General features: G+C 38.0%; 1 protein-coding gene and 1 non-coding gene across 7 annotated transcripts; both read left to right on the top strand.

The window, feature by feature from the left end:
* Positions 1 to 12865: 12865 nt before the first annotated feature.
* On the top strand, positions 12866 to 85813 carry Tab2 (TGF-beta activated kinase 1 (MAP3K7) binding protein 2). Of its 6 annotated transcripts, XM_074072405.1 has the most exons (9): positions 26730 to 29562; positions 37174 to 37323; positions 45685 to 45787; positions 54837 to 55027; positions 60100 to 61600; positions 79301 to 79461; positions 79666 to 79759; positions 81107 to 81187; positions 83826 to 85813. In XM_074072405.1, the coding sequence occupies exons 4-9, from the start codon at positions 54926 to 54928 to the stop codon at positions 83966 to 83968; spliced, it is 2082 nt and encodes a 693-aa protein (XP_073928506.1). In that variant the 5' UTR covers positions 26730 to 29562; positions 37174 to 37323; positions 45685 to 45787; positions 54837 to 54925; the 3' UTR covers positions 83969 to 85813. The 6 variants fall into 6 exon arrangements, with proteins under 6 accessions (XP_073928503.1, XP_073928501.1, XP_073928506.1 ...); XM_074072400.1 differs by lacking the exons at positions 26730 to 29562; positions 45685 to 45787 and adding an exon at positions 13217 to 13237; XM_020173185.2 differs by lacking the exon at positions 45685 to 45787.
* Positions 80002 to 80136, top strand: LOC141416634 (small nucleolar RNA SNORA55). The gene has a single exon (XR_012441265.1). It is a non-coding gene; the product is annotated as a small nucleolar RNA SNORA55 (small nucleolar RNA).
* Positions 85814 to 106290: the final 20477 nt, after the last annotated feature.

The raw sequence follows: 106290 nt of genomic DNA, 5'->3' as shown, positions 1-106290 counted from the left end.
CTTGGAAAATGTTGAAAATGAGTTTGTAAAAAATAGAATGTTTTTCTACTCAAATGTCTATCTGAAATGTTGATTATTAGTAAGTGGGGCAGACTTGGGGTGGGGGTATACATTATTAAGATAATCCAGTGTCAAATTCTGCTACATGAGCCCATAATATTACTTGGCTTACCATGAGCTTAAAATTCACATTCTGCCATAGCTTGTCACTTTGAATTCATTTTCTTTTTCTAAAGACCCTACCCAATGTGACAAGACTACCAGGACTCAGAAATCATTAAATGTATAAAAGCACCTTCTAATCATTTCCTCATCTCAACCTCCTGCCTTTTCTTTGCTGTTATTAGATGACTTGTTAGAAAGTAAAAAACCTGACATTATCATGTGGAAAGACATGTGTTCAGAGAAAAAAACAGCAACAGAACACAAAGTTCCTTGGTGAAATGCTGACTTTGAGTGTAACATACACAAAGCAGTTATTCAAAAATTTTAGGTAGCATTCTTTTAAATTTTATTTAAATAGTTTCTGCTGGGTATTGAGGGGGTGGGGGGGAGAGGGAGGGGGCGGAATGGGTGGTAAGGGAGGGGGTGGGGGCAGGGGGAAGAAATGACCCAAGCCTTATATGCACATATGAATAATAAAACAATAAAAATAAATAAATAAATTTTATTTAAAGAACTGGCATAGTAGCTGAAACTAAAGACTACAAATATTTCCATACCATGTCATTTTTCCTTCAGTTCAGATATAGACTTATAAAGACCTTCAGAATTCATAATGTTTTCCATTTTACAATAGCAAGCATTTTCAACATTTATTTTGGAAAAAAAAAAGATGTTTAGAAAATTTTTCTAGGAAGCAAACCAATAATTAGGTCTAGAAACATGAAAATTATCCAATGCTTCTCCTTATCCCCACCTCCAAGAACCACAACAAAGTTTGTTTTCAAGTTTTTAAGTTTGCATGGGAATTTTGTTCTAGGAGAAACAGGGGACGGGAAAAAAGTATGTGGGAGCAGGGGGCTATACTACAGGTCTGTAAACTATGGACTAAACCATCTTTCTGAGAATGCACTGTGTGCTAGGCATCATACCCCTTCTGGGTTTGCCAGGGCAAAAAAAAAGTGGTGGTGGAGATGGGAAGAGGAAATTGCACACACAGAGACAACAAGGCATGAAAGACCATACAAAGTTTATTATCTTAATTTTGTAGTCTGTAAACTTTTTGAGACTAAGAACTCCTTTTTAATCTAAGTGTTTGAAAATGTGGGTCTTACGAAGCAGTCATTGTACTTTGGTCTATTTGTTTTCAGACCATGCTTAAGACCTATATGAAATCATAGATTCTTTACAATAACCCCATAGTTCCAGGAGTCTGCCTTCTTTGGCCCAAAGATCTGAGGCTGGGACATAACTGTTTTCTGTTCATGGATGGGTAGCATTGAGTCACAGAGCATTTCTGTCTAAAATATGACAAGCTTTAGATCCCTAAGTCCCACAGAAGACTGAAATGAATTGGGAGAATTTTCTGCCATCTTAGCACAATAGTGGTTGCAGAGCCAAGAAGACTTAATGCCAAGATATCAGGGCAAATAAGTAAGATTCAATAAGGATGTGAAGTGAATGACAGGGTCATGGGGCGGAGGGGGGTCATTCTTTTACACTTGGAAGTCTAGTGTATGTGGAAATTTATGAAGTTTTGGGAATAGTAAGTCAATGGCAAACCAAGAAAGAGGCAAACTCCTCAGTTCTCTCCTGTTCTAGCACCTAACCCCCTGCCAAGGAACCTATTCAAAGAGGCCAGCACTGCTCAGATTTCTTGTCTGTGTCTGTTGTCCGGGTTTCTTTTCTTTCAGTTCTTTTAATCATGGTGGAAATGAGGTCAGTACTCTGTGATTGTCATTTTGTTACAAATTCTTGAAATATTTTATTATTTACAAAGGCTTCCCTACTGATTTAGGACAGGAAAAATATGAATGTGCAAAACTTGAGAGTCTTAATAATAAAAATTTCTGTTATCATGGCTTTGGTTAAACAAAAGTTATCCCCAAAGGAATTTTTGGAAAAATATATTTAGGAAACAACTTTTGAATAATTTTATTTAATGACATGTCACCAGAAAAGGTGTAAACAATAAAACAAAGATCATTCTGAATGTCACTACCCAAAGACAATCTGTTATGTTCTGGAATCTGTACAGACTTTCTATGCATACCTCCATTTGGACATAGACTCAAATCGCTAAAGGGGACCAGAGTATTTTTTATAATCCGTGGTGAAAACTAGCTAACTTTTTTCACTTAATATGGTGACATCTTTTCACATCAGTGTGCACAGAGCTACAAGATCCTTTTTAATCACTGCACTGTATTCTACTGCACCAATGTACCACAATGTGATTCACTACCTAATAGTTGAATTATCATAAGGAAAGTTGAGGAAAACATCCTTTGGCATGTATCTTCACATCTGTATGTCTAATTATTTCTTTCCAGGAGTGGAATTGCTGGGTCAAACAGTTTGCATCTTTAAATTCCAATACATGTTGTTAAACTGCCTCCCAGGAAGCTCATACCCTCCCACTTCCAGGACGCCACCAGCCAACACTGGGGTTTGTCCTTTCTTAAAACTGTTAGCATTAATAAACAAACAAATATATCTTGTTGGTTGTGTTTGAGTGAAGTTGACTACAAAGATTAAATTTCTTTTCCTGTATTCATTTACTATTACAATCTGCTTTAACCTCTCTTCTGCCCATCTTTTATTGACCTATGGGGGGGGTTCCTTGTGATTTTTAATGACCTCTTATATATTTAAGATGTAACTCTTAGTCTCTGGAGACTGTAAACTCCTTGAGGTCAAAACCATCTTCTTCGTCACAAGATAGCTATGCTCTAGTGTAATGGTTGACCCAGGGAAGATACTCAGATAAATTGTAGAATGACTGACCTTACCCATTATATTATATATTATAAAGTATATTTTCCATTTGTTCTGTTACATTTTTTAATTCCACCCCCACACCCAAAACTTTTAAACTTCACATAGTAAAAAAAAAAGCCTTATCAGTATATTCCTTTATGCATATAAAGTCATGCATTTGCCGTCTCAACATCATAAAGACAATCAGGGTTGGCAGCACGGCTCAAGTGGTAGAACATGTGCTTACCAAGCACAAGACTATGCATTCAAACCCCAGTATCACAAAAAAAAAAAAATGCTTTGGCTGGGGGCGTGACTCAAGTGTTAGAGCACCTGCCTACCAAGTGTGAGCCCTGAGTTCAAAATCCAGTATCGCCCCCAAAATTAGAATATATTTAAGGCTGTGGGTGTGGCTCAAGTGATGGAGTACTTGCCTGGCATGGGTGAGGCCCTGGGCACAATCAAAAAAGATTATGAAAATAGCAATAAGTATTTATGGAGCACTTCACATCCTATGAGCTGTTGCAAACACTTGCTTCTTCTAAGAAGATTTTTGTCCAGTAGAATATGTCATATCAATCCTACCCCACCCCAATCTCCAATTATTCCTCCCGTCATGAACATCAATTATTTTCAATTGATTTCATTAGTTTTAATATATAATGTGCTCATGTTCTCAAAATCAGAAAGAGGAAAAGGATAAAATGAGATGATTCCCCTCCTCCCTGCATTTCAGTTGTTGCTGTTTTCTTGCCCTGTGTGTGTGTGTGTGTGTGTGTGTGTGTGTAATTTCTCCTTTCTTTTTGCAAAGCATAGCATGCTACACACATCGTTCTGCATCCTACTTATTTTATTTCACTTAATAAAATATCCAAATGCTCTTTAAAATTGTTTTGTCAAATGTTTACTGTGATTGAATTAAATTTATAAACTTGGGGGACAATTTTCACTTTTAAATGTTAAATTTTCTCACTCAAGTCTCTTATTTCCATTTTCCCCGGCTTTTTTTGTGTTCTTCAGTAACATTTTTAGTTTTCTTCTTATAAATCCTATATTTTTGTTAAGTTTATCCTGAAGGTTTGCCTTTTAACTCTTTCTCCATGTGAAAGCTAAAAAACATGTTTTTTACCTTGCATTTACATATTTACCATTCATTTATTGAGGGTATTCATTCTCCATAGTTCAGCCTCTCACCCTTATCCATCTGAACCATAGAGAGGGCTCCAGCAGGTCCTAAGGACAACCACAATGGTAGTTCATCATGAGAAGTCTCATTCATCATTCCCATCTAAAGCAATTTCTCTATTTTGCCATTTCTGTTAAAAAGATAACAATTCTCCATTATTTAAGATCAAAATCACATGTTCTTGGATTTGGGACATAGCTCACTGGTAGGACACTTGCCTAGCAATCGTAAGGCCCTGGTTTCCATCCCCAGAACTGCAAAAAAATTTTTTAATTTTTCTTTTTACCATCCTTCTTTTCTTTCTTCCTTCCTTCCTTCCTGCCTGCCTGCCTCTTTCCTTTCTTCCTTCCTTTCTTTCTTATTTATTTTTCTGTTTGTGACAGGGTCTCACTATGTAGCCCAGGCTGACCTTGAAATTGTACTCTTCCTGCCCCAGCTTCCTTAGTGCTAGTATTACAGTTGTGCACTGCCATCCCCTGCAAAATAAATTTTTTTGATGACACAGTCACTTACCATAAAAATCACCCTTTTAAAGTGATTTAAATTCGGTGGCATTAGCATGTTCACAGAGCTCTGAAGCCATCACCAATGTATAACTCCGAGACATTTTCATCACTCTAAAAAGGGAGCCCATACCAATTAGCCATTGCTCCATGTTTTCCTCTCCCTCTGACCCTGGCTACCACTAATCGATTTTTATCTCTATAGATTTGCCTATTCTGGATAATTCATATAAATGGAACCACTCAATATGCGGTATTTTTATGGTTAGCTTCTTTCAGTTAGCAAAATGTTCAAACTTCATCCACATTGTAGCATGTCTCAGCACTTCATTTCTTTCCATTGCCCATAATAGTCCACTCGTGGATGTGCCACACTTTAACCATCCATCAGCCAATGGGCATTTGGGTTGTTTCTACTCTTTGACTATGACAAGTAATGTTGCTGTAAACAATGGTGCTCAAGTTTTTGTGTGTATGTTTTGCTTGGTTATATACCTAAATTTAAAAATTTTGATAAAATTCAACTTATCTATTTCCTTCTTTCCTAGCTTATGCTTTTGATGTCCTATCTAAGAAATAAATATCTAGTCCAGGTAACAAAGATTACTATGTTTTCATAAGAATTTTGCATTTTATTTCTTATACTTAGGTCTATGATACATTTTGTATTATTTTCTATATATGGTATGAGGTAGCATTTCAAAGTCATTCTTTTGTATATGAATATCCAGCTGTCCCAGAACTATTTGCTGAAACAAATTTTCTCTCCTGCTACTTTGAATTTTCTTGGCAATCTTGTTGAAAAATCAGCTGACCATTAGTAAAGGGTTTGTTCATTCTGATTGCTAAGTAATATTCCACTGTATGAATATGCCATAGTTTGTTCATCCCTCTCTTGACAGATTCTTTTTTGGAGGTACTGGGGTTTGAAGTTAGGGCTTCATACTTCAGCCTCGCTAATCAGGTACTGTACCACTGAGCCACACTTCCAGCCTTCTTTGCTCTTGTTATTTGAGAGCTAGTGTCTCTCAGTTTTTGCTCAGAACAGCCTGGACCAGGATCCTCCTGTTTTATGCTTTCTGTCATAACTGGGATGGCAGGCATGCCTGACCATGCCTATCGTTTTTATCTTGAGATGAGATCTTCCTAACTTTTCTACTCAGACTGGCCTCAACCTGCAATGCTCCCTATTTCAGCCTTCCAAGGAACTAGGATTACAGGTGTGAGCCACTGGTGTCCCAGACTTGAAAGACATTTGGGTTGTGCCAATTTGGGACTTTGAAAAATAAGAGTGCTATGACTATTTGGTGGCTGACTATTATGAATGAATAGGCTGTGAGTATTCATGTTTTTGATGGACACATGTACTTACGGTTCCAGAATAGTACACACCTGTAAGTGTTAGAGTTCTACACAGAAATAGAACCAATAGCAGAATATGTATATATATTATTGCACATTAATATATGATATATATAGAATTAGCTGACACAATTATGGATGTTGATTAGTCTAAAATCTGCAGAGCAGACTGACTAACAAATTGGACACCCAGGGAAAAATGATATTTCAGTGCAAGACTGGAAGCCATCTGCTGGAGAATTCTTCTTACTTACCCAAGGGTTGGTCTATTTGTTCTACTTAGGCTTCCAACTGATTGAATGAGACCCACCCACATTATAGAAGGCAATCTGCTTTATTCATATTCCATCAACTTAAATGTTAATTCAATCTAAAAACACACTCAAAGAAACACCCAGTACAATGTCTAATTAACAACTGAGCATGGTGGCCCAACCAAAATGACATATAAAATTAACTATCACAGATGAGACAGAATTGGCACATGTTTGCTTTAGTGAATGTTGCCACTTTTTCAAAGTGGTTGGACCATTTACACTCCCATCTGCAGCAGGTGAGTTTAGATTGTCAGCACTCAGGCTGTCAAGTACCAACGTTTAATTCACTTCAGCCATTGTGGTATGTAGTGATGTCTAATTTTGATTGTAATGATCGTTTCCCTGATAAGGAATTATACTGAACATTTTCTATGCACTTATTGGGCATTTGGGAATCATCTTTATGGAGTACTTGTTCAAGAGTCCCCCCACTTCCTGCCTTTTTTTTTTTTTTTTTTGGTGCTGGGGATTGAACCCAACACCTGAGTTTTTCCCATTTAAAAACCAAGTTTTGTTTTCTCATATTGACTTATAGATTTTTTAACCTATTCTGGATTTAAGTCCATTATCAAATACATGGATTGAAATATACTTTCTCTTCCCTACTCACTCTCTTGATAATAGTGTCCTTTGGTTAATAGAAGCTTATTTGAATTTTTTTTCTCATTTAGGACTATGGTCCATCTTGAATTATTGTATATGGAGTGAGATAGGAATCAAATATCCTTTATTCCAGATAAGTAGCCAATTTCTCCAGCGCCATTTGTTCAAAATATTATCCTTTCTTCACTAAACTGCCACAGCGACTCTGCTGTAAATCAAGTTCTCAAGTTCTATTTCTGGATTCTGTATTACGTTCCTTTGGTATATTCATCTGTCATTCTGCCACTACCACACTGTCTTAATTACTGAGCCTTATAATAAGTTTTGAAATTTGTTAGGGTAAGTCTTTCAGCTTCAAAATTATCTAGGTTATTTTAGGCATTTACATAGGCATATAAATCTTAGAACCAGTTTTCAGTTTACACACGCACACACATTATGCCTCTCTTCTTATGTTTTTTGTCTCAGAAAATGTCCCTTCTTCTAAATGTTGAACTGTCATTTTGTGTCTTCAATGTTATTCTCATATGCTTCTCTGTAATGTCCATCCCCTTCCACCCCATCTCCAGCTGTTCATCTCTGCATCTCACACTCAGAAGAACTATTTTTAAAATCACCATTTTCTGCCTTGTAACCACAAAACTCTGATTTCAAAACCACAGTATCACAAAAATCATCTTTCCTCTCATATCTGCTCCCCTCTCTATGTTCCCAAGTCATTTTGCTCAAACTCTCAGTCATCTTTGACTCTTACCTCCCCGTCATTGATTCCTTAACACTTATTCTACCATGTGGACCAGGGACTGGTTCAAGAATGAGCATGTGAGCTGGTCACTGTAATCATAGCTACTTGGGAGGCTGAAATCAGGAAGATCCCAGTTCAAGGCCAGCCTAAGTAAATTGTTTGAGAGACCCCCATCTCTAAAATATAATCAGAGCAAAATGGACTGGAGGTGTGACTCAAGCAGTAGAGTACCTGCTTTGCAAGCATGAAGCTGAGTTCAAACCCCAGTTCCATCAAAAAAAAAAAAAAAAAGGCATGTGATTCAACTATGGCCTCAGAGGTAGGAAGAGAATTTAGGAGGAGTAGGGGAAGCCATTCTGCAAAACCCTTCCCCTCTCTTAAAATAATTTCTCTTCTTCCTCTGAACATTACAATTCAGGATGCCTGGAACTCTCATCTTGTTGACCAGAGAATAATGCTAACACCCAAGACAGCGAAGCAGAAATGTGAAGAACCTGGTCCTTAATGATATTACCGAGATTCTAATTCTTTCAGACCTGAAATCTGTCTACTTTGGAATTTCCAAATTTTTGAGCTACAAGTTTCCTCATTACTTAAGACATTTTAAATATGAGTTTGTCACAATGCCATTGAAAACATCCTTACAGGTAGAGCATACCATATTAACTCCTGATTGTCTCTCATGTGAGGATTGGAATGCTGTCAAATCTCTGTGGCTTCAAAACTGATCTATTTCATATATCTGTTAGTAGATTATCATCTTAAAGAACTATTTAATTATGTCTTTTGTCTTGTCCAAAGTTTAGTAACTTTCCATTACCTAGAGAATAGTCTAGGCTCAGCATTTGTGATTTTATACAGTGCTACCTTCCTTTACAAATCTCTTGCTATAAGTACCCAGAATCAAATGCCAGCCCCTACATATGTCTCTCCCTCTCCTGCTTTGTTCATATGATCAAAGCACAGTACTAGTGTAAAAGGCTCTTGAATGCAGAATAGGAGTATGTGTGTGTGTGTAATGTACACATTATATGAGTTGTATATATAACAGATACGTGTTATACATTATATACAATGTAATATATGCATATATATGTTTTACATATATGCATATAAGCATGTGTTTCCTGTAACCACTACAGATAGCACCTGGAAGGCACAGTTGGTTCTATTCCTTATTTTCTCTTATGGAGAATAGGCACTGAATATTCGCTGAATGAATAAATATGGAAATCACATTTACCAGACACATAAATAAGGATTCCTAGTTATTTTGTTCCAAATTCAAATAGATCAAATAAGAAAGAGGAAGAAATACCTGGATGACAGAAATTCCAGACTGTTCTTGAGGAACAAATGACTAGTTCCATTGTAAGAAGATACAGCTATCACCTATGTATCCCTAGCTCACAACATTCCTTTTCTTGGGGGAGATAAAGGAATAGTTTAAAGCTCTTTGTTTTTTCTTTTTACTGCTGTGTTGGGGATTGAGCCCAGGGTCTTTTGCAGGCTAGGCAAGTGCTCTACCATTGAGCTATGTACCTCAGCCCATGCTGGGTTTTTTTGTTTGTTTGCTTTTGGTTTTGTTTTTTTTGTTTTTTGTTTTTTTTTTTTTTTGAAACTCAGGGCTTCACGCTTGATAGGCAGGCACTCTACCATTTGACCCATTTCACCAGCCCAAAAGGCTGCATGTTTTTGGTAGTATGGAATTTGAACTCAGGGTTTCATGCTTGCTAGACTGGTGCTCTACTGCTCTACTGATTTGAGCTATGCCTCCAGCCCCCACACTGCTTTTTTTAAAGTACTTGTTTTGTAATTATTTCAAACTTACCCAAAAGTTTCAAGATAGCACAGAAATGTCCTCATTTACCAAATTTAATTTTTTTAGTTTAAAAATACCTCTGTTAAACTCCCCCAAAAATCAATGAACCAATAAAGAAATGGGCAACCAAACTAAACAAAACTTTTTCAAAAGAAGAAATTCAAATGGCCAAAAAACACATGAAAAAATGCTCACCATCTTTAGCCATAAAGGAAATGCAAATCAAAACCACACTAAGATTCCACCTCACCCCTGTTGGAATAGCTATCATCAAAACACCACCACCAACAAATGTTGGCGAGGATGTGGGGAAAAAGGAACTCTCATACACTGCTGGTGGGAATGCAAGCTCGTACAACTACTCTGGAAAACAACATGGAGGCTTCTTAAAAATCTAAACATAGATCTGCCATATGATCTAGCAATCCCACTCCTGGGGATACACCCAAAGGAATGCAACTCAGGTTACTCCAGAGGCACCTGCACACCCATGTTTATTCCAGCACTATTCACAATAGCCAAGTTATGGAAACAGCCAAGATGCCCCACTACTGACAAATGGATTAAGAAAATGTGGTATTTATACACAATGGAATTTTAGTCAGCCATGAAGAAGAATGAAATCTTATCATTTGCAAGTAAATGGATGGAACTGGAGAACATCATCTTAAGCGAAGTTAGCCAGGCTCAGAAAGCCAAAAATTGTATGTTCTCCCTCATATGTGGAGTTTAGATCTAAAACAAATGCAGTAATATTATTGGACAATGAGGTCACACACTAAGGGGAGGACAACTACAGGGGAAATAGGGAAAAGTAGGAAACCCAAAACTTGGATGTGTTTGATGTGCCCACTGCAGAGGAGCTAATACAGTAACCTTAAAATGACAGAGGTCACTATGGGAAGGTGACCGGGAAATAGTGAAGAGGTCTGGTAGAGATGAATCAATTCAGGTTGTAATACACGTGTGCATCGAAGCCTTGCTAGGAATCTCTCTGTGTAGCTATCCTTATCTCAACTAGTAAAAATGCTTTGTCTTTCTTATTATTGCTTGTGCTTTCTCTTCAACAAAATTGGAGAAGAGGGCAGAACAGGTTCTGCCTGGAAACAAGGGGGTTGGGGGGAAAGGAAGGGAGCAGAGGGCAGGGGAGAGAAATGGCCCAAACGATGTATGCATATATGAATAAATGAATAAAGAAAAAAAACCCTGATTCGCCAAGTGTTAAATTTTATCAGTCTCTATGTGTGCATGGCAGATGTGAATAAACACAACTGTATACACATGGTATACATAATATACAAATTTTTTTTTTCTGAAACGTGGGAGAAAATTTCATACGTGTCTTTTTACTCCTTAGTATTGCCGATCTCGTACAAAACATACACAGAAAGTTTAACATTAACACAATATTTATGTTGAATCTACAGTCCAAATCCAACTTCATCAATTATCCCAAAAACATTGCTTGTAACTTTTCTCCACCGCTTAAAGGATCTCGTTCAGAGTCACATAATGCATTTTGATGTCACATTCCCCTAGTGTCTTTAATCTGCAGCCATTGTCTTATGCCATCGACAGTAGTTTACAAAGATAAGGCTAATTCTGTTTCATTTTCCTCTGATGCTTCATGATTAGATCTAGGTTCAAGCTCTTCAAAACTGGTGCAAGGATGTACTGCCAGACATACTTCTTTTCCTCCACTGCTTCTTAAGACCGGATCTACTCACGCCTATTATATTTATATGTTTGTAAAGCATTTCTGTTAAAGTAGGTACACGGGCATTTCATAAAAACAAATTTTAACAAAAAATATTTTACTTAAAATACCTAATTGTTTCGAAAGCACTTGTTTACTTTGTGCTTTACAGTTTCAAAGATGTGAAGTTTACTTAATAATGGATCTGACTTACCTAAATCATTTTATCAATTGTATTATCACTGAGTATAGAAATAGTTCCCCAGAGAGAAGTTCTGGAAAATATCAAGGTTCAATGATTTTTACTACCAGTGAATAAGTTAAAATTACAGCATCTTTCCATTTTTTAAGTCCTAATTTACTTTTGTTTCTTTTAATAGCTCCAATGGAGAGAAAAATGTTCATTTTTTCATTATTAGCATTTTTGGTTTTTGAAGTGGTAAAAGTTTTAAATTGGTGCTGTATCTCAGTATCTCAACCTTTTTAAAGGTTGAGCAAGGAAAAAACGAAGTAGGGACTGTACCTAAAGGAGAGGCTGTACTTCCTAAAATATGCTTTTTAAAAAACCTCTCGCTGTGGCAATTGAGCTCACAGTGGAAATACACGAAAAATGATCCTTCAGGGCTTTTCTCGGGAGTACGAACTGTTTCACGGAAGAAATTGGCAGCAATATGGACATTTTGGACAAGGACAGATACATGCCGTCGTTTTTTGGACAACACAAAAGCGGTACAATTTTTAAATAAATACATCGTGAGAAATGTCTGAGTGTTCACTTTTTTTTTTTCCTGGAGAAAATTAAACAAATATTTCTTTAAGAAGATAGAAACTCCAAGTCTTCTCCCCCCCCCCCACCCCAAGCTAAAGTGTCTTTGGCTCCGCTTCCAGGACTTCTAGGAACGTGCAATTAAAATAAAATGGAAACGGCAAGTCCCTTGCAGTATTCAGCTCTTTTCACTCCCCCGAGTGCTCGGGAGAAGTCCGAGCCCGCCTCGCCCCAGCCCTGGGGAGCGCAAGCGGCGAGCTCCGCGCGCGCACGGCGCCTCGCGCGTGCACGGCCTCCGGCCCGGCTCCCCGGAGCCGGCGCGCGGCCCCGTCCGAGGGGGTGTGTCCCGCTCGCCGCCTGCGCAGCGCGCGCCCGCAGCGGCCCACCTGCTCCGCCCCGCCCCCACCGCGCGGCGCCGCCGCGTTGCTCTGCCGGCGGCCCCGCAGGGCGACCCGCCGCCCGCCACCCGTTTCCGCCCGCCCGGCGAGCCCCTGGGCGACGGGTGACGGAGACGGCCGCTGCAGTTCCTTCCTCCCGTCAGCCCGAACCGCTGTCTGCCCCCATGTGTACGTGTGTGTGCGTGTGCATGTGTGTGGAGGGAACCCCGGCACCCCCTCCCCCGGCCGGGGACCCCCGCAACACCCCGCGCACTGGGGCAACGTACCCCGCACCCCGCCAGCCGGGCGTGGGGATTGCGAGTGTCGGGGGGCGGAGTAGGGGCGGGGAAAGAGCATCCCCGCTCCGCGGCCGCCGCCGCGCCCCCGCCGCCCGGCTGGGGGAGGCCTCGTCACAGCCGCCGCCTCAGCAGCCGCTGCAGATCTCGCGGTGTTTGGCCGCCGCGCCGCCATATTGTGTGACAGTATTTTGATTTGGACTGGGCTGGCGGAGCCGCGCTAAGAGCGAGCGAGAGCTGGGGGGGTGGGGGGAGGGCAGGCGAGCGCGAGGGGGGTGGGAGCAGAGGTAGGGAGGCCGAGCGAGCCGGAGCCGAGAGTCGGGCAGCGGCGACGCCGCCCAGCCATCGCTTTTGAGCCGCGGGGGCGACGCAGCCCGACCCCCTCCCCTCCCCCTCAGCCACGAGCGGCGGCGGCGGCGGCGGCCGGAGGGAGTTGGCGGCGGCCGATCGGAGGGGGCTGAGCCGGGAGGGAGGGAGGGCTGAGGTGTCCTCCCTGCCGGGTGGAATCGGAGGCGGCTGCGGCGGCGCTGGCGGCGGCCGTGGTGGCGGAGGCGGCGGCGGTGGAGACGGCTGCCCTAGTGGGAGAGGCGGCGGCGGCGGCGGCCGAGGAGGAGGAGGGGGAAGCGGCGGCGGCGGCGAAGGGTAAGCGGACAGCGCTCGGGGCCGGGCCGTGGCGGGATCCCCAGCCCTGTTCTTCCCTCGGCTCCCCGCACCACCTCTGTGTCGGGACGGGCTCTGCCGACTCGCCAGGCCCCTGTGGGGCGTCCGCTTCTTCCTCGCCTTCCCTCCCTCCGCCCCTGTCCTTCCCGCAGTGGCGAGGCACGGGGAGGCCCCCCAAGTCCTCCAGCCGGGGTGGGGGTGGGGAGCATCGGGCCTGGCCTGGGCTCCGGGGCGTGGGGGGGAGGGGAGGGCCCCTGCCCCCCGACCCGCCCTCTGCCGTGCGAGCGGGGGGCGGGGAGGCCGAAGTCGTTTTGGGGAGCCGAGGTCTGGATAACGATGACTTAGGGGCCGGGATGTCGAGGGGAGAGACAGAAGGGGATTCTGTGTGGGTCGGGGGGTGAGTCGTCCCTTTCGGATTAGGGTTTTCTCCAGTCTTCTCTGAAATGGGGCGCAAGCCCCGCTGTGACTTAGGTGTCCCTATTACAGAGCTCTCAGACTCCTAGTTTTCTCCCGATCACCAAATTGAGGTGCAGACAGGGAGGCTGCGAGGGTCTCTTGGCATTGCTGACAGGTGACAGGTGGATCTTTCTGTTGCGATGCCCTGGAATTGTTCGGTGCGGAGTTGTGTACTAAGTTAGAGACCGTGTGAGTTTGTATTTATGTGTTTGGCCGTGTTTCATTCCATATATAGTATATTTGAGATGTTAGGTTTCCATTCAAGTCAGCTTAATTGTTGTGGAGAAATTCTTCAAATGTTTCTGATAAGAGGGGTTTCCAGGACAGTGGAGGGAATTTGCAGCTTCACAGGGCTTTCTGGGTGGTTCGTGAAATTCAGGTCCCCAAAGCTGGAGGAGGCTGTTCAAGCCTTTAGTTAATGAGTACTAAGGTCGTATTCAAGACAACTGTAATTTTGTATCCATTTTGTCTGTTTTATGTAAGGTTAGAAAGTGTCAGATTTTAAGGTCAGGTTGATTCACATGTTACAAAAGGAAATACTTTCTGTCCTAGCGCACTCAAAGATGATATTGCTCATTTTACGGTTTCAGATTTGACTGGGAATTTTGGTGGGCATGGAATAGAATTTTTGCTTTCAGTTTTTACTTACTGCTTACAGTAGCAGAGTTTTGACACCTTTTCGAAAAAAAATACCCTTCGGTTCCTTATAACAGTGAATTCACAATTGATTTTAAAACTTGACAGTTTGAAACTTTAAAGTTTGAAAACATAGCAATTCTTAATAAAGGAAGGCTTGCTTTTCACTTTAGTGTATGCTTTGGGCGATCACTTGGATTAGAAACCATGGGAGAAATTGTCCAGATTCATGAGCCACGGACTAAATTAGTGTCCACTTGGTTTTAGAAGGATCCTATAGCTTTTCAAAATCGTGTATGGAATGAATATGTTGAGTGATGGCACTATCAGTGTGTTAACAGGAAATAGAACAAAAATTCCAGTGATTCAGAACTTCTGTTTGGGTGCCTTCCCCCCAACTCTAACCGGTTTTTAATAGAGGGTGCTTGAAGTTTTAAATCTTAAAGAATCAAATTGAAAGTTGAGTATGTTAATTATATTAGCACGTTATCCACTGATTGATTATACTCCATCATTTCATTTTTCTCTTGGATGCATGAAATAACTTCTCCTGAGTTTAAAAGTATTTTCCAGTGGACACTCACAAAATACCACTACTCAAACCTTGTTATTGAAACTCTCATAATAGAACCTGTTCTTTTGTAACTCATTAAAAAGTGGATGAAATGATCAGCGGTTCAAATGATATGCTTCCTGAAAATAAATTTTAACTTAAATCAATCCCATTTGATTGAAGGAGCACTATGTTTGGTCCTTTAGTGGAAAGCAGCTCTTGCCTTCAGTTAAAGATATTGTAAGACTCATGTACAATTTTTACAGCTAATGAAATGAGAGAAACTCCAAATAGTAGGCATTACTCTAGATCCCTGATTATGTCAGTGTTGAGCATTGCTTCTTTTATTGTTAGTAACACATTACATGTGGGAAGTGTCTTAACATTATTGGTTTTTTGTCTTAACAGAAATAAAGTTTTATTCTACTTTGTAACTTTCTCTGAAAGGAAAATTCTTTTCCCAAAGTGCTGTTTAGAACAAGATGTACTTATGTATCAGTGCATCTACTGCACTTTGAAAAACAGGTATACTGTGCAGGGTCTCCACAGTTCCACTTACATGTCAGAAAAGACCTTGAGGAATATCTGAATTTTCTAAAACTGCATATTTTTTTTAGTTATATTAAGATTAAAAGTTTTTTATCAATATCAGCATACTTTAAAAGAGAATTTTTGACTTGCTACAGATTGTTTAATGTTTCTCATAACCTTTATGATATGTAAGGATCATAAATTAAAATCATTCAAAAATGTTTTAATTCCCTTCTGTCTGTACTTGGCTAGGTTCCCACGACCCAGAGAACAGTAGTAGCACTTTTCCTTTGTTTCACTTATGCCATCTTTATTTACTCTTAAATTGGGACTCACAGGATTATGAGATAATAAAGGCAAGTGTGATGATTGAGGCAAAACAGTAACAAGGAGGAGGAGATAGGGTATAAGATGTTAACAGAGGATTTGATGAATGGTTTTAGGGAGCTAGGAATATGGAGCTGGGGATAGTGGTAGCTGCAACCATAGGAAAATAGCCATGCTGAACTGTACTGAGGAGATGTGTTCTCAATCTTTTGGTAGGCTCTGGCAACCTATATGTGTCATATTATTTTAAACCCTTTACAGTAAGATGGTAAGAAATTTGGAGACATTGAACTCATATGAAAATTAAATGTATGTTCACATTTATTTGCCTCTGGCATATAGTTCCAAAATCTATAGAAGATTTAAATACTTTTTCTAAGGATTCTGATCCTAAAAAAAAAAAAAAATCAAGGACACTTGCTTACTTAGAAAGTACTGTTGGAGTTGCCAGGTACTGTACTTTCTACAGTTAACCTTGACTGTGATCTTATATCTACAGTCTAGGATTAAGAGAAAAGCACTGTCTTTTTCTTTGGTTTCTAAGCATCCCATCTCTTAACACAGTCTGTTTATTAGCAAGTGCTCCTTTACCTACATTCGGCCTTTTAGTTAAAAAAGTGGGGGGAGAGGGGATGGAAGGGAGAGTGCCAGAATAATAGTCACAAAACTCCTGTGTTGAAGTTATGCATTTCAATTAGATTTTTATTGATTTTCTCATTTCCTAATCTTTACAAAAGGATGGAGCACAGCAAGAAAGAAGTGCCAGCTGAGAAGCTGATGTTTCAGTGGGATACTCATCAGAATTGCTACAAAGTAAACATGGAATGTTAATATGAATAAAATATCTCTGAAAACTTTTAAAGTTTTGACAAAGCAGTGCAGTTCATTCAGAGTATTTATTCACAAATGAATTTACACAGAGTCCCTATCTCCTGATAATGTTTGATAAATGAGGCTTTGCTGAATCTGACATTTTTATTTATCTCATTCATTTTTTGTTTGTTTGAGATAGGTAGGGTCTTGATACAGAGACCAGGCTGCGTTGAACTCAGAATCCTCCTGCTTCAGCCTCTCACGTGTTGGGATTCAGGCGTGTGCCACCATACATGGCTGCTAGGATAAAACTTTAATAGGGAATTTTATTATTTTCTAATTATCAATTCCAGTTCAAATTCTGAAGTGGTATCCTGTATAGTAAAGAGAAAGGAACTGATGCATATTGAATTCCTACTTTGTGTCAAGCTTTTGTTCATTTCATAAATATTTATTAAGCACTTAGTATGTGTTAGGGACGCTCCCAGATGTTGGAGATGTAGTACTGAACAGCAGATAAAAACTTATGTCCTCACATGTTACATTTTAAGTGGTAGAAGATATAACAAATGAATGAAATATAGTGTGTCAGGGGAAAAAAGTCTTGTGGAGAAAAATAAAACAGAAGAGGTGGTTGGGGAATAAGCATTGCTTATTTGATCTTTTAAAAATTGTATAAAGAGTAGTATTCTTGATTTCAAAAAGCAGAAACTCGTACATAATTTTTTTTCTTTGACTAAAAATATACTTGATAACTTGGGAACAAAATTATATTTGTACTTCAAAGTTACAGGATTTCAATTAAAAGGAATTTCCTATTGTTACTGTTTCAGAAAGCTGCTTTGTGACTCTCAGTAGAACATTTTGGCATTTACTATCCTGGTTTGAATCCTGGTGTGCCACTGGATTTGGGGCCAATTACAGTCTCTTAGCTTCTCTGAACCTGTTTTCTACTCTGTAAAATGAATATGTCTATAAAGTTGTTGTGTTGTTCAATTATACATTTTATGCAGATTATCTTATATGCAGTAGAGGCTCAGTAAACTGCAATTTTTTTGTTTACTGCTATCTGGAATTCTATCAAACAAGCATGGTTGGAGTTGGGGACCCTCCAAGAAGCTCTTAACAGCACTGTGCTGTCATTGTTTAATGTACATTTCATTCAGCCAACTAAAGCAGTCTTGTCTTGCCTGATAGCATAAGTTTAATCAAAACAGAAGTCTAACTTAAAGTCACTGGTACTTTTGGAGCGTTCATGCATGTTATCTAGTCATTGTAATATCAGGAGTAACCTTATAGCTTTTTTCTGGTGAAGGAACATTATGGCTTATCTTGTCATACAGGTTTTGAGCTAGATCTAAACATTTTGACAAGAAGAAAACAAATACTACAAATGCTGTATAAGATTTCAGTTCTTTTTTTAAAAGCATTTAGTGTAGTGACTGTCCAGTAGTTAAGTATTCAGTCATTGTTCACATTTGTCATTTTTTTCTCCTTTATTGTATGAACAAGGTATTTCAAAGAATTTACAAAGTATTAAGGAAAACATTTACAAAGACAAAAGAAAATAATGTAACTTGTGAATGAGTTTTTTGAGGGAGGAACAGAATAGCCATTCAAATTGCAAAACTTATTTTCATTTTTACTCTGGGAGATTACTGAGTTGAGCTTCTCCAGGATAAACCAGGTCTTCTTTTCATTTTAGTCTTTACTCCAGTCTGGTCAGTGCTTGGCCTGCCTGTAGCTAGAAGCTCCGTGTGTTTCAATGTTCAGTAGTTTGTAGTGGTAGTTTCTTGGCACATCACAGCTGTTTTTGATAGTAAATGCCTTCCATGTCTGAAAGGTTAGGGACTGCATTGGACTTAAATTTTTGAATCTCTTGCTTTAACTTAGATGTTATGCAAAGACTTCTGAATGCCTTTTTTTTTTTAATCTAGCCAAAAATTTGAAAAAAAAAAATCTAGCAATTGAAAGAAAGATGTCAATTGTTTGCAGCCAATTTAGTGTTCACTGACCTATTCCTACGATGTTGTTGACTTGAATGTAGTATAACAGTCCACCCTTCGTCCAGTTGATACTGCAGATTGAACTACAATCCCAGCCCTTTTTCATTTTTTATTTTGAGTCAGGGTCCCACTCAGCTCAGACTGGCCTTGAACTCTCAGCCCTTTGCCTCAGCCACCCGAGTAACTGGGATTACAGGTTTGAACCACCACACCTGGCAGAATACAGCAGTTTTTGGTTTTGTTTCTTTTTTAGAATACAACAGTTTTTAAAAGCGAAATAGAAAAAATAATTCATGCATAATCATACGCTCCTAATTAACTTAAAGGATCAAGTTTATTTTGACCCTTTAAGGCAATTTCAGTGAAACTGTAGATTTGTAGTTGCTTTATGAATTAAATGGTTCAGTCATGTACTTCCATTCCTATGGTGTGGGGAATTCTGGTGTTTCCACAGAAAGAGGAAAACATCCCCCAGTTCCCCAACACCCACTTTACCAGCAGTCATTCCTCAGATGTTTAAATCTTAGCACTAGTCAGCCTTTTCCTGTTCTGTTGCAAGTTATCCTCTACTTAATGAATAATAATTTTAGCTTTCCTGAAAAATTAAGACTTCTATCTAATTCTAAGACCTTTAGCCATTTACAGAAAATATTTCTTGGATTAAAAAAAAAATCCCTACAAAGTTTGTATAGAATAGAATGTTTTATATGCAAATTTGTTATGCCACACCATTATTTTGGAAATGAGGAATATGTAGTTAACTATTTATGATTTTTGTTTGCTTGTTTTTAAAATCCTTGGGCAGAAATAATTCTGCAAGCTGTTACTTTGGGTGGCTTCAGAAAGAAAGTCTGATTTACCCATTAACAGGTACAACAGAGGAGGGCAGAATAAAATAAGAATTTCTAGTAATTTAATTGCCTTGTTACAGAAAATGGTATTCTTGTTTCACTTAAGAGGAAAAATTTTAAAAAACAGGGCTAATGCCAGTGCTTCTAGTAAGAAGTCATAGAAGCCAAATGATAAAGTAAAGTTGGGAAGGCCCAAGAGAGAGACGGAAAGAGGAAGCAAGACCAGAGAAGTGTGGGTTTTAGCAGAGGTTTTGATGGAAATATGTAAATGCTGATTGTTACTAATAGAATTGTTCAACACCATGACTACATTAAGGAATGTGTTATGTGAAAAAATAGTAAGCTCTTATATCCCAGTTTGTTAATTACTTTAATCCAAGCTACTAAATAATACTGTTATCTTGAGTCTTGGCTCAAAATTTTCACTCCTAAGATTTGTTTACATTAAGGAAAATTACATTTGACTTTCCTACCTTAATGTTAACCTTTTAATGTTAGCAAAATTGAGCACATATAAGCTTGTTTCCCATCTACTTAGTTAACCAGGCGGCCCAGTGGTACTGCTTGTTGCATCAGTACAGAGCCAATGGCATTTCTGTAGAATGGTTTTCCTTAATGAGAAAACATACTTGCTAATACAAATGAAAACTTTAACTCAGCAACTTGACCTTGCACAACATTGATCCCCTATCAGGCAAGTTTTGTTTAGGCAGAGAAATCAGCAAAATCAATAATTCTAATATGAACTAGGAGGAGTTTACTTGATTTCAATTTTCTTTTAAGAACTGAAGAATATACTAGTTTTGATTTAAATTGACCACTTTGTTAACTTTTCAGATTGTCAAGTCTCTGCTGCCTTAATTAAATATGTTAATTTTAGTGTGTTAGAGATCAGTAAGAAAAGACCTAGACCTTAAACTCAAATGAGCCGAAGTTCACATCTGTATTCTACTGCTAGCTGTAGCTTTCTCAGATACCGTTCAAACTTTTTGAGCCAAAGACATTTCTTAAGAAGGTGGATATTGTAATACCTACCTTGCATGGCAGTTTTAATTACATTTTCTATATTTCTTATGTTCCCTAGCACAATATCTACTTGGGACCTAGTAGCATTAGTAAGTAGTACTAAAAATGGAAAGCGGATCCTGTGCTTTTGTTTTCTTTTTTGTATGTGATGCTGGGGAGTGAACCCAGGGCTTCATGTACACTGAGCTACACCACAGCCCATCCTGTGCTTTTTTCAGGCAGTTTTCTTTTCTATACCTTTTTCATATTAGCTTCATTTTGCTTACCTTTTACTTAGCAAAGTTTAATTATAAAAGTAATAATCTTTCAAACTTGTTCTAGTTACATGAGATACATAGCTTAAATGATGGGAAGTAGTTTCACGCTTTGATTTTTGCTTTACTAGATTTTTTTCCTTTAGGGTATCTGCTCTCTTCAGTTCTACAAATGGAATGAAAGAGAAATAATGTATACTGTTTAATTTACTGTAACTTTTTAGCCAAGGATAAAATAAAGTCACTATTTTTAAATCACAAAATAAGCATGCAGATTATTAATTCTTTATATTTTTCTTTCCTGTTCCTGTGGACAAAGTTTATACTTTGAAGTTAATCCACAAATCCATAATTTACTTCTCATGTAGAAAAATCACTTGATAATTGGCATGGATCAGATGTTGAAAACTCCTCAAATACGAGGTTACTTATTATAGTATAACCTTGTGCCGCTTTGTCTGCTAGCTAATGTTTTTCAGTTAATTGGGTAATACTTTATGTCCATATTTCATATTCAGAAGGGAATAGTGCTATCTCATCCCTGTGCTTATTGCTAAATTAACTTATAATTGTATTTTGCTTTGATTTTTCCTAAAAATTTTGTCTTAGTCCATTGAGTACACTGGTGTGATTGTTGTAGAATATTTTGCTTTACTAATAGTATTAAAACTAATAATACTGGCTAGGGTTGTGGCCCAAATGGAAGAGCATCTACCTAGCAAGCTCAAGGCCCTGAGTTCAAACACTGGTACTGGCAAAAAGAAAATTGGTAATGAAATACATGTTATAAATTCTATTGTACAGATGCTTGCTTCCATATTCTTGACATTCTATGGGCCTTTTTGTCTTTTATGTTTTTCTTTTGTACTATTTCTAGATTATAGGTTTTAATTGGTGCTAAGTCATCACTAGAAAGTAATTATACAGAAGATAGCAATGAAAGTGCTAGAAACAAAGAAAGTATTAGACTTTTTAAAAAGAATTCAGAAGATTACATTCATTTTAACCCATTGAATGCAAATAGTGGTATAGTTGCTTTTTTAAGACAGTGAACTGATAGACTTGGGCATCTAACCCACTCTTCAGATCTTAAGCAGATGTATAGGCTTCACAGTTAAGTATTTACTGGAGTTGAAGAGAAAATGCACTCAAAGAAACATCTAAGGGGTCCATGTCCAGTAAATGTCCCTGGAAATAATAGGTTTTCTATATTTGCATTGAAGGTAACTGTTGCTGCTTACTGTATGACCAGCATGCCATACTTAGCTAAAGACTGTTTGCAACTTTTATGATGATTTCCTAGGAAGTGGAAAAATAAGCACCATGGAAAGGGGGATTTCAATAGACAATTCCCACTTCCACATATAGTGAGTCTGCTTTTTTACATATAAAAGTGCACCGACACACATGGGTGGACTTGGGTGCTCTTCAGGATTTTTCTAGCTGGTGTGATTGGTTGGCCTGAGTGAGACATTGTCATTCCGTTCATGAGATTTTCCTCTCATGAACAATGACATGCATTTAGAGGATGACTGTCCAGTGTCATTTTGTTGTAGTTCTGAAAGTAGAACAAGAAATGCCCTTTTGGGAAAGATAACTGGTTCATGGGAAAATGGAGCTGGTGATCTTAGCTAAACCAAGCTACTATTCGGTACTTCAGCTTTTATTTAGAATGTCACAGGAGGCAGGAGGGAGGTACACAGGTAAAGCGGTCATTTCAGACAGAAAAATGACATGCTTAAAGGATAGAGGTGGCAGAAAAGAAAGTCAGCACGCATTCTCTCAGTAATTGTAAGTCGTCCCACAGTGCGCCAGGAGGTTGTTAGTAGAGAGAGTGTGAAGATACTTCTATGCTCTGTAAACAAAATGTGACTTTATCCTATTAAATTAACACTCTAGAGATACTGTCTGGCTATGGTGAAGAAGACGTTTGAACTTTTATTTATTTATTTATTTGGCAGTATTGAGATTTGAATTCAGGGACTCTAGCTTGCTAGGTAGATGCAGGGAACCATGCCCCCACACCATTTTTGCTTTAGTTATTATTAATGTTTTTGGCCTGGGTTGACCTCAGACTTCTACCTCCTTTATAGCTGGGATTATAGCTGTGAGCAACAATGCATGGCTGTTTATTGAGTTTAAGGTTTCTGTGGCAGGGAAAAGAGAAGACATGACCTTATTTACATGGAAGGATATAAGAAAGCTTTCTGATTAGATGACATTTGAACAAGTACCTGAATGAAGTGATTAAGGGAAGTGCTTTCCAAATAGAAGTAGCAAATGCAGAGACCTTTAGATGGGACCCTGCTTCCCACCTTCCGAGAGCAGAAAGGCCAGTGTAACTGGAATTGAAGTGAGGGTGAGGGAGAAGGATTTTATTCAATATAAGATAGGAAGCTAATAAGGGTTTTAAGATATAACTTAATTTGCGTTTCCCCCTCATTTCTTTGAACATGATTTATTTATTGATGTTTGTATAGATCACGTACACATTTATCATGTGTACAGATTTATGTAGTCATCAGAGATCATGAGACTGTAGAACTATCTCATTATCACAAAGAAATTCCTTTGTCTTATCACTTTTTAGTCTCATCATTCCCTTTGGAAAGCACCAATGCAGAGTCTGTCTCTCTAATTTTGTCATTTTGAGAATATATAAATGGAATCATACAATATGTTATCTTTTGAAATTAGCTTTTTATCTACTCAGCATAATGCTGTGATCCATCCAAATTGTTGCATGTATTAATAGTTCATTCCTTGTTAGTGCTGAGAAGTATACTGTTGCATGGGTGTAGCATAATTTAGTTAAATGTTCACTAATTTGAAGGACTTTAGGGTCTCCATTTTGGGGCTTTAAAAATAAAACAATTTGGTACAGATTTTGATGTGAAAATATATTATCTCTGCAGGATAAATACCAGAAGTGCAATTATTGAGCTGTGCATAAATGTATGCTTAACTTTATAAGAAACTACCAGTTTTCCAGAGTGGCTATGTCATTTTACATTGCAACCTGCACTGTATGAGATCCAGTTTCTCTGTATCCTCCCTACACTGGATATTGTAAGAATTTCTTATTCCAGCCAGTCTGTACATTTCCAAGTGGCTAATGGAGTTGACTATGTTCTCATGTGCTGCTTTGCTGTCTCTGTGTCCACTGTGATGCAGTGCCCATGCAAGTCTTTTGCCCATATTCTAGTTGGACTATTTGTCTTCTCCCTGCGTTCAGAGAGTTCTGTATACATTCTGGATCCAAGTCACTTGTTGAGTAAGTGATTTACAAATACTTTCTCCTGGCGTATGGCTTCTCTTTATATCCTCTAAATAGTGTCTTTTGCAAAGCAAAATTTTTCATTTTGATGAAGTCAGGTTATTCATTTTATCTTTTATGGATTGTGTCTTTTTTTGTCAATTCTCAGAACTCTTCAACTAACTTTAGGTCCCAAAGGTTTTTCTCCTGTTCTGAAAGTTTCCTAAAAGATATATATCTTACATATACAGATCTATGATCTTTTTTTTTTTTTTTTTCTTTTTTTGTGGCCGTATTGGGGTTTGAACTCAGGGCTCCACATTTGCTAGGCAGGTGCTTTACCACTTGAGCCACTCCACCAACCCTGGTTTTTTGTTGTTGTTGTTGTGGGGGTGTGTGTATGTGTGTGTTGATATTTTTTGAGATAGACTCTCTCCAACTATTTGCTGAGGCTGGCTTGGAACCTCGATCCTCCTGATATCTGTCTCCCCAGTAGCTAGGATTGTGGGCGTGAGCCACTAGTGCCCAGCTCTATGATCTATTTTGATTTAATTTTTATGTAAAGTGTGACGTTTAGGTTGAGTTTCTGTTTTGTTCAAACATCACTTGCTGAAAAGACCCTTCTTCTGTTGAATTGTTTTTGCAGCTTTGTAAATAATCACATGGCCATAGTTGGAAGGGTCTGTTTCTGGACTCTGTTCTTTTCTGTTGATCTTTGTGTCTATCCCTCCACTAGTACCATATGATCTTGATTACTGCAACTATATAGTAAGTCCTAAAATTACAGTGAAATTTCTCCAATTCTTTTTTAGAATTGTTTTGTTTATTCTGGTTCCGTTTCACATAAAAAGTTAAGATCTATAAAAATACATTGCTGTGATTTCAGTAAGAGTTACACTCAATCAGTCATTTTTGGGGAAAATTGACATTTTTATTTTGTCCGTGATCATGGTATATCTCTCCATTTATTTAGGTCTTTGATTTCTTTCATCAGCATTTTATAGTTTCCAGCATATGAATCCTATGTATATTTATTAGATTCTTACCTACATTTTAAGCGTTTATTGTATTTTAAATTTTGATTTCTAATTGTCACTTATAGCATGTTAATATGATTGGTTTCTGTGGGTGGACCTTATATCCTGAGACCATGCAAAATTGTTTTGTTTTTAAATAGATTCTGTGAGTTTTCTAAAGTGCCTGTGAGTACAGTTTTAATTCTTTCTTTCCAATCTGTAGATCTTTTATTTCCTTTTCTTGCCTTACTGCTGTGGCTACCACTTTGAGTAATATGTTTAATAGAAATGGTGAAGGAAAACAAGTTTTTCTTAATCTTGGTCTTAAGGGGAAAGATTCAGTCTTTCCCCTTAAGCATATGTTGGCTACAGGGTTTTTTAGATGCTGTTTATTAAGTTAGTTCCATTTCTGTTCCTTGTTTGTTAAGTTTTTATCATGACTGGGTCTTGAATTTTGTCAAATGCTTTTTTTTATATCAATCTGTGTGATTATGTTGCTTTTCTTCTTTAAACTGATAACTTTTCTTAGTAAATGTTTGCTCTGTGTAGCGTAGACTATAAGAATGGAACAAAGATGTAAGCAGAGACCATATTGGAAATTACTGTAGTAGTCCAGATGAGAGGTAATAGTGGCTAGGATCATGGTGGTAACAGGAAAGGGTGAAAAGAGGTCAGATTTTGGCTATGTTTCAAACCCTGTGTGGGCGGGAATTGCTGATGAATTGGATGTGAGGGTAAAAGAAAATTCAAGGGTGACTTCCAAGATTTTTTGGCACAAGCAATTGGAAGTATGGAATTGCTGTTGACTGAATTGGGGAAGAATGGTGAAATGGCAAGTTTAGACTGGGCTACTTGATCAGGAGCTTGTTTTTGGACACATTAATTTTGACATGCCTTTTAGTCATATCACTGGCGATAGTAAGTAGACAATTCATTTGATACTCAAAATGGAATTTCGGTGAGATTCAGGCTAGAAATAGAAATTTGTGAGTATTCAGTGGAGTTGATGTATAGGAAATTATGATAGTATTTGTTTAAAAAACTCTACCTGTAGCTACTTTCTATTTACTGTACTTCATTTTGTTAGCAAAAAGTCACATTCTCTTCACATGTGAAGAACTTTGTGAAAATTTGGATTGGTTCTGTGTATCAACAGACTTTTGGGTATCTGACGCTAAGACACCAGAGTATGTGATTGAGAGATAATTTGAGGGATGGATATTTTGGAAATTATATCTTTTATAATATGTCTTTAATCATACTTATATGCTAGGTATATTGTTAAAATATTAGTCATCATAGTATTTTGCTAATTTTCAGAACTTTCTCCTAAGTCTTTATAAAATGAAGTCACTCTGTGAATATCATGGAAAGTGTTTGACACTGTTATTAAGTGCCCAGATGGTTTTCTGTGACAGCATTTCTTGTAGATAAAAACAGCTAGAGAGAAATTGAAAACAAAAATGCAAAATAGCTAACAGAGAGACTTAGAGCCAGAAATAAATTGGTGAAAGGAAAGGGTTACCCTCAGCCATAGAGACTTGGTAAAGACACATCTTCTGAGTTCCACTCAGATTTGTTTATTTTATATTGAAGTTTTCTGGAAAATATTTTTAAACACCATATTTTTTTCCTGTTGTAATTATTAACTCTAATGATACTTTATTGGTAGTTTATATATTTCTGGCACCTTTATTTACCTATTAGGATTTACTAAGTTGTATTATAATTACTGTGTTTACTTTTACTGTTTCTCAATAAATGCTAAGTTTTAACATCATTAGTATGATGAGGTATTACTAAATATTTGTGAGTAAATGAATGACTATAGACTACCAAAGTTTAAAGCTAGTAGATTTGCTTGGCTCTGAAAATAAATGAGTTCGGGATTCCAGAATATAGGTTATGGTCAAGTGTCTTTTCTGGATAGTACCTTGATGCTTTTAAACAAGCATTCCACTGCTAGTTATATACATGGAATGCATCCATGTATAAAACATCACTAACCCGAGATCAATGAGGCACAGATTTTGTTTTGCTATTTTTTCCCTAGTAGTAATGAATTTCTGCAGATTTCATCTGTTAGCCCAGACTTCTTGTGTTGAATGGATTGTTAAATCCATAGTAGTCTATCCCATGAGAAATTTCTTGTGTACTTTTTTTTGTGGGACTGGGGTTTGAACTTGGCCTCATGCTTGCTGGACAGACACTGTTACTACTTGAGCCACTCTACCAGCCCTCTTGTGTACATTTTAAAAGAGAGGCATATATGTGGTCAGCTGAGTCTAATATAGAGGTATCTGTCACATTATTTGAAGCACTAATGGGCAAACACATCATAAATCCTTTGGCCCAGTACTTAGCACTTACTAAGTATAAGCTATTAGTAGAAAATACTGTTATGAAATTATTATTTAAAAACTTTAAAGGACTGAGCCTGGTGGTTCACACCTGTAATTTCAGCTACTCAGGAGATGGAGGGAGGGGGATCATGGTCCAAGGCCAGCCCAGACAAAGGTACAAAAACAAGCTCCTATCTAAGAACAAATTAAAGTAAAAAGGGCTAGGGTTGTACCTCAAATGCTTGAGCACTTGTGAGAGTGAAACTTGGCCATTGGTGTATGTGGAAAAGAAAAGAGTTGGAGACATAATTCTGAAGTTTCTTGTTTCATATTCATACTATTTATAATTATCAGAAATACATTATTGGGTGGGAGGCAGTGCATTGGGTTTTGAAGAAGATGAGTTTAGGTTGGTGACATGGTATTGTCAGGCTCTTAGTTTACTCGTTCCAGTACTACCCCGTCTTTCCCCCCTCACTGTCTGAATTCCATTGCTATTAGTCTAAGAACTTCGTTTTAGGAAGTTTCCAACAGTAGTCATGAAAAAGTCATTACCAGCAGTAGAGCTTGAAATGTGTAGAGAGCAATTCCTTGTTTCCTACCCACATTCCATCCCCTCTTTTGGTCCCCCTCCCAATATAAAAGATTACTTACCAGTCAAATATACCACTTCAGGTTATTGATAGGTACATTTTTACATGAGCTAAATGAGACAATTTGTTAGAGATCTTTGAAGGAAATGAAAACTTCATTGTTAATGATTCAAATATTAGAGAGGTAAAGTAATACCTCATCTTCTAGTGTCATTAGGTAATAAATACTTCCACAAGATAATTGAAACTTATATAGATTTTATTAGATGTTTTAAAATACCTATATTATGTAGCAAGACACAGATTTTTTTTTTTTAGCTCCAAATCTATTTCTCTATAATGCTTTAGGTGCTTTGCTGCTTTCTGAAAATAGGGAGCATTCATTACATACACACCTTGCATATACTAAACCCTTTCTGGAAAGGGAAAGTTGGGTTTTGTTTGTTTGTTTCTGAGCTTCAGAATGAGTAAGGAACCCCAGGTTCTAGTTCACATTCTGGCACAAAGTTATGTGAGAATTAAAGCCATGGACTCTAGAACACTGCCTGGCATGGTGTATGTACTTAGCAGATGTTTGAGGAATGAATCATTGTTCATGCCTTCTTTAGTGTTTATTCCCTGATTTATTATTTGAAATTCATTGCTGTCCAGTAAGTGAGTTTCTGGATTTTTAATAAATAGGGATATCTACACTCTCATACAAGTGAACTTTAGATAAGCTTAATTTATAATTTCTCTTTTAGCTGCTTAGTGGAATTTTTGGCCTTTTCATGAGAGCACCTACCTACGTGCATACATTTTATGTGCCTATGTTATATATAGGCAGTGTTCTGTTTAAGCACGTAGTCTGTGTCCCCAAAGAAGTTTCCTTATCAGAGAATGATTACATGTTGAATCATAAAGTGTTGATCCACAGGAACATTAGTAGTTCTAGGAATAGAGCCCATGTGGATTAAAGAAGGAGGTGAAACTGGAGTTGGTTTAGAAGAGGCAGTTATAATTTTGATAAACGTCAAGGTGGAGAATAATATTCTAAGCAAAGGCAGTAGGTACTGAGGGAGGTTGTTTGTGTTCAAACAAGCCTGACTGGATTCCTAGGGGTGTGGGGACTGGTGGGAAATAAAAGTAGGTGGATTTAATAGAGGGGTTTTAATCTAGGCTACATGACCCTAAAGAGATTTGAGAATAGAATTTAGAGATATACGTGCATTTTGGATGAGGAAAAAAGATATTTTTGTTAGCTTTGCACTGAACTTTAGCATTTCCCTCTGGTACGATTTTTAAGGAAGCAAACCCCAGTAGTATTAGCAGTATCTATGTCTATTTTGCCAACAGAAAAATGCACAGATGATTTCCATATTACTTTGTAATTGTGTATATCTCTGTAAAATTTGCAAATATTTACTACTTTAAAATTATGATTGTTTTTAGACTTCTGCTAGATTTTGTGTGTTATATGCTAATAAAGAAGCATATAAACCTGATGTGGTAACATATACCTGACCCAGCACTTGGGAAGTGGAGGAGAGGATTGTGAGTTTCAGACCAGCCTGGGCTACATAGTAAGACCGTATCTCAAACAAAAGAAGACAAAACAAAAAACAAAGATGACAATGAAGCCTGTGTATATTAATATGTCACAGTAAGGTAATTGTGTTTCAGTATCATTGGGTATTATTTCGATAATCGTACATTTTATTTTATGCATTTAAAACCATTTTTTCACCTGGGCACTGTGGCACATGCCTTAATCTTAGCTCACAGGAGGCAGAGGCAGGAGGATGGAGAGTTCTAGGCCAGCCTGGTTTACATTGTGAGACTTTGCCTCAAAAACCAGAACAAGGGGCTGGGGAGTATGGCTCAAGTGGTAGAACACCTGCCTAGCAAACACAAGGCCCTGAGTTCAAATCCCAGTATCACACAAAAAAAAAAAACCCACCAACCAAAGCCCCACCATCTTTTCAAAAGTAATTAACTGTACATTGGCTTTCTTGGTGATCATAGGTATTATATTTTATGCATTTCAAAACCACTCTTAAGAGGGACTCTGTAGCTTTCTTGAGACCACCAGAGGGGCCCATTACCCCTGGTTTGGTTAGAACCAAACTGAGAAGGTATTGAAAACCACATTGGTGGTTTTTTGGAGGGGAATTTTAAGAGATTTGGGAGGAAAAAAAATGGTAGAACTTTATGGTATGGGGACTTAAATAACATGGAGTGGTGTAAGGGAAAGTATCAAGAGGAAAGTTAAGAATAGGTAACCTAAATTAGGGTTCTTATGGACCTTACTTTTTCTGAAAGCCTGAGGCCAACTGTATTTTAGAACTTTTTTTTTTTTTTTTTGGGAAGATACGTAGCATATTATATAAATCCCCCAGCAAGGTAAAGGACATTACTCGGCAATTAAATGTTGGTATTTCTGTAGTGAAACATGGAACTATGTGAGTGAGCTAAATCAAGCCTATAAATAGTCTTATATCAACTCAGGACAGAGTTTTGCCACTACCAGATGAGTTTTGACATGAAGCTTCATGGAGGAAAAAAAATCTTTTCAGAACTTCTTAGGTTTTAGAACTATGGCAGTGATTTGTGGTCTGTATTTCAACATCCAGTGAGAGAATCTTAGGAGTTATGTTTGGAAGAATGTTAAAGTAGTTGGGTAAAGGTAAGGAAAGGAAGAGGAGGGTAAAGATAAGGAAGGAAAGGCAAGAAGAAAGTTAAGGTAGTTTCAGTTTTCAGGCTAAAAAGAACTACTCCTTCTGACATAGGAAGTTGAGAAAAACTAGGAAGAGTTCAAGTAAACATAAACACAATTAAGATTCTCACATTGAGATTCTCTTATATCTTTCATGCATTCTTTATCATGGTACAGCTTGGAAGTATTGAAGCATAAAATTTCCTTTTAAAAGGAGCTCATGATTTTCAGCAGCCTGTGAGGAGCCTTTTAACAGACTGCCTAAATCTAAAGTGTTTCTGGGTTAAGGGTAAATGGAAAGAAAGGAAAGTGAGGGCTGAGATCCTACTCGTAGGAACAAAACCTGGACAAGAGACTCAAAGGAGTGGAGTGAGGTATTTGGCCCCTAATAGATACTTTTTTATATAGTCAAGTCATTACCGTGGCCACATTCATAACAATAGGATTGTATGTAAAAGCACTCCTTGTTCAAACATGGCAAACATTAGCATCATTATTACAGTTAATGCATTGATATATAGGATTGAGTAGGTTTTAACCTTATTGCTATTCTGCACTTTTTAAAATCCACTCTGGTAAATGGGCTTATACATTGCTGTTGTCATATAAGAAAATCTCTTAGAAACACCCACAGAGTGGGAGAAAATATTTGCCAACTATACATCAGACAAAGGACTGATAACCAGAATATACAGGGAACTTAAAGAACTAAATTCTCCCAAAACTAATGAACCAATAAAGAAATGGGCACGTGAACTAAACAGAACTTTCTCAAAAGAAGAAATTCAAATGGCCAGAAAACACATGAAAAAATGCTCACCATCTCTAGCAATAAAGGAAATGCAAATTAAAACCACGCTAAGATTCCACCTCACCCCTGTTAGAATAGCCATCATCAGCAACACCACCAACAACAGGTGTTGGCGAGGATGCGGGGAAAAAGGAACCCTCTTACACTGTTGGTGGGAATGTAGACTAGTACAACCACTCTGGAAAAAAATTTGGAGGCTACTTAAAAAGCTGGACATCAATCTACCATTTGATCCAGCAATACCACTCTTGGGGATATACCCAAAAGACTGTGACTCCAGAGGCACCTGCACATCCATGTTTATTGCAGCACTATTGACAATAGCCAAGTTATGGAAACAGCCAAGATGCCCCACCACTGACGAATGGATTAAGAAAATGTGGTATCTATACACAATGGAATTTTGTGCAGCCATGAAGAAGAACGAAATGTTATCATTCGCTGGTAAATGGATGGAATTGGAGAACATCATTCTGAGTGAGGTTAGCCTGGCTCAAAAGACCAAAAATGGTATGTTCTCCCTCATATGTGGACATTAGATCAAGGGCAAACACAACAAGGGGATTGGACTATGAGCACATGATAAAAGCGAGAGCACACAAGGGAGGGGTGAGGATAGGTAAGACACCTAAAAAACTAGCTAGCATTTGTTGCCCTTAACGCAGAGAAACTAAAGCAGATACCTTAAAGCAACTGAGGCCAATAGGAAAAGGGGACCAGGAACTAGAGAAAAGGTTAGATCAAAAAGAATTAACCTAGAAGGTAACACCCACGCACAGGAAATCAATGTGAGTCAATGCCCTGTATAGCTATCCTTATCTCAACCAGCAAAAACCCTTGTTCCTTCCTATTATTGCTTATACTCTCTCTACAACAAAATTAGAGATAAGGGCAAAATAGTTTCTGCTGGGTATTGAGGGGGGGGAGAGGGAAGGGGCGGAGTGGGTGGTAAGGGAGGGGGTGGGGGCAGGGGGGAGAAATGAACCAAGCCTTGTATGCACATATGAATAATAAAAGAAAAATGAAAAAAAAAAAAGAAAATCTCTTAGAAATAGGGACAAATCTTTAACAAAAATGAAGCAAGGCTTGATTTAAGCTTAAAATTTATTTAATTACTTTATTCATATTTACTATATATGAATGTATGCATTTTATGATTTATAAGAAATAGGTAAATTTTATCTTTATTAAACTTTTATTTCAGATTCTGCTTACTTATATGATTAAGGCTTTATATCTTAAGTAAAGGTGTTGGATCTGTAAAGGTTCCTTTCAACATCAAGTTCTATGATTGTGAATGCTTAAGTTTCATCAAACAGAATAGAGCGCTAATCTACAACTTACAGATTTTCCTTAGATTATGCCATGAGTGTAAATAAGATACCAGAGGAACAAGTGAACAAATGAATGTCACAACTTTGCACCACCATCTTTTTTTTTTGGCAGTACTGGAAATCTCCCATTTTTGCCCAGGGCCATCTTAGTACTGTGATCCTACTACCTATGCCTCCCACATGCTGGGACCATGGATGTGGGCCGTCATGTCATGCTTATTGGTTAAGATAAGGTCTCCCTAACTTCTGCCCATATTGGTCTCAAACTGCAATCCTCCTGAACACTTACCAAGAAGCTGGGACTACAGACATGTGACACCCCACTTTGACTGGCCTACCACCATCCTTTTGACACTAAGAAGCATAGAAATAAGGATCCTAGGAAACTAAAGTCCTCACAGTGTTGTCCAGGAGATGGGTTTTCCAGAACAAAATGATGAGTTAATCACTAGAGCAATAAACAGGCAGGAACTCTAGATCTGGAGTTAGAAAACCACAAACACATTTCTATCCTAACTCTGCTGCTTATTAGTTTCAATAACCAGTAAAAAGTTACTTAAGTATCTGAACCTTGAAATGGAAAAAACTAGCCCTCATTAGTGGTTTTCATGAGGATCCAGTGATGAGTTAGGAAGCTTAAAATGTTCACTGAACTTAAGTGGTCAAAAGGTGAATGAGGATCCAGAAGAGCTTATTGGATTTGGTGATATGAATTTAAAATATTATCAAAGGACAGGCCTTGAAGACAGATTAAAACAAAATTGGCCATGGTATCAATCTTCTGTAGAGAAGTTTGACAAGTCATCAGTGGTAACTAGTATAGTACAGGATATTCCTTCAGTTACTGTGGAAGTTTCTTCCATGCCTGCTGATGTTTCCTACTAGACTAGCAGTAGAGGGCAGGACATGTAGCAGCAATTTTAATAAATAGTTTTGTGGATAATACTTGCTTAATGACTTTAAGACTTAACCGGCAAGGGAAAACTTTGTGCGGAGTGTATACATGGCTTTGTGTTTAAGATGAGTAAGACTTCTATGTGCTTATAGGTTGAAAGGGAGACATTTAAAAAAAAAAAAAAAAAAGGCTTTGGTTTCCTCCGGAAATGTGAAAGAAGAGGATAGACAGGGTCTGGAGCCATAAATGCAAATGCTGATATTACTAGTAAGAGGCCATTCCCTGCAGAAAGTACCACACCCTGGAGTTTTTAACATTGAATTCTTCAAAAACGTCAAACCTCAAATAACTATTTCAGAACATAAAGAACAATTTTGGGTTCTTTTTACAAAGCCAGCATAACATGATAGTAAAATAGACTAAAAGAAAACTATAGACCAGTCTCACAAAAGTGGTGCAAATAATGCTTAATAAAATTATCAAATGGAATCTAGCATCACATCAACAGAATAATAATGTGACCAAGTGGGACTCATTCTAGGAATGTACCAATTTTGGTATCTAGGGATACCAAAAAGAGAGTGAAGAGGATTTCAGTAGTTATTTCTATATAGAGGCTTTAACAAAACAAAAATGAAGAGATATTCCTAAGATTTCACATGTCTCGAACCAGAAGCCACTAGTAAATGCTATTTTTTTATTTAGTGAAATGCTAAATTCCTATTAAAAAGTCATGCATCAAAGCTGGGTGTGATGGCGCCCATAATCCCAGCACTCTAGAGACTGAGGAAGATTGTGAGTTTGAGGCCAGCTGGACTAAATAGTGAGACCCTGTCTCAAACTCTGTCCCCCCCCCTCCCAAAAGTCATGAATTTAAAAAGCTTGGCCAACATTACTGTTATATAACATTGTCTTGGTAATGCTAACTAGTGTAATTAGACCAAAAAAAGCAAAACAGGTGCTGTTGAAAGTGAGGAGGTAAATTTATTATTATCTGTAGAAGGCATTGCAGATCTGGAAAAGCCAATAAAATCAACTGATATGTTACTGTGAGTAATGAGATTTCAGTATGTTGGCTAGTTACAAAATTAAATACATCATTATGGTGTCTCTAAAGTATTTTTTTCCTTCAGTGGTCTTTAAACTGAAAGCCTATCCATATGGATTGGTGAAGGGGGATCCTTTTTTTCTTTCTTTCTGAGAAATAACAACAGTTTTATTTTACCATCTCTCCATTTTGAATAGGATACTTCCATGTTAACTTTTAAAAACTATTTTGAAAAAGTTGTGATAAATACATTTAGAGTTGACTACAAGGAAATAATTTTTTTAAAGAATTCCTTGTGGCTTGCTGTATTACTCTGTAATGTCAGAGAAGATGTAATCTGATCTTTGAGCCATATTTGGTAAATAATAATTTTGTGTGGAACCCACTATTCTATCAGTAAGAGGAAAATTATTGCCCATATGTAATGTAAGGCTTTTTCTTTTCTTTTTTTTTTTTTTTTGTCCTTTTAAGTATTTCCTGACTTAAAGACCACATTATATCATGTATTGATTACTTTTTCTGGTTTTTAAAAATCACTGTATTCCAGATCCATAGCTTTTAAACAAAATATATGTTGATACAAGTATTATCTACTTCACTTGGAGGGAGAATTATATATGTTCTTTTTTATGTAAAATTTTTTATTAGCATTATATGGGGGGAATTCAAAGTGACTGTTCCAGTCAGACTTATTTGTACATTATTTACATTTCCCTCATCGTCTCTCCCCCTTAACCCCTTCTCCACCCCATCCAAAGCAATTGCAAGAGATTTTTTAGTTCTGTTTCATACAGGTATATGAAATCCATCAACCATATACTGTCACCTTAATCTCCTTCTTTCACTCTCCCTCCTCCCACTAGTACCCCCCACACACATACAAACACACACACTGTGCCTATTTTACAGTCCTGGTTTTCGTTATTAATATTTAAGTTGATGTTCAAAGGGGTGTCTCTGTATCTTGTTTACAATAAATTCTCTTTGTATCCTAAACGTAAATCAACAGTAAGAATTGAATTGTCTCTTGTATTTGCTTTGTAGCTATTCTGAAGTCAGTGTTGATAAATCATTTATCTTTTAGAATGTGATGCAGTTTAGTTAATCCAAAGCTTATTATTTCACTGTTGCTTTAGCATTTATGAAAAATGAAAGCTTAAAAATACCTACATTTAGAGCATTCCTTAGTTGTGCAAAAAAATGTATTAGATACCTAATATGTGCCAGGTTTTCAGTGTTTTATGCACTTTAGCTAAAGTCCAATGAGATGAGTGGTAGTTTGTCATTTAATAGAAAGGAAACCTGCAGAAAGTTTTAAACTCAAGGCCATACTGAAATTAGATTTGAATGTAGGTCTTTCTCTTCCAGAATTATTTTCCCTACAATGTGCCATCACAAATGATGGAAAGTTTACATTTTTCACAGAAACTCTTTTGACTGAGAGTTACTAGGAATGCAGGGAGTTAAGTTTTTTGCATCCTTGTTTTCACTACTTTTTTTGTCTTGTTACAGTTCTCACATTTGACAGCAGCAGAAAATTCAATTTATTTTGACTGCTATGGGATTAGTTTCTTAGAAAAACTTTTAAGGGTGCCAGCCCACCAACTATAAGGACATGATTTGTAGACCCTAGAGAATCTAATTAGTACAATAGTATACCATTTTTAATATCCTGCCATTTCTGTAACCTTTATAGTTGCCAGGTTTTTTTGGTTTTTGTTTTTGTATGGGCCTAACAATTTTTTTTAAATCATCAAATCTATTTTGGTAATGGAAAAAAGAATTTCCAGTGTGGTTAAGAACCACATATTATGAGCTGTTTTTTGCCTCCTTCTTTAAGAATTACCAAGTTTTTATTTTAAAAAAAAAATGGAACTTGAAATTCAGTTTGTTGCTTGGATATATCTAAAGTATTTCTTATGAAACCCCTGAGAAGTAGCCATAGGAAATGAGGAGAGCAGTTAAAAGATGATAGGAAATTCAGTAGAAAAAGGGAAGAACAAAAATGACCTGAAAATAATGACTTTACTTTTTACCAATAAAAATGGATTTTACCATTGTTCTGTTACAGTTACTCAGGATTATAGTCCAGGCATAAACTCAAAACCCTATTTGAACAATAGTTAAAGCAAAAAGGGCTGGGGGAGAAAGGGGGGTCAGGAAGCTCAAGTGGTAGAATACCTGCCTAATAAGCACAAGGTACTGAGTTCAAACCCCAGTACCTTCCAAGAAAAGAAAAGCTACTCTTTGAATTTTTGTAATTGGGAGTCCAGACTAGAGTTGGTTAAATTAAGAGGATGCCCTAACCTAAGTAAATAGCTTCCTTTGGTAACTTGTAATTTAAGAAACCCTTTTCCCCTCCAAAATGTATTATTTAGGAAGTACCTTGCTGCTAGTAGGTCTCATAATATTATCTGGTCACATTTCTTATTCTGCCTACCTCTAGTTTACTCTAGTTTCTCTTCTGCTTTCAAGGCTCCAGACCCAGTTCCTGGACCTGCCCTGGAAAAGAAGTATCCAGTAGAGATGAGCTCACTGCAGTTACTTAATTAAAAATTTGTAAGCTGCAAAAATGGCAATGGGCCAACCAAGAACAGCTACAATTTTGAATTTTTCTATTTCCAGGTATGGTAAAGTCCAAGGCACCAGTCAAGCTTAGCCTGTGTAACTGCCTTATTATGAAATGTATAATAATCAAAATTTTCCGAACTTGTACTTCTCTTGCTTTAAAATATAGTAACATCCCTAACATCTAGGTAACATGCAGCTAGTGTTGACTTGTGCAGCCAGTGTTGACTTTAACATAACTTTTGCCTAAATATTTCTGATTTAACTTATTTGCTAGTAGTAGCAAACTAATGCAAAAATAGTTCAAGAAAAATAAATTTGAAATGCTATTGAGTCAAGTCCTCTACATGTACAAAAAGTACTCTGGTCTTCGGTAAAAATATCAGCAGCAACTATCCTCCTTTAAGAGGTTCTCATGTGGTACAAGTAGTACAAGGAATTAAATCAGTTGCTCCTTCCTGAAAGCCTCAACTGCTCTGTGCTAATACATTCTTCAGTAATTGAAAATCATGTAATATTTCTGGATACAGCTGAATATGTATTCAGTTAAATTCTTAATGGAATTATATGACTAATATTAGGTAATTTTTTTTTTTTACTTGGTTGCTTAAAAGAAGCCAGATAAGAGACTGGGCATGGTAGCTCAAGCCTAATCCTAGCTACCTGGGAGGCTCAGATCAGGGGGATTGCAGTTTGATGTCAGCCCGAGCAAAAAACTTCATGAGACACCATCTCAAGTAGTGGCTGGGCACAGTGATGGGCACTTGCCATCCCAGCTATGCAAGGAAGCACAAATGGGAGGATCACAGTCCAGGCCTGTCCAGGCATACAAAACCCTATCTCAAAAATAACCAACACAAAAAGGGCTTGGTAATGTGACTCAAGTGGTAGAGTACTTGCCTAGCAAGCACCAGGCCTTGAGTTCAACACCCACTATTGCCAAAAAAAAGAACAAAAACCAAAGTAAGAAAGTCAAAAAAAGAAAAACGGAATTATCCTCAAATATAACAACAAAAAAACCCTGAGGCTTCTTAATGCTATAGACTTTAACCAAGGAAAACTACTCAGAAATGGATAGAAAACCAAGTCAGTTAGCTTTTAAGATCATTAATTGCTTCTGACCAATTTGTATACACTTAGAAACAGAATTTATCCATGAAAGGTACTAAATGAGTAGATAGCCATATATATCTTTTGATTTTAAAGTTCAGTTCACCTAGATTACCCAGAATTGAACAAAGGAATTTTGTATCCCAATTATGAATTTTAGCAGATAACCCTAATATTATAGCACATGTCTAACCCCTTCCTTATATTTCCTTCTCCAATATTAATGCATACTGAGGTTAGCGCCAAGCAGTTTAGTGTTAGGTCATTGATTGTGTACCACATTATTTGTTTGATATTGAAAGACTTGTACTCACTGATAATGAATTAGAGCTAGAAAGGGAGCAACTACAGAGTTACTATATGGCTATTACCACAGTTAGGTGAATTAAAGGGAACATTAAAGACAGAATTGTATATGAATATCAGATCTTATTTTCAGAGGTGCTATTAGTAATGAAAATCTTCTATGCTATTGAATATAAATTGTGCATAAAATACTGTGCTAGGTACAGTAGGGATATAGAAATGAATGAACCTCACTTTCAGCGAGCTTATGACAAATATGTTCTACTTCCATAGCCATGGATTCTGCACCTGCCACACACAGATTAAAAAATTAAGCTTACAAATGGTTGCATTTGAACTGAATGCATATATACAGACTTCTAAAAAATTATTCCCTAAACAAGGTAGTGTAACAATGATTTACATATAACTTACATTGCATTGTGTATTATAAGTAATCTAGAGATTTAAGAATATGGGAGGATGTGCATAGGTTATATGCAAATGTATTTTATAAAAGATACTTGAGTGTTTGCTGATTCTGATATCTTTGAAGGTCCTGGAACTAATCCCCCTTGGATACTGAGGGACAGTTGTGGTATGAAAGTACTAATAGAGCTGTAAACAATATAATTGAAATTGCCAGAGAGAATGAGCTTTGTGAAGAAGGTAGTATTTCTACTGAACTTTAAAGGATAAAATTCCTTGGAGGGTGGCAAGAGTGAGTATTCCTCAGTTAAGTATTCTAAAAAATTATAACAATGTAGTTTGCTTAGAGAATAGTTGGGATTTGATGGAAATGGAGCTATGTTGTCCATATTTTCAAATGTCAGGTGAAGGATTTTGGACTAAACTTAGTAGACAGGAATCTGTTGAAGAGCTCTTAGTGAGTCTTTTGAAAAGCTGACTGCAATAGAGTGAGGGCTGTTGAGGTGACATCAGGCATTATATGAAGAGTGTTGTCTGTAATTTCTTTTTAATCTTCACTGCAGTTATAGTGTGGGAAGTAACTGAAATAATACACATTAAGAATTTAGCATAGGACTCTAGTAAGTGCTTGAATCAAAGTGATTATACTGTAAGCTCAGAAAAATAGTGTCTTGCCCACCTTTGTATATAACTTTCCAAAAGGGTATTGTGTTTATTGGGGAATTCTCCTACTCTCTACTAATCCCTACCTCTCTCTTAACCAGTTAATCTGTCTCATTGCAGATGAGTACAACTTGCTTAGTTTGGGGTCTTGAGTAAATAATAGTTCACCTTCACTTGGCTTTTTTGTTTTGACTGTGGGTTATGAATTAAGAGATTAAGCTTGGAAATGGTTAGTCGTGGACATAAACATATGAACTTGTAAGTAACACTTAAAACATAACTGTCTCATTTTTCAGGCATTCTGATAATTGATGATTGCTGCAGCTTTTAACTGTTTACATCATAACAGTTTCAAGCACAGACAGCATAGGCTTTGAATTACTTGAAAATAGCTGAGTTTGGCAAAATACAGGTATTTTCACATAACTCACTCTGTTTTACTTTTACTCTTCTGTCAGCACCACACATTAAAATACAAGTAATGTTAGGGGGAAATATGTAAAGAATAATTTTATAAGAAAATATTTACTCTGCTCTAATTCTCTCAGTTGTTTATGCTTTTAAGTAATGCATGAATATATTTTTACAAAAAGTTTAAAATATAAAACTGGGCATGGTGGTGCACACTCATAATCCTAGCACTCCACAGGCAGAGGAAGGAGGATAATGAGTTCAAGGCCAACCTGGGCTACAAAGTAAGACTCAGGCTCAAGGAAAAAAACTTTTTTTTAAAGTAAATCTCCTTGAACTACCTCCAGACCTTTCCTATGCACTCATATAAAAATATCTCCTTAGAAATATTTTTTATCCCTTGTTTTACACAAATGGCATGTTTTACATGGATTCTGCATCTTAAGTTTTTAATCAGTAACATAGGTTTTTCCATGTAATTATTTAAATATCTTACTCCACTAAAGAAAAAAGATGCATGGCTATACAATAATTTATTTATTCCTTCTTGTTGGACATTGAGGTTGTATTGTTAATTCACACTAGTGTGACCATTCTTTTATGCACCTCTTTATACAGGTGTGTTTCTGTCTAGATTTGATGCTTTATATAGATATAGATAAATACATAGATAGAGAATTCTATACTTTATTATTACTAACAAATATCCATTTATACTGTCTCACTCATAAGTTTAATCCTCACACTCCCAATGCTATAACACACATACACACACCCCGCACACATAGAACCCTAGCAGCTTGCCAGCAGTCTACTATGAGGAAAACATTAGCCAGGGCCTGTGACGTTAGAAGGAAGAAAGATGAGCAAGTTATATGAGATAAGCAGGAAAAGATGAGGGGCCTATAAGGGATTGAGACTCCATGGGGATCATTTGGTGAAACCTGTTCTTTCTCTGAATCTCTACAGTAAAGTGCCACTTTTAAATTAATATTTCACCAGATTATTACAACTTTTACATATCATTGAGTTAATTGGTTCATTATAAATGTTATGGTTGGTGTCAGATGAAAACTGGATCTTGTTTTTTTGTTTTTGTTTTTGTTTGCTTGAGCCACTCCACCAGCCCTTTTTTGTGATAGATTTTTTTCGAGATAGTCTTGTGAATTATTTGCCTGGGCTGGCTTTGAATTGCAATCCTCTGGATCTCTGCCTCCTGAGTAGCTAGGATTACAGGTGTGAGCCACCAGCACCCAGCTAGAAACTGGTTCATTAAAGCACTTTTGTTTTTGTTTCTTCTCTTTCCCTCTTACCCATTAATAACTTAATAACACTTAGCTCCCATTTTTTTTAAAGGATGATATGCACAGGATAGATTATCTAAAAACTACAGTGAAAGGGAGCACTGAAAAGTAACGTTGTTTTCATCTTAAAGCCCTAATGTATTTAAAAGTAATCGTGAGATATGCAGTGGAAAGTACACTCAAGGTAGTTGATTACATACTATGTTTTGCCTCAAATTTATTACACTTTTGTTAGTGCTTAGAAAATGGTAGTACCCACTACAAAGCCACAATACATAAATTGCCAAGTGTGGCTGACTTGCACATTCCTTTTAGAAGAACTTAGAACTGGTGAGCTTTTTAACCATAAGAAATGTCAGCATCCATGGCCTTGAGGCCATACATTAAATGAGAAAATGAGGAAGTTTTCTTTTTAAGAGGAGGTAGTATGGATCATTATGTTACTTAGCTATTAATGTTTATTGCTTTCTTTGGGAAATAAATTATTCTAGGCTTCCAAATTTGAGATAGCTGTTTTTTTGTATCAACCCTATGCTCCTTTCAAGCTTTTAATTAACACTATAAAACTGAACATGATAGCTAACTTAAAAGTATTTAGCATTGGATGACTGATTTGGTATGTTTCTGTTACTTTTTTTTTGTAAATAACTAATATGACATGGTTCATTAATACAACTGTTTTATGGCAAAGTTAATACAAAAGCTCAATTATAAAGATCTTGTTTTTATCTTAAATCTTGATAGTACTTGAATTTTAGGTTTTTTGTTGTGTAGCTATAATTTTTACATTTTATCATAAAGTAACTTTGATATAGGATTTTTAAGTGTTTTGCACTGATGGAATTGTAACAGTACTACAAGAACTACAATTGTAATAATTTGCTATAAAAATAGTGCTGACATTTTGAGTTTAATGACATGTAAATTCTTTAAAAGTTCATCAAATGTGAAGTGTGTCAAGTGTTACCTACCGAGTCTGTGATGTGATACTCGCATAATATATCAGTAATGTAAAGAGTATTTAAAATATGTACCTAGGTGTAATGCAGTTCTTGTTTTAGGTTTAAATTTGAAATCTTCATTGAGGTTAAAAGATTTCAAACTTGCTTTAAAATATTCAGCTATTCTTACTGCATATAAGTCCTTTCAGTGGTGAAGATATTAGTTCGGAATACCTCATTGCCATCTGATAATGTCAGCCAATCCACAGAAGAGACATGAATTGTAATTAGTATTAAGAAATTGCTAGCATCATATTGGCAAACCAGATAGATAGAAACGTTCTGCCTTTCCATGGGGCATCCTGGAGAGATTAGGTTTTAATAGTAGTTGAAGTCAGAGGAATCTTGATATATATCCAGTTCTGTTAAAATTTAATGTGTTCCTAAAAAGAACTATGAAATGCAAAAACATGCCCCCCCTGGAAAAAAAACAAACAAATAATTCAAGACTTATAGGAAAAGGTGAGATGAGGGATATAGCACTCAAAAGCTTCATCTGTTAACATTTAGGGGAAAAAAAAGAATCTTTAAAAACAGTACTATTTTTCTCATGTCAAATAGTTTAGAAATACATAAATATTACAATAAATACTGTATTTTGCCTTGAACAAGACCTGCTTATGAAAGTGAGCACAAAAAGAGTTGTAGTTCATGAATTAAGATATGACTAATTCATAATATGCAGAGAAGGCAGCTGGTAGATTTTAGAAGTATGGTCATGTTTACTTTTTGTGTACTCAAATGCTACTTGTTTCAGCTAGATATGATTTTTCATATTCATCTAGTGTTTTTCCCATATGAAATTGTATCAAAATTTACTTAATGATCAGATTTTTGCCTAATATATCCATTGTATTGGAACACATACGTCATTTCAAAATAGATGTTATAGCAGAACTGACACAAGTTTGGGAGGATAGATACTGCTATTTACAGTAGTCTTTAAAAGGTAGATGTACTCTGATACTTAGAGGTTTATTGCAACAAATCCTTGCCATCTGCTTTCTAAGTACTTAGGATACAGCGGTGTATAAGATGGTCTTGCCACCTTAGAACTAACATTATTTACATAAAGACTTGTTTGTGTAAGAGGTAAAGCCAGATGAAGGATATGAAGAAAGAGGTCTAGCAAGGAGTCCACTGGGCAACAGGCTTTTTTCTAACTTCTTAAATGATGTACTTTTATAAAATAGCTTCCTAGGATCCTGTCAAACTCAGCATTTCATAGTTTACGGAAAATAGCATCATCTCTAGTAGTTACTATGAAATCCTGATGCAGTTGAAAAGTGAATTTTAAATATTTATAAATATTACTATTTGATATTTAACATGAGGTTAAAGGAATTTGTTCCAGTCACAGTCATGTAAGCACAGGAGAAACTGAGGTAGGAAATCAGGAGTCCTAAATGAGCCTGGACTACTAACAGGGAGTTCCAGGCCAACCTGGAACATAGCAAAACCATGTCTCAAAAACAAATAAAAACATGATATGTATCTAGTTTTGCACAATAATGTTAAAGCTTTAGTGTTAGTGTTCAAGGCCTTCCCTAATAAAAACCATCACACAGGTGAGGCATTCACTGACTTTTCTCTCATAACAGCTCCCTCACTGCCTGCACCTGCTTTATAATCTCTTTCTTTTGTCCTTCCTTTTATGTTCTACCCAAGGATATCATGATCTCCACAACCATCTACTATTTTGCCTTGCTGATATCATACTTTTAACCTTATGTATCCCTCCCTCAGTCCAGAGAGATCCTTTTAAATATTTGTAGCACAATTTGTAGTACTTCTCTAGTACTCGTACACAAGGTAGTGTTGGGCTTTTCAGGTAGCCATCTCAAAGTTCCCTAATTACACTAGCTATGTGTCCCATGTACACTGCAAAGGAAGGCCCCAAAGGTTTGACCAATTTGAGTTTTCTGCAGCCACCATAGCATGTAGCCCTCTTTACTGAAGTTTTACTACTTTCTACTTTGTGCAAATCCACTGTATTCAAGATTAACAATTACTAATAACAATTATTAAAGAAAAATAATTGCTATTACTATAATCATTACTATTACTGAAATTTTTTTTGCTCTAGCCCAGGAGGGTGTAATTAATTTTTGTTAAATGGTCACTGATCCTTGTAACTTTTGTTGTGTTTTGTATTTTACAAAGAATGAAATGACAGCATCAACTATTTTATTGACACAGTGTATTTTTTGTTACCTTCAAATGGATTATCCATTTAATTCTTATAACAATCTAATGAGATAGCTATTGAAAACACTATTTTATAAAAGAGCAAACTGAGGCACAAAGAAATTAAATGAATTGCCCAAGAAAACAGTTAAGCTTCAAAAATAAATACATGGAATCCTAGAATTTTTACCTAAATAGCCACCTCTGTGTGTCAAATGTATGTATCTTAAATACAGTGCTAGTATTCATTTAGTTGGGAAATGAGACAATAGCTGCTTAAGAAATTGAGATTGAAATATTTACCAGTGTTTGGTTACATCTATTTTTAATTATTAGCATATACTTTATTTTTCAGTAAAAGTGATAGTAAAGTTTATTAGGAAAGGAATATACTTTCAATAGAAGGAAAATGGGTCATCTCTAGAGTGAAGACAAGAATGGTCCTTAAGGCTCTCTCTCCATGCTCTCCCAAATCCCCTCTTCTTCTTCAGAGATGCTCACTGTTTTCATTTTCTCCTACCAGTCATTTTAATGTGCATCCAGGACTGAAAAATCACTGACTCAAGGCTAGCAATCAAACAACTAGGCAGGTGTTAGGAAAAAATGCAGAGGTGTGCACTTTTAAGTCAAAATTGTAATGAAATCTAAATGTTAACCTATGTCGTATTTTCACCTTGCTGTCGTGAATCTTTAATATTGTCATGTGCTGAGAAAATAATCTAAATATGAAAATGTTCCATGTACAAATTTTAATGCAGTTTTCTAGATAAATTTTGGGAGCAACTTATTTGTTATAAGAGTAGCTAGAGTTGCCAGATGTAGAGGTGCACACCTATACTACCAGCATTTTGGAGGTAAGGCAGAAGGATCATGAGTTCAAGGTCAGTCTTAGCTACATAGCAAGTTCCAGTCCAGCCTGAGCTACATAGTAAAATGCTCTCTCAAAAATAAAAAAACAAGAAACAAAGAAAGAATGGCTAGATGATCAATGATGTATATACCTAATAGACTGTTCTCCTTATTTTCAGATTGGAGGGGGGACAGTACTGGGGTTTGAACTGAGGCCTCGCACTTGCTAGGCATGCACTGTACAGCTTGAGCCTCACCTCCAGCTCTCAAATTTTTCTTTAGGTGTGTATTATTTTTATTTCTCACATTATAAGATCCTATTATATATAGAAAATATATACATAGTTTTGTGTAGAGAGTAGGCTATGTACATTACACACACATACACGGGGGGAGGGGATAAGCATATTCTCTCTGTATATATATATGTATATAAATATATATACGGCTCATCACCAAAACTATGAAGTTTAAATTATATTTATACACAAAATTATATTTATGCTTCTCTATTTGCTTTTCTTCTCAGTATTAATAGATGTCTAGATAAAATGTAACTACATTTCTCCTCGGTTTCCTGATTAGACATTTTAATACGCTTTAAAACCTCAGTTATGTACTTCTAATTGGCCACAACCTCAGCTATCCAAAATGAGATCATATCCCTGGTATGTTTATTTAGTTATTATGAGTGCAGCATCAGCTCACCTTAATTAGTACATCTGTTTGATTATTTGATACTGTAATCTAGAGAAGTAGGTAAAACGTCCTGTCCGACCTAATTTTGCACTGTGTGTCTCTCAAAATTTTTACTAATTAAATGAATACTTGATATTTTAGAATGCAAGATACTATCATAAAATCATGTCCTAAAATTCAGTCTTAATTTTAGAATTTCAGGTAATCTTGGGCTACGTATCACTTCTAGGCACTCTTTTTCTGCCATCTCTGAATTATAATACTGGATGTAAAACACATTTTCCCTCTTCAGTAAATATATTTTTAGTATAGAATATAACGTATTAATTAAATATGAGTTGCTTTTAAATTTAAATTATTTATGTGTATTTTTTAACAGACTGCAAAGGTATTACTAGTTCTTGTATACTTGTGCATGAAAAACTGGGTGTGTTCTTGTCTGATGTACCATAAGAGAACACTGAACACTGTTCTGAACTTAATGGTGGTTGCATTTTAACTGAATAGTTTATCCTGAGAATTATTTCATATTAGTTCTTTTAATGATTGTATAGTACTCCATTACATAAATGAACACAGTTCATACATAAGTAGCTTACATGGTTTGTCATTGTAAACACTGTTATTGTAAATACATGTAATTTTCTGAACAACTGTATCTATAAAAGTAATCATGAAGTAAAAGAAGATGAGCAGTTTTCATTTTGATAGAGTGCCAAATTGACATCTGTAGGGATTGTAAGATTGCACTATCAATACCTGGACGTAAATGCCTGTTTCCTTGCACTCACCAAATGATGTATTGACATGCGTTTTGGTGCTAATGTTAATCATTTTTGAATTTATAATTTTATTAAAATGTTTTTAAATTTTTTATTTTATTTTTGCAGTGCTGGGAATCAAACCCAGGGCCTTCGTACATGCTGTGCAAGCTCTGTATCGTTGAGCTCCATCCCCAGCCCTCAATCATTATCTTGTAATAAACCAAAGGTTACCATGAGCCTTACCACCCTTATACAAGTACTTTTTTGTTTGTATTCCTTCCAATCTTATTATTCCCACAACAAAAATGATTACATGGTAATGTTTTCTGGTTTTGCCAAAAATTGATCATTTCCTTACCTTTTAAGGGGTTTTTTAAGGTTTGATGTCTGCATAATAGTCAGATATTGATAGATTACAGTATGAAGAGCAGCTCTCCAAAAGTTAGACTTTCTGGTTTCTTTCTAGTTGTTTGCTGTCAGAAAGCAGTGCCTTGAACTATGTTGTGCATATACTTAAACTTAGGTTATTTCCTCAGGACTCATTCCTAACTTAGGAAGATAGCACTGTCTTTTGTATCATATTTATATGGCATCCGGTTCTGATAACTGCTACCCCTCTCCTTCCTGTCTCCCCCACCCCCAATATACCACAGCATTTTGACTTGTGTGCTTATTATACTTACTTTCACTTCTGTCTTTTGTTTCTGGCACCAGGGAATTGCTCTGCTATGCATTGAGACAAATACGCTTTTTTTTTTTTCAGTACTGGCACTTGAACTCAGGGCCTTCACCTTGAGCCACTCTGCCAGCCCAGTTTTTTGTGATAAGGTTTTTCAAGATAGGGTCTCACAAACTATTTGCCCAGGCTGGCTTCGAACTTTGATACTTCTGATCTCTGCCACCTGAGTAGCCAGGATTACAGGCGTGAGCCACCAGCGCCCAGCTCAAAAAGAGATTCTTAATTAGCCTAGTGTACACCATCTTGCTGCAACTGAAGCTGAGGCTTTTTTCTGCCCAAAGCAAGAATGAATTTTTCTAAATGTACTTACAGTATCATTTGAGGTAATAGTGTAAGAATTCTCTGTTAACTGTATTAATATAAGTATAGTAATAAGTTTCTTTATGTTAAACTTTCTTTGAGACCTATAATAATGCAACTCTTCTGTATTTCATTTTCTAATCTTTTATATAAAAATTGTGTGCCAGTTTTCATGAGTAACTGCTACTAGTATATAGGCAATTTTTTTGCATGTATCAGATTTTTGCATCAGAAGATAATAACCTTTGGGGCTGGTAGCATGGCTCAGGTCGTAAAACTACTGCCCAGCAAGCACAAAGTCCTGAGTTCAAGCCAGTACCACCAAAAGAAAGAAAGAAAGAAAAGTAGAAGATGATAACCTTTTTAAATAAATAGAAAAGCTAAAGCTGCGTAGACTTTGGAAGGACTTAAATACCACAATAATTATCTTTCTTCTGAAAGTTTTGTAACAGTACCTTAACCTGCTGTGGTTTAGTATCTTATCAAGGCAGTTTGTTATAATGTAATGCATCTCATCTAAATCTATCATTTCAGGAGTAAGTTAATGTGTTTCTCCTTTGTCTTCTTCCCCCTTCCCTCCCACCCCAGTTAGAATTTCAAGATCTTTTCTGTTTTATTAGCCTTGATGGAAAGCCAGCTTTTGGGTAGGTCACATTTGATTGATATTCTATAGTTTTTGTTTTTTAATTAAGAACACACTTTTCTTTCTGAAATGCTAGTATAGGAAGGGAAAGATGTAATCCATCCTTTTTTTATAGACTAAGTGACTCAAGGCTAATAGTAATTGTAGAAAAAAAGGTAATATAGACACTGAATACTAAGCAAAACTTGTGAAGTAAGTTTGCAAAGGTAGTGTGGAGGTGGCAAAGTGTATGCACATATATGAGGTAAGGACTGGATTACAAAATTAAGTCTTAGAGATTCCTAGATTATGTGTAAAATTGAAAGTTCAGGAAGCTATCCCGCCATCTTCTTGTGTAAGAATTTGGAGAAACAGTGAATACTCTGCAAGTAGGAATTGGTAGAGAGGCATGAGGAGGGAAACTGCTGGTTTCCTTGATAAGTAAGTAAGCCCTGTAGCGCTATCTGGCTTTCTAAACTATTTATGTATCTCTGCTTTTAAAAAAATTAAGTTCTCATTACAGTATACCGTCATGCTAAATTATCTCCTGATCAAAAAATCATTAAGATATCTTAAATCATTATTTACCACACTGTTTGGTTATTGGAGATAGAAGGAATGTTGGCTTTTATGAAAAAAAAAATAGTGACTGTTAGTATTTTAACCATATTATAACCAAGAATATATTTCTTCAGGTGTTCTTAAATTATACAGTCAGTAGGATTATCTCATCTACATTCAGTTTTTAACTATTGCCAGCACCAAAAATGCCTCTCAATTTTTTTATCTGCAAGCTCAAACTCCTTCTGAGTTACGGCGTCACGTTTCCCAACACCTGTGACATAGCTCTGTTCAGATGTTTCAAAGGTAGCCTGCATTCCACATGTTGAAAGCCATACTTAGAATCCTCTCTTTATACTCTTGGACTTCCCCAGTGTTTTTTCATTCATAGATGGTACTGCTATCTAGTTGAGCAAGTTGAATTCTTAATACTCCCCCTCATTCATCTTAGTATCTAATCCATCAAGTTCTATCTTTTTTCTTTTTTTCTCAGTGCTGAGGATCAAATCCATGGCCTTGAGCATGCTAAGCAAGTGCTTGTACCACGAAGCTACGACCCCAGTCCTAAAAGTTTTTACTTGGGACTATCCCTTAAGTTTTCCACTTCTTTCTACCCAAGCTCTCTGTTGGTCTTTCTGCAATATAAGCAATTATCTTTTCTTGGCTTATACTGTAGTAGGTTTTGTTTGTTTGTGGGTTTGAGGAAGGTGTTATTTTTAAACTGGGGTTTAAACTCAGGGACTTTCCCTTGCTAAGGAGGCACTCTACCGTTTGAGCTATACCTCCAGCGCTGGTTGTTTTATATCATTTGCCCTTTCTCCATGTCACTTTCCCTACCCCTGAGTTTAAAATATTTAGGTGGCTTCTCAGTCATTATTATTAAAAATAAAACTTCCACATTTTGATGGCCTCTGAGGTAGGTTTTTGGTTTTTGTTTTGTTTTTTGTCAGTGCTGGGTTTTGAACCAGGGCCTCATGATTGCTAGGCAGGCACTTGACCCATTCCCTCATCCCTCTGAGGCAGTTCTTGATTTGGATTCCACCTGTCTTTCTTGCTCTCTGTTTTTGAATGATTCAGAAGAGATGAAAACTGTAGCTACGTTAGCAACAAGAGAGATGGCAGACAGTCGGTATAATAAAGAGTAACTTAAAATAGTTATCTAAATTATAAGCTTGTCATTTTAAACCTTTAATCCAGGAGTTTCCGTAATCTTCTTGGCAAGGACACAGACATATCTCCGGCACAGTATATGCTGCAGACAAGGCATTCCTTCAGTGTGTGGTTGTAGATGATAATGATAGTACCAATTTTAAATGCTATAATCATAATCACCCAAATTTTGATCAGATCTATAAGTCCTATTGCTTGCTTGCTTTGTAGGTTTTTTGGTGGTTTTTTTTTGTTGTTGTTTTTTAGCATGGAGATTAGTCTCTTCTTGTGGGAGCTTTGTGTGTACTTCTAGTCCTGGAAGTAGTCAACATGATAAATTAAGCAAATATGAAGCAAAGCTTGCAGTCCGAGCCATTAACTGATACTCTTTACTGTCATAATAATTGTTTTATTGAGAGGTCAAAAATATATACTCCTAAAGGAGAAAAAAGAATACAATGCATTTTACAACCCTCTCCAATATAATTACTGTCCTGTTCTGTCTTTCTGTGTGTATTCTGCTACTCTTTAGAATTATTAAGGAATGAATGCTCCTGAATCATTGTAAAGTTTAGGTCCATAAATACATAATGCTGGAACGTTTTATGAAGAGTGGTTTCTTTATTCTTTTCTTAGAAGAGTAGTCCTTTTGCATCTTATCATAGAAAATGTCTCCATTTTGCTTGGAAAATAATTTTTCAGAGTAAGCTTGACGAGATTTTTCTTAGTTTTCATACTGAAATTAAGTAAATACCAGTTTGGTTGGTTGGTTGGTTGGTTGATTGGTTTTCCTTACAAATCAATTACTCCTCCACAAAGGCTATGCTTTAAAATAGTTTTCTAGCATTCATACTGAAAGTTTGCTCTTGCTGGTATGGAATATGAGTTGACAATGTGATTTTTTTTTTTTTTTTCCGTTTCAGCACTGTGAGAAGTCAGCATTCAGTTGAATTGCTCTTCCCCTGTGTTATTTACTTGGCTGTGTTTAAGATTTTCTTTCTGTTTGGTTTTCAGCATTTTGACTATATTTTGCTCCTGTATTTTATCTTACTTTCCTTATTTGAGGTTCACTGATCTTAAATGTATAAATTTATATCTTTTACTAACTTTGGGATATTATTAGCCACTATTTCTTCACATTTTTTATATACCCCACTCTCTGTCCTTGTTCATCCTAGTTTCTAATTACAGGTACAGTAGACATTTTGATCCTTTCCCACTGGACCCTATTTCTCTCTGTCTTCTGGATTGCTTGCCTTCAAGTTTTCTGACTCTTCTGCCATTTCCAATCTGTAGTTAAACCTGTCCAGTCAATTTCTTGTTTCCAGTATTTTACTTTTTAGCTCCTAAATTCCCACTTGGCTCTTCTTTTGTATCCACAGTTGCTGTTTCTCTGTGGAGAAGCTCAAACCTACTTGCCTTACGTTCATGAGTGTAGTTAAAATAGCTGCTTCACAGTCCTGCGCTAGCTTTAGCAGCTGAGTCACCTTAGGCTTGCTCTCCAGTGCCTGTCTTTCCCTTCAGTATGGCTCACTTTTTCCTGTTTCTTGTTTGTACTGGTTTTGGATTGTTTTTAGTCCATGAATGACAGGTAGAGACTCTGGATTCTATTATGTTCCTCCAATGGATATTTATATTTGGCTTGTTTCCGTGGCCTCTTGACTTTCCTCAACTCAAAACAACACTCAAGAATCTCAGATCAGTTATTTTAACCTTAGCCTGGCTGCTTGGAATCTGTCTTACATATGTGTAGTTCAGAGTCCAAGCATGTATGCAGCAGGTATACATAAAATTTAGTCTTCCTTTCCTTTCCATCATGTACTCACTAGACTTTCAGCTTTGTCTGTACCATGCCAAGTTTTGGTTCATCAGACAAATAAAGACTGCTGTCTTATAACTGGGTTTTAGTTACCCAAACCAACTGGGGCCTGCTCTCTGGCTGAAAGCCATTTTAAAGTGGAGGTCACTGTGTTCATCTGCTTTCTGTCACTGTGACAAAATACTTGAGGCAATCAGCTTAAAGAAAGAAAAGTTTGTTTTGGCTTATGATCTCTAAGGTTTCAGTCCATGGTCACTTACTTTACTCCATTGGTTTTTTTTGTTTGTTTGGTGGTACTGGGGTTTGAACTCAGGGCTAGGCAGGCACTGGTCTTAATCCACTCCATCAGCCCAGGTCTAATGTTTCTTGCCCTGTGGAGAGACAACAGCATGGTGAGAAGTGTGTGGTGGAGCAAAACTGCTCTCTTCACAGCAGTCAGGAAGTTGGAAACAAGATGTATATCCTTCCAGGACCTACTTCCACCAACAAGGCCCCACTCTTGCAATTACCATCCTCTCAATAGTACCAACCAGCTGAGGACCAAAGCCTTCAATACATGAGCCTTTCGGGGACGTTCCAGATTCAATTGTTCCCATCTTCTAAATACTGCCCTTTGCTTATCTGTTTCTGCCTTCAAGTAGTTGGTTTTTTAATACTTTCTCTAGTGTCTATAGTTTTTATTCATGGAAAGTTGGTCTAAAAGGAGCTATTTAGTACAAAAAAAAAGGTATACGGGCTAGGAATGTAGCTTAGTAGTAGAATACTTAGTAGCACACACAAGACTCTGGGTTTGAACCCTAACACCACACAAATATAAAAGTACAGTTGTAAATTTTAATAATTTCTCATTTGTATACTCAGAGTCCATTAGATAAGTAAGCAAGTATGGTAAGAGATTTCTGTATATGTTTTAATAACAGAATAAGATAAATTTGTTTTCATAGTTCATCCTCTTTTAAATTATAAGGGTATTATTCCTTGTTTACCCTGAGGATTTATTTGCCTCTCCCTAAAATTGTGTATAAAAAAGTTTTTTCCAAACTTTACTCACTTGAAATGTGTTTTAGAAACTGTAATATGAAGGAATCTTCCAGTAAAACCTTTATTTCATCCAATGAATGTTGTATCTTTTTGTGAGCCAGGAATGATCTATATCCGGGATACAGCAGTGAACTTCAAAGTCCTTGATCCTGTGAAGTTATGTTTGGAAGGCAGATAGATAATGAATCAAATATATGTCAGAAATCAATAAATGGTATAAGAAAAAACAGTATAAGAATGGAGGGGAAAGCAGAGGTGTGGTGATTATGAAAAAACTAAAAGGTGTAATGTATGTTAAATCTAAATGAACTTTGTTCTATTGACCGTCATCACCAAATCTATTCAAAAACGCTGTATTACGTTGAATACTGTAAAGTGCTAGGTACACATTAATGAGCAAGAGTCCTAGTCCCTACATTCATAGAATTTATAGACTTTTATTTTTTAGGATAACATTAATGAAGTTAAAGGAGAAATAGTACACATGAGAAATTAGTTTGAAAGAGATTATGTCTTGTTAAATTTATCCTAAAATGAAATGTATTTTAATTGATAATTGAATAGAGTATGGCTTTAAATATTTTATTTAGGTTTAATATATCCTATTTATATCCCTAAGAAGTGTTTAAGATTAAGCCTGATTTACATTAAGGAACATTAAGAATAAAAAGGGGAAAGGGAAAGTTCTTAACTTTGGCCACACGTTAGAATCACCTGGGAGGATTTTAAAAACCTGAATGCCCAGGATGCTCCAAGCCAATGAAATCAGTACCTCTGTTGTTGACACTACGTATCAATATTCTTCAGATGCTGATTTAATAGAAAAGACACTGGAAATAAAATACTGCTAAACCCCAGAGAATGAATTAAGCAGTAAGAATTAAGCATATCTCAAAAATAAAGCAAAGTTTAAAAATACATCAGATTACAGATCATTAAGTTTTAGATAAAGCGTGTAACCTTTTTGGAACCGCTTTTTTTTTTCCAGATTCTTTTAAGAATTTTAAATAAAAAATAATAATAAGATTTTGTATCATTAAAAAAAATAGTAGTTATTCATTCTCCCTTTTTCAAAAGGATGAGGGAAGACAACCTTGACAGTAATTTCCTACTTGGATGCCTCTGGCATCCCCATTGTGGTGCATGCAAATACCAAGGAATTAGACAATATGTAAGTTTACCATTAGTAATTGATGGTACAGAAAAGGCATTGTAACTATACGGAAAGCATTATAGGCCTAAATAATATATTTGGTAGGTAGTGGCACTACCTCTTGAGCCACACTCTCACCCTTTTTTTTTTTTTGCTTTTGTTTTTTTATATTGGGTCTGTAGTTTTTTACCTGGAACAGCCTTGTACAGCAATCCTGTCAGCGCATCACCACACCCACAGGGCTTAATGGTTAAGAAGAAATCTTGTTACCTTTTTGCCCAGACTAGCCTCAAATTATGATCCTCCTGAGTAGCCGAAATTTTAGCCATGAGCCACCATGCCTGGCCCCTAAATAATATCTTTATCATTTATATTGTTAAGTGCTAAGGCACATCCCATACCCTTTTGTACTGTAAATTTAAATCCACAACAGTTTTCATTCTATAATCAGTTCTCATTAAAATTTCTTTTCTTTCTTTCACAGAAAATGCTTGGACAGAAGAGATGAGTACTAATTCTGCTAAGGCCTAGAATTGCCTACTGTACAAATAGTCCTGAGCAGGCAATATACGAATGGCCCAAGGAAGCCACCAAATTGATTTTCAGGTTTTACATGACCTGCGACAAAAATTCCCTGAAGTACCTGAAGTTGTTGTATCCAGGTGTATGTTACAGGTCAGTGTTCAATGGATTCTGAACGTATTAATACAAATGTGGTCTTTTTTTAAACATTGGAAGAAAACTCCTGTAAGTTCTCTTTTTTGTTGGCATTAGTGTGCTGTGATGGAAAAGAAATGAACTTTGGTGTTTGATAGCCATGTGGCCTTTGGCAAGATTGGGCTGGCTCTCTATATCCCATCTGTAATGTAGACAATACCTATTTTGTAGAGTAGATACAAGGATTAAATGATTGCTTAATGGAAAGCATTGATGTATGGTCCCATGTGTACTAGCTATGAGCTTGCTTTACTTTGCCACCTCCTCTTCTGTCAGAACTTTTTAAAATTCCAGATCTTTATATAAAAGTGAAAAAAATTGTTAAAGAGTCAGAAATCTTGGATTCTAATACTAATTTGGCACTCCAGGGGTATTTTGCCCAGGCCTCTTAGTGATTCACTTATCTGTAAAGTGAAGATATTTGATTTGACAGTGCCTAACTTGCACATTCTAAAGGAAAAAGTTTGGTTTTATATTTTCAAATTTAACTTTTAAGTTTTCCAATTAATGTAAAAACAATTTCTACATTGTTCTTAGTATGCTCAATTCTAGAAGTCTTTAAATATTTGGTGATAGTTCTGCCTTCCTGTCTGATTAAACTGGGAATTTTTCTCTCAAAAAATTATTCTGGGCTCTCAGACATACTTAAACAAACGATTTTTGAAGTTTGAAATTGTATGAAATTTTTTTAGTCAACTCTATACTGAATATCAAGTGACAACATCAAACCCTTATCACCTTCTATCTATACTTTTAATTGGTCTACCAGCCTTTAGCCTAACCCAGTTTCGGGGTCTCCAATCCATCCTCTTAACTTCTGCCAAAATGTCTTCTTAAATGTAGATTTTTTTCATATATTTACATGCTTAAAATTTCTGTTGTTCTCCTTATCCTTTGGAATGAATTTCAAGTGTCTTGACTAGGGCATAGCAATCTGATATGGGATCCTGGGTTCTTCTGAAGCCTGATGCTTATCCAGTTCCTCTTCACACCTATGCTGGAGGTATCCTGAGCTGCATGGGATTCTCTAGACTTACCTGGCTCTTTCTATATATATAGAACAGTGGTTAAGAGCGTTGTTTTGGCAATGGACAGACCTAAGTTCGAGTTTTGATTGTTACTAGCAGTAATTTAATTAACCTCTCTGACTCTTATTTTCTGATCTTCATTTCCTCAACCGTAATAAAGAATTTAGAAAACTTCACAGAAAATAAAATATGATAATGCAGGTAAGCAACTAGTAGGGATATCTGATTCATGATGTGCTCAATAAATGTTACCAGTTAATATTAGAAGGAATGATAATAGTGAAGGCCCATAATAAATACTTGGTGAAGGAATCAGCAGTTCACATTTATCAATATAGAATGTAAAAGGGAAAAAAGAGTGGAAAAAGAGGTATTAAGGATGAGAGTTGGAGGGTATGGGGAAGGAACTGAGATAGCGGGGGGCAGGGACCCAAGTCCCTCTCCCTAAAACAACTATCTAGAACACTTCCCCATAGCTCAGTTGTAGAAATTTGAAAACAGATTAACTGAGAGTGAGACACAGTATCTTTTGTAGAATTACTTTAAAAAAAATTGGGTGGGGGGTGGTAACTGGGGATTGAAACCAAGCCTTCATACACAAGCACTCTACCATTTGAGCCACATACTAAGTGTGCTTAAGATATTTTTAAAAATAAAGAGCTCTAATGTACTCTTCACAGTATATTAAGAAAACAAGCTGAGCCAGGCATCTTGGGAGGCTGAGATCAAGAAGATCCTACCAGGCAAAATGTTTACAAGACCCCATTTCAGTGGAAAAAAGGTGGACATGCTGGCACATGCCTATCATCCTAGCAATGGGGAGAGCTTAAAATAGGATAATTGTGGTCCAGACTGGCCTGGGCAAAAAGCGATATCCTATCTCCAAAATAAGCAGAGCAAAAAGGGCTGGAGACATGCCTCAGTGGTAGAACACCTGTCTAGCAAGCCATATGCCCTGAGTTCAATCCCTAGTACTGCCCAAAGTTCATAATCATTCTGGCCATCCAGGTAATTTACTTGATAGCTGATACATGAGGAACTGTGACAAGAACGGGAAGGGTTTATTTGGGAAAATATTTTTATACTCTGAACTCTAAATTACACTACCTCTAAATGTGATATAAATGACTATTTGGTGACAGCCTCTCTCTATGTTTGTTCATTCCTTCACTTGTGTTTTGAGACAGGGTCTGTCTATGTAGCCCAGATTGGTCTCTTAACTCCAGATCCCCCTACTGCCTTAGCCTCCTAAGATTGCAGGCATGAGCCACACATGCCTGTAAGAGAGGTGACAGCCTCTCTTTTGGGAGCTGTTCTCCCTTTTCCAGTTGGGTGGACTGCTGCCCTTTATCTTGAGAGATCCCCCCCATAGAATACTAATTCAGAACTTCTTAATCATAAGGGCCTTGCCAGGTTAGCATGCTGTGTGTGTTCTGAGGAATGTTCCAGAAGGATCTACCCTCTCTTCTTTTTTCCTCTTATATTTACTGCTCAAGTCCTTCCCTTTGGAACTGCTCACATTGTTTCTTTGTTCTGTGGATTCTCTATAATAGCTAAAAGAGTAATTTGTGTTTTTAAATTTTGTTTTGAGATTTGACAATTAAGTCCTTACTTAGAATAGTATAGAAATATCACATGGTTGGCACTTGGATTCTTTTTTAACTTAGTTTTTCACTTTTTAAATTATCTTAGTATGATATACATCTACCTCCCACAAGCAGTTGAAGCTATTATTTAGCCCTGTATGAGTCATATTTAGCCAATCACAGAACAAGCAACATAAGGCCAATGAGTTATGGAATAGCTGGGGCTAGAATATTGCTGTTTAATATGAACTTATCATTAATTAATAATTATAAATTAAGAGATTTGGGGGAGATCAAGAGAATAAAAGAATACTCGGTAAATGTGAGTATGAAGCATTTACAAAGAAAGTGGAGTTGGATTTAGTAGGAAAATACATCTTTAAATTGATAATCATAGTAGAGAGGAAGTGTAAGAAAAACAAGTTCCTTGGTGTCACTGAGCTTTGACAGAGATGAATTCTCTTGGAATGGCATTGAAGTTAGCAAAAAACACTTGCTAGGTTTGGCAAAAGATAAAGTTTAATAATAATAATGAGTAATTAGGTGATTAAGATTGTGATCACCTTTTCAATTTTATTTGAAAAACTGAATATATCTATTCAGAGTTATGAGTAGAATCAAAGGATTTTAATTGTATGAGAGATTTAAATTGTTGATTCTCAGAGGGGAAAAAAGTCAACCATTGCTCACTTTTTCTTCTGAATTACCTGTTCAAACGGTATAGACTGCCATTATTTCTTAACAAGACCTCAAGATACCTTTACAGTCCAAATCTCTCTTGTGTGATTTTATCTCATCAAATTGCTCGCAAATATTTAACTTTATTTTTCATTTTTTTTAAATGTCTAAAACTTCCCCTTTCTCTAGGTTCTGAATCTTCTACTTCTCTTTGAATTTTTTTCACTTAGTCCAAATTGTGTTGACTAGTCTTTTGTGACTCGTTTCCATTACCATGTGCCCATTATTTCATGTCTTCTGCTTGTTTTATCAAAAGAATATTCATTTCCTTTCATCTTAAGTATCAACAGAATTATCTTCCCAAAATATCCTTTGTACCTTCACTCTGGTCATCTATATTTAGTAGCTTTCCTGATTGCTTATAATAAAGGCCAAATTGTAATGTGACTCATTTTTCAAAAATCCTTCATTATTTAATCCCAATCTACTTTTTTTTTTTTCTTGGCGGTACTGGGATTTTGAACTCCGGGCCTCATGTTTGCTGGGCAGGCCGCAGTCTACTTTTGCAGCAATTCCTTTCAGTATTTCCAATCTGAACCTCTCCAGCTAGTTCTATTCTAATTGCTTTGTGTGGAATATGCTTTAACTTAGCTGCTACATTTATATCCTCCTTTACTTGTGCCATTCTCTTTATCAAGAATTCTTTTTTCTCTGTTCAAGTCCTATATATACTACAAAAACCATCAGGCCATGCCTTCCTCACTAGGCCAGTCCTTTCTTACATTCATCTGCTGCAATACTGACTCTGTTGAGCTTCAGTACCACGTACTATTTGGCATGTTAATAATGTTATTTTTTCAAAATTCGTGGTTTGTCTGTGGAATTGAGTTACAAGCTCTTCTAGGGGAAGCGTTCAGTTTTACATGTCATTGTGACTTCCACAGGCTCAAACAGTGCTGTCCCTATGGTAGATGTTCAGTAAGTATTTTTGTGGATGTTTTATGAATAATAGGCAATTTCTTTTGAGTATCCTTTAAATTAAAAACAGCTTGTTTTTGCTTTTGTTTTGTTTCTTTATAATGAATTTTTATGACTCACTCTCTAAAGACACAGATACAAACTCAGTTTCTTTGGAGGCTGCCTGTGCCCATATTTCATTTTTGGTAGATAGATACTTTCCATAGATTAAGAGGAAGCTTGTGAGGAAGTTAGATTGCTTTGGTATGAATTTAGAACTTTTTAAATTTAAATGCTAAAAATTAATTTGTTAAAGGGTCATTAGTTTAAAAAACTTTGTGTAACACTTGACTAAGCATTGGTAGAATATTTTCCAAATATTTTGAGACACCTAAACTTACATCATTTAACTTTAAAAATAACTTATACAGAATTACATGCTTAAGTCAATTACCTCAACATTAAAATGGTATTTTAATTAGATTATAATTTTACTATATTCATATGAATCCATTTTACTAAACAGCTTTTGAAAAAACAGTGATTTGGGACGGGAGGCATGGCTCAAGTGGTAGAGCGCTTGCATAAGGCCCTGACTCCAGTACGATTTTTAATTCAATCATTTGCATAAAACTAGTTCCCAAATAAAAAGTTTCAAATATATTACAATTGTATTAACCATTCATTTGTGAATCACATAATTTTTTTGTAGTAATGACAGTCTTAAATATTAACTTCTAATTATTAACATCAAGCTATTTTTTTTGTTGTTGTTTTATAGAATAATAATAACCTGGATGCCTGCTGTGCTGTTCTCTCTCAGGAGAGTACAAGGTATCTTTATGGTGAAGGAGACCTGAATTTTTCGGATGATTCTGGAATTTCTGGTCTACGCAATCACATGACTTCTCTCAACTTGGACTTGCAGTCACAGAATGTTTACCACCATGGAAGAGAAGGGGGTAGAATGAATGGAAGTAGGACTTTAACACACAGCATTAGTGATGGACAGCTTCAAGGTGGTCAGTCCAATAATGAACTATTTCAGCAGGAGCCACAGACAGCACCAGCTCATGTTCCTCAAGGCTTTAATGTTTTTGGAATGTCCAGTACATCTGGTGCTTCAAACTCAACACCACATCTTGGATTTCACCTAGGCAGCAAAGGAACACCTAACCTTTCTCAACAAACTCCCAGATTTAATCCCATCATGGTAACTTTAGCCCCAAATATCCAGACTGGTCGTAATACTCCTACATCCTTGCACATACATGGTGTACCTCCACCTGTACTTAATAGTCCACAGGGAAATTCTATCTATATTAGGCCTTATATTACAACTCCTAGTGGTACAACTCGACAGACACAACAGCATTCTGGGTGGGTATCTCAGTTCAATCCCATGAACCCTCAACAAGTCTATCAACCTTCGCAGCCTGGTCCTTGGACTACTTATCCCTCATCTAATCCTCTGCCACATACCTCAGCCCAGCAGCCAAATCAGCAAGGCCACCAGACCTCCCATGTCTACATGCCCATCAGTTCACCTACTACTCCACAACCGCCAGCAGTTCATTCATCTGGTAGCTCACAGTCTTCTGCCCATAGCCAATACAACATTCAGAATATTTCAACAGGACCTCGAAAAAACCAGATCGAAATCAAACTTGAACCCCCACAAAGAAACAGTTCTTCAAAATTGCGCTCTTCTGGACCTCGAACCTCCGGCAGTTCCTCTTCCATCAACAGCCAGACCTTAAGTAGAAATCAGCCCACTGTTTACATAGCTGCCAGTCCTCCAAATACTGATGAGATGATCTCCCGTAGTCAACCTAAGGTCTACATTTCAGCTAATGCTGCCACAGGAGATGAACAGGGCATGCGGAATCAGCCTACTCTCTTCATATCCACAAATTCTGGAGCATCTGCTGCCTCCAGGAATATGTCTGGGCAAGTGAGCATGGGTCCAGCCTTTATACATCACCACCCTCCCAAAAGTCGAGCAATAGGCAGTAACTCTGCAACTTCTCCTCGAGTGGTGGTCACTCAACCCAACACAAAATATACTTTCAAAATTACAGTTTCTCCCAATAAACCCCCTGCAGTTTCACCAGGGGTGGTGTCCCCTACCTTTGAACTTACAAATCTTCTAAGTCATCCTGATCATTATGTAGAAACAGAGAATATTCAGCACCTCACGGACCCTACCTTAGCACATGTGGATAGAATAAGTGAAGCACGGAAATTGAGTATGGGATCTGATGATGCTGCCTATACACAAGGTAATACTACTACTAAAAAGGAGGGATAATTTTCCATGCTGGGCTTATTGTATATTTGATTTCACAAAACAAATGTTATCCCAAGTAATAATAACATTTGAAAGTATTCATATAAACTTGAATTTCAATGTTATTATCATACAACTTGAAGTTTGATAGTTATCAACTCTTCAGAATAATCAACTCTGGGTTCTTAGTTTTTCATTGTATATAAGGCAATACTGGGGATTGAACCCAGTCTTTGCGCTTGTTAGGTAAGCACACTGCCACTTGAGCCATGCCCCCAGTCCTTGGGGGGTGGGTTTTTTTGTTTGTTGGGGTGGGGTTTTTTTTGGTGTTCGTTCATTTTTTTTAGATAGAGTCTCAATAAGTTTGCCTGGGCTATTCTTAGACTTAGATGTTTGATCCTTTTGACTCCTGTCAAGTAGCTGAGATTGCAGGCATGAGCCACCATGCCTGACTTTAGTTCTTTGTGTATCTGTGGTGATGCTGACTTTCCTTTAAAATTTATGCAAATAAAAACTCATGAAAGTGAATGTCTTCTTTCACTAGATACTTGAAAAATAAGTTTCATCCTTCTGATACAACACTGTTAGTCTGATATCAAAGTCTGAATTGCTGCATGAGTCCTATAATAACTCAGAGAAAATTGATACTTGTCTCTTTTTCACCCTCCCTTAAATGTTAGCTAATGCAACATTTCCTTTTACTTGGAATTGCAAATAAAAACATTAGTTTTAAACCTATCTCAATTGATTTCTGAAATAGACTACTAGATATTGGCATAAAAGTAAATTATGTCTATATTGATTCAAGTAGAGACTATTTCTATTAGATTTTATCTGACCCCTTAAGTTACTTAATTTTCAATAGGAAACTGTTAGATGCATTCAGATAACAAGGTGGAGATTATAGGGTTTTTTCCTTGAATGTTGTTGTAAGTAGGAGTCTTTTAGTGTAAGGACATACCTTTATCCTTAGTGAAGCATTCTGTGTACTAACTTTGGTTGGAAAATACTGTAACATCACCCACTTGCAGCAGTAGTCCGCTATGACTGCTGAAATCGCTCATTCTTCTCAAAATTTCTAGTACACTGACTTTACCACTGAATTTCTTAGAAGAGCTTGACTGTTTAGGTTTATTTTATTTTTGTTTGTTTTGTTTTTACAGTGCTAGGGATGAAACCTTGCACATTCCAGGCAAACACTATTGCTGATTATTTTATATTTTAAAGTGTTATATACTAGTGATTCTCAATCCAAGCTGGGCTGTGATGTGTTCAAATTCCATAATCACCTATAGAGATTTCAAAAAATCAAGTGTCCAGAACTCAGCCTATAAACTTGTGCAGTTAGTCTGAGTGGTGACTCTAGGTGCACGTGCACATATGTGTGCATGCATTTTAGAGGTCCATGGGTGATTCTGATTGCCTAACACTAGAAATTATGTTAAAGCTGATATTTCCCATTTATCTATGACTGACTAGAACCATTTTTAGTTCCAGTAGTTCATGGATCTGAATATGCTGTTTATTATTTCCCTCTTTTTTCCCCCAAGTCTTTTCTTTTCCTCCTCTCCTTTATCAAAACAGCAGACTTCTATATGTTTATGAAGATAATATGATGAGGGAAATTTTCAAGTAAACAGTCATATTTAACTGAATATTACAAATTATATTAATAAGGCTATTCATACTTAACTTGAATATGAAAAGAAAGTGCTTACCAGATGTGGCAGCTCACATCTATAATCCCAACTACTTGGGAGGCAAAGATGGACCCAGGATCACAATTCCAGGCCAGCCCAGGCAAAATTATCAAGAACCAATCTCAATAAATAAGCCAGACGTAGTAGTGGACACTTATAATCCCAGGATCTTGACCACCCCAGGCAAAAGCAAGACCCTATCTGAAAAATAACTGAAGCAAAAGAGTTTCTTAAATGTACCCAACTCTACAACCATACCACCCTGAACACACCCAACCCATCTCATCTTAAAAGTGCCAGTTCCAATTTTTCCCTCTCATTCTCTATTGCATGTCCTGCAATAAGCATTTTTCTCACTGTAGTCAACTTGAACTGCTGTCAAGGTCATCTGTGATGACATTGTTGCTACATGCAGTAGACATCTTTCAGCCCTCCTCTTCCTTGATCTGTAGATCAGCAGCATTTGACAGTCGATCACCCTCTTGTCTATGAAATGCTTTGTGCATTTGGCATCTAGGATTCCCACTTTTTGTTACTCTTAGCCAGTTCTCCCTCATCTCTCTGACCTCTCATCCCTTTACCCTTCCAATTCTTTGTTCCCAGTGAAGTCAGAGCCTCCCAGCTTAATTCTTGAACCTCTTTTCTATCTATACTTACTCCTTGGGTGATCGCATGCAGCACCTTGTCTTTTTTTTTTTCTTTTTTCTGAGGGGAAGGTGTTGAGACAGTGTCTTGATATGTAGCCCAGGCTAGCCTTGAACTCAAACCTTCTTGCCTTAACCTCCTTAGTGCTGGATTGTAAGTGTGTGCCAACCCACCCTGCTCCAGCCTCTTGATTTAAAATAACATTATATACTCAGGACTCCCAAATTGATAACTAACCCACACTTCTTCCCTGGTTCTAAGCCAGCTTATTTAGCTACCTAGGTAACTTCTCTATTGGAATGTTTACTAGATATCTGAAACTTACTGTGTCTGAAAGTAGCTGCTGACATTTCCCCCAACCCATCACAGTTATGGGCAATTTAAATTTTTTAGTGATTACAACAGACCTTGGAAACATCATTGACTCCACTCTTTTCACATTTTACATGTTTTTTCACAACAAATCCTATCAATGCTAACCTTCAAAGTATATCAGGAATTCTGGGGCTGGGGACACAGGTGACTTAAGTGAGATCCTGTTTTCAGTCCCCAGTATTGTGCAAAAAGAAGGGAGGGAGGAAATGAGGAAAGAAATTCTACCTACTACCCCCATTGTCACCATTATCATCTGAGCCACCATCATCTCTCAGATAGGTTATTCTAGTAACCTACATGTTCTCACCCTTGTGTCCTTTTGGTCTTTCATCTCAGCAACCAGAGAGATACTGTTCAAAACACATTTCAGATCCTGTCACTGCTGCAGGAGATGGCTATCTAGTCCATACAGAGTCAAAGCTTTGAAGCTGTGCACTTTCCCACTCTCTCCAGCCCTACTGCCGTCATTAAACATAGGAGGCATATATTGGGACTTTTGTACTTGCTGTTCCTACTATCTGCATTTTCTTGTCAGAAATCCATGGTTATCTTCCTCCCATGTTTCAGAACTTTACTCAGAGTCGCCTTTTCAATGATAGCATTCTTTACCTAAACGTACCCTTGACCCCCGGCATATCCTGTCTCTCCATCCTTGCTTATGTTTGCTCACAGTGGAAAAACAAATAATTTAGGGTTAAGATGTATAATACCTAATACTTGCTGAAAGCTTGCTGTGTGTTAGTCACTGATTTGAATGCTTATTTATTTCCCACTAGCAAGCACTACTGTTATTTCTGTTTTCAGATTAAAGCATTTAGGAGCAGATAAATTAAGTAACTTGCCAAGGAAATTAGCAGAATCTTAATACTACACTAAATGTCTTTTCAGATTTTCTAGGTAACCTTCTGGAAAGACACTTCAAGTGTGTCTTGTGGCTTCATATAGCCCACAAACCACATGTGTCTCAATATGAGAAGCAAGGAGCTAAAAGATCATTCAATTTAAAAAAAAAAAAAAAGACATGTAGGGAAAGAAGTCACAAAAAGAGGTACAATTAGAAATAACTTGAAACAATGAAGTGTTACTCTAGATGAGTATAGAGAAGACCTTCTGAAGCCCCTTAAAGTGGAAAAAAAGAAAAATTCTAATCAGTGAAGGCTCTGGTTTGAGAACTCAGAACCTATAAAACTATAAACTATAAAACTGCAAGTTTCCCCAGAATCCACTACTCATTGATTCTCTTTAACTAACAGCTGTCAGACACCTGTAACAACTTTGACTGATTTCTGTAAACATACATACATGTATCAAATTTCAAAACATTCCTATGACTATGTACTCTTTTTGTTTTCTGCATGCACACTGTATTAGGATGGTTGCTATTCTATGACCTTTCATCTCCTTGTTGCCTCTTGTTTACTATGTAATTGGCATTGACTCAGGTTTATGAATCATCCAGTGACAGAATCTTGAATCAGTGTTTCATTAACTTGGCTCAAGGCAAATCAAAGGATTGTTCTTTTCTGAAAAGTGTGTGTTTTATGCTTTTACCCTGTACATGTGTGATGCTTTATAATTTATACAGCACTCTCTACAGTACTAAATGAGGTGACCTGAGTAATACTGATGATAAAGCAAGGATCTTTTCTGAATTCTGATTCCAGTGGTGTAGGTAAGAGAAAAATACTCTGTCTCCTCCAGTAAAGCTGATCTTTTTAATGAGCTGTAACATACAGTGTCTACATAGAAAAGTAAGTTGAGACAGGTGCTGGAATCATAGGAAAATATTTTTCCAAGTTGAAGAGGGAATATACCTAAGTTGGTAACCAAAATGCAGTATTTTTCCTTGAGTCTAACATTTGAAATCTAAAAGTACTATAATAAAATTTTTCAGAAATGAAAATTTATATTTTAAAAAGGCATGCCTTTTGCTATAGGGTGATGAGAAGAGAAAGAAGTAAATTAGTGAAACTTCTGCCATGACCCTACTCATATCAACACTGAGTCTAATACCACTCCCACTCCCACTCTCTACAGGAAATTAACTGGAGTCCTTCAGGTACACAGGAATCAGGCAAAATAAGTGCCAAGTTGAATAAACAGTCTTGGAGAGAAATTAAAGTTTATAAGTAGGAAGAAGACTTACCAGTAATATAGAAGTAAAAATGTCTTATTAGTAGTAATGTCACCAATCAGATAGGTGCATTCTCACACATACACACATTGATTCAGACCCTGATTGACTTCTGAAAAGCAACAAAAACTACTTTATTGTTCACTGTGTTCTGAGACTTTCTAGATCCTCTCCCCTTCGTAGTGGTATGCCTTTTGTAGCACTGAAAGCTTTGACAGACATGAAGAACAAAACACTACTCATTCAGATCAGTTTTCATGTTCAAGAAAAGAAGGCCTACTTTATTTTGTTACAAAAGCCAGGACTCTTAGCAAACACAACTGCCGAAATGATTTTTCATTCTCTTATATGTCCAGAAATTCATCTGTAGTGTGACTTATCTGACAAACGGTGATGCTTTTTTTTAAAATATGTATATAAAATCATAAATATTTTAATGCCTTTTTCTCCCCAATTATATTTGTGATCCTCTTATACTATTAATATTAGCAGAAGCTTTGGCTTTGAACCTAAAATAGAAATAGAAGTAAAAAAATTTGAGTTGAAAATAAGTGTCTTAGGCTTTGTGTTTCTCATTCCTTGTCATTTTTCACCAGTATTTTCTTCCAAATTGAAATGCTCTTCTATTTGAGATTTAATGAAATGCTAATGTGATACAAATTCAGTGAGCTAGTTATTCTTTTCAAAAGGAAATATAATTAAATTGTTCAGGCTTTTAAATTTGCACTTGTTTAACTTTAGGGATCTACTGATTAGAAATGCCTTTTATAGAACTTTGTTTTATATTGGCTTTGAAATCGCATAATTAAATAATTAACTCAGTAATTAAGATTCATTGACATCAAATTGCTTATGGGTCTTTCTTTTCAAATTACCCTTCTTACCTATCAGTTCTTCTCAGTTTTTAAGACTTACCTTTGTAAATTGGGGTAAATCTCAGGGTTGGAAGAGACTTTAAAGGTCTCTTACGGTAATTGCATTTGTACATATAGACTTTTTTCTTGTTATCATTTCCTAAACAGTACAGTATAACAGTGTTTATATAACATACTAGGTATTACAAATAATCTAGAGGTGACTTAAAGTATGTGAGAGGATATACACACGTACTTTTTTTTGAGTCAGGGTCATGCTGTGTAGCCCAGGCTGGCCTGGAACTCAGGGTCCTCCTGCCTCTGCTTCCTGAGTATTGGGATTAGAGGCATGCACCGCCACACCTGACTTCTATGCTATTTTACATAAGGGACTTAAGCATCCTCCAGTTTTGATATGAAGAAGCCCTATAACCAATCTCCCACAAATACTAAGAGACAGTTGTATATATACTCTCTACAGTATGTATAACTACACATACTTTATGGGAATATATAATAAACATTTTCTTAATATACTTTATAATCTCTACATTTCAGCATGTGCAAATCTTTTTTGTTTTTACTTTTTAGTCATTTTAATAGCTTTATTGCAATATAGTTAACAAATCATACAGCTCACTCATTTGCACTGTGCATATAAACGGTTTTTAGTATATTCACTGATATTAGTCATCACCACAGCCAATAGTAAACACTTTTCATCACCCCAAAAAGGAATCGCAGACTAGAGACCCACAGGAGGATAGGGAACAAGAGAGGATAATAAGAGATTGAATCTGATCCAAGTATATTAAATACATATATGAAAATGTCATAATGAGGCCTATTATCATTCTGGTCACTTCATATAAATGGAGTTAGGTCCTATATGATCTTTTGTAACTGGCTTTTTTCACTAGAAGTTCATCCATGTTGTAGGAAGTGTCAGTACTTTATTCCTTTTTATGGCCAAACAATGTAACATTATATGGATATATGCTGTATTTTGTTTATCTGTGAGTTGATGAGTAGTTTGGTTTTTTCCCACCTTTTGGCTGTTATGACTATTGCTGCTATAAACATTTGTGTTCATGTTTTGTGTGGATATGTATATTTATTTCTCTTCAGTATGTTCCTCAAAGTAGAATTACTGGGACTTACGGTAATCCTGTATTTAATCAGGAAAACATTCAAGCTGTTTTCCAAAATGACTGCACCATTTTGTATTCCCACCTGCACTGTAAAAGGGTTTTGGTTTCTCCCTATCCTCACCAACACTTGCTATTATCTAACTTTGCATTTTCCTGATGGGTAATGATCTTAAGCATCATTTCATGTGCTTATTATTATTGACCATTTGAATATTTACTTTGGCTGGTGGAATGGCTCAGGTGGTAAGAGCACCTGCCTAGCAAGTGTGAAGCCTTGAGTTCAATCCCCAGTGCCAACAAAAAAAAAAAAAAATGAATATTTTCTTTGCCTCTTGTAATTGGGGTATTGTTTTTTATTTCTGAATTGTAAGTGTTCATGTGTGTGGTCTAGAAGTAAGTATCTTATGTGATTTGCACTTATTTTCTCCCATTCCACGAGTAATCTTTTTCTCTTTCTTGGTGATATTCTTTAAGTCCAAAGTTACTGATTTTGATGAAGTTCAGTTTGGGTGCTTTGTTGCTCATGCTCTTTGTGACTTATCAAAGAATCAATTGACAGATAAAAGGTCATGAAGATACAAGAGCTATAGTTTTAGCCTTTATATTTTGGTCTTTCATTTGAGTTAATTTCTTCTATAATGATGAGTTAAGAGTCCAACTTTGTTCTTTTGCATATGGCTACCCAGGTCTCCCAACACTGGACTTTTCTTTCCCTCTTTGAATGATTTTTAGCACCCTTTAAAGGAAATAAGTTGACTGTAAACACATTTCTGGATTCATTCTTTTCCACGATGTATATGTTCCTTACGCCAGTACTACAACTTGGGAAGGGAGACAGCAAAGGTTTATTTGGTAAAGCAAGGGGAAATAGGAGAAACAGAGGCTGCCCCTCACACACAGGAGGTGGGAGCTTTCCTGGTGTAGCGGTGTAGTTATGTCTTCTGAGCTGGGAAATTCCAGCATGAACCCAGACTGAAGTACATAGTCATATCATCTAGCAACCCCTAATCATTTTGCTAAATTCCCAAGCAGAGACTGGATTTAGGGTTGGTTACACTTCTTGATTACCATTGGTGTGTAGTAAATTTTAAAATTACAGTGTGAGCTCTCCTACTTTGTTCTTTTTCAAAATGGTTTTGGCTATTTGGGATCTCATAATCCCATATGAATTTTATAAGCAGTTTTATCTATTTCTACAAAGTTGGCTAGGGTTCTGATAGTGGTTGCTTTAAAAAAAATTTACATATTTGATTAAAAACAAAAAAACCTGCAAGCAGAACAGTGTATCAGTAAAAGTTCTCCTCACCAGAGATGGGCAGTGGCTGTTGATAACCACTTTATTTTTGTCTTCTAATAGAAATCGAAATTGTATATTAAGTGGAAATATACACAAACACATATATACACACACATGCCCTCTTTTTATACAAATGAGACATGATATTTTGCTTTTTGTTTTAGTCTTTATCTCTTTGAGAGAATTTCACGTACAAATCTGCTTTAAAAAGAAATGGCTGGTAATAGTATTTCACACCATAGTATCTAACCAGTCCTCTCTTGATGGGCCTTAAGGTTGTTGCTAATCTAGCTTTAACAAACTGTTGCTATAAAAATCCTTGTATATAAATACTTGTGCCCGTGTCCAAGAATGTTGGCAAAAGAAGTTACTGAGGGCTGGAGGTGTGGCTCAAGTGGTAGAGCATCTGCCTAGCAAGTGTGAAGAAGCCCAGTTAAAATCCCAGTACCACCAGAGAGAGATTACTGAGAGTAAAACTGTTACATCCATGATACGCGTATTTTTATTTTTGATAGATACATCGTGTAGACTTGGTTATGCTGCAGTAACAAGCCATGTCTTAAAAACACAAATGGCTTCCTTTTAGCTTGTACTTCTTGCCCATTGTAGATTAGCTGTTGGGCTGTGTTCTGCATCATCCCCATCCAGGAACCCAGGTTAAGGGAAGCTCCATCTCTGTATTTCCATGACAAAGGAAATACAGCAGATCAGCATTGGCTCCTTAGGCTTCTGCATCAACACATCATTCTTTGGATAAAACAAGTCATGTAAACACACCCAATTTAAAAGGGGATGAAAGGTACAATTCTGCCACATACCTAGGAGAAGGTAGCCAGAAATACTCGGTGAAGGACACCAATGGCTGTCATAGTAAATGCTGCATTGTAAACCTGAGGTGATCTCTAAAGCTGTTGTACCAGTTTACACTCCTGTATTTATAAGTGGGGGCATTTCTAAAAGTGTTCTTTCCTCCTCTCCCCCCACCTATCAAGTAAGTAGGTGGTTGAAAACAATACTTCTTTGCTAGGTTAAAATGTACTGTTGTTTTTTTAAATGTGTATCTTTATATGAATGAGACCAATCATCATGAATTCTTTAAGCCAATTATATTTTTTAATTGGCATGTTTAAATTATAATGGTAAGGGGTTTCATCATGACACTTCCATCCACTCATAAAATGTACTTTGATCATATTTAGCCTCATTACTCTTTCTTATCCTCAACCTTTCCTTCCTCCGTTATATTTCTTATTTTGTTAGCTTTTTTGTTTTTGTAGGGTTCTTAGTCCATTTTTCTAATTCATAGTTACTTTTAACTTGGTCAATAACTTTTTATTTTCTAAGTTTGTTTACTTTTATATATTTAGATTTATCAGCCTTTTTTCCTTAGGACTTCTGGGTTGTGCATCTTATTTACAAACTCCCCATTTCAGGATTTGAAAAAGAAATCAACAGAAACCTTGTACTGTATCTGTACTTTCTCTTTAATTTAATGATGCTCCTTAAAACCTCCTTGAAGTGGTCTCGTGGCATCCCATCACAAACTTGAAAGTAGCTACCGTATCTCTTTTTTAAACAGAAACCTTTCTAAGGTGTGAGCAGACCTAATCTCTAAAGTAACTTTTAGACAATGTCTCTCTGTTAATGTTAGAAGATTAAGAAGATTACATGCAAGATCTTAATTATTTACAAATAAATACCAGCAAATTGTTTAGCAAGAGACCCCGTCAGTTTTGATAAAATGACTAATACATATCTCTTATTAATACTAAGTAGAAATAATCTAAATGTCTTAAAAATAGTTACAGTGATTAAGCATCATCCCTCATAGTTTTGTTGTTGGGTCTGTTCCCAAATTACAGGGCCAGTTGCAACACTGTTAAAAGAAATGATTTCATTTTGCCCTTAAAAATAGCAAAATAGATGACAACAGGATGCTTTATTTTAAAGAGTTTTCAGTTACCAGATAAGTGGCTAGTAGTAAGACAGCCATGTATAAAAAGATATAATCCCTGATGTCAACAAATGGCAGTCTAGAAAATTTAGGATTCAATTTTGAAGCTGACATTGTACTTTCTTAGGTATAATGACAGGCTGACTTAAGCATGTACCTCATTTGGGTGTATAAAATCATAACAAAATTTAAAAGACTAGAAATAAGTGCCTATTAAGTTTTTCAATGGCACAATTTCTTTTTTTCTTTTAAATAAACCTAAAATCAATATCTGGTCCATTTCATAGTGGCATATGTATTTCTTTTTAGTAAGCATTGTTCTGTAATGTTTTAGTGTTTTGTTTTTAAGCTTCTGGACAAATCAGGCATTACTTATGTATAGGGCCTAAAATTATTAAAAGTTAACACCATCTGGAACTTCAAGTGTGTTTTTCTAGTTTCAAATGAAATTAAGTAACCTTAGTCTCCACTGTTCATCAGAAGCTGACAAAAATTGGTCAAGACTAAATTTTCTGTGTGCAACATCTGGAATACCTGAAGGAGTGGTCTAGATTAAGTTCACAAGTACTCGATTATTGTAACAACCACAAGAGGGAGTTGCATACTTAAGTTACTCTTACCCGTTAATTCTGACAAAGAGGATTTTAAAAGTACTGAATTTTTTTTACCTGTAGTTCTTCCTTTTTCATCCATTTAGGAAGAAAAATATATACAGATGAGTTTGAAAAACTAAAGAAATAAATGACATATTAAATACACCACCTGTTTTATTTCCTTGGTAAAACTAGCATACAGAAAAGCCACCTATATGCAATTTCACAATGTATTATATCTTGCTAAATGAAAAAACATTAAAGCTAAACATTTAAGGAGACTTTAAAGTAAATCTCAAGTTTTTATATATCAGTATTTCTATTTCTTGGGCTTAAAATTAGTATTTTATTCTATTATCCGTTAAAAGTCAAATGTCATTATTTTATATTTAATAGATACTTAGTGCCTATAGTTTTTTCAGGGTAATAACATGTAAGCTGTTGAAATAGTTTGTTTTCTTGTTTCACATTTTTCTCATGGTATTAATTTATTTAATACCTTTTGAAGAAGAGCATAAAAACTCAAGCTCCACTACTACTGAGATTATTTTAAACTCTAAAATAGTGAAAACTTCATTTTATGAAGATACATACACTTTTGTGTGTCCAATATATAGTTATTTTGTTTATATCTAATTACATGTGACACATATTATAGAACATATATACTATTGTATATACATAGAGAGCTTTAGTTTAACTTTTAAAATGTACTTATACAGTTTAAACCTTTTTCTGCTAACTTCTTGCTATGATAAATAAGGTTTTCACTGATTACACATAAACTACAAGCCCTTCTCCCTTTCTTTTTACCTGTCTTCCCTGCTTATATCATCTGTATTTTTATTTACATAACATATATTTATAGTGGATACCTTTTACATTTTGTTCATAATTTCTTAGTCTCTTCCACCTGCCATAGCAAAATACTTTAGATAACTTATAAGCAGCAGAAGTTTAATGCTGTCACTTTTGAAGGCCGGGATATCCAAAATCTAGGTGTCAGCAAATTCAGTGTTTATTAGGGTTCATTACTCATAGATGGTAAATTCTGTGTGTCCTTACATGGAAGGGTAGAGTGGAAACAGCAGAGCAAACAACAAAGTGTCATTGATGAGGGCACTAATCCTATTCGTGAGTGCACAGCCCTCATGACTTAAACATTTCCCAAAGGCCCCTCATTTCCTACTACCACAGTAGGGGTTATGCTTCATGATAGAAATTTGGGAGACACAAACATCCAGACCATGGCACTTTATATAATTGCGCATGGTCTATAGGTTGATGATGAAGCTGAAACTTAATAAATAACATATATATTAGTCTTGTAAATGTTCACTATAGAGCCAAGTAGTTTATCTGTATTACAGTTCTTTGTTATAGCTTTCTGTTTTTCTTGGAATTTTTAGAAGGGTTTTTTTTTATTCTCTGATTTCATGTTCTTTAAGCATCTCTGAGATTTATTCCCTTTTCCAAAAGATTTCTCTTTAATCATCAGCATAGCCATCAGCTACAGATTTCTTTTATTGCTTTTATAAATAGGAGTCACCATTTCTTGGCTATTCTACTGTCTTCCTTCTTGATTTATCCCTTCAGTATGCTAGAACATCTCCTGAAATATCTAATAAAAGACTTGAGAGATAAAACTTAAAAATCCTTAAATGTCTGAAAGTACCCTTGTATTTTAGCTTGGTATAGAATTTCTGGATGAACATGTCACTGAAAAACCCCAGGTCACTAAGGAAATCTTCTATCAGTGTAATTCTTGCACCTTTATAGGTGACCTATATTTTTTCTTTCTGGAAATCCTTAAATCTTCCTTTGTATTTAGCAGTGTGAAATTTTATGATGGAGTGTCTTGGTATAGGTCTTTTTCTTTTTAATCATCTTTGTCCCACACTTGGTAGACTCCTCCAGTTTAAAGGTTAGTGCCATTCACAATAGCCAAGTTATGGAAACAGCCAAGATGCCCCACCACTGACGAATGGATTAAGAAAATGTGGTATCTATACACAATGGAATTCTATGCAGCCATGAAGAAGAACGAAATGTTATCATTCGCTGGTAAATGGATGGAATTGGAGAACATCATTCTGAGTGAGGTTAGCCTGGCCCAAAAGACCAAAAATCGTATGTTCTCCCTCATATGTGGACATTAGATCAAGGGCAAACACAACAAGGGGATTGGACTATGAGCACATGATAAAAGCGAGAGCACACAAGGGAGGGGTGAGGATAGGTAAGACACCTAAAAAACTAGCTAGCATTTGTTGCCCTTAATGCAGAGAAACTAAAGCAGATACCTTAAAAGCAACTGAGGCCAATAGGAAAAGGGGACCAGGTACTAGAGAAAAGGTTAGATCAAAAAGAATTAACCTAGAAGGTAACAAACACTCACAGGAAATCAATGTGAGTCAGTGCCCTGTATAGCTATCCTTATCTCAACCAGCAAAACCCCTTGTTCCTTCCTATTATTGCTTATACTGTCTCTACAACAAAATTAGAAATAAGGGCAAAATAGTTTCTGCCGGGTATTGGGGGGGGAGAGGGAGGGAGCGGAGTGGGTGGTAAGGGAGGGGGTGGGGGCAGGGGGGAGAAATGAACCAAGCCTTGTATGCACATATGAAAAATAAAATTAAATTAAATTAAAAAAAAAAGGCTACTGCCTCCCTTCAGCCCTGGAAAATTCTCTTCTGATCCCCACTAGTTCTCACATCTTCTCTTTCTAGACCTTCTCTTCTTCAGCTGCTTAACAAGCTAGACCAACTTCCTATTTACTTTCCTTTCTCATATCCTCAGTATCTTCCACCTACTTGTTTTGTATTTTACATTTTAGAAGATTTCCTTAATATGCATTCCAACCCATATGTGAAGTTTTCATTTCAGCAGTGATATTTTTAATTCCTGAGAGCCAGTTCTCTCATTCTTTTTCATAGTAGATTGTTATTTTATGAAAATAGTGTTGTTTCTATTCTCTTAATGTTATTAATTAGAATTTAAGCTCTTTCCATTCTCCTGGATTATCTCCATTTAGCTGTTTCAACTTTTTTTGTTTATCACTTCTTTCATGTGTCAGATATTCCTGAAATATGTGGTAATCCTTGGCTAATTGCTGAATTTTAGAATGGAGTACCACTTAGTATTCTGTGTGTATGGGGGCCAGGGTGGGAAAGGGAAGAGGCTTAAAAATGAACAAGAAGCTGCATGCAGCCTGCCCTCCACAATGGGAAGAGACTGACTATCTCACATACAGATAGCCAATGAAAGCACTGTTTTTCTGGCCCCTTCCTCACCTCAAGTACAAGGCTTGGTTAGCCATCTTCAAAGTCCTGGCTCCTATAATTAAATCTTTATAGCTTAGCTTTGTAAGTCAGTATTAATCTGTATGTAAATAAATGACAGGTGAAGAAAATTTTTCCTTCATGGAAGCCTGTGAACAAATCTCCCCAACTCCTGAATAAGTTGGTTTTACTAGAGTGTGCTTGAGCGTCGTTTGTCTGTACGATTACTATGATTCTTTAAAATTTCTTTATACATCAAAACAAAACAGAAAGCAGGGTAAGTGATTTTTCTCAAGTCTCTATGCATAGATAGTTTTCCAGCAGCGTTGTCTCATAATGCACAAATATTGGGGAACATTTTATACAGCAAAGTTTAAAATTATAGAAGCCACAGATACAGAAGAGTTTAACTGTAACTAAATTTAAATTGTCATGGCAATTTTTAGAAATTCACCTTGACTTCATTTTCCTCTGAACCTCATCTTTCTTAGATTCCTTTCTAAAAATCCCAAACCATAAATCAAAAGTGAACTAGAGACAAAGAATTGCTAAGGAGTAGAGGTACCTCTTTCCTACTATTTTCAAAACAATTTTAGCTTGTTTTTAATAAGACACATTCCTAAGAGATCCTAAGTAGTCTACCAACTGAGTGTGTCATTTTGAAGTGATACAGTCATCATAATTCTTAACAGTTTGTTTCAATTGGAAAGATTTACTCTTAAATAAATTGTAAGGCAGTTGTTCTACAGTGTTTTACTATTTAGGACCTCGGTCCTAGTCCTGTCAGAGCCACATATTCAGCCATGGTAGAACCTCCTTTCTTTTTGAGTTACCAAGAATGCAGTCTTTCTATTTGTTTCAGAAACATTCTGAAGAATTTTTTCTTTTTCTTCCACTTGAGCCACACTTCTAGCCCTTTTTGCTTTGGTTATTATTGAGATAAGGTCTCCCATTTTTTGCCAGGGCCAGCTTGGACCACAGACCTCCTACTTAATGCTTCCAATGTAGCTGGGATGACAGGCATGTACCACCACACCCAGCCGTTTTTTGCTGTTGAGATGGGACTCTCACTGACTTTTTGCCCAGGCTGGCCTGGCCTTCAGCCATGATCCTTCCAATAATCTCCATCTCCCAAATAGGTGGGATTGCAGGTGTCAGTTGCCACGCCCAGCTCAAGAATTTACTCTTTACTTTTTTTAACTATAATTTTTTATTATGTTATTGTTGTACATATGGGATACATTGTGACCTTTACAAAAATGCTTACAATATATCATAGTTAAATTCACCCCTTCCATCATTTTCCTTTATCCCCTCTTTCCCCATTCTTAGAATGGTTTCAACAGGTCTCATTTTTCCATTTTCGTATATGAATACATAACCACATTTCCACCATATTCACCTCCTTCACCCTTTCCTTATATCCTACCCCCTCCCACTGGCACCTACTCCTCCAGAGAGGACCTGTTTTACCTCCCTGACCCCCGTTTTTGAAAAATGACATTTTTGTTTATTTAAGATAGCTATACAGGGAGTTTCATTATGACATTTCCATATATATATATAGATAGATATAGATATATATATATAGATATATATATGTATATACACACACACACACACACACACACATATACATACATACATATAGTGGAATTTACTCTTTAAATTCAGAAACATCTCACAGCCATACCTAGTTCCTTCACCAACTCTGGTTCCTTCATTTCTAAATCTTTGAATCACATGTTTGCCCAGTGTGAAGAGTTATTCCTACTAATATTGGCCTTTTTTGTAACTCAACCCTGTCTATGATTTACTTTCTTATTTTGATAGAAACATTAAAAAGTACCCAATTAGGAATTCCCAGTGGCGCTATCTGTGACTGGGAGGATGTTCAATCCCTGTGCTGCAGTGTGTGCTCTATGATACATTAACTGGAAAATAGAGTGTCTTTTGTGATTTTTTTCCATTCAGAATGAAAGTTGTGTACTAACACTACTTTGTGTTCAGTTTGGGTAATTTATATCTTTAAGTTCACTGATTCTTCTATGTTCAATATACTCATAAGCCTATCAAAGGAATTCTGTCTCTGGTTTTTTGCTTCCTTGTTAAGTCGTTCCAGAATCTGGATTATCCTCCAGTACGGGTCTGTTGATTGCTGTGGCTCTTGATGAGCCAGGCTTTTCTCTTACTTTTGTGTGTATCTCGTAATTCTTTATTGAATGTCAAACTGTGGAAAGGAACAAAAGAGATTGAGGTAAAATGACATTTACACCCAGAAATGGGGGCACTGCTTTCTGTCAGTATGAGGAGTTGAGTCAGTTTATTCAGGAATGGAGCTGAATTTGGTTCATCTTGCAATTTCATCATCGTGCAAACATTGTAGAGTGTACTTACACCGGCCTAGATGGTATTGCCTACTACATATCAAGACTACGTGGAATAGCTTGTTGGTCCTAAACTGCAAACATTAATAGTGTGCCATTGTACTGAGTACCGTAAGGCACTTGTGAACATGATAGGTAAGTACCTTACATATCTGAACATACCTAAACATAGGAAAACCAGAAATTACTTAGAATTAAAAGTACTAAGCAGTAAGAATTTCCAGTTGCAGTATAATCGTATGGGACCACCATTGTTCCCATAAGTCCATCATTGTCCCAAACGTCATTGTACAGCACATGACTGTGTGTGAGACCTTTTAACTCCTACTTATGTTTTCTGTCACTTTCCTTGTGCACTCTGGGTTGACACTAAGACTTACCTTACAGGTCACCAACTGTGTCTTAGACTATTTAATCTACTTGACTTTTTTTCATTTCAAATGACTCGTTTATTTCCAGAGATTCGAGGTATTTTCTCACATCTGCCTATTTTCTCAAGATAAAATAATCCCAAGATGTCTCTTCTAAAAGTAGGTTCTGATATCTTCACGTCCAATCCAGTATCCTAAAAGATGAGGTTTATATTGTCCAGAAATGGATCACAAGGACATATATACAACTATTGATAAGGTTTGCCAGCAGTTCATCATTCATGCTGCAATATGGGTTACTTATTTTATTTCTTTAAAAATCCTGGGAAAATATTTTCACTAAGTATGATCTGATTATAAGAAGAAAAAATTGTTCAGTTTCTCTAAATGATATTGTTCTTACTTTGCAATTTGAACGGATTAATGTTAACATTCATGTGGTTTGAAGTCAATCTACCTGTTTTATTTGTTGCATACATCAAAATGTGTTCAACCTGTTCCACACTCCCTTCTAAAATATCTATAAAATTTTAATGTTAGAATACCTATGTATAGATCAAACATATGACCCTGAAGTAAAAGGGGTTGTCCTTTCCAAGGGTCAGATGTGAATCAGATAACAGCGAGTAGGTTAACTACACTAGAACGTCTAGAAAAGTTATAGGCTGAAGATAACTATCTTCATCTAAAAAGTGAATTTAATCCTAACCCTTAAAAAAATTGAAAAATTAAAGTGAATGACATTTGCTTAAATGATTAAAGCTATTTTCAGGCTAAAATTTCTGAAATTTTATGCGTTTAAACTGACAATATTTTGGTTCACTGCAGCTTTGGGATTCTTGGCAAATTCTTGTTTGTCACAAAGATACTCATTTGTTGTGTTTTCCCAAGTCTGCTTAAAGGTTTACTGCTGAAGTGGGGAGTCCTCATGTTAACTATGTTTATTGCAGCTCTGTTGGTACACCAGAAGGCCAGAATGGAACGACTTCAAAGAGAACTTGAGATTCAAAAGAAAAAGTTGGATAAACTAAAATCTGAGGTCAACGAAATGGAAAATAATCTAACACGAAGGCGCCTGAAAAGATCAAATTCCATATCCCAAATACCTTCAGTAAGTCTTACATGACTGTCATGACCTCTGTGCTTGAACAGAATAGACTGTCTGCCATAGTGTAAAAAGCTTGATCTAGTTTTCTACAAATGCTCTTAATTCATACTTGTTTTCTGTCCTTACCTTTCCCTCCAAACTCTATACTTTCTTACTGATGACACAAGAATTCAATGCAAAACTTTCTTACATGGAATTATTTTTCAGCTCGAAGAAATGCAGCAGTTGAGAAGTTGTAATAGACAACTCCAGATTGACATTGACTGCTTAACCAAAGAAATTGATCTTTTTCAAGCCCGAGGTAAAGTTCAGTGCATACTCAGCTGAAATTCATTGAATTAATCTGCCATCTCTTTTCCTGTGGCTGAGAACAGATTTACCAGTCATAATCTTACTGTCGTAAAATTTTTGGCCAAATAGTGCTAAAAAACAACTAGAATTTTATTTACCCTTTTCCCTCCTCTCACCCCTAACAAAAAAATAAGTATGTATTTGATTCAATAGTAACTAGGTATATTTTAATTCTTAAAATCTGCTTTAGGAGCACCTGATTCTTTCCCATTCCTGCTGCTTCATGCTGGTCTTGGGGACAGAAGGTGCTATACTCTGAGCAGAGAACTTCCAGATGGGTTGTTTTCCATTTGTCTTGGGCCCTGTCTCTGCAACAGTGCCACATTACTAAAAGAAAAAAAAATAAATCTGCTTTAGTCCTGTGTTAAGGGAGGATTGATGAGTCTCTCTGTCTAATACATTGCTTCTGTGTATGCAGAGTCTGTTATAATAATGTATCCCTTTATTTGCCCTTTTTTCTTTACCTTTCAAGAATTATGAATTCAGCTCTCAGTGACACTATCTTAACTGCTAAAATGGGGGGGGGAGTATAGTTGTACATTCTTAGGACAGTGATAGATTTTATACTTGAGTTACTAGTAACAAGTAATGATTTCATATTGTAGGAAAAATTGTTTACAGTTTAATTCAGTTCCATAGAAAACTAAAATGAAATTTTGTTACAGAAGCCTAATTTTGCAGGGAAATAACAGAAATATATGAAATAGAAAAGATAGGAAAAGGAAGGAAACCAACATAAAAAGTCCTTAATCCCACTTTTGACTGTGTTCCAGCAGCTATTGCATTGAAAGATAGTTAATTTTACTTAAATTTCTTTTAAAATGTTGTGAAACAGAGAAAAATGCCAGAATTTGATCTTTGGTCTAGAAACTACAATCCTTGAATTTGTTCCTCTTGTGTCAGATCTGGAACCATGATACCACATTAGCACAAGGTCATTATGCTTCTTGGGGAGGGCAGTCCAGTTCCTTAAGTCTGTGTTTGGTAATTTCAGTTTTTTTAATTGTTAAATTTTAAGTTATTTTAACTTGTCACATAGAACAAGAGTCTGCTTCTAATTCTTTCTTATAAGCATTAATTTATCTTCTTCCCCAATTTGCCTCTGTTTATGAGTACTATATTTTTAAATATATTTTTGAAATTTTACATATAATTTGAAATTAAAGATGAAAATAATTGAAGAGCATTTCTTCTGTTTATACTGTAATATTTTTAGAAAGAAATGCTTGCTTTAAAAAATAAAATTAAGTATTTTTGAGCTATAAACACTGATATATTTACTTTTTATATATTTCAGGACCACATTTTAACCCCAGCGCTATTCATAACTTTTATGACAATATTGGATTTGTAGGTCCTGTGCCACCAAAACCCAAAGGTTAGTGTATCCATTAAATGTGAAACTGTTACATCTTGAAAAGCAAGGTCTTACGATATTTTTATTTTAACAACCTTCCACTCAAGTAGTGCATCAAACATTGGTTTTGGTGTATTCATCAAGGAAGATGTTTGTTTTCACCTATATGCTGGGATTGGGAAGAATGCAAAAGTGTAATGTATTTAGCTTTTTAAAAGTAATATTTGTGACCTTAAGAATCACTCTGTATTCCCAAAATAGCAAATCGTGATTAAAAAAAAAAAAAAAAAAACAAGTGCAGAAATTTTTACTCTTCAAATTTTTAGACAAATGGTGAGGAAGACGCGTTAGGGAAGTTTATTTTTTCAAGAATATCTTATTTTATTTAACATATGTGTTGACATATGTGATTAACTGTCCTGAATTCTAGAGGAATGGCTTTCAAAATGTATTATCCATTATCATTTTGTATCACCTGATATTCACAGAATATATGTATAGCAAATTAAAACGTTGAAACGTGTGTGTTTGACCCAGGCATTAAAACATGTATAGGTGTACTCAAATGCATGAATCTTACTGGTGAAGGTAAATATATGGATGTTCACTTGCCAATTAATTTAGTGCTGTAATCACAGCCTAATTTACTTTTTAAAACTACTATGAGAGTTCAAATATAAGAATTCATAAACAGACATACAGTATTTAAAAAGCAAAATTTGACTACAAGAACACAAGATGTATTGTCCTGGGTTGGCAGAATTATAATATTTTTGTATGCAATTGAAGTTATGTTGTCATCAACTTACAGTAGAAAGGCATAGATAAAGATAGTTTATGCAAGTCTCCAGCTAACCATAAAGAAAAAAGCCTATAATAAATAAAAATACACAAAAGGTAAAGAAAATAAAGTAAATCCTTAAACAACAACAAATTATCAAACAACAAAGGGAGACAAGAGAGGAAAAGAGGAACAAGAAAAAAAACTGCCAAAATACTAGAAACAGCAAAATGGTAATGAGTCTTAACAATAATTATCTTAAATAAAAATGGTTTACATTCATCAATCAAAAGATACAGAGTGAATGAGTAGATATTTAAAAAAAAAAACCCTAACAATAGACTATTAAAACTAATAAATGATTCAGTAAAGTTACAGAATACAAAGTCAACATAGAAAAATCAAAGATGTTTCTGAACACAAATCACGGAGATCAAGAATACAATCCCATTTATAATAGCAACAAAAAGAATAAATATACTTAGGAGTAAACTTCATCAAAGAGGTGGAAGACTTGTAGACCAAAACATAAACACTGATGAAGGAAATTAACAGACAGCTGATAGAAAGTCATCCCATGTTCATGAACTGAAGGAGTTCATACTGTTCAAATGTCCATTCTACCCAAAGTAATCTATAGATTCTTTGCACTCACTGTCAAAATCCCAATGACATTCTTTGCAGAAGTAGAAAAAAAAATCCTAAAATTCATATGAAACCACAAAAGACCTAAAATAGCCAAAGTAATCTTGAGTAAGAACAAAGCTGGAGGCATTGCACTCCCTTATTTCAAAATAGCTTACAAAGCTACAGTAATCAAAACAATACATCTAGACCAGTAGAACCAAGTAGAGAGCCTAGAAACAAATACATGCATCTGTATGGTCAGCCTGTCTTTGACAAAGGTGCCAAAACACAACAGGGAACAACCTCTTTAATAAATGATATTGGGGAAACTGAATGTCCACATACAGAAGAATGAAACTGGACCCTGTCTTACATCACATAAAAAAATCAAAGTGAATTAAAGACTTACAACATAAAATGTGAAAGTATAAAACTACTAGAAGAAAACAAGGGAAAAGCTTCTTGACATTTTTCTGGGCAATATTTTTTTGGATGTGACAACAAAAGCAAAAACAGCTTCTGCACAATAAAAGGAACTTTGAACAGAGTATAAAGGCTACCTAATATTCTTTTTAAATAAGATTAAAAAAATAAAGTATGGTGAAGTTTTTGCACTGGCTTCTTTGGAGTCATTTTAGAAATTAGTTCTTTATTTTTTTTTGTTTTGTTTTAAGACTGTGTAGCTCAGGTTGACCTCAAACTCATGATCTTTCTGCTTTTGCTTCCCATGTGTTGGGATTATAGGTATGCATCACCACACCTGTCAGGTTTTTCTTTTCTTTTCACATTTTGTATTATTCAGGCTTACATTTTTAGCAGGTAAGGTCATTTAACAAAAACTTCCATTCCTAGTAGAAAACAGAAATATAGATAGTACTTCAATGGGAAATGAAACTCTTAACTTTAATGAGATTTAAATACACTATATTATTTTGCAGTGGGACACCTTTTCACCGTCTTCAGTGACATTATGGAAATGTTTGCTGTTAGTTACCCTTTCTTCTATTAGAAATGGAGAGCAGGAGGCTGTTTTCTCCCGTAAGGAGACATGGAGGTCATTCTGTCATGTCCATGTGGCTCTTCCCCAGAGGAGAAGTACCAGCTGATGGAGCTGTTGATGGTCAGGCACATTTGCCAGTTTCAGACAGTGGCTTCCTATGGTTAACAGCAGTACAAATGCTGTTTAGAGTTGCCGCTAATTTGTCAGACTTTATGATTTTTACTTCTAAATTTTTTTTTTCTTCCTTATAGATCAGAGGTCCACCATCAAAACACCAAAGACTCAAGACACAGAAGATGATGAGGGCGCTCAGTGGAATTGCACTGCCTGTACTTTTTTGAACCATCCAGCCTTAATCCGCTGTGAACAGTGCGAGATGCCACGGCATTTCTGAGCCAGAAGGCCCTATGTCTTCTCTAAAACCGTATCTAAAATTCAAGAAACTAGTCTGTCATCGGGGAAAAGTTTCACTGCTGCATAGGATTTTGTCAAATTGAAGGTGTGACAAGATGGTGGTGTGCTAATGTTAAGTGTCAGCCACAGAGCTAATCATACCTCAGCATCACATCCTGGGCAGTTGAAGCTCATCACATGAAAGGCGCAGTCGCCTGCTGCCTGACCACGTGCAGTGTTGCCAGGAACCCACTGTGGATGTTCCTCACTATGTTAATGCCTCGGTGTTCCAACACTTTTTCAAAACCCTCCTGTCACTACTGAATTTTGACAGGAGGAAGAAAGAACCAGAGCTTTCGTTTTGTTTTCTTTTTAAAGCTTTCAGTGAAACACTACATACACAAAGAGAAGGAACAAGGTTTAACTATTTAAAAACTGTTCGCGGCCTCATTGTGCCTACGGATAGGGGAAGAACTTCATAGATCTGTGGTACTCTTAGCCTTGTCTTTGTCTTCCCTGAAAACGTCTCTGTGAAGCCAGCATTGAGGGTCTGAAGATGAAAAGGAAAGCACGCATCGTCTATACAAATATGCAGTGAAATACCCCAAACCTTTTCCTACTGTACAGAGCTCTCAAGTCTGCTCTTACGTGATTTCTTCTTGATTATTTTCTTATATTTCTATATGTATAGTGTAATAGCCTTTTGTTAACTAATTTTCTTTTTTCCTATTAGTGATTAAGCACGATCATGCCTTACCTGAAAGAAGCAGTGTCGTAAAATAAAAAAGCATTAATGAAACAAAACTATGCACAGAATAACTTTCCTCTGCTCATTCTGTACTTTGCCCTCTTAGGTGCCAATGTTCTGTGAAAACATACAGTGCTGCACAGTGAATTGCAGAAAATAGTACAATAATGTTGGCAGGTTGCATGCTGTGTACTGGCTGTAGCAGTGGGTACGACACAGTGCGTTGTCTGCCACGGGGAAGCATGAAACAAAAGGTATTTTTAACCCACTGCCAGAGCTTGCTCCATCTGCTTGGTGCCCCACAGAACTTTCGTAAGAGATTATTATTGGGAAGTACAGTTTCAAAACCAGCAACAGCAGCAGTAGCAACAGCCCTTATTTCGGAAAGAAGTTTAAATGCTTTACTGTTGGAATGATCCATTTCCAAACCTGACTTGTGGCAGTATCATGTATATTTATAAAACAAGGCTAGTCATAATTTAGGACAACTGAAGAAAAGCTGGAAAAAAGAGAGAAAAGCAAACTTGAACACTGAAGCAACCTCAAACATCTCTATTTTGATGATATATTTTTGTAAGGAAAGTATTTAGATGATCAGGAATGTATATAACTAAATGAAACCAAGAAAAACATAACAGTATACATTTTAAAAGAATTATGGAATTATATATCAGTGCTTAGAATGGGGCTGAGGGAAGTGCTGAAATACAGCAAAAGAGCCAATAATATAGACTGTCACCACAGTAAATGTTTGCAAGTGGCTGTGTTTTAAATAAGCAGAATTACTACGGACGTATCTGTGAATGTCAGAACCTTGGTTTCAGGCTTGGCATTATGTATATGGAAAGAAATACGAAATCCTAGTTAACTAGACAATAAACCCAAAGCCCTTATATTTGATGCATTTTGTTTTAAAAGTAGGCCTTGTTTTTCAGCTTCATCTGCAGTTCTATGTGAAGATTGACAAATCAGTTTTTACTTGTTTTATTAATAAAACGTAATTTGGATATCTTGAGTTAATGGTTTTGTGATTTAGCTGGGTAAACTATCTTTGTAACAGATAAGTTATTTATAAAAATTAAAAAACTTATATTCTAATGTGGATTTTGTGGCTTGTTTTTAAAGTTTTGGGGACAGAAAATAATTGGTATCCTAGCAGAATACTGAATTATTTGTTGAAATGGCTGGGAAGGGGGAACTTGAGTCTTGTGATCTTGTGGCATTCAACTGCTTTGTTGGATTCTTTCTCTCAGCTTCCACAGGCTGCTTTTTAAAAGTACCCGAGGCTGTTTTTGAAGTCGCAGTGTTCATACCTTATCCTCCCAAGTGCTGAGATTATAGGCATGTACCACCATGTCTGGCTTCTAAGCTGCCTTTTAACTGATGAAGGAAACAATAAGATTTCAACTGAGCCAGAAAAATGGATCTTGCTTCTTTTTTAATAGTGTATTCTAACTTTTCCTTTCATTTCTTTTTAAGTTTTGACAATTTACTCCTTTGTAGGTAATAAATGTGATGACTTGGTCCTTTTAGCCTAGTAAAGGAGATAATGCTCACTCTGTCCCATGATGTGTAGACAGTGAGCTACGGTGGTGCTTCTCTTGAAGGAACTTTCATATTCGCAGTTTTCAAAAGAAGTAGTGTCTGCCAATCTCTATGGCATACCTGTAGAAAGGCCTTCCTTGCGTTGTTTCTTAAACCTTGTGGAAAGGAAATTCTCTTTACCAAGGACATGGTGGTGGTGTGGAGACCACCTTTGGGAACTACTGCACTAAGATGGGATGACAGACTTGAGAACCACACGGAAAGATAGATGGCTTCTAAAGATGTCACTCATCATCCTTGGGTGAGGTGGAGAGGACTGCAGTTTGTGTGACCAGATTTCTCAGGAAAACTCACAATGTCACAACGTCAGCCAGCATTTGATGTCATCACTAACACACATGCCTGTTGTATCGGAGGTTTGTAAACAAAGTATGAAATCTTACTTGCCTCTTAAAGTCACCATTTACTTTTTAAATGACTAATCTGAATCAGTCCCCAACCTAAAGTTAAATCAGCTTTGTAACAGAGAATTGAAATCACACAGAAAATTATTATCAACAGCCAATCCAAAAATATATTAGCTATTAACTTTGATATTTTAGTCAAAAGTTTATAAATAGCAAAATTAACTGAAGTCATCCCAGTTTCCTCCATCCCAATTTAATGTTGATAGGAAATGCTAGCAAGCAACGAGTTTTAAGAGGTGAATGGTAAGATAGACTATTCAGCCCATGAATGATTGAAAATAATATTAAGTCTATGCTACCAGGGACCATTTAGGGCTGGCAGAGTGGTTCAAGCGATAAGAGCACCTGCCTAACATGAGGTCCTGAGTTCAAACCTCAGTGCCACCAAAACTAACCAGATTTACTATCTGCACATCCATTCCTCTTTGACGAGTGGACATGCTCTTGGCACTAGTTTTTAAAGCTACAATTTTATATCCGTTTTACTTGAAGTACCTTGGCTGCATTGGGGGGGGGGTAGTGAATGGAGTTTGAGCTCAGAGCTTCACACTTGCAAAGCAGGTGCTCTACCACTTAAGCCACACCTTGCTTGGTCATTTTGTAGATGGGGGTCTCAGGAACTAATTGCCCTAATTCAACTTGAACCTTGATCCTCCCAATCTCAGTCTCCCAAATAGCTAAGATTATAGGTATGAACCACCAGGCACCTAGTTTCATTGTAATTTTTATTGCCTCCATCTGCAAACAATATTGGGCGACTCAGAAAAATCTAAAGAAAACACGATTTCTAGCTTGGTATTTGTTAAACTGGGTTTTCTCCACAGTGTGTAGTAGGCTGGCTGGGAGGGGGGAAGGGAGGGAGTTAAACCTACCTCAAGGGTGTTGGGAGGATTAATCTGAAAGAGCCAATCCCTTCTCTCCACTAGAACTGCATTACCCTAAAACCCTAGGCCTTGTTTTTACATGAGTGGGTTTTAAGGCATTTTTCACTCTACATTACTAATTAGCAGGTAAGTTTGTTTATACCTCAGTGGATCAGAATTTGATGTTTTAATCACTGAGATCGAATTTCCCCTTTTAATGTCAAAGGTGGATTGCTTTACAGAGATTATAAAAACATCAAAGACTGGCCTAAAGAACAAGTGTTCATATCCCTTGCTTGCCCAGCTGTCTAGAGAGAGTGCATTTTATGATGGAGTGTAACATTTAAACACTATTCAGAGGTGTTGACCCACCTGCATATTTGTATCCAGCCTAAAAGTGACCTGATGTGCCTACCCCTTCCACGTCTTCTTTACCTCCTTCTCTGAGGGCAGCCATCCTCCCCACCCTGCAACTACTTATATAGAACCATCACTGCTTACTGATCTTTCTTCTAAAAATGTTACTGGTCCTCATAGCACAGTAACAAAATGCTGTAGTATTGTCACCATGCAGTTGCTTTTAAAGACTCCCACCCTTGAGCCCAGTTTAACCTTCCCAGAATTAGGTCAGGTCTTTCTCATTCTTATGACCTGCTTTCAGTCTCTTAAAAGTGTATTCCTTTTGCTTGTCATTTTCACTATGAAAAGAAAAAAATCAGGTCAAAGTTGAAGATTATGAGGACTTTCCACACTGTACCTTCTCGGGTAGCACTTTCTGTGTCTTCTGCCCGTTCTGTTCCTTGCTGCTCTGACCTTCATTTGTATGCATCCTATGTTCCCACAGTAAATACCCTTATGCACAGTAACAGGTCAGGCGGGGAATGTACCTCAGTGGTAGAGCCCTTGCCTATCCTGGCAAGGCACTGGGGTCCATGCCCAGCAAGGCAAAAAAAAAAAAAATAACAGCAGGTTGGTAAGTGTTGATAGTGATAATGATTCTTAATTTGAAAGCCACGTAATTTCTAACGCTTATTCAAGTTAACCAGTGAGTAAAGTCTTTTTTTAAGTGTTTCTCTTAGGGTCAATATTATAAATGACAGGCTTCTAGGTTAGACCACTAATTAGGATGTTTTACATGTGAAATACTGAAATAAAGTACAGTGTCATTGGGGTACATAGATACACCAATGAAGTTCACCAAGAAATAACGAACATTTCATTGTCTTGTGCTGGAGGAGAATGGAAAAGGTATCTTTGTGGAGATTCTGGAAAAAAATCAAAAATTGTCATTTGAAATTGAGGTTCCTGGTTCTGTCACATCTGAGTGATTTCACTTCAAAGCTTAAAGTTTGTCTTTCTTGTTTGTTTGGACATAAGAGTCTCTTTTTTTAAATTCAAAATTAAAGCAGAAAGGGACTTGGGAGAATATTTCCCCAAAGAACACTGGTCCAGAAAAGAAGAGAGAGAGCAAAAAACATGAGCGCGAAGTGTTCAATAACCCTGCTATCCTCTTCCCCATGAGAAGCGGAAAGACAGACTTCAGACTGAAGGAATGATAGCAGGAAGCAGGAACCATTGTGCGTTTGTAAATTGGCATGTAGCCAGGACTGCCTGTATAATGAGAGACATGAACAGGCCTACGTTCTAGTATGAGAGTTGGCTTGCAGTTTTCATTGCTACCTTTCTGAGTTTGGGTAGAAGTCTTTCTCATGCCCTTTTGCTGAAGTGCCAGATTCTTTGCCTCATCCAGACAGCCACACTCTGCCGGGTTACTGCGAAGCACAGGTGCCACTTCGTTCCAGTGAGGGATAGGTGACTTGGGCTCTTGGTGAGGCACCTAAGTATGGAAATCACTCAGGATCAAATGGCAAAGACATACAGCATTACCCCAAAACTTGCCTCCTGTGTTCCTGCCATAGTCATTAATATATTCAGGTAAATGTGTTGGCTTCGTATTTCAAGAAACAGATGGCTCTCAGACTCTAAAACAGGTGAAACGAATGGGCAGTATTCCCTGACGGCCTTAGGCCAACTGTCATTTTTCCCCATCGAGCATCTCTGTATGTCTGACACCTACAGTACATGTTCTCTAGTCAGAAAGTGCTAGCACACAGCCCCTCCCAATTGTGTAAGGCTTTTGTTTTCATAGCATTCATTCATCCACAAGTAAGGAGACTACTACTGTGATGACCTATTATTTTTCTCATAGTTTAAATAGCATGATGAGAATCTAAGTAAAGAATGTCATTGAGTAACATTTTTGCTCCCTCTTCTCTAGGAAGAATAATGACTGTCTCTCCTTGTATAGTCTATTCTCCATCCCTGAAAGCCCAGCTTCCTCTGCCACGTTTATAAATTAGGATTGACTATGGCTTTTGGTTTCCCAGTTGGGAAAACAGGCTACTGCACTTTAATGTCATTTGCTTCTGATTCCAGGCTAAGGGTATATTGGAGTTTTTCTACCATGACACTCATCAAAATGTTCTGCCCCAGCTTTCAGAGGGATTTTGTGGGTCTTTGAGTTGTACTGTCTAGTCACTCTGGTTTTCATTTGAGGGATGTGTGTGTGTTTAATCGATCAGTGTTTTTACTTCATGGTTACTTACATGATTTTTATAGAATTGTGTTTTTCATGTTTTAAATTATTTAACTTTCTTTTCCAGTGTAAATGTTCTACCCTGTGTTGGTCCTTGTCAACATGCCTGAGCATTTGCTTCCCGGGTCTGTGTGTGACTCACAGTAGGCTGAGCAGGGTGGTGGTGCTGGTGCTGGTGGTGGTGCCGAGGGCAGAACCATGGGGCAGGCCTGTGGTCAGTACAGAACTGCCTTCTGAGTGTATCTTATCCTAGATTCTCACCTAAGAGCTCAAGACCACAGTTGCCTCGCTTGATAACAACAATAGCAAGCAGAAGTAACCACACTTCCCACTTACCTAGTTCTCTCCCAAAGACAATCAATGGATTCAACAAGACTTCAGCAGGTAAATTAGGTACTAAGTAGGTTTTTGAAAAAAGATTCATCTAACACATGCTTACTACACTAGGTGCTGTGTAAATGACTCATAAATTGTACCTCATGTAATCTTTATAACAACCCAAAGAGGTATATGCTGTGCTCCACCTGCCTTCCCAGGGAAAACGGAAGAAGGGGACACCTCAGAACTTGCCCAAGTTCACACAGCCAGAATTCAAAATCAGCGGCTGGCTCCAGTCTTGCCTCTAACGACTCCAGTGTGCCACTCAGGGGCTCCTGTGCAGAGCTGCAGATGGGCTTTTATTCCTGTTTATTTTAGCATCATCAACCCTTAACCCTTTGGGGCGATTGTTCACCTTGCCTTTTGGAACTTCCTCCTGTTCTCCATCCCAGTGTGTGTGGGGCCATGGCTCCTTGTTCAGCACTGTACGCTGTGCTTCCAGCTGGGCTCTGACACGTGGAAGGTGAACAGACTGTAAGTTACTTTACAAATTTGGTGACAAGATACAGCTTTATTTTTCTATGACTTTCCCTCAAATGCCTCTCAATATCACATTCCTCCCCTAGGCCTGGCAGAATGCTAATCACAAGCGATCGGTCACCACCTTAGAACTCACAGAAGGGAAGACGAGTGTGAGTCCAATCAGCAGTCATTGTTCATTTGCCTGCGCTACAAATGCTCAGTGCACTTTCATAGTCACTTGTGAACATGCAGAGCTACTTGGGTGCACACCCCCAGCTGAGGTCAAACAAGGCTTCTTGTTTCAGCTGTTGGAATGTGGAGACATGTTTTTCACATTTTGTTGATAATTTTGCTTTCTAAGTGGACCCCCAAACATAGTGCTGAAGTTACTGTGTAGAGATCCAAAGCCCTGGAAGGCTGTGCCTCGCCTTAGGGAGAAAACCCATGCATTAGAGGCGCTTCCTCCAGGCAGGACTTACAGTTGCCATTGGCTGTGAGCTCAGTGTTCAGCACCCTAGGTTGAATAAGGTGCCTTCAAAGAAACAAAAAACAAGGTCATGGATCAAGGGTTGGTTGAAAATGTTGGGATCAAAGGCTCACAGGAACATGCTCTGTGTTTCCTGTAGGAGCAAGCTGGTGTTCAGGATTCACTGGTTTAGTGTTTGTGGGGTTTTGACAGTAACTACCATTAATCAATAATGAGAATTAGCTGTACATGGTGCTACACCGCTCAGTGAAAGTATAGCTGGTGCAGTAGTTCAAGCCTTTAATCCTAGCTACTTGGAAGGCAGAGATCAGAAGGACCACAGTTTGAGGCTAGCCCTAAGCAAAAAGTTCTCAAGACCCCATCTCAACCAATGGCTGGGTATGGCAGAGCATGTCTATCATCCCAGCTATGCAGGAAACATAAATAGGATGATTATGGCCCAGCAAGAACCTACTCAAAATACGTAAAAAGCAAAAAGGGCTGGCAGTGTGGCTCAAGTGGTAGAATGCCTGCCTGACAAGTGGGAGGTCCTGAATTCAAACCCCAGAAGTGCCACACACACACACAAAAAAAAATTTTCAGTGAAAGGAGATGACTTCTCATGGGAAGGCATTTGAGATGGGACTCAAACCAATAGTAGGTGACATCAATAGGTGGGAAACATGTCAGATGGAGCGTGAGCCACGGTGGAATTGGAACCTTTGGGGGCTGTGTAGAGACCTGCAAGCAACCTCGTTTGACGGAAAGGTGGGAAGATAAGAAACGTAATTTGAACCATTCTGCAGGGACCAATTAAGTGAGTACTTAATTTGAGGGAGGGCTGCTGGGGGTCGAACCCAGGGCCTCGAATGTACTAACTACACACAACATCCCCAGCCCTGACAGTGTACTTAATTTAACAGGCAAAAATGAGCCATGAGAAGTTTGGGGGTTAATTTTGCCCAAGAAAAAGGCAATTGTAAGATCATATACAGGCTGGAGCATGAATGCTAACACCGCCTTCCTTCACAGTCGCCAAAACTAGAAACAACCCGAATGAATGCCCATTCATCAGGTGGGCAGATAGACTAGGGGATCGGTGTACATTGGACTGTGACTCGGGATTAAGAGGAACAAATGCCTCACGCAATGTGGATGAGTTCCAGTGTGCTCTGCTGTGTGGAAGAAGCCAGAAGCAGAAGGGTACACCCTCTCTGATTTCATCTGTAGCAAATTACAGAAAAGGCAAAGCCAAACTATGGGACAGAAGGCAGAGACAGTAGACAAGGAGTCACTGAGAAGGGAGGGGTACATGGGGACTTTTGGGGTGATGAAAGTGTTCTGTGTATTGATTGTGACAAGGTTACATGGGTATATCCATGTGTCAAAACTCATTTTTTTTCGTTTATTCATATGTGTACACAATGTTTGGGTCATTTCTCCCCCCACCCCCTGTCCCCTCTCTCTCCACCCTCCACCCCCTCGCTTCCAGGCAGAAATTGTTCTGCCCTTATCTCTAATTTTGTTGAAGAGAGAGTATAAACAATAGTAAGAAAGACAAAGTGTTTTTGCTAGTTGAGATAAGGATAGCTATACAGGGCGATTCCCAGCATTGCTTCCATGTACAAATGTGATACAACCAAGTTGATTCATCTCTACCTGATCTTTTCACTAGTTCCTGATCCCCTTCTCCTATTGGCCGCTGTTGCTTTAAGGTTTCTGCATTAGTTCCTCTGCAGTGGGGACATCAAATACTATCATGTTTTTTGGGTTTTCTACCTATTCCCTTATCTCCTGTATGTGCTGTATGTGCTCTCCCCTTGTCATATGATCCAAGTCCAACCACATTGCTGTATTTGCCCTTGATCTAATGTCCGCATATGAGGGAGAACATATGACTTTTGGTCTTCTGAGCCTGGCTAACCTTACTCAGAATGATGTTCTCCAATTCCATCCATTTACCAGCGAATGATAACATTTCGTTCTTCATGGCTGCATAAAATTCCATTGTGTATAGATACCACATTTTCTTCATCCATTCGTCAGTGGTGGGGCATCTTGGCTGTTTCCATAACTTGGCTATTGTGAATAGTGCGGCAATAAACATGGGTATGCAGGTGCCTCTGGAGTAACCTGTGTCACATTCCTTTGAGTATATCCCCAGGAGTGGGATTGCTGGATCATATGACAGATCTATGTTTAGATTTTTAAGAAGCCTCCAAATTTTTTTCCAGAGTGGTTGCACTAGTTTGCATTCCCACCAGCAGTGGATTAGGGTTCCTTTTCCCCACATCCTCACCAACACCTGTTGGTGGTGGTGTTTTTGATGATAGCTATTCTAACAGGAGTGAGGTGGAATCTTAGTGTGGTTTTTTTTAATTTGCATTTCCTTTATTGCTAGAGATGGTGAGCATTTTTTCATGTGTTTTTTGGCCATTTGAATTTCTTCTTTTGAGGAAGTTCTGTTTAGTTCAGTTGCCCATTTCTTTATTGGTTCATTAGTTTTGGGAGAATTTAGTGTTTTAAGTTCCCTGTATATTCTGGTTATCAGTCCTTTGTCTGATGTATAATTGGCAAATATTTTCTCCCACTCTGTGGGTGTTCTCTTCAGTTTAGAGACCATTTCTTTTGTTGTGCAGAAGCTTTTTAGTTTAGCTCAGCTTAGTTGCTGAGCTGCTGGGGTTCTATTGAGGAAGTCCTTGCCTCTACCTATTATTTCCAGAGTATTTCCTACTCTTTCCTGTACCAACTTTAGAGTTTTGGGTCTGATATTAAGGTCCTTGATCCATTTTGAGTCGATATTAGTACAGGGTGATAAACTTGGATCTAGTTTCAGTTTTTTGCAGATGGATAACCACTTTTCCCAACAACATTTGTTGAAGAGGCTGTCTTCTCTCCATTGTGTATTTTTAGCGTCTTTGTCAAAAATAAGGTGGGCATAACTGTGTGGCTTCATATCCAGGTCCTCTGTTCCACTACTCTTCATGTCTGTTTTTGTGCCAGTACCACGCTGTTTTTATTGCTATTGCTTTGTAATACAGTTTGAAGTCGAGTATCGTGATACCTCCAGCATTGCTCTTTTTGCTGAGTACTGCATTGGCTATTCGCAGTCTCTTGTGTTTCCAAATGAACTTTCCAAATGAACTCTGTGATGAAAGTCATTGGGATTTTGATGGGAATTGTATAAAACATGTAGATTGCTTTTGGTAGTATAACCATTTTTACTATGTTGATTCTACTTATCCATGAGCATGGGAGATCTCTCCACCTTCTGTAGTCTTCCTCAATCTCTTCAAGGGTCAAAACTTTTTTTTTAATTTCTTTTATTCATATGTGCATACAATGTTTGGGTCATTTCACTCCCCTTCCCCCCACCCCCTCTCTTTCTCCCACTCCCTCCCTCTCCCTCACTACCCCCTCACTACCAGGCAGAAACTATTTTGCCCTTATCTCTAATTTTGTTGAAGAGAGAGTATAAGCAATAATAGGAAGGAACAAGGGTTTTTGCTAATTGAATAAGAATAGCTATACAGGGAGTTGACTCGCATTGCTTTCCTGTACATGTGTTACATTCTAAATTAATTCTTCTCAAACTAACCTTTTCTCTAGTTCCTGGTCCCCTTCTCCTATTGGCCTCTGTCACTTTAAAGTTTCTGCATTAGTTCCTTTGCATTGCAGGCAACAAATGCTATCTTGTTTTTTGGGGGGTGTCTTGCCTATCCTCATACCTCCCTTGTGTGCTCTCGCTTCATCATGTGATCAAAGTCCAATCCCCTTATTGTGTCAAAACTCTTTTTTAAATGGGTGTATTTTGTCTGTAAACTATACGGTTGGCGTGAGTGCGTTTTATTTTATGTTATCCTAGTCCATTTCATCTGCTTTAACAAAATACTGTAGACTGGGTGCTTTTAAACAACAGAAGTTTATTTCTTACAGTTTTAGAAGCTGGGAAGCCCAGGATCAAGGCACCAGCAGATCTGGGCCTGACAAGTCTCATTTCCAAATTTATAGATGGTGCCTTCTTATTGGGCACATGGTAGAAGGGATGAAGCTGGATGCTGAGGCCTTTTGTTTTATTTTGGTTTGGTTTTTGTTTTAACATGGTCTCACTGTGTGACCCAGGTTGGTCTCAAACTCTTAATCCTCCCGCCTCAACCTTCTGAGTTCTGTGATGCCTGGCTCTGGGCCTCTTTCATAAGGACGCTTCGTGAGGGCTCTGCCCTCATGACCTTTCACCTCCCAAAAACCCCAAAGGTCATCGTCCTGGTGATTGATGGGGACACTAACATTCGGACCGTAGGAAACATAAATTAAAAGCATAAAGTTGTTAGAAGCTTTAAGGAAAGAAATATTTAATATGTTTAAATGGTATGTCCCCAGCCTCATGGACAAACGCCCATGGGAAGGGCACACAAGGGGAAATGCAGAAGCACAAAACAAGCGGCTGATGAGAGACCCATAGAAATTAGCAGATAGAAAAGAAGGCCCTGTCATAGCTGGAGCTGCAGACGACAGACGTCCTCCTGCTGGGGAATTTCCTTGATCTTTATGGCAGCTAACTTGTGTTGCAGCTGAAACTTAACTGGTGTTGGTGGTATGGCTAACGATTCTTCATTATGTAACTACGTATCTGCATGATTTTCTTCTCACACTGTTGCATTGATGCTAAGGGTGCCAGAAGTCACCCTGTGTTGGGAACATTTTTGTCATCACCATTTGCTTCTAGGTAATACAGTGTAGCACTGAACGCGTCCTCACGAATGCTGCTGCATGTGCCGAGGTTTCTGCTCTCCTAGAATTTGCAGCTTCCCATCCTCCCACTGGATTCCCCCTCTCTGAAGGGAAGGACCTGCCCTGGCCTGGCCATCGCCCACAGTCCCATGAAGCCACCATCCAATGGTCCCCAAAGGGTCACCTGTGTCAGGAATGATGTCCTGTAAGCCAGGCCTCAGGCCTTCTCATGGTTTGGACTCTGCAGTGTAAACATGTTCACAGAGCTGCCACCAGAGCCTCTCATTAGAATACGTGTCTGGTGATTCCTTACAGACGAAATATCTCTGAGCACTCTCTCAGTAATTCTCTTACAGACGAAATATCTCTGAGCACTCTCTCAGTAGCATCCTGAACAGCTATCAGATGTTTTTGCTTTCCAGAAGTAAGTCCTGCTTTAGAAATGTCATTATGGTCAGAGTTTATCTGGGTTCAGGGGCTATGCTGAACAAGACAGTCACCCCTATGCCCATCCACGGTCTGGGTCCTCTCCCAGGCCTGGTCTGCCTGTCATGCCACCGACCTGCTCAAGCATCTTCTCTCCATGTTGCCGACGGCTTTGAGAGAGGTCTCGTGATGTGTTCTCTTGGGTTCTCCTTTCAGTGGTGCATGGCTCAGATCTGAAAGAAAAATAAAATTCTTAATGTGAGTGAACATTACCTTTAACAAAACCACAAACTTACACTTTAATGCTTTCCTGTCTTCTACTTTTGGTGCTATACAAAACTTCATTAGTCAAGGGGCGTTGCTAAATGCAAAAAGAAAAAAAAAGTCTCTCAGTCACTTCGGCACTGGTTTCCCTGTGATGTGGTTGCTGCTATAGTTGAGGTGGGGTGGGAAGAGACGTGAGCAGGTTCATGACTTTGGTGTCACCATACCCTAAGGGCTGGGAAGGTCTGTTCTGGATCCCATGCTGGTCACATCTGACATTGCAGTGTGCTTATCAGACTTCAGTTTCTTTTTCTTTTATTTTAAGGTTGGATGGATTCCTAAATCTGACATCACCTCTCTCTCTCTCTCTCTCTGTCTATCTCAGTCTCTGTCTTTGTCCTTCTGTCTCTTTCTCTCTCAGCTGGGCCCTCAGAAGGCTTCTTTGGTGGCATCTGTATGGCACAGTGTGTGAGGCGACACACACTCAGGATTGAGGAGCTAGCTGTGCCTGCACCTGTCCTGCTGGGAAGAGGGTCCTGTGTTCCTCTGTGCTTCATGTGGAGGCCAAGGCAGAGGCACAGCTGAGGCTCCAGGCAGGACCAGCAAACCACACTGAGAATAAGAGAGTCACCAGCCTCTTTTTTTTTTTTTTTTTTTTTTTTTTTTTGGTGGGACTAGAGTTTGAACTCAGGGCTTTGCCCTTGCAAACCAGGGACTCTACCATGTCTCCAGTCCATTTTGTTCTGTGTTCTGGTTTTTTTTTTTGGGGGGGGTGGGGGGAGGTCAGAAATGAGGACTCACAAAATATTTGCCGGGGTTGGCCAGGAACTGCATCCTCCTGATCTCAGGCTCTCAAGTAGCTAGGATTACAGGTGTGAGCTACCACACCCAGCAAGTCACCCAGTCTTCCCCAGCTTCCTTCTCACTTGCATTGGTTCAGATGCTCCAAGAAGTAGAAGCTAAGATGGGCCAATGATCTCCAGGCATGTAGATGCCAGGAAGGAGGATGGAGGAAGGCTGTGGGAGGCAGGCAGAATCTTCACAGCAATGCAGTCCTGAGGTAGGTGATGGAGAGAGGGCAGGAGGGGGCATGAGCAAGAGGAACCTTGGGCTACAGGTGAGTCTAACAAGTGTCAGCCACGCCACCTGGTGTCCTTTTGCTCACAAAAGGTGTCTAGTGGAAGACCTGGCAGTCCCATGAACGGGTCTGATAAGTACTCCAGCCAGCTCATCAGTGTGGAGCAGCTCATGGGGAAAGTGGTATCCTGAAACCACAGTGTGACTGTTCATGGGGCACCAGCGGTGGCTGTCAGTCAGCCAGGCTTCCAGCTGCAGGAGATGTAAGGGGTGTGCTTTCATAGCTGTCACAACAAGATCCCATTTCCACCCCTCCATTAACTCCAAGGATGGTTTAACGTCAAAGGCCAGGGGATTGAAACAGCTCCCAAGGGATAGCGTCTCCAGCAACACAAGGACAACACTCACTGGTCAGGCGGTGAGGCCACTGGGACGCAGCAGGTTGACAAAACCACACGTTTTCAGGTCCTCTCTGTGCAACATTAACAATGCAGCCTCAAGCCTTGGTTTCACTGCTGTGAAGCCACAGTGTGTCCAGAAGATGTCGCTACATTCTGAGAAAGGACTTCATTTTCTGATAAGGAGTATGAACAGGTACAACTCTGCATCACCAGTACACTTCCGCAGACAGCTTTGGCACAACCGTCCATCAGTACCTAATGTTTTTTGTTGTTATTGCTTTGGTGGTACTGGAGTTTGAACTCAGGGCCTTGCACTGAGTTCTACCACCTGAGCCATACCCTCCCCCAGCCCTTTTTTGCTTTAGTTATTTTTCAGATAAGGTCTTGCATTTTTGTCTGGAATGGTCTCAGATTGAGATCCTCCTATGCACACCTCCCATGTAGCTAGGATTACAGGCATGCACTTCCACATCTGCCTTGAGATAAGCTCTCCCAAACTTTTTGGCCCAGGCTACCCTTGAACTAAGATCCTCCCTTCTCCACCTTCAACACAGCTGGGATTATAGGGGTGCACCTATGTTTTTAAATCTCACGAATAGGTACAGATTTGTCGTTTTTAAAAAGTTGTTATTGTTTCTTCCTGATTTCTATCACTTTTATCCAGCAAGGACCCACAGAGATGGGACATGTGTGGCAGGAGCTGAATAAGGGAAGTGGGTAGAGGGGTAGCATGCAGGGCACTGGTAGAGAGCTTGGCAGCTGGGGTACATTGCACACTCACAGGTAGAGGAGCACAGAAGGATGAAAGATCCGATGGAAGGCACCTGGATATCTCCTTCCTGTGACCCAGGATCTGTCCCGGACTGTGGGCCTGGCTGTTTTGTATGGTTCTCACTGGAACCATTCTCCATAGTCCCAGCATTGCCTGAATTACGTTCTGCCTGGCAACAGGATGGGAGGATGGGCTTCACAAGAGCACAGTGTGCCATTGCCTGGATGACCACACACAGGAATGTTCTGGATCCAGACAGAGCTATGCAAGTAGCTGCTGTGTCTGAAAAAGGCTGGGGTTTTGAGCAAGTCATTTACCTTTATCTGCCTAGTGTCTGACATGGTGACCATGTACCATCAGCACCCCAGAGGACTGTGAGGTAGGGAGCACTCTAGGAGCAGCAGCAGGGAGGTGGAGTTGCTCTGGGTTCTTCCTTACCCAGTCCCCCTCCCCAGCCACTGCTCAGTCCTATTTGCTATGTTTACTAAAATGCTGCCCACCTGTTTGTCCACCACTCTGATTCTTCCTGTTGTCCGTGAAAACTATCCCATATTTTATCAACTCCTGCTCCGGGCCCTCCCTGGGAGGAAGTAGCAATCTCAAGGTATTCTGGAACAGCCTGGTCCTAGTGTCTGTGAGTCAGCCCCCCAGTGCCATGGGATGAAAGAAAGAGGCAGACAGACCAGGATTTGGCAACAGAAGCATGCTCTACAGCAAGACCAATGGATGCCTGAGGGTTGGGTCAGGAGCAGGGTTGTGCAGTGACCAGGACAAGAGGGACGATCCCAGTTGGAAGGTTTCCAGTTTATCTCAAACTGATCTCAAAGACTTCAGGCCCATTTCTCGCACAGGCAGTGCCAGGGCCCAGTCGTAAGAATTCACATACCACCCTATTGGTTCTTTCTATTTATAGAATGCTGGGAGACTAGGGGGATAGCTAGGGGGGACAATCATGGAGGTTATGTCAAGCTCAAGACCAGCCTAGACTACATACCAAGACAAACAAACAAAAAGCACGACATGTAATGCAAAGAAAGGAAATAACCTAGGTCTCTTAAGTGTCCACCACTAGGGGAACAGCCGGGTGACTCAGGGTGATTTCATACTGTGAACTGATTCAGCAGTTATTTTTGAACCAGAGCCACCTTACCAACAGAGCTAAATCTCCATACACTACGTTAAGTGAAAAGACAAACTGCAGACAGAAGGATAAATGACACTTGGTGCCACTTAACACCAAGTACTATGTATTTTCTGACTTAAGTGTACACAGCAAAAAGAAAAAAAAAATAAGCTAGGCACCAGTGGCTCTCGCCTGTAATCCCAGCTACTCAGGAGGCAGAGATCAGGAGGATTGAGGTTTGAAGCCAGTCCTGAGCAAATAGTTCTCAAGCACCTAATCAAGAAAAAAACTGGTGGAAAGGCTCAAGTGGTAGAGCACCTGCCTAGCAAGCATGAAGCCCTGAGTTCAAACCGCAGTACTGCCAGAAAAAAAAAAAAACTATGAAGTCTAGGTTGAGGATACACACCAGCCACAGAGCCTGGGAAGAGAGGATGGGTGGCAGAATTTCCAAAAGCCATAGAGCGTTTAGCAGTATCTACGATGCTCTCGTGCTTTTAAAATCTGTGCATTTCATGGCTGAAGTTAGCATTTATGAAGCCTGAGTAGTAACACCCTATGTTATAACACTGTCTGCACTTTTCTATGTTCAAACACAGAAAAAGTTTCGTAGACAGAAAGATGCGTTGAATAAACCAGGGGAGAACCTCAAAGGACTAGTCAGCGGGGATGAAGAACCGGCAGGATTTGGGCTATGATAACATGGGGAAGGAGCGAGCTTTCATCAGGACAGCCAGCTGGATGGCGGTGCCATTTAGGGAGACAGAGAACCAGGAAAGAGTGGCAGGTGTTGGGGAAAACATGACATTGGGTTAAAATATATCAAGTCCAGTGCATCAGGGAATTATCCCATAGAGTTGTCTGTTGCCTGTGGTCCCAGCTATTTGAGAGGCTGACGCAGGAGGATGGCTTGAGCCCAGGGGGTTGAGGCCAGCTTGGGCAACACAGTGAGATCCATCTCTTCACCAAGAAACTTCTCACTAGAGCTGGGGGCGGGCAGTGATGTTCAAGGGGTGAGGCAGCCACCTGGCAATGACGATTGATGAACGCTGACCCTAGATGCAACAGAAAGGGATAGAGTGAGAAATGAATAAGCTTGCAAGCACTCAGGGATCAGGTGGAGCAGAGAACACAGCAGAAAAAGGAGAATGAGAAATACTGGTTATCAAAACAGCCACGTGTCAAGAAGCGAGTCAAATGGTCACAACAAACAAAACAGACAAAGGTACTGTTGTTGATGACACAGTGTTCTTGCAATGAATGAACACTGAGATGCCAACCACCGAGGAGGTAAAATAGTTGAGCAGACAAGTCACCGAACAGGAAGTAAACATGGTAAGTACATGGAAAAATTGTTCATCAAAGAGATGGGAGTTGACATTTCTTGCCTGCCAAGTTGCTGGTGTGGTTGATGATGGTGGTTTGGGGTTTGTTTTTAATGAACTCTTACTGAAGAGATGATAAAGTATCTACAAGGATGGCATGACTTACACACCTTGTTGGAAAGTACTTTGGCAGCAGGCATCAGAGACCCTAAAATATCAGTTATTTTGCTGGTATCTAGTACTTCCATCTTGGGTAAACTCTGAAAAGTTTTACACCAAGCTGTTTATATTTATAATAACAAAAATAGGAGAAATAAATAATGTGCAATAAAGTAAGTTATTCTCTCTGCAGTGGGAAAAACATAGTTTCCATATGTCATGTTTGCAAAGTTTATAACAAGATGAGGAAATCCTCATGTTATATTATAAGAAAAAAACAGGGTTTTAAATAATATCTGAAGAATTATTTCAACTATATATCTAACAACCAAAAAAACCCTCAAAGACTGAAAATACATTGGAAGAAATTGATTTTTTTCTTTCCTCTGTTTTCTATATAAGATATGTTACAGTTGAAATCTGAAATGCTCCCCCAAAGGCCATGAGTTAAGGGCTTGACTGCCAGCCAATGACATTACTGGGATATGGTGGAAGTCTAGGAGGTGGGGCCAAGTTGGAGGAAGTGGGTCATTGGGGGAGTTCCAAGAAGGGAATTTCTTGGCCCTAGTCCCTTCTCTTTTGCTCTCTCTTTGCTTCCTGGACACCATTAGGAGAGTAGCTTTGCTCTGCCATGCCTGCTCCACAGGTCTCAGGACTGAGACCTCTGAAATTGTGAGTCAAAATAAATCTTTTCTCCTTTAAGTTGGTTTTCTCAGGTTTTTGTCACAGCAACAGAAAGCTGAAATGTATTTCTTTAATAATCAAATCTATATATGCATTTTTTCCGAAGAAAACTTAATGCTAGGGCTTTTCACTCAAGTGTGAATTTGTGCTTTGTTTGGACCTAGGTGGCGTACAATGAAGTAGGATGCAGGTTCCACCTTGTGAAAAGGAGCCCAGAGCAGAAGACTGGAAAGATGGTTGCTCCAATCATTCCAAGCGTTTGGGTTCAGCCTCTGTGGCTTTTTTACATTTCCTTAGGGAATGCTGTAGTCTTGCATTCTTTACTGTATCTCCCAAGGCCACCAGAAATAATGGAGGGAACGCAGTGGACAAATCCCCAGCACCAGGCACACACCTGGACTCTGCAGGGACCCCCCCCCTCACTGCTCAGCATAGCCGCCACGAGCTGCAGGTGGCTATTGCAATTTGTAATTAAAATTAAATGCAATTTAATTTTATCATACAGACCACCTGCAGATGCTCAGTAGCCACAGCTGCGGTCCACACCACACCCTTGGGCAGAGCAGGACACTTTCATCACCACCGTGCTAGTGGAATAGATCTATTGACGTGTCCCATGTGCAAGGATGCCTCAACGTGAAAAATTACAAAAAAAACCTCTTTAACAGATGAAAGGAAAGAATACAACCATCTCAACAACTGTAGACAAAGAGTTTTCAGGGAATTCGAGATTCATATGAAAAGAAACACACCAGTAACAGACCATAGGAAAATGTGAAGAAAAAAGAGCACATTCACAATAATAATAGCAGTAAAAACTGCAAGGTATCCAAGAGTAATTTCAAGAAAATATATATCAATACTTGTTTAGAGAAAATTGCTAATTATTATTGAGTGGAATAAACCACGGAGGCAAACATGCTGAGATAGTAAGATTCGATTCAGCCATTTGTTATAATATTCTCTGTAATTTCCTGTTTGCAATTTTATTATGAATTTTAAAATACAACATGAAAATATATTTAATTTGCCTTTCCAGTAGTCCATTGATAACCCACAGCTATTACATCTTCCATCACAAAGAAGAGGAACCTGCCAGATGGCAGGTGCAGGTGGTTTACCTGTGGTATGTAATTTCAGTTGTTCACTGGTCCCAGGCCTCAGGCTCCCTGCTGCTGGACTTTTGGGAGCAGTACCAGCATGCAGGAAGCCAGTGGCAGTTAAACTTGGAGCCTGGTCAGAACTGTCTCCAGCCCAGGTCAATGTGTGTTGTGCTACAACAGCGACACCTAATGGTCCATGTGGGACATGCACTGTGGGGTCTGAAGGGTTCAGGTCCTACTGGTGGCCTGTTCCTATAGTGGCTGTGTGACATAGGACAAAGGATCCAGGACCAGAGGAGATCATAGTTGATAGCCCCTTTCTCAGCTGCAGCAGACATGCTACCCCCGAGAAGATCTGAACTATCTTAAAGAATTTAAAATGTGGTTTTCCTCCCTCCTGGAGGTTAGAAGGTGGAGTTTGTGCTGGGCAGATCCATCCTGCCAGCATCCTCGCCAGCACTAAGCCTGTCAAAAAAGAATGCCCGAGCCCACATTTGACATGGGATTGGAGGAAGAGCGTTATTCCCAATATGCTCAGTCCTCTTTGTGTCCATTTTATTGATGAGAAAATGAGGTTCAGAGAAACTAAGGAACTTTCCTAAGACACACAGCAGATGGTAGGAGGTAGAGCTGAGATTTGCACCTAGGCTGCTTGAGGCTAAGGCCAGTTCACTTAGCCACAAAGCAGCAGGCAGCAGAGGAGGCCCAGCCAATCACTGCTCACAGGTGTCCTGGAAGGAGCCCTGGGCTGGTCCCCGGCCTTCACACCTCGAGCCCAATACTTACCAGCTGAGTGACCTTGGAAGTCACTCCTACCATCACATCTATAAAAGGGAGACCATCACTTGCCTTGCAGCACTGTGGATTAATATGACAACTACACACTAAGGTACATGGAAGACTGGTGAATGCTAACATGCCACACAAATGTAAGGTGCCTACATTACAGCACGTCTCCCCTACTTTTAGTTAACTGTTTCTGGAAGCTTCTTAGTAGCAATAACTAACTTTACTCAGAAAAGCTTCTGGAATTGTGCTAACTTATGATCTTATGAAATGTTTGTGTGATTATCTAAAATATCAGTCATTCCCGGCTCACTTTTACCAAAAATAATGGTAGCGGGGAGGATTTGTTCTGGCTTTTAAATTTATGAGACATTTTGAACAGGTGCCATGGTGTCTCTGCTCCAGGTTAAGGTGGTAATAGGATTGCTGGGTAAAACATGGGTTTTATTTCATCATTTTGCCATTAACTTTCAATAGTGCCTTCAGTACACTTGTTTTTGAAAATTTAAATAGACCCATTCCTGAATGAGCCAGTGCTAGTACTGCCCTAAGGCAGGTTTGAGCATGGAAAGAATGACATTTGTCAGTGCAGATGAAATAATGTATGATTGGTATGACGTGAAATAAACAGCAGGACATTGGTCCTTGTCGTTATTGTGACTGTGACTGCAGAGGAATGATGCAGGTCTCATCTGGGGCTGGAGGAGACCCTGGTGGTGAGGGCAGGGAGCACACATGACCCCTGACTCGTGTGACCACTGCACAGAAGAGCAGAACTGGCTTCTCAGGAGCTGACTCCAGGACTCAGAAGTCTTCTCACCCGAAACACTGCCCTCCCCGTCTTCCTCAGGACCAGGTTCGGGCAAGGGCATGAAGGCGGGTGCTGAAGAGCAGTGACTACAGCCCCCAGAAGTGAAGGGGGGCTGAGGGAGCCGGTGCCCATTGGGCCTGGAGACCAGTGCTGTAAAGCCCTCCCCTGGGCCTTGGCATGGAGGCTGTGCTGGCAGTGCCACATCCTGGCTGTCTGGCTTCCCATCCTTTCTATTCCTGGAAAATGGGTTGGGGGGACTCAGGTCAAGACTGTCCCCAGGAGGGGCCAGGCATCATGGACTCTGGAGGGGGAGAGCCCAGCCCTGTGGCATTTCAGGAGTCTTCCGGCCCAGCCACAGGCCATCAGAGGTCATGGACTCACAGGACTCAGGGTGGCCAGTTGGTGTGTTGACATGAGACCAAGTGGCCTCCTGGGGACGTGAGACTTTTGGTGATAACATAAGGCAGTCCTGAGCACACTGCCCTGCCAACCTGAGGGCCTTCCAGTGGCTCTGGATTCTCTGTCTTACTCGAGGTAGATTCCATCAGTCCTAGACCCTCAAAAGTGCTCAGTGGCCTCAAGGCCCAGTGACCTTGCAGCTGGCCAGCGAGTTGGAACCCGCTTGTTTTCTCCATGGGGTGATGGCTGTGGACATTTGACAGCTGTTTTGGTTCACTGCTTTTATAGCCCTTGGTGCAGAAGCAACACTGCTGTGGGCCAGAATCCCCAGAATGGGCCATGAACAGCAGAGCCTGGGCCTCAGGACAGCACTGGGGCGAGACCAGGCCACGCCCTTGTCAGCTCCCAGCTGAGTTGGCTGCCACCAGCTTACCCAGGTACCATAGGCAGCAAGATCCCTCCCAGCATCCCTGCACTGACCACTATTCATCTCTCACTCAGACAGCAGCTTCAACCAGAGCCTGGGACGTTACAGCCAAAGGGACCAGAGAGCTTGTGGAGCCAGGGATTCCCAAAGTGCCCCCACACTGAGAGACACAGGTGGTGCTCAAGGACATAACACACCAGCTGGCCAGCTTGCTTTGCCTTCCTTCCTTTTTCTCCAAATCTTACAGGGAGGTGATTGACATTCCAAACAATTCACCCACTTATAGAGTACAGGGTGGAGGTGGGGAGAAAGC

The sequence above is a fragment of the Castor canadensis genome, chromosome 1, assembly GCF_047511655.1.
Source record: "Castor canadensis chromosome 1, mCasCan1.hap1v2, whole genome shotgun sequence".
Taxonomy (NCBI): Eukaryota; Metazoa; Chordata; class Mammalia; order Rodentia; family Castoridae; genus Castor; species Castor canadensis.
Note: the sequence above shows the minus strand (reverse complement) of the source record. Positions and strands in the feature narration are given on the sequence as shown.

Bases quoted from the DNA above. Each gene is read 5' to 3' on its own strand.
- Tab2 (XM_074072402.1), top strand. From the start codon at position 54,926: ATGGCCCAAGGAAGCCACCAAATTGATTTTCAGGTTTTACATGACCTG. The intron at 79,462-79,665 runs GTAAGTCTTACA...ATTATTTTTCAG, and splicing joins CCATATCCCAAATACCTTCA to CTCGAAGAAATGCAGCAGTT. The intron at 81,188-83,825 runs GTTAGTGTATCC...TCTTCCTTATAG, and splicing joins TGTGCCACCAAAACCCAAAG to ATCAGAGGTCCACCATCAAA.